The following is a 144179-nucleotide window of genomic DNA, read 5'->3' as shown; positions in this document are numbered from 1 at the left end:
AAATGAAGGAAAACAATAAACCAAATTAAAAACTCAATAGGAAGCATCACCAACAAATTAGATCACTTGGAAGACAGAACCTCAGACAGTGAAGACAAAATATAGAATCCCTTTTTTACAAAGTTTTTTTAAAAGATGGACACAATATGTTTACTTTATTTATTTTATTTATTTTTATGTGGCACTGAGGATCAAACCCAGTGCCTCAGATGTGTGAGGCAAACGCTCTACCACTGAGCTATAACCCCAGCCCCCAAATATATAATGTTGAAAATAAAGTTGATCACACAATGAAGATGGTGATAAACCATGAGCAGAACAGTTAAGAATTATGGGATAACATAAAAGACCAAAATTTAGAATTATTGGGATAGAGGAGAGCATAGAGTTACAAACCATAGGAATGAACAATCTATTCAATAAAATAATGTCAGAAAATTTCCCAAACATGAAGAATGAATTGGAAAATCAAATACAAGTGGATTTTAGGACACCAAATGTACAAATCCCAACAAATCTACACCAAAGCACATTATAATGAAAATGCCTAGCATACAGAATAAGGAGAGTATTTTAAAAGCCATAAGACAAAGGAATCAGATTACACATAGGGGGAAACTAATTAGGATCTCTGCAGATTTTTCAACCTAGACTCTGAAAGCTAGAAGATCCTGGAACAACATATACTAAGCTCTGAAAGAAAATGGATGCCAACCAAGAATCTTGCATAATTAAGCTTTAGATTTGATGATGAAATAAAAACCTTCCATGATAAACTAAAGTTAAAAGAATTTACAACTAGAAAACTTGCACTACAGAACTTCCTCAACAAAATATTCCATGAGGAGTAAATGAAAACAACAATAAAAATCAGCAAAGGGAGGTAGTACACTAAAGTAAAAACCAAACAAAAGAGAAACCAATTCAAATTAAATACCAAAAATAAATAAAAATTACCATGAATACAAATCATGTCTCAATAATGACTCTGAATGTAATGGCCTTAAGTCACCAATCAAAAGACATAGACTGGTAGATTGGATTTTTAAAAAGATCCAACAATATGCTTCCTTCAAGCGACTCATCTCATAGGAAAAGACATCCACATAATAAAGGTAAAAGGTTGGGAAAAACCATACCACTCACATGGACTGTGGAAGCAAGCAGGGGTTTCCATCCTCATATTAATAAAGTAGATTTGAAGCCAAAGTTAATCAAAAGGGGATAAAGAAGGCTATTACATACTGCTTAAGGGAACCATACAGCAGCAAGACATACCAATTACAAATATATTTTCCCCAAACAATGGAGCATCTACATTCATCAAACTCAACTTCAAGAGTCAAATAGACCACAAAATAATTATGGGTGACTTTAACATACCTCTTTAACCACAGGATAGATCTTTCAAAGAAAAACTAAACAAAGAAACTATAAAACTCAATAATACAATCAACAAATTAGACTTAACAGACATATATAGAATATTTTATCCATCGATGAGTGAATACACTTTCTTCTCAGCAGCACATGAATCCTTCTTTTTTTAAAAAAATATTTATTTTTTACTTGTAGTTGGACACAATATCTTTATTTTGTTTATTTATTTTATGTGGTGCCGAGGATCTAACCCAGGCCATGTGCTAGGCGAGCTCTACCACTGAGCCACAACCCCAGCCCCCTACATAGATCCTTCTTTAAAATAGATCATATATTATGCCACAAAGCAACTCTTAAAAAATACAAAAATGTAGAGATACAACCCTGCATGCTATCAGATCATAATGGAATGAAATTAGAAATCAATTATAAAATAAAAAATAAAAGGCACTCCAATACCTGGATACTAAATAATATGCTACTGAATGAACAATGGATTGCAGAAGACATCAAGGAGGAGATCAAACAATTTTTAGAGATAAATGAGAATACTGATACAATCTCTGGGACACTATGAAGGCAGTACTAAGAGGAAAGTTCATTGGATGGAGTGCATTCTTTAAAAGAAGAAAAAGTCAACAAATAAATGACCTAACATTATATCTCAAAGCCCTAGAAAAAGAACAAATCAACACCAAAAGTAGCAGAAAACAGGAAACAATAAAAATCAGAGCTGAAATCAATGAAATTGAAACAAAAGAAACAATTAAAAAATTTGAGAAAACAAAAAGTTGGTTGTTTGAAAAAATAAAATTGATAAACCCTTAGCCATGCTAACAAAGAGGAGAGAGAAAACTCAAATTACTAACATCCATGATGAAAAAGGAAATATCATGAAGAACAGAAGACAATTAGAAATTATTTTGAAAATTTGTACTCCAATAAAATAGAAAATATCAAAGGCATCGACAAATTTCTAGAGTCATATGAGTTCCCCAAACTGAATCAGGATGATATACACAAGTTAAACACATCAATTTCAAGCAATGAAATTGAAGAAGCCATCAGAAGCCTACCAACCAAGAAAAGCCCAAGACAGATTGACACACAGCTGAGTTCTACAAGACCTTCAAAGGAGAACTAATACCAATACTCCTCAAATTATTCTATGAAGTAGGAAAAAGGGGAACACTTCCAAACTCATTCTATGAGACCGATATCACTCTGATTCCCAAACCAGAAAAAGACACATTAAAAAGAGAAAACTTCAGACCAATATCTCTAATGAACATAGATGCAAAAATTCTCAATAAAATTCTGGCAAATCAAATAAAAGCATATTAAAAAATAGTGCTCCACAATCAAGTGGGGGGTTCATCCCAGGGACACAAAGTTGATACAACATATGGAAATCAATAAATGTAATTCATCACATAAATAGAGTTAAAGATCAGAACCATATGATCAACTCAATAGGTGTGGAAAAAGCACTCAACAAAATACAGCACCCCTTTATGTTCAAAACACTAGAAACACAAGGGATAACAGGAATATATCTCAACATCGTAAAGGCTATCTATGCTAAGCCTCAGGCCAACATCATTCTAAATCGAGAAAAATTGAAGGCATTCCCTCTAAAAACTGGAACAAGACAGAGATGCCCTCTTTCACCACTTCTATTTAACATAGTTTTTGAAACACTGACTAAGCAATTAGACAGACAAAAAACAATTAAAGGGATATGCATAGGAACAAAAGCACTATTTGCTGATGACATGATAACTAGAGGATCCAAAAAATTCCACCAGAAAATTTCTAGAACTAATAAATGAATTCAATAGTTATTGCATACTAGACAAAGGCACCAAAAACATGTATACAGAGGAGAAAAGATAGTCTCTTCAACAAATGAAGCTGGGAAAATTGGAAATTCATATGCTGCAAAATGAAATTAAACCCTTATCTCTCACCATGCACAAAACTCAACTCAAAGTGAATCAAGGACCTAGAAATTAGATCAGAGACCCTGCGTTTCATAGAAGTAAAAGGAGGCCTAAATCTTCATCATGTCGGATAAGCCCTGACTTCCTTAAAAAGACTCCTATAGCGCAAGAATTAAAATGAAGAATCAATAAATGGGATGGATTTAAATCAAGAATCTTCTCAGAAACAATCAGTGAGGTGAATAGAGAGCCTACAGTATGGGAGAAAATTTTTACCACATTCACATCAAATAGAGCACTAATCTCTAGGATATATAAAGAACTCAAAAATCCTAACAACAAACAAAACAAAACAACAACAACAAAAACAACAACAAATAACCCAATCAATAAATGGGCCATGGAACAGAACAGATATTTCTCAGAAGATGATACATAACCAATCAACAAATACATGAAAGAATGTTCAACATCTCTAGCAATTAGAGAAATGCAAATCAAAACTACTGTAATATACCATCTCACTCCAGTCAGAATGGCAGCTATTAAGAATACAAATAATAAGTGTTGGTGAGTGCCAAGGTCTCGGCTTGGCACCAGAATCACGAGCCACCACACAGCTTTGTAGGTTCAAACAGCAGTTCTTTATTCCAGCTCTCACACCGCCTCCACACAGGTCCAGGGGCAAAAGCATTCTGCCGTCTGCCTGCACAATTCGACTACTCCACGAGGCTCTCTCCAAATCCCATTTTAATCTCACGAGAACTATCTCACGAGAACTCAACGGGAACAAGCAGCAGGAACACCCTAATCCCAGCAATAATCTTCAACCTCTAACTTCCCTAAAACCCATTATCTTAAACTGGCAACGCCTTAAACTCAAGGAACCGGTTACTTCCTCAAACCTGATCAGCTCTAAACCCGGATCCACCTTGGTCCTTGAGCAAGGTCACCTTATTAAAGCATGCATGCAATGTTCCATCAAATGTCCTCTAAGCAGCATGGGGTACGCTTGGCAAGGAAATTTCGATGCGTCATACCTACTTGGTAATGGCCCTCAGCAGGTGAGGATGTAGGGAAAATGGTACACTCATACATTGCTGGTGGGACTATACATTGGTGCAATCAATTTGGAAAACAGTATGGAGATTCCTTGGAAACCTTGGAATGGAACCACCATTTGACCCAGCTATCCCACTCCTCAGTTTACACCCAAAGAACTGAAAAACAGCATACTATAGCAATATAGCCACATCAATGTTTATAGCAGCACAATTCAGAATAGCTAAATTGTGGAACCAAACTAGATGCCCTTCAGTATTTGAATGGATAAAGAAACTGTGGTATATATACACAATGGAATGTTACTCAGCATTAAAAGAGAATAAAATCATGACGTTTGCAGGTGAATGGATGGAGTTGGAGGATATCAAGCTAAGTGAAGTAAGCCAATCCCAAAAAATCAAAGGCCGAATGTTTTCTTTGATATATGGATGCTGGTCCATAATGGGAATTGCGGGGAGCATGGGAGGAATGGAAGAATTTTGGATAAGGCAAAGGGGATGGAGGGGAAGGGATGGGGCTTGGAGGTAGGAAAGATGGTGGAATGAGATGGATATCATTATTCTAAGTACATGTATGAAGACACAAATGGTGTGACTCTACTTTGTGAACAATCAGAGACATGAAAATTTGTGTTTTATATGTGTACTATGAATTGAAACACATTCTGCTGTCATTTGTAACAAATTAGAATAAATAGGTAAATTTTTTTTTAAAAAAAAGAAGGGAGATACTTCAAAAAGGGAAGTTAGAGTTCCTTTGGGAATGAGGCAGCCGCTTCCCTCTCCATGTCTTTCTTGAAATCTGTGTTCCAATTTTATTGAACTCTCAGGGGATTCCTAACCCTTCCCTTCTGTCTTCCTATTCAGATTATTCCCTCTTACATTCCCACCTCCTCCCCTAGCTCTAGCAACGATAGTCTGTTGGTGTCAGATGCTACAATATCACCTTTGATGCTAAAAATGCAGTAGGTCTCCAACCCAGTCACTTCCATACCATCTTGTGTTTATCCTTATCATAGGTGTCCCACAGCACATCTATCCTGCTTACAAAACAAAAAAGTGGACCAAGGTTCTTAGAGTAGTTGCCATTAGAGTGGTTCACTATTGGAATTTTTTGTTGTTGTTGTTGTTACTAGGGCTTGAACTCAGGGGTTCTTTACCATAGGGCCGTATCCCAGCACCGCCCCCCTGCATATATATATATATGTATATATATATATATATACATATATATATATATTGCTGCAGGCTGGACGGCGGGGCCCGCGTGAGCCTTGGCTCCGCTTCTGCCCGCTGCTGTTTTCACCTGCTGCCTTCCTGCTGGGCGCTTTCGCGGGTCGCTGTCAGTGCACGCCGGCTTGCGATGCTGCAATCCGGCTGAGCACAAAAACACAAGCCAGATGGAACTGAAACAAAGTTTTATTTTGTGAGAGGCCGTGTGCGTCCCCCTAACAAGCCGGTCCACACACCCACACACGTGTGTCCCTACCGGACCCGGGGGGCTCCACTTCCCCCGGAACACCCTCCTACCATCCTTCCCCAACCAATGGGAACTCTCCAGGAGTCTTGTAACTTGAGTCCCCAAATGGGCCTAAGTGAACAGTAGGAGCCCAATTTCCATATGAATGTAATACTTTGCAGTGGCTCCTAGCATCTGCCCCCTTCTGTTTAATTAAGCAATGGCAATGTGGCTAGGGACCGTGCCTGGTAGGTTGTCCAATTTAACATGTGGTTCTTACCCGTCATGGGAGAACTGACTTTTACACGTCAGTTTCCTGTCTTAGGTTGAATCCACTGTAATCAGATCAACCCGTCACTGACTACCGGTCTAGCATAGCCATGCTTGTGGATAGGCCTAAGCACCAGTGGGGGGGTGAGGTTCTTGCCTCACCTCTGTTGGCCCCCAAATTTAACTTTGGTGCCAGTGGGGGGGTGAGGTTCTTGCCTCACCTCTGTTGGCCCCCAAGTTTTAGACCATCACTAGTAGAAGGGAGGAAGATACAGAAATGCCACGACACCAAGCCAATTGACGGCTCCTTAGGAAGAACAGTAACACTGGTGACACAGCAGCTAAGATATTTCAGCACTACCATAATTCACTGTATCAACAAATAGAGCACAATGCATACAGGTGATACATAGTCCAGGCAAGTTGTGTAAGCAGTTCAAAGTGGAGGAGTCTATCAATATGTCCATTTCCTCCCAAAGTAAATTAAGTCCTTGATTGAGCAGTTCAAAGTGGAGGAGTCTGTCAATATGTCCATTTTCTCCCAAAGTAAATTAAGTCCTTGATTGAGGATACTTATTGAGTTATATTGATTGATGTATCAGTTTATATAGTTTACTGTGATAGCTATCATAGAAGTTGTAGTTTGGTTTTATCTTAGTCTTCACCGGCATTGGGATGGAGATGGGAATTCTGGCCATGGTGCTAAAGAGACATTATCTTGAACAGAATTGTTAAATATAATGAAAAGGAAAGGTGAAAGTAAACAAACAGATCTGTTAACCACCTTTAAAAGCAAAATTTATAACAGCTGTTTACCTAATTTAAATTAAACCATATAAGTCACGTGATTTTTTTTTTTTTTTTTTTTTTTTTTTTGGATCCATTTATATCTATTTATACATGAGCGCTCCTTATAAATGAAATATGGACATACACACATACAGACATACAACACAAAACAGTGCATACATAACATAGAACATATAGGACAATAGTAAATAAAGGCCTTGTAGCTATACCTAGGTGAAATCTCCATTGCAATGTTTAAAAACTTTACAGTTAAAAAAAAATAAAACACAGTCAAAAAATAAAACTGATCAGAAAAACATTAACCTAGGTTTGTATGAGCTCAAAAAGAAAGAGAAAATAAATAAATAAATAAAATAGAACCTTATGATGTGGGAAAAATGTAATAATAAAATAGATATTGAAAAAGGCACCGTGGTAAATCACTGTTGTAGATGTAAGAATAGCCAAGCTGGAGCTCTGGATATCAGCTGTTATGGATTTGAGTCAAATCATCTTCTTTTTCTGTAGAAATTGTTTTAGTTAATCTCTCTGGAATCCAAATTGGTTGCTGTTCCTCCTGTGGAAAAACACAGACGGAGCCCCGACTCCAGACTATTACTGGGTCCGGACCTTTCCATTGTCCTGTTAGAATATCTTTCCAAAGTACCTTAGGCTTATGTACATTTTTCGGATACATATGTCTTTCCGCAGCACTAAGTCCTGATGAATCCAAATTTAGAAAGTTTAGAGTAAAAAGGGTTATTTTAAGTTTATCTTTGGGGGATATATACCCTTTTCCAATTCCTTCCTTTTGTTTTAATAAGTACATTTTAATAGTTTGATGAGCTCTTTCAACTATGCCTTGACCCTGTGGATTGTATGGGATTCCTGTTATATGAGTAATGCCAAATGATGAGCAAAATTGTTTAAAAGAGTTAGACGTATAACCAGGAGCGTTATCAGTTTTTAACTGTTTAGGAACACCCACAGTGGCAAAATTTTGTAAGCAATGAGCTATAACATCTTTAGTTTTTTCTCCGGCATGAAGGGAGCCCATTAAAAATCCAGAAGAAGTATCAACTGTAACATGTAAATATTTTAATTTTCCAAATTCTGGCAAGTGTGTAACGTCCATCTGCCAAATATGGTTAGGTATCAGTCCTCTAGGATTGACTCCAAGATTAACTTGTGGTAAAAATGTCACACAATTTTGACATTGTTTTATTATATGTCTGGCTTGTTCCTTAGTTATTTTAAAACGTTTTTGTAAGGTATTAGCATTGACATGGAACCTTTTATGAAAATTTATAGCTTCTTCTATTGTGGAGAAAATATGTATGTCATGTGTAGATTTATCTGCTAGTTCATTACCCAAACTAAGGGCTCCAGGCAACCCTGTATGTGCCCTGATATGTCCAATAAAGAATGGATCTTTTCTGTCCCAGATTAGAGTTTGTATAGCAGAAAACAAAGAGAAAACAGTAGAGGAAGGAGAAATCCTACCAGCATCTTCAAGGGATGCTATAGCATTAACTACATACTGGCTATCAGAGAATAAATTAAATACAGAATCTTTGAACATCATAAAAGCTTGTAATACTGCATTGAGCTCTACCTTTTGAGCTGATTGTTTGGGTACTAAAAATGTAAAAGTTTGATCAGGGGTAACTACCGCTGCTGTACCATTGTTTGACCCATCAGTGAATATATTTGGAGCATTCATGATAGGGTTTTTTTTTGTCATTTTAGGAAAAACTACAGGATGCTTAGACCAAAAGGACAACAAGGGATTAGATGGCAAGTGATTATCAAATGAGACACTAGATTTACACATGATTATTGCCCAAGTATTTAACTCATTAGCTAACTCATCAATTTGATCCATAGTATATGGAGTAATAATTTTATTGGGAGAAATCCCAAACACTCCCTTCGCTGCTTTTATCCCTTTGAGTATTAATTGTCCTACAGCCTCAGGATATCTAGTAAGAATAGTATTAGGGGAATACGATAAATGTATCCACAATAATGGACCTTCTTGCCAAAATACTCCTGTAGGAATATTTTTTGTTGGTAGTACAATAAATAATAAAGGCAAACTTATATCAATTCTATCCAAATGCATATTTTCCATATATGTTTCAATGATTTTTAATGCCTTTCTTGCTTCAGGCGTTAACATGCGGGGTGAATTTGGATCTGATGGACCTTTTAGGATATCAAATAAGGGTCCTAATTCTCCTGTTGGTATGCCTAGGTAAGGCCTTATCCAGTTTATGTCTCCCAATAATTTTTGAAAGTCATTAAGTGATTTGAGTTGATCTACTCGTATTTGAATTTTTGGTGGACGGACCATGGTTGAGGATAATAAAACTCCTAAATAATTAATTGGAAAATTTAATTGTACTTTATCTATTGCTATGTCTAGATTATAATTTTTTAGTAAGTTTGTAAGTGTGGCATAACATTCTAGCAATGTGTTCTTATCTTTATGTGCTAATAACACATCATCCATATAGTGAAATATTTGTAGTTCAGGATTTTGATTTCTAAGTGGCTGGATTGCTTTATTAACATAAATTTGACACATAGTCGGGCTGTTCGCCATCCCCTGGGGTAAAACTTTCCACTCATATCTCTGATCAGGACCTTCATGATTTAGTGCAGGGATAGTAAATGCAAAATGTGGACTATCCTCGGGATGAATTGGAATTGAAAAGAAACAATCCTTAATATCTATAGTTAACACATGCCAGGTTTTTGGTAAAGCAGACAATTGGGGAATCCCTGATTGAGCAGGTCCCATAATAACCATCTCATTATTAATGGCTCTTAAATCTTGTAATAATCTCCATTTACCAGATTTCTTTTTAATGACAAAAATGGGAGTATTATGGGGAGATACGGAAGGTTGTAAATGTCCTTCCGCTAATTGTTGTTTGACCAGATCGTGGGCTACTTGTATCTTTTCTTTAGTCAGGGGCCACTGAGGAACCCACACTGGTCTTTCTGATTTCCATGTAATTTTGATTGTCTCAGTGGCCCTTTTTGAAAACCCAATCCATGTTTATTTATTTCTTGATCTATTTGAATTGGTGCTATCATATCTTGATCTTGTTTCCTTAATCCTTTTTCTTTTCTAAAGCCTTGTTTAGCCCTACTAGTGGGCGCGTTAGAATTGACGTTATTTGTTAATGTCAATCCTAATTGATCTAGGACATCCCGTCCCCATAAATTTATGGGAAGATGGTCCAATACATAAGGCTGTATAGTTCCTTCACATCCTTCAGGATCCCTCCAATCTAATACCATAGCACTTCTATGGGGGTTAGTTGCCACTCCTAGGCCTCGAAGCGTTTGAGTGGCTTGTTGCAATGGCCAGTGCTTTGGCCATTCCTGACGAGATATGATGCTGAGGTCAGCACCTGTGTCCAGCAGCCCATTAAAATCATGTCCTTGAATATTTAATTTTAGCATTGGGCGAGAATCTAAATTTAAAGAAAGCATAGCCCAATCTACACCTGTGGAGCCTAATCCCTTGGAACCTCTTTCTACATTACAACTGGAAAATTCATCATGTAGGCTGGGTATTATTAATAACTGTGCTATTCTATCTCCTGATGAAATTACGGATATACCTCTTGGAGAACTGGCTATAATTTTTATTTCACCCTCATAATCGGGATCAATTACCCCAGGACTTATCATAAGTCCTTTTAGTGTAGAAGAACTGCGTCCTAATAATAAGCCTACTGTTCCTTGGGGAAGAGGTCCTTTTATTCCTGTGGGAATGATTTGAACTCCCATCTCTGGAGTTAATACTGCTCTGGCAGAGGCACAGATGTCCAACCCTGCGCTCCCTCTAGTTTGTCTGATGAGGGATCTGATGGATAGTGCGTCCTGGGCACTACCTTGATGGTGCTGCTGGGTTCCTCCATTGCCCCGTATATTTGTGGCTTTGGGCCCCGGGGCATTGGGCCCTCCAATTCGTTTTTTGACAACGGGGCCTGATACCTTTCTCCACGATATTGTGGGTAGACACTTGGTCTTTGTCCATTTTTTGATAACGGAATACCCTCTATGGTGGTTTGAGAACGGCATTCATTAGCCCAATGTCTCCCTCTATGGCATCGTGGGCAAATACCCGGGATTCTACTCCTTTGATACCTAGCTTTGTTAAACCCTCCTCCTATGGGGCAATTTCTTTTAAAATGTCCTTTCTGATTGCAATTATAGCATGTTTTTGGTTTGGTATCTAAAGCCTGTTTTACTTCAGCTGCCATGACTTGTCCTTGTTCATCAATGTCGCTACATAATTTAATATATGTGTTTAAATCTCCATGTTTCCACGGTCTAATGACCTCTTTGCAGCAACGATTTGCTTGGTCATAAGCCAGTTGTTTTATAAATGGCATTGCCTGTTCTGTATTTTCAAATGTCTTAGAGGCTGTTTCAATAAGTCTAGCTACAAAGTCAGCGTAGGGCTCATTAACTCCTTGTGTTATCTTAGATAGTTGACCTTGTAAATCCCCTTGTCCCTTCAAAGTTTTCCATGCCTTAATTGCATTCATAGTGATCTGAGCGTATACGCCAGGATCATATCTAATCTGTTGCCTCTGACCCTCATAAGGTCCTTTCCCCAATAGCATTTGAGAATCTCTTTCAGGATAACCTGCTGCTGCATTTCGCCTAGCTGTCTCCCTGCAAAATTCCTCATTGGCAATTTTCCATAATAAATATTGTCCTCCATTTAGCACAGAGTGACACACGCTAGCCCAATCTTCTGGTGTTAAGTCCCAGCTGGTAATAGATTCGACCATTCTGACAGTAAAGGGAGCCGCAGGCCCGTAGGTTTGTACAGCTTCCTTTAATTGCTTTACTATTTTGAAATCTAAGGCACGGTAAACTCGTTCCCTTTCTTCTCCCCGCTCAACTACAGGGCATGCTAACTTTTGGGGTCCTGCCTCAGGATTCTGTTCATCACCTATGGAAACTGAGGGCTGCTCAGCTACAGGTGAAGCTGTTGGTTGAATTACGCCCTCTGGTGATGGAACGGAGTTAGTACTAGCCTCCCTATCTGAGGGTCGTTTTTTCCCTAAGCTTGCCTTCTTCAATTTTTCTTCTGTCTGACTAGCTTGAGGGACCTTTTGTTTTGCTTGACCTAATAAGTTTTCTGCCATAGCCTGGACCTCTAACAATTTACTTAACAGTCTTTCGGTTTGTTTTTTACTAGATTCTAATCTACTATAAAGGTAACGTAACCCAATAAGGTAGGATAGAAGAAAGCCAAAACAGAATGAAACAGAAACGGAGAGGAGAAAAATGATTATATCAATTTTTTCTTTCTCAGGGCCGAATAACTTAAAACCTTGAGCCAACCATTTTTCCCAATTCGCCTGAAAAAATTGTAAGGCTAGAGAGCCTGAAATAAAAGCAGAATAAATCAAAACAAAAATACCCATTCTGTCGCCTTTCCTTAGGGGCGAGCGATATCACTCACCTATAAATTTTGGGCGTTCCCCGTACAAGGGCCACCAAAATGCTGCAGGCTGGACGGCGGGGCCCGCGTGAGCCTTGGCTCCGCTTCTGCCCGCTGCTGTTTTCACCTGCTGCCTTCCTGCTGGGCGCTTTCGCGGGTCGCTGTCAGTGCACGCCGGCTTGCGATGCTGCAATCCGGCTGAGCACAAAAACACAAGCCAGATGGAACTGAAACAAAGTTTTATTTTGTGAGAGGCCGTGTGCGTCCCCCTAACAAGCCGGTCCACACACCCACACACGTGTGTCCCTACCGGACCCGGGGGGCTCCACTTCCCCCGGAACACCCTCCTACCATCCTTCCCCAACCAATGGGAACTCTCCAGGAGTCTTGTAACTTGAGTCCCCAAATGGGCCTAAGTGAACAGTAGGAGCCCAATTTCCATATGAATGTAATACTTTGCAGTGGCTCCTAGCAATATATATGTATAGTTGTTTTCTTTTTTTATCATATATATATATATATATATATTAATCTTTTACATTTGAGTTTATTCTTTTTTATTATTTCTTACATACATGACAGTAGTTTTTTTTAAGACAGGGTCTCACTAAGTTGTCTAGGGCCTCACTAAGATACTGAAGCTGGTTCTGAAATCACGATCCTCCTGCCTCTGCCTCCTGAGTCACTGGGATTACAACCCTGTGCTAGTGTGCCTGTCCACTATTGGATTCTTAGTGCCTCCAAGGTGCCAAACATCAAGTGGAATGCAATACAGTTTTTAAATGAAGATATTGAACAATAATATTGGACTGGGAACTATCTATGCTGGTATTAGAGAAGGGGATCAAAGATATCCAGACAAATGAAATTTAAAAACATTTTTCTCCAAATTCAGAAGTGCTTCATTTGCTCTGAGTTGATACCCCTATTTCTACTGCCTGTAGGAAGACACAGTAGTTACCCTAGAGAAAGCCACTGGAGGAAATGTGTCATAAAAATAAACTTTCCACCTTTCTATTTTCTCTGTGATTGACAGAAACTGAGTTATCTTTGGACCATAAGGCCATTTTCAATGTATTTCAGGACTATCTCAGTACTATTAAGCTGGGAAAAAAGCAAATTTTTTTCTATCCATATTTCCCTCCAATTCCCAAGGGCCTACTAGGACAGAATCACAGACTAAAAATAGCTTAGACTAATTTAGGCTCAGTTAGGCAAGCAATTTCTCCTGTTGTACACAGTTTTTTTTTTTCCTTTTAAAACATCTAGTTATTGCATTAATGCCATGAAAGCATCTATGTGGTACAAGCAAGACTATGAAATGCTGTGCATACTGAGTCATTTCTGTTAAAGTAATTCTCAGAATTCAGTTTTTGTCAAGCATCCATTTTTTCTCTCTAATCACACTATTACACATTAAATCACCATATATATAAATAACCATAAATATAAATAACCATAAATCCTGGATTGTCTGCTGATTACTGACAATACATTCAAACAATCAGATTTTTAATACCTAAATATTCTGTTTATAATTGAAAAAAATAGATAGTTTTAAATATTTTTCTTTCTTTAGTTTTAGGATTTTGCAGGTCACTTTATATTGAGTATTTCACAGGTTATTTTACATTGAATATTTGAGTTCCTGTGGTTTTATTTCATATGCATTATTTTTTATTCAAGTCAAGATAATTCTGCATTGTTATGCTTGCACACTGCAATCATCCTTCATTAACTCTTTATCCATATTTAGGTTTCTTACTCATTATATCTTTTAAGTTTCTTCCTTCAAAGTGCCTTCAAGTTCTCCAAAATAAATTTATCTTTTCTATTATTTTTGTGAATTTCAGTTTGTGAATCATCCAGAATAGGAGGCAGGAAAGAACAACAACAAGCGTATTTCTATCTCCTTAAGTACTATCTTAACAAACTATCAAGTAACTGTTTTTTTTTTTAAAGCAATTGCTTATTCCCATCTCACTTCATCAGCCCCATCCCAAAAATGTGTGTCAGTTTTTGGTGCATTACATTTCACTAAATTAATTAAGAGTGAAGTGGTGGAATCAGCAAGACTCAAGGCATAGTTTTAATATGATAGACAATTCCCAGTTACTGACTATGTTCTTATATAGGCACTAAGAATTCAGTAGTGAATTTTATAAAGAAAAGTCCCTACACTCATGGATCTCATAATCAAATCAGAAGAAACAGTCAATGAATGAATTATCTGTCAAGTGGTGACAGTACTATAAAGAAAACTGGGAAAACAGATAGAGTGATGTCCTGAACTTCTTTTTCAAGGATACACTTTTTTATCTTGGATGATCCAGAAAGTTTTTCTGGTGAGGTCATCATAGCAGAGGCATCAATGAAGGCAGAGTCAGCTGTGCTGTTGTCCCACTGGGAGGATCATTCCGGAAGGAGGGAGCAAAAAGGATAAAACCCCTAGGGTAGAGACACTTTTCCTGTGTTAGAAACAGAAGACAGGAAGTAGAAATGCAGAACCACATTTGTTTGCAAGTTTCTGCAGGGACCACATCTGCTAGCACCTCCCTGCCAAGCTAGATACACAGCCAAAAGGGTGAGGAAATCAGCTCCCCTCTTTAGTGGTTGGAACTGCAAAGTCACATGGCAAAGGACATAGAAAAATGGGTGAAAAATTAGATTCTTTTGGAAAGTCTTTACCCAAATTCCCAATTACTCAGAATAAAAAACAGAGTAGGAATTATGAGAAAATGGTATTTTTTTCCCTATACACAGTTAATGTAGGAAATAACTGGTCAGATTTTTAAAAATATTAGATCCCTCTCTATTCCTAGTATGAAGTCAGTGTGTTCATGAGATATATGATTTTTAGGTATTTATATACCTGGTTCAGTAAGGTGTGGATGGGCTTCTGCAGATTGAGAGCAGATGCACTTGAATGAACTTGACCTCCGATTTTCTTACCTTACATGGTCCAATTTGATTTGATATGAAAGCAATATTGGTCTCATGAAAGTAACTAGAAAGTCTAACCTCTTCCTATTCTATGGATTAATTGGTATCAGGTTGGATTAATTGCTTCTTGAAATATTTAGTGAAGTTTGCCAGTAAAGCCATTTGATACTATTTTCTTTATGAGGCAGTTTTATATGTGAATTCAATCTTTTAATTGGAACCTAGCATGAGTTCCTATTTATTCTTGTGTTAGTTTTGATGTGTTTTTCTAAGAATTTTTCAGCTTTAATTCGCATTTAGTTTGTTCATAATATCTTTGTAGTATTACTTAATGTCTAAAAGATGTGTAGATATGTGCAGAAATATTCCACACTGCAATTCTGTAATTGCTTTCTTTTGCATTTTTTGATAAGTTTGCAAAAGGTTTATCAATTTCTTCATTACACAAATAATATAAAATATTCATACCTATACTATGCTACTAATTTACATTATACTGATCATATTAACTAAGGCAAGTAGACAACATAAAAACAACTAGAGTCATGGAGATTAGGGGGAAGAAAACAGAAAACCTATCACTGGTTGCAAATTATATGATACTGCTCCAAGAAAACTCTGGTAAATTAATGATAAATTAATTAAAACAAAAGAATTCAGTAATTACCAGGAATTAAGATTAGCATAAAGAAATCAGTGGCTTAAATTTAAGCAAAACAACCTCTGCTAAGGAGAGGGGGGATAGGAAGGGTAGCAGAATACAATAGACACTAAACGTGGCTGTATAACCAATGTGATCCTGCAATCTGTACACGTGGAAAAATAAGATTATGTACCCCATTTGAATCAAATGTATGATATGTCAAAATCATTGTAATGTTTTGAGCAACTAATAAAAAGATAAAAACAAAAAAAAAAACAACTTCTGCTTTCATCAGCTTTTTTATCTCTGTGACCAAAGGACCTAACAAAAACAATATAGAGAAAAGGAAGTTTATTTGAGGCTTATAATTTCAGAGGTCTCAGTCCATAGATGTTGACTTCATAGCTGTTGCTTGAGGCCAAGGAGAACATCAAGACAGAAGGGAATGGTAGAAGAAAGCAGATCAGGACTTGGCAACAAGGAAGCAGAGAAAGAGGGTTCTACTTGCCAGGATCAAAATATAAACCCCTAAGGCATGCCCCAAGGGGCCTACTTCCTCCAACCACACCCTATCTGTCGAGTTACAGCCCAGCTAATTCATATCAGTGAAACCTGCCACTTTGGTTTATACTCTCATATCCCAATCATTTCTCCTCTGAAAATTCTTGCATTGTCTTGCACATGAGCTTTCGTAGGACATAACATATTCTAACCATAACAACTACTTAGACAACATAATAAAAGATAAAACTATATTTAAATAGTGTGATAAAATTGAAAATCTTAGAGATGTTCATAACAAGAAATGTGCAAAACCTGTATGATGAAAACAATTCTAAGAGATGCAAAGACAAATCTGAGCAAATACAAAAGGCATCCCTTGCATTTGGATATGATGAGTCAACATTATAAAGATGTCAGTTTTTCTTAAATTTATTTTATAATTTAATGTGATTTAAATAAAAACATCAACAAACATTTTTTTTTGCTGAAGTTAGAACAATTGAAACACAACTTCATGAGGAAAATCAAGCACCAAAGAATAAAAAGGATGACAGAAATGCTAAGATAAGTGACTAATCTCACAATATATTAAAAATATATTATAATTTCTTAATAATTAAATCCATGTGGAACTCACAAATGAATTAATGAACATGTCATCTGAGTAGACTATGTCTAGAAATAGACCCAGGTACACATAGAAATTTAATATATGATAAAGATGTTGTCTAAAAACACAGGGATGGAAGTGAAGGTTTTAATAAATGGTATTGGAATAAGTAAAGCTATTTGGAAGAAGATAAAATTGACTCCATAATTCACACCACACATAAGAAAAACTTTCCAAAGAAACTAGATATATACATATAAAAATGCAGCTATGCAAGTACTGAGAATTATAACTCTCCCCACACCCTAGCTGTAGTAGGAAGACAATCTGTGACTTAAAAACCTATGTTTGATGAGATTTAAAGGAGTTATACAACTGCCTTCTGACCTCCTAAAGTAAAATCATTGGTTAACTGAACAGTTGTTCCCCATACAAAATGTATCATTTTCCGTGTCTTTTATCAAGATCATCTCTTTTAGTTTTCAGCAATTAATTATGATGTGCTTACTTCTATATGGCAAGTTAGGGTTCTTTGTGTAAGACTCCAATCTGCCACATGCAACAAGTACTAACTCTGGAACACAAACACAAAGTGGGATAATAATAGTTGAGAGGAGCCAAAACTTGGAAGAAATCTATATGGTGTAAATTTACCCCTTTTACAACTTGGCAGAGAAGAGGTCAAAACAGCCACCAAGTGGAATGGGTAAATTTGCAGTAGAAAATGCATAATATTTATTGCCTTTTGACAAGTGGGCAGAATTCAGGGCAGCCTCAGATTCTGGGAAGTCAGGGAAGATTCCTGAAAGAATCTTTCAAACTAAAGTGTTTCTTGTGATTATCATGTCCCAGTTCCATTACTGTATATTGGGTAAGTATGCAGCAAATCACATTTGTTTTAACCCTGCAGACAAGACGACTGTTTTGCATCATCAGAAAATGGACTTGGAGTTTGATGCTGTAACTGATAGTGACATTTTTGTTGTTTCTCTCAATGGCTAAAGTCTTTGACACTTGGAAGAAGTTATCCTACTATTTGTGGGTGGATGCTGTTCAACAAACATTTGTGGTTCTTTGGCTACTGGACACATGATAGAATTGTACTTCCTGATTTTGTAGTTGCACTGAAGCCATATGACTAGTTCTATGAAATGTATTGTGAATGGAAGTGATCCACATCGTTTTCTATCTGAAATTTTAATTATTGATTGGAGACCTCCTGAAATATTTTCATAATATTTGGTCATAATGATGGCAATGTTGGAAACAGTGGCCTTTACATTAGCCTCTGTGCTAGAGTAAGCCAAGAAGCACATGTAGTATAAGAAATCAACACATATTATGCCAGTGAAATTTGGGGGCTTTTTATTACCACAGCATAATTCTCATTTTGAAATGAGTGGGGTTCCAAATGGTTAACCTATGTTTTGTCTGTTCTTAGGAATTTCTTTTCACCTCCATCCCTCCCTCCCTCCCTTCCTTCCTTCCTTCCTTCCTTCCTTCCTTCCTTCCTTCCTTCCTTCCTTCCTTCCTTCCTTCCTTCCTTCCATCATTTATTTTGTTCTTTCAGGTCTTGCTATGTTGTTCAGGCTGACCCGAAACTCCTGGGCTCTGGCAATCTTCCTGCTTAGCTTCTTGCATAGCTGAAACTAAAGGCTTGCACCACGGTGCCCAGTTGTGAGGATTTTTAAAAAATCATTGATTTTATGCTTTTTGTTATGATGGTTCTAGGTGTGGATTTATTTGCATTTTTCTTTCTTTTTTCCTTTGGTTCACTTTTAACTCAAGCATTGTTATCATCTATCTCTTTATTCCTATCACCTGTTTTTTTTCTCATAGTTTTTATTTATATTACCTTGTTTTTTAAATGGACTTTAATGTCTTTTGTTACTGAATATTTTATTTTAAAAGTAATTTGTAGGGGTAATGTGAGGCCTCAGACAATATTTTCTCCATCAGAGAGGATTTTTATTTCCTTCTCCTATATGACTGTGGATCTATAAAAAGTAGGATCTTTTATTCTACCTTTTTGGTTGTAGACATTAATGCCATTATTCGTATATTTACATATGGACATAGGCCAAAGAGTGAAGAGATTATCAATCCCACCCTTGAAGTATGTGGTACTCTGGCTCTTTACCCAAGTTAGAGTAAAGCTCTAACTTTTAGCTATCTTTTTTTTTTTTAATCCTCCCGCGATAAAATATCTTGTATGTGTAGCACTGGTTTATCTCTCTTAGCTGCATATATTGACATATATGTTTTAATTTTTGTTAATTCTTTAAATCTTTTTCTTTTTTTATTCTTTTAGTGGATTCTAGCTTTATCCATATGATTACATATTTTACTTATTTAAATTTTTAAGTTCATTAATTAAAATTATATCTATAAAGTGTATGATATGATATTCTGATATATGTATATATTGTGGATGGCTAAATCAAGGTAATTAACATGTGCATTACTTCATGTGTGACATTTTTTGTTGTGAGAACATTTGAAGTCAACCCTTTCAGCAATTTTAAAGTATGCTATTAATTATAGCCATCATGTTGTACAATAGATCGCTTGAACTTGTTCTACCTATAATTAAAATGTTGTACCCTTTGACCAACATCACACTAAGCTTCCCTGGGAGGTTCCCCCAAGTGGCACTGCTCTTCACTTGTCTTGACCAAAAAACATGGAGTTGTTCTGGACCTAGCCACTTTTGTTTCACTCTGCAGGCTTGAAATCAAGCTAAAGCCTTGAACATTCTCAAGTACTAGTAAAGGTATTTAGGTTGTTGCCCAAAATACTGAAAGAAACTAGCCCTGGACCTGAGCTAAATTCCTTACACTCTTCTATGAACACCATGTCCTGAACCTTTTGGCATGGACATACCTGAACAAATCATCCTTTTCTGTTGATGTCTTCCCAAGGATGTGCTACAGTACTCTGCAAGTTCTGACAAATGTTTTGGATTGATCACTCTCATGTTTAGTGTTTCTGTCTTTGGATTTGCAACTGGCCCCATCACAGGACAGTTAGAGGCACTTCCTTGTTGGAATTTCCTTGCTGCCACTTTTGGAAAAAAATGCAGTTATGGTATCAAAGGATAACTGCCTCCAACACACAGAGTCACTAGTAACTGCTATTATATACTGTTTGTATGAATTTGACTTTTTAGATTACACAACAAGTGAGATTATGCAGTATTTGTCTTTCTATGCCTGACTTTACCCCCTTAACATTATGTCCTCCAAGTTCATTAATTTTACATTAGTTTTCTTTCTTTTTAAGGCTGAATAATATTTCATTGTGCATTTATGCCACATTTTCTTTATACATTTACCCATTGACAGACGCTTAGGTTGATTCCATAGCTTGGCTGGTGTGAATAATGCCGTCATGAGCATGGGAATGCAGTTATCTCTTTAGCACGTTTATTTCATTTTCTTTTGATGTGTTGTGATTTTCCTTTAATTTGATCTAAAAAATCTTTCTCTGGAGAGTGGCAATAAATTTTATCTTGACCCAGTTGAGGTGGTCAGGAATATGACAATATGCCTTACCTCTTTATCCTGGTAGATGGCTTCATGACTAACTGCCAACCTTTCACAGAAAAAATGATTTATACTGTCAGACACTATGGCTCATTTCTTATCTGCATCAAGTTTATTCCTGCCAAGATTTCTGCCCTCTATGGAAGTCTTGACTTAGGAGAATTAGGTCTGAATGTGGTCAGGTGAGATACAAAGAAGGCAGCACCACAACACAGGAAATAATAGAAGCATTGTATTACTAACAGATCCAGGGAGAAGGCTGCCTGCATCCCAGGGATAACAGGAAGGAAGGGAAGAGCCATCCAAAACATGTAAATACAACCAGCAAGTGGGGAGTGAGAAAGAGGGAGGGAAGCTTCTACTGGGGACCAGGGCATTATCCAAATAAATTTCCTGTGGGAAGTTCTAATTGCATTGAAACAACAGGCACAAGCTCCATGGATGCATGTTATGACTGAGAGAGGATCACTGTGGCCTATCTACACAGCCTGTGAGGGACGTGGAAGTATGTGGGTAAATTAAGTAGATTGGTTGTATTGTGGTGTTCTATGGGAGGTGGTCACTGGGAGGTAGCTGTTAAAGTCAGATATCCAAATCAATCACTTTGAGAAACTGGGAGGAGGTAGAGAACTGGAAGCTCTGTCAGTGGTGACTAAGCCCTGCTTCTGGTATGAGAAAGTCCAATTTATGTTTAAAATTAATATCAAGACAACATAAAATCATAGTAATTCATTTTAGGAGTTCTAGCTTTAATTTTTTGAGGAATCTCATACTGTTTTCCAAAATGGAAAACACACACCCACCCTCTCCTACACTTGTTGGCTCTTGTAGTTTTGACAACAGGCATACTAAGAGGTGTGACATGATACCTTAGTGGTTTTTTTTTTTTCTTTTCTTTTCTTTCTTTCTTTTGTTTTTTAATCTGGGATTGAATCCAGGGGCACAACCACTGAGCTGTATCCCCAGCCCATTCTATTTTTTTTTATTTTGAGACAGGATCTCTGTAAGTTGCGTAGGGTCTTGGTAAGTTGCTGAGGCTGGCTTTGAATTTACAATACTCCTGCCTCAGCCTCCCAAGCAGCTGGAATTATAGGCATGTGCTACAGTGTCTGACCTCATTGTGGTTTTAATTTGCACAATTTGGTTTTAATTTCCTTAATGATTTATAGTGTTGAGTACTTTTTTCATGTTTCTTAAAAATATCTTTTCAACTTCTTTGACCATTTTAAAATCAACTGATTTGTTGTTTTTCTTTTTCTTTTTTCTTTCTTGGCCATTGAATTGAGTTCCTTGAATATTTTGGGTCTTAATCCCTAATCACATTTATGATTTACAAACATTTTTTCCCACTCTATAGGTTGTCTCATCACTCTGTCAAATATTTCCTTTGCTGTACAGAAACTTTTTATGTCTTTGTTGCAATCTCATTTGCCAATATTTGCTTCTGTTACCTGTGCTTCTGTGATCATACTCACAAAATCTTTGTCCAGACCAGTGTTGAAATTTTTCCCTTTTGTTTTCCTTTAATAGTTTTATTACTACTTTAGGTCTTATGTTTCAAGTGTTGTGTCTAAATCTTTACTCAACTTAGAGTTAATTTTTGCATATGTATATATTTACCATTTTGGATGTAATATCCTTTTTTTTCCAATACAACTTATCAAGAGATAATCTTTTCTACAGACATTTTTTGGTCCTTAATTCTGTCAATTAATTATGAAGGCCTATATTTATTTCTGGGCTCTCCAATGTATTTCATTCATCCATGTGCCTGTTTTTTGCCCATAACATGTTTTGATTGCGACAGCTTTATAAGTAGATTTTTGAAACCAGGAAATGTGATATTTCATGTTTTTTTTTTCTTTTTGCCTAGCATTTCTTTGACTCTTCAGGGTCCTTTGTGGTTCTATAAATTCTTTTAATATTTTCTCTAACTTTTTCTGTAAAAAAAATATCATTGCAATTTTGATGGTGATGGCATTGAATCTGTATATTGCTTTGGGTAGTAGGGATATTTTAACAATATTAATTCTTCAACTTCTACTATCACTTTTGTTTTCAGTGTACAGATATTCTGCTCACATGGTTAAGTACTTTATTCCTAAGTATCTTTTGCAGTTATTATAAACGAAATTGCTTACTTGATTTCTTTTTCAAATAGTTACTTGTTAGTATATACAAACATCATTGACTTTTGTATTCTGATTTTGTATTCTGCTACATCACTGACTTGTTTATTAGTTCTAATAGTTTTTTATTGTTGTTTTGGGGATTTTTAGGGATTTATATATATATAATATCATGACATCTGTAAACAGTTAGAATTTAACTTCTTTTCCAGTTTGAATATATTTTATTTCATTTTCTAGCCAAATTGCTGAGGCTGGTTCTTCAAGTCCAGCCTCATACCTGTCTTTTCCCTGATCTTGGAAGGAAAGTTTTAAACTTTTCATCATTGAGTATGATGTTAATTATGTACTTTTCATGTGTGTTCTTTGTTGTGTTGTGATACATTACTTCTATATTTAATTTTTTGAAAGTTTCTATAATGAAGGAATGTTGAATTTTGTCAAATACTTTTTTCACATCCATTGAAGTGATCGTATGGACTTTGTCCTTCATTCTGTCAATATAGTATATGTTGATTCATCTTTTCATTCCAGAGCTAAATTTCCCTTGATCCTGGGGAGTGATCTTTTAATGTGCCACTGAATTTGGTTTGCCAGTGTTTTCTTGAGGATCTTTTCATCTGTGATTATCAAGGATATTGGCCTGATATTTTCTTTTCTTATAGTGTTTTTTTTATCTGGATTTGGTTATTAGGATAATTACAGTTTTGTCAAATGAGTTTAGAAGTATTGATTTCCTCTTTGAATCTTTAAAAGAGTTTGACAAGGATCGCTATTTGTTCTTCCTCCTAGGCCCCTTGATCTCCTCCTTCCCTTTGCTCTTCTGTGCTAAAATTTAACAATGCTAGGCCATGCTCTACCACTGAGTTACACCCCTAGCCCTTCTTCTTCAAAAGTTCAGTAGTATTCACTGAATTCATCTGGTTCTGGACTTTATGGGATATTTTTGAGTACTGATTCAATCTCCTTACTCATTGTTGATGTATTCAGATTTTCTATGTCTTCGTATTTCAGTCTGCAGAGGAAATTTATCCGTTTCTTCTGTGTTATCCATTTGTTGGTTTACAGTTGTTCATAGTAATCTCATATGATCTTTTGTATTTCTGTGATTTCAGTTGTAATTTCTCTTTTCTCATTTCTGCTTTAAATCGTCTTTTAGTTTTTATTAGTCTAGCTAAGGTTTGCCAAATTTATTTATCTTTTTACAAATGAGAACTCATTGGGCTGGGGATGTGGCTCAAGCGGTAACGCGCTTGCCTGGCATGCGCTGGGTGCTGGGTTCGATCCTCAGCACCACATAAAATAAAGATGTTGTGTCCACCGAAAACTGAAAAATAAATATTAAAAAATTCTCTCTCTCTCTTCTCTCTCTCTCTCTCTCTCTCTAAAAAAAGGAGTTTAAAAAAAGAGAACTCATAGTTTTGTTAATTTTTCTATTGTCTTTTCTAGTCTCTACTTCATTTATTATTTTCTCTGATCTTTGTTATTTCCTTCTTTCCATAACTTTGAACTCAACATTGGTGGCATTTGTCTGTACATCATTGGTCTTTCCAACAGTCTTCTGACTAAGTGTGAATCACTCTTATTACCTAGTGCTTATTTTTCAAATTTGCTGACAAATATGCTCCACCATAACCCTGGCAAGTAGTTGCTAAAAGTATCCCAATAATTCTATTAGAGAAATTAATTTAGTCCAATGTGAGTAACTCCAAGTGAAACCATGTTAATTGCAACTGTTTACAAAATACCCATATGATAAAGTCAGAATTCTGGACATCTGTGTTAAGCTCTAATCAAAACAAACATTAAAATATATCGCTATTTATTTTTCTATATTTGTCAACAGAAACTTAACTTTAAGAGAGGTTCCAAATGTAATATTATAATCCTTTTACTTTGGAAAGTAAGAAATTGAGATTCAAAGATTCACCCACTTCCATTTCATTGACCAGGATTTACCAGGACTTTCATTCATAAAGGAATCCTCTAGGATGCCCCCACTACCCCTGTGGATTCCATATGAAGTAGGAGTCAGGGCTTTAGGTTCTAACTGCTTTTAAATACCCATGTACATTTAAGACTAAATTTTATCTGTAGCTCTGGCCAACGAACCTTAAACTGCATTTCCCAGAAAGGCTCCTTTGCTTTTGTCTCTCTTCAGCATTTCACAAACTGTAGCTGCTCTGAGTTCTGAGTGTAACTGCAGCTCAGCTTCTTGGGTCATTAAGCATCTGATAATGTTTTCTCAACCTCCTGCCCCTAGTGGCAATTTTTCCCCCCTTGAGCTCCTAGCCTGAGGCTTTTCAGACAACAATGATTTTTTATTTTTGTCTCTATTGACTTTTTGAAATACTGTGCTATAATAGTAATATCAAGTTTTAAAAAATTAATCATCAATTGAACAGCACAGATATGTACAATGAGGCAAAAGTTCATCCCTCCCCAAGAAAAGGAAGGAAATGTAGAGTGAAATTGACCAAATTATGCTTTGTACATACATGAATATGCCACAATGAATTCCACCTTTATGTATATAAAGCATCAATTAAAAAATAAATTAATAGAAGGAAGACCAGTAGAATAAAAGAAGAAAAAAAAAAGGGTGGGGTGAGGTGGAGAGGGAAAGAGGAAATACTGGGGACTGAGTGGAGCAAATTATGTTTCATGCATGTATGATTATGTATAACTAAAATGCAATAATAAAAACATTAAAAAGGACATCCCTCCATCCACCCACAGAGACATGTAGCCCACATTATCCTCAAGTTTCAGTTAACAACTGAACTATTCTTATTCCAAAGTTATAAACATTTTACATAAGCCATATATAACCCACAATTGCATCAAGCACCCAACTTCGTGAAAACTATAAGTTGTTCACTCATCTAATATTTTTTAATATTTATTTTTATTTGTTTATTTTTATGTGGTGCTGAGGATTGAACCTAGGGCCTCATCTGCGCAAGGCAAGCGATCTACCACCGACCTACAGCCCCAGCTCCCATTCATCTAATATTTTTAAACTTGCAATCTATTGTTCTTTCTCCCAACATTCATTATTCTAGATCTACTCAACACTTCTGTACTTGATTTAGAAATACTGATATAGTAATTTTTACTGGTTTTACTGTGTTTTAAATGTAATTAAAGAGTTAAAACTGCATAGATAACTATAGATTGTACAAAGTTAGACTGAGGTGTCTTCAGTAACCATAGATCTGCTTACAGATGAATCAACTGAGGCAGAGAGACATTAAATGTCCCCTCTGAAATTACACAGCTTCAGCAGTGAAAGATTGGAATGAAAACACAGGCTTCCAGAATTTCAGTCATCTGGTCTTTCCACTTCATCAAATCATAATTCTCTCAGAATCCTCTAATCCCTTTACACCACCATCTCCCTCTAGGGAGCTCCATAGATGCCCTGGTTTTATTGGTCTAGAACCCACTGTACTTCAAATAACAGAAAAAAAGATGTCTTATTTTGCCAAATAATAAATTGATGTCACCTTATAAGTTTACTGTAATAATTTTTTCAGTGTGAAGGTTGTTATGTGTAAATGAAAAACAGTGTTATGAGAAAAAGCACAAACAGCTCAAACAACTATAACAACAAAATAAATTCTGTCTCAATTTTTTAAAGACTAACAACTAACACCATACATGTTTTCTAACTTTGCTTTAACTTACAGAATTTGAGCCAAGTAGAAAATATTTGAACTTTATATTTCCCTACTAAATTGTTTCCTATATATGGTGTTGTCAGATTACCTCAGCACTATTTAAATAAAACATTTATTAACCAATTCATTCAAATCTCAGAGCTGTTGAGTACTTACAGATAAGTTTCCATAAGCCAATAAATTTCAAGTGGAGTATTTTATTGCTGGGTAAAGTGACCAGGAAATAGAATAAAATCATAGCTCCATGTGTTGAGAAATAAAAAAAGAAAGCTCTTAAATTAAGAATAAACAACTTCAGAAAGATCTAGGTTAGTTTTTCAAGGAAAATCTCCTTTTAGTGGCCAAGAAGTTTTCTTTTTCTTTTTTATACTTCATCCCTCTTTCATCCATCCACCCATTCCACACACCTGTATCAATCACAGGGCTAGACCCTCAGGGTTTTCCTCTCTGAGCTTTGATTCTTGATGTATTGTCAAAGTAAAACTTTCTAAATTTGCACTCCCCACCCCTTTGCTCACCCATCCATTTCATTGTATACCTGTTCACTGGAAGCAAAGATACCTTAGGTTTTCATACACTAACTTTCTTCAATCCAGTTATAATGTGCTTCTAACATTTTTGTGGCTGGCCACATGTATGTCTCAAGTAGTACCTTCTTGGGGAAGCCTCTTACAACCACATAATCTGAAGTAGTCAGCCACCAGTTAACAAAACATCAACCTGTCTTATTTTCATTGTGCCCTTGTTTCTGATATTTTCTTATGTGCTTCTTTAATATCTCTATCTCCCCCCCCCCCCCCGCCGCCCCAATGAAATCTCTATGAGCACAGACAGGTGTCTTCATTGTTTCTGAATCCTAGAACAGTGCTGGGCATACAGTTGGTTTTCATTAAATATTAGTGAATAAATGAATGGATTCTGAATTGATTGACCCTGTTTTTCACTACTATGGACACTGATTCATTCATAATGAGAACTTCTCACATATATGCAGATTATGGGAATTTTAAGTGATGACTTAAAACGGTTTTGAAATATGAGAAACAGCTGTCCTAGAAGAATTCCATCATTCACAGTGATGGAAGGATTCTTCTCCCAAGGATGTAAGAAAATGCTTTTCCTATTTTTGTTGGTTTGCTCAGAAACTGGGAACATCTGGCATTGAGAATATAGGGTTGTTCATTTTAGAGTAGAGTCTTAGTAACTTCGGGGATTGGGAGTAGGAGCGAAAATGCCCTAAGAAAATGAAGGCAATATGGAGGAAGGGGAGACTCCATGCCCCTTTTATAAAACTGGTCCTTTTTTTCTAAATCGAGTATTACTTAGGGGAAGCTTCCTAGAAAGTCCTTAGTCGGTGTTGTTACTAAATAAGCAGACTCTGGCAGCAGTACCCCCTCCCCCAGAGCGCTTGTCTGGCTCCGCCTAGTTTAGGTTTATTCAGACCCTGGAAGTTGTGGTTGCAGGACCGGCTTTGACTGCTTTCTAGAACGTCCTTCTGATCCCTTTAAAGGTGGGGATCATGACGGAGGATGCGGGGGAAGAAGGCGGGAGCCGAGGGCTGGAGACTCGCGGTTGACATAGTAACTTCAGCTTGGTTTCTCTTGCTCTCAGTTCTCAGGCTCCGTAGCCACCCTCGGCCCCTCCTGTGCACTCTGTCCTGGAGCCCTGCCCGCCTCCCAGTGAGGTCCGCTCAGCCAGAAGAGCTCAGTTCAAGGTCCTCTTTGCGCCCCCCTCACCAGTGACTTCTCCGCGCGGAGCCCAGACCGCTAGGCGTTTGCATCCTCTGTCTCATCCTTGTCCCTTAGGCATCGGTTTGTCCCGGACCAGTTCGGCAGTTAAAGGGGCCTCAAGGTACCAGGTTCCTGTTGGAACTGCGGACCCCTCCTCCAGGAACAGGGCCCAGGCCAGTGGAGCATTCTTGCCATGAACCAGAACCCTGCCTTCGTGCCCCGGCGGGGCGGCTCTCCTTCGGCGGCTGCCGGAGCCGGCGCGCGGCGCAACGAAAGCCAGGACTATCTGCTCATGGACTCGGAACTGGGAGAAGATGACTGCCTGCAGCTCCCGCTGCCTCCCTACGGCTACTACCCCTGCTTGTAAGTGCGGGTGGCCAGGCGGGGCGGGCTCAGGGTGCACCGCCGGAGGCTGTACGCTCAAAGGGGTGTAAGAGCCAGGTCCGCGCGCGCGCTTGAACTCGCGTGTGTGCCTCTAAGGATTGGTGACTGTAGCTCCGCGCGAGCCAGGTCTGGGACCTCAGAGAGTAGAGTGGTAAAGGCGGCCCTGGGTTTGGTCTTGGTGAGCACGTAGGGGTCTGTTTGCCCAGAAGATGATACCGCAGAGTGCCAACCGCATTACAGGTGATCAGGTAGCTGGTCAAATTTCTTCATCGTGGGTAACTTTGCGCCCCCAACAGATTCAGTATTGCTGCGCAACAGGCATGATTGAATAGGGGGCTGATTCAACTGTGCGGGGGCGGGGGGGGGGCTGTGACAGTCTATGTGGGAGAAGTGACTAGACTTTAAGGGTCCTTGGAGCCGCCTTGATGTGTGCAGGGGAACTCCAGAACCCCAGCGCGGGCGCTCTCCCAAGTTGTGCGTCTCAGCCCTTCTGCCAGTGCACACATCTTTGGGGCAATCAGCCAGCCAGAAAGTTCGGAAGTGTGAGTGTAAAGGGTAGACCTGCCTTTTAGCTCCCAGACATCCTCCTGTCCATTCTGGGCGTTGGGGTTAAGCCAGGGAAATAGAACCAATCGGGTTTTTGCATTGGCGGTGCGAAGCTTTTACCGAGGGCGTCAGAGGAGATGAGTCTGTTAAGAGTGCGGATCCAGAGACCCCCGAAATGTAGGAGGAAGGGCGTTCGGGTCCTTTATAGTGGCCTCTGAGTAACTACAAACCTTTAAGTATCTGAACTTTGGGGAGGGAGGGGTTGTGGGCGGGCAGAGGGTGGAATGGAGGACAAGAAAAGTCCTCACTTTCCCACAGGCTATTTGACTGACCACGAGTGCAGCTGGCAGACAGCATTTCTGCCTCTTTGCCCCTTTGATGTATTGGTTAGGTCAATTTCCTGACCTGTCACATCCATCCGCAAGCTGTTTCCCGAGAAAAGCGGTTCTCATATATTTGAATCAAATGGGGTATAATTTCTCCTTTTTCCAAGTGTACAGGTTGCAGAATCACATTGGTTATACAGACACGTATATACATACAGCAATACTAGTGTCTATTTTATTCTGCTGCCCTTCTTATCCCAAGATCATTGTATTGTCATGAGCAACTAATAAAAATAAATAAATAAATGAATAAATGAAAAAAAGAGAATACATATTCAAAGTATATAGAGAACTTTAAAGAATCATTATCTTTTTCACTTTATATTCAATCTCCCTTTTTCTCAGAATTTAAACTTAGTTAATATTTTAATATCTATTCCTCCAAATAAATAAACAGTATTCATACACACACACACACAAAAAAAAAAAAAAAGAAAAAGAAAAAAGAAAGAAAAGCGGTTCTCACCTCTGTAAACAGCTTTAGGTTGGAGGGACCTTTCAGCCAGATGGTCTGGCAGACCCTCGGGGTGGATGGGCATACCTTTCAGCGCTGGTCAGTGCTGCCAGAGTCAAAGCCAGCTGTGAGTCCCTTGTGCAGTACGAACTGAACCCCAGGAGACGGGACCTCTAATTTTTCTCCAAGATGAAAGAAAATAGTTGGAACTGGTTCCATTCCTCCATGTGCTGTACAGTTGTAAGCGTTTACAACAATTTATCCTTTTTTCCTTTTTAAAAAGATAAAAGTCACATAGCGAAGAATTCACCCATTTTAAATTGTACAGTTCGGTTTTGTTTAATTCATCCCATTAAGTTTGGGAATCATCACCAATATCTAATTCCAGGATATTTTCATCATCCCCAAAACAAAATTTATACTTGGTGTTAAATTAGAAAATATTTCTAAACCTCATCATATAGAATTTTTGAACCTTAATAGACATAAGAATTACCTGGAGATTTTGTTTAAATGCAGATGCTGAATCTCTGCATCAGAAATTGTGCCTTTCTAACAATTGTTCAGGTGACATCAGGCTGATATCCATGGACTACATTCTAAACGGCAAGAAGATACATACCAAGAAAAAAATAGAAAAACAAATCTTGTATATTAGGAATGCAGCTCTTCTTGCTTTGAAAATATATATCTAAAACATAGATGGACTTTTAAAATTGGGTTTAAATTGAGTTCTACTAAGCCTCAGTGTTGTATGCTTGATAACATTACTTGTTGAGTTAACTCAGTGACTTAACACTGTTGGTCGGTCCTTCCTTCCTTCCTTCCTTCCTTCCTTCCTTCCTTCCTTCCTTCCTTCCTTCCTTCCTTCCTTCCTTCCTGTCTTTTCTTCTTTCATAAAAAAGTAGATTATCTCATGAAAGAACCTTTTCTTTTTTATTTTATAATCTCTATTGTCACTTGTTTCTGTGTCTATGTAGTAGTTTAGAATTCAAGTTGTACTGAAAACTTTCCCCAGTGATTTCTTCAAATGTGGCTTACTGCTTAATTGAATTATATATATATAATTGTCTACAATTTCTCTCCTTTAGTTCAGGAATCCCACACTATCCTTAAAAGTATAGAACTGATAGAGGGATGAATGGAAATATTTTAAAGTGCTTCAATTCAACTCATGGTACTCTCTGTGTCATGTTTAATGTACTATAATACATTTAAGTGTGAACCATGTTCCAGAATTAGAACTTGGTGTTATCTGAATCGATTATTGCCCAAAGTTTCTATAGATACCTTTCATCAACTGTTTTCTTTGATCAGGATTTTATTTTATTTTTCAGGTGAATAATCAAGTAACTAAAAACTTTTAACCAATAGACTACAATGTATGATGTATGAGAAAAAGTTAAAGAAAATTCCTTTCTTCTGGTAAAAAAAAGTATAAATAAACTCTCCCATATGTATTTAGCTTGTGATTTAAGCAATTGTGCATATTATTTGTAATAGTGGCAATCACCAGTTACTTTAGATACAGTATGACTGTTTTCTCAAGTCATGGAGATTTTCCCTTAGAAGATTCAAATCGTTGTAAACTGTCATTTCTATGGCATAAATACTGTGACTCTTGTTAAAATATTGTTTCACAGTTCACTTCTATAGGAAGATTTTAACATTTTTGGAATTTTTGTACTGAAAATTGTAGTAAATTGTCTTGTTTGAGAGTAATTACATATTCTCAGGTCTGAATAGGATAAAATAACATTTTGAAATGATGCTTAGAAGAAGAATTTCTCATGTTCTTTTATTCCAACTTTCAGTTGCAAATATACTCTATTATAATCAATTTTTAAATGATGATTAGCAGGAAAAGTTCAAGTCCTGCTAAAGTCCCAGGAGGTATATCAAAGTTCCTTTATTTAAAATTTAAAAAATATAACTCTAGACTATTACTCTTGAACATGATAAAAAATCTCAGACATATCCACTGAGGACTTCTAAAAGAAGAAGAAATGAAACAGTCCGACTGAACTTTTACTTGGGAAGAACTAATTGATTAATTTTGAAAAATTAAGCAGTAAATTAAAGCTCTGGCAATATAGTAGACTAAGATAACTAAAAAAAAACTTGTGATTATAAACACCAAGAAATAGTGGTGTTTCTGGATAAAATATTTTAAATGATTTAAAAACTTTGCTTAATTTTCAAAAACTAAAGGGAGTACCATGTGCAAGAGCAAAATAGTTAAAATCCAGAGGGTAGATTGTGAAGGGATGCTGTGGCCAGTCTGGGAAGTAAGAGGCCTCAGTGACTAAGGCACTTGGAGTCTTATATCCATATGAGACAAAAAGAAGGTAAGGCCTTGTTTACAAATGGAGCAGAGAGCTGGAACTGAGACATTGCTTGCATAAAACTAGGACCATATTCTATTGAAGAGTTAGGCTAGAAAATTATGCCCACCAGCACAGAGGGAGATCAAGAAACTACTAGTAAGAAGAAAAAAAAAATCTTCCCTGGAGAATTTTGTTTTAGGGTTTATATGCACATGCCATGTGAGATTTTAATTTTTTTTTAACTAGACCTAGAAAATCTCAAACTAAAAACTACCCTTGGGACTCCTAGAAGAGTAAAACACAAAGCATGATGAAAGAAACATCCCAACCACGTAGACGGCTTAGAATTTTCATGAATAAAACAAGCCCTGCTAAAAATATATTCACTGTAATCAATGACAAAATGCAAGGAAACAATCCACAAAGTCAGTGGACAATACAATCCATGTGTGTGTCAACGTAAAGTATAACATCGATGTTGGATCCTTAGCGACTTGAGATAATGTAACAACATGAAAGGGAATATAAAATAAATATGTATAAAAGTGCTGACAATATAAAAAATATAAAACCCTAAGAAAAAGAGTTGCCTTAAAAAATAGACAAAGAGAACATTTATAAATGAAAAATATAATTTTTAAAGTAGGGAAAAAACTCAATGGAAGGATTAAAATGCAGATTAGACATAGCATAACTGATGATAATGTGAAAAATGCAGAGACATAGAGAAATAGAAGATATAAATATTGTTAAGAGTTATGAAATTGGAAGGTAGGGTTTCCAAAAGAAGAATGGGGGAAATGTATCATTTGAATAGATAATGGGTGATTTTCTAGAAATGATAAATTCTCATGTTCATAAAGTACAATAATATTAGTGTGTACATAAAAAGAAACCATTTAAACATATCTTTTAAATTTCAGAACATCCAACAAAGATGAAAGGAAATATTAAAAATTAACCAAAACACAGGGACTTGGAAATATTTAAAATGGAAATACATTCATATGTATTTTGATATACAGATTATATCATGCGTAGCTTTCAAGAACTATGGTTTTTCTTTTGCATAAAAAGCATTCTTTATTGATGTAGAATTGTATGCAAAATCAGTGTTCCAGGTTGATAGGGTTGCTTTAAATGTGGATGTGGACAAACGACTTTACAGGGTCATATCACTGAATCACAGTCCTAGGAGAAACCCAGAACCTTAATTCAATTCCCCATTTCACATAATGAAAACAAACAATTTTTTTTTAAAAAAAAAAGATGTCATGGATCTTTTAAAATTTTTATTGACTTCAAGGGGCTTTTGGATAACCTGAAATCCATTTATAGACCTTTAGACCCAGATTTCAACGTTCTGATTTAAGAGAGATACAGTAACCTAATATTAGAAACCACCGATGAATAAAATTCACAAAACACAGCCTTCTTTATTCCAAGCAAAATAAACTTAGTCTTGAACACATTTATGTATTAAATAAGGGAATGAAAAATTCAAACTGTAGGCTAAAAATTTTTTCTGACATTAATTGCTGAGAGAGCACACTGCTCTCTTAAGAAAGTTTAAGGTTGAAGTTTGAGTATAGCCTCAGATCTATGAATCATATTAAATTATTTTATACTTTTTATCTCTCTCTTACTTTTTTTGGTAATTATGTTTTTTAAAACATCTGATTCACATTTTTTTATGCTTGTTTGTTTGCGTATCTAGCCACATCTCAATAGAATGTAAATTTCCAGAGGTGGAGGCATCCTTCATCCATCCCCTGTACTTACCAAACATAGGAAAGAGAAGGTTTTAATTGATTTGCACCTCAGCAAAGATATGTTACTCCTTCTTAATATTTGTTCTAATAAGGAATAAAGTGGTGCTAGCTTCTTTAAAAGAGTAACATCTGGTTCCTCTCAGGTAAAAGGAAGATTGTCTATACAAAAAGATATACTCTTATATTCCAGCTGCCAGTCACTACAATTTGCTTTCTTCTGGGGAATCTTTCACTACTTACTATTGCCACCAACATGCCACCTTTTAGCACTGCAGTCCTGGGCTCATCCCTTGAAGTCTCCCATGCACTCCTGAGATGAGCCTGTGTCTTCACCAGGACCTGCTACCTATGCAGGGATACCCAAAGGGAGTAGATGGGAAAAACTCATGGCTGGCTATCTCTGCTCTTCTATCTCATTTTGGAGCTTTGAAGCCTCTTAAAAAGAACTGATGCTGGCCTATCCCCATTCCTGCCTCATCTCCTCAGACCATCCTCAGTGGATTTGTCCCTCCATAACACCATTGCAGATAAAAGAGAAATAACTTTTCCCCTTTTGTCTTCAATGTGAGATCTGACTTTCAAACTCTATTTCTTTCTTTAGGGTCTCCTTCTTTCCTTTGTGTTCATTCATTGAATCAAAGACCCCACTTAACCACAGACGTGTGGTTTTGCTTGCTGACTCTGAAGGTGTAGTTACATCAGAGCATGACAGCCCAGCAGCAGTATAGAGGATTTCCAAATAAAAGCAAAATTCTCATTTTCTTACAAGATATAGTCATCAAATGATAAATAAAACCAATCAAAAATCATAATACCATGATTTTAATACATATGTAGTAGTTTAGAATTCAATGAAAGTCTCAATATCCATTATGTCCTCTGAAATAATTTACATAACCCTAAAGTCAAGACCTGGGCTTTGGCCCAGATAAATGTGGCATCTATCACTGGAAAAATACAATTCTCAAAATTAAAAAACTCAATGGATGAATTAAAACAGATTATACATAGGAAAATTGATAATACCTAAAATTCAGACACTTAAAACTAGAAAATGTAAACATTATTTGAAGGTTAAAGGTTTGCATTTTGGAAGCTGCTTCCCAGGAGAAAAACAAATGTAAAAACTGCCTTTGGATAAAAATACTTTGATTTCCATTCTTTATTTAGGAATCAACATCTCCCCCAGCCACTTGGATTAATGGTGGTTCTCTTATAATTGACTCTCTTGGAGGTCGGTGTTCTACATGATAGAAAACACCCATTTTGTTTCTAGACCTTCCCTGACTTGAAGCAATCACGTCCACTGGAAACAAATGATGACATGACACATATTTTTAGGGTGCCGACATTGTAGGTTGTCGAGTGATTGCCAGATGTGTTTAAATGCTCACATTTATTCTGTAGCAGAATGTTTGTTTATCTCTAAGAAGACATTGCATAATTTTTTTTCTTTAGACAGCTATGTTCCCTGAGTTATAAGAAGTAACTTCATAAGGCAATTCATCTTTTAGAGAGCAAAAATCATAAAAGGAAAACATTTTCTTGAGTCCATTCTTCTTTTCCTCCCTGTTATAAAAAATGCTAAATGTAATTGGATCCAGTTGGATAAAATTACCACTTGTGATTGCTCTTTGTTTTAGAATCTTCTGCTAGCTTTCAGTGTATGAAGAAATGCTCATCTATATGCCAAATTTCAATTAAACTTTGGCATCTAAAATTTGGTATGCTGCTCAAGACTCTTTAAGACATTGGGATTGACTGAATCACATTCCTTACAGAATGCCCGGTGGAGCAGCATATTAAAATCAGTGTTACAGATACCCAAACAACTTGCATGGTTATAGCATAACTGTTCTCTACCAATTCAGCTAAGTCAGCTCCAACAAAGCAGAGAAATAATGTGAGCTAGAATTGTACACAGTTCAACGTAAGTTGCTGTTTCTGCAGAGAACGAATCTAAAATATTTACATGTATTCGGGGCAACTAACATTTTTTGAATATCCACTCTGTAGCAGTCCTTTTCTAGTTGTCATACAAACATAATTTGCTCTTGAGAGCAGCCACTTTCCTATTTTGTAATGTCCACTTTATAAATAACAGTGTTAAAATTTATAGATGTTAGGCAACACGCAGGTTACATAGCTGGTAAATTGTTGTCAAGTTGGAAAAACCATCTCAATGCAGACTGTCAGGCATACACAGAGGCCTCAAAGTTTGTACAGGATCCCCTACCCTCTCAGCATTCCATATGATCATGCTGTTACCAGGCACTGCTAGATACAGGTGGGTTGTGCTCTTAGAAAGTACACAATTATTCCTTCCTCCTCTCTCTTCCCGCAGATATTTGGGAAATCACCCATTGGCCCTGATACACTGCTATGAGGTCCCTATGCTGTGCTCATTATGTCTGCATTATACTCTGGGTGGGGGGAGGATACCAGAAAAAAAGTTATGAATAGCAGTACTGAGAGTGTTTAATCCTCATTTTGTCTTTTATTGAAAGCTTAAACATCTTTGAAGGTTATTCTGCTTCTTTCATTAGTTCATTAATCTGTTTATTCATATAGCTCTGTTGGCTTTATATGATTATGTTCAGTAATAACAAAAATAGATTTGTTGGGGGCTTCTATGTTTTAAGCCTTCTCTAAGTACTTTATAGATATTCATTCATTTAATCCTTATTTAAAAACCTATGAGATATGTACTTTTATACCCTAATTTTTCTGACAAGCAATAAAAAAGTCACAGAAATAGCAGGGTAACTTGTCTTTCAATGTTACACAGCTAGTAGTTGGCAAAAATGGAAAGGAACAAAAGATTCTGTTTCATCATTTATCTCAATAAACAGTGAAAGAAGGGTTTGAAAAATTACCAGGCTTTGTCACCAAAAAACAATTATGACAGGCTGGGCTTGTAGCTCAGTGGAAGAGTGCTTGCCTAGTATTTGTAAGGCACTGGGTTTGATTCTTAGCATCATATATAAATAAATAAAATAAAGGTCCATTGACAATTAAAAAATACTAAAAAAAAATCCCTCACCAAAACAATAATGACTATCCTAAACATTTTACCAAAGATCCACAAATTGATCATGGCTCTTTAAAGATTATCAAAACCAAAGCTTTCTTTTACTCTTCATTTCTGTCATGTGGATGAAAGTGCTTCTATGCTATAATGCAGGTCGTATTACAGAAACAGACTCAAAAGATAGTATGAAACTGAAGGTTTCATTGTAGTATTTGCATAGTTTTAAAAAGCACTTTTCTTGGTATCGCATTCTAAAACACTCAGGGTCACTCCAGGGTCACATATAAAACTAGGCCATGCAAAATAACCCCTCAAGAGACAGAGATACATTTTTCTTTGGGGGTGCTGTGACCGCTCCTCTGACCTTCAGGATCCACACAAAGAGAGAGAAGGAGCACATGCTGACCCCTTTTATTGAGGAGAAGCCATTCAAATGAGGCAAGGGGTCAGGTTTCAAGGGGCTGAGTCTAGCTTCATGATGTCTGCTGTCAGCAGGTTGACTGACATCTAGGAAGGTCACACCCAAAGTCAAAGCAAGAGAAGAGGACACACAAAGGGTGTTTCCATGGAACCTTCTATCCCAAACAGGGCAAGGGGGTATATCACATAGGAACAGGTGAGCATAGCTCGACCCATAGAGCTGCAGGAAGGCATGCCCATGCATGAAGACACATTTGGCTGCATTTTTACTACTCTCAAGATCGGGGCTACTGTCTGCAGTCACTTAAAAGTAGCCAGATCATCGGGGATGCCGACAGTGCCTCAAACCCATCAGGAGAGAAAAACGCTGGTCACATGACATGGCAGCCTCCCACAGTGTGGTATTTATCTGGAGGTGTATATTGCTAGATATACATGGGTAGTCATGTTGCCCTTGATGCCTGTTCATGGCAGGGTTCATGTTCCAGGGACAGCAGCTCTGGTTTCCAGCACAGGGAGAGTTGTCCTGACATGTGGATCAGCTCAGATCCCTCACACAAAACCAAAAAGAGTCTTTTTCATGGGAATAGCTAATAAAATTATCTTGAGAGAATTATAATAAGAATTGAAAATGACAAGATTTCTAAAGTTGGATTATTTAATCCTTATAAAAAACCTATGAGATATGTACTTTTATACCTTAATTTTACTGACAAGAAATAAAAAAAAAACCACAGAAATAGCAGGGTAAGTTGTCTCTCAATGTTACACGATGTTGAACTTACTGGTAAAACTCATTTTTGTTATTACTATGTTAACCTTCTTGGAACAGAATTTTGGACTGAGTAAATTGGATGGTGGCAGGGGTTGCTTAAGAAAAGCTGATATTTGGGTGGTGCTAGAGTTCCCATATTTACCTAGAGGAATGGTTTGTGCAGTATCCCTTTCCTTGGAGAGGTATTCAGGGCCAGACACTCACTATTCCCTTATTCCATCCTGAAGGATTCATTAATTTATTTTCAACAAACATTTGCTTAGGTTCCTTTAATGTACTAGGCACTATGTTTGAAAACTATGAACACATTATTTCATCAAATCTAAGTTTTGATTAGTTGTAAATAGCCATCATGATATTTTATGGACCTTCAAGAAACAAGCACATACACACACAAGAAGAAGGAGAAAACGTGGGGGTTATTATCCATTAAACTATATTCAAGGTTATTATTTTATGTCTACCAAAATGGCTCTTTATATTAAATTAGATATAGATCTGGGTCATATATGTGTGTATTTATACATATAATACTCCTATACATATAAAAAGAAAATATAAACAAAATAAATTTGTTACAGTATTACTCAACTCTTCTACATTCAAAGGTGTTCTCTTTTGAGTCATTTTGCATCTTGGAATCTTCACTGCCAAGGTTTTCCCACACACTGTGGGAAAAACGGACACTGGTGACGATGTATTCCTCTGTGACCAACGAAACACTGGTGATGACGAATTTCTTTCTTTTTTTTTTTTGGCTCCTCCTCCTCCTCCTCTTCTTCTTCTCCCTTTTGTACTAGGGATTGAACCCAGAGGACTTAACTCTGAGCCCTTTTTAGTATTTTATTTAAAGACAGGGTCTCACTGAGTTGTTTAGGGATTTGCTAAGTTACTGAGGTTGGCTTTGAACTTGTGGTCTTCCTGCCTCAGCATCTGGAGTCTCTGGGATTACAGGTGTGCACCACCACATCCAGCTGGTGATGATATATTTCTTTAAAGAATTCAAAGAACCCATAATATATTAAAACCCTTTTTTTGGTGTTAGGCAATTAAACTGACCTTACAAGTATATGGAGCTAGCTTATTCTGACTAACAGTTCCAGAATGCTTCTAAACAAATCCAGTTCACTATTGTTTCTTATGTACTCCCTGCCGTCCCCAGCATACACATACATACTCACACTCGTAGTTTTTTCTTATGCTTCAAAGCAATGCTTCACTACTATTTCCAGTTTTTATTTTTAAGCCACTGTCATCTATTCTGAAACTTTGGATGCCATTGTCTTTAATCTTTGTAAATGTACCCGTTATAAAATCTATGTCATGGTAATGATTTGACAGCTGACTGACAAGGATTAACAAGGAGGCTTAGATGATAAAACATATTGTCTTCCTAGGAAGTTAAAATAGAAAAATATGTGGCTTAGAATCAATGAAATGTGATGTTCAGTGTGCTAGAGCTAGGGTAAGTGACAGAGAAGAGCAGACATGAAAGATTGTAAGACAAATGCCATCCTTTATGGTCTAACCAGAATTTAAGAGGCTTGGGCTTTATTCTCTAGCTGACATGAAATCATAGATAATGCCATTTCAGTCCCTACCTTTATTTACTCTAACTTGTTTGATTTTTAAAAGATATTTTTAGTTGTAGATGGACAAAGTACCTTTATTTTATTTATCTATGTGGTGCCGAGGATAAAACCCAGTACCTCACATGGAAGAGGCAACTGCTTTTCCACTGAGCTACAACCCCAGCCCCAGCTTGTTTGATTCTTACAGGAAACCTGAGTGGTAGGTAAATTGCTTCCACTTGTAAATGTGGAAACAGAAATTCAGAAAGGTAAAATAACTTACTGAAGAATAATTGGTTCTCAAATTTTTTGAGTCAGTATTTTACTGTTTTGTCAATTGTTTTTGACTCTTAAGGTTTTATTCTTCTTTCCCTTTGTTCTTGTACCTCTTGCAAAGATTTTGTACACCCCCCCCCCAGGTATGGGTACTCTAGATAAAGAACTGTCAACCTAGACCAGAGTTTCTCAAAGTCTTTGTTCCAACATCACCTGGGAATTTGTTAGAAATCCAAATTATTGAGTCCCACCCGGACCTACTGAATCAGAAACTCCAAGGAGTTCATGTAGCATATAGTTCAGAGTAAACTTCACTCAGTACTTTAATAGCTGCCTGATTCAAGTATTCCATTCCTTGGGTCTTTATTGTTCTTATTGCTTAAATGGCGGAAGTATTCTCTGTCTCCTCCATATTTGGTAGGGAGCTCTTAATATGTGACTAGTGCAACACAGCAACTGAATCTAGAGTATTATTTAATTTTATAAACTAAAGTTCTTACATGTGGCTATAGGTTACCAAATGGGACTGTACCATTCTAGCCCCTTTACATGGATGAATTTTTCAGATCTCTGGCAGAGGGAACACTAATAAAGGACATATTGTATGCCAGGTACTATCCTAAGCATTTTACACATATGAGATTCATTTAGTATTTGTTATCTACATTTTACAGGTTAGAAACTGAAAGCTCAGATTTATCTAGTAATTTTTAAAAGTCACATAGTTGATTGGCAGAGCTGAGATTCAAGACCAACTAGTTTGGCTCCAATATATATATTTGTAATACTCTGTACTTTCTTAATTAAGGTCATTTTAATACTTCTAATGTCATGTTTCAAAGAGGTTAGGTCAGAAACAAGGACAAAAGCCTTTTGTATTTTAGGCTTTAACTGACAGCAGAAGGTAGCTACCTACAGGTAAGTAGGGATCAAGTTATTTATTATTCAAAGTAGGATTTCTGATATGAAGATTTATGAGGCAAAATTTATATCATGTGTTCTAGTGTGCTAGAATTTGGGGTTTCTCAGAGCTAGGCATTTTCATAGAATGTAATAAGTAAAAAGAAAAGAGAACAGAAGAAGGATTTTAAAACATGTAATTTGCAAAGGGATTTACCCTGGAAATATTCTGGGATGAAGGATGAAGTCATACGCTTTTTGAATTTAGGGACTGCCCCAAATTCATGTACTAAATATATAGCTACTCATTCAAATTATTGCAAGACCTCTTGAAATTGTGTGATTTCCCTTAGCATCCTCATTGCATTTTTTCTTTCTTCAGTTGCAATCTTTATTTTTAAATCCTTTGTAATTTTTTTTTAAATTTTAGTGCTGGGGTTTAATTCCAGGGTCTTGTGTATGCTAGGCAAGGACTCTGCTGACAAACTACATTCTTAGTGCTTTCTATTTTATTTTTGAGACAGTGTCTTGTTAAATAGCCCAAGTTGACCTCAAACTTGTGATTTTCCTGCCTCAGCCTCCTGAGTGGCTGGAATTATTATAAATGTGTGTCACCATGCCTGGATCATTATGTCTCTTTTGCTTTTCTTCTGTAACTTGTTTTATCTATTTCAAGGAAGATTAGAGGAAAAAGAGAAGTCAGAATTAAGAGCAACCATAAATCAAGGCAGGTCTGAATTTTTAGGATCATAGGGTATAATTTACTTTATTTCCCCAAGCCACCCACCCCATCTTTTTGTAATGGGCTTTTGTGAAGTGTGCTCCAGACAATTGATTAACAGGAATTAAAGATCCAAACTTTTTAAAATTTACTTTTAAAAAACATTTTATGTATATCCTTTAATATCTCTATATTCATACACAAACATGAATTAATATGTATGTATAAATATATATAAGTAAAGTAATATGTATGTATTTTCTGTATGCTCTTTTGTATATTTGTGCTTATACATCATATATACATACATATACTTTAAAATGGGAGCATATTTTGTCTACTTATGGTGCGATTGTTTTTCTTTCCTTTTTTAAACATTATAAAGTTTAGGAAATTTATGTTTATCCTTAGAACCCCCTTGAGTTAGTCATCTTTATGTCTCTGTGGCAAAATACCTGAAAAAAATCAACTTAGAGGACGAAAGATTTATTTCGCCACATGGTTTCAGAGGTTTTAGGCATGGCCACTCAGTTCCATTGATTATCGGCAGAGCATCATGGCAGGGAGCACATTGTGGAACAAAGCTGCTCACCTTATGGTGGCCTGGAAGGAGAAAGAAAGAAAGGAAGAAGCTGGGGACAAGAGATCCTCTTCTGGAGCATGCCTCCCTTACCTACTTCCTCCAACTGGGTCCACCTTCAAGTTTCCACCACTTCCCCTAATGCCACCATCCAGGGCAAGTCTTCTTGCTCTATAACACCTCTATAATACCTCTGATATTAACATGACTTCTCCTATGTTTCCACAGTAGAAGAGGGAGTATTGGGACTTGTTCATAACCCAGCTGATAGCATCTACATTCATGCCAAGGGAGATTTCCTCCCTTTAGATATTTGTGAGATCACATTCAGAGTATAAGGATAAAAAGCATGAGAACTCTGTTCTCAAATGCAATCAAGAGTTTGCATAAAATTTTTAAATAAAAAGAATTGATATGGAGCTCATGTATACAAAACAAGTGCTCATCCCAATCTAAATAAAGAACTATTTCTCATGAACTTTATTCTTTACTTTTAGCTTGTAGTATATTAGAAAAAAGCAAATCAGAAGAGGGAGACAGTACTTAAGACTTAATTTTCATTGCTGTCAATTTATCTAGTAGCTTTGTATAAAAAAGATGATTACTCAAATAGAACATTATTAGTATAGATGGCAAAGTCCCATAACCCTTAAACACACAGCATTGATATTTTATTGGCAGTTTGGTATAAGGATTGATAATAATAACAGTACCTTTGAGTCATCAAAAGAAAATTCATCATTGCAAAGATAATTTAAGACAGGAGAGATATGTGTAATTCATTTAGAAGGATTTTCCACCAATCTAATTGATAAAAAATATTCATGCTAAAATCATGATAGTAGACTAGAATGTTCCTTTCAGTGTACTAACTCACTGGCAACAATCAAATGTAATCTGAGCCCCTGTTGTGGGACAGCTCAGTGTACTGGTTCTGCAATCTGACTTCTGCCTTCCCTCTCCAATATCACTGTCCTCACCTTCTTTCTGATAATTGTGCTCTGCCAATGAATGGCGAATGCTTCTGATTGCTATGATGTTTTCCCACTATTCCTCTGCCTAGATTACCCTGGACTTGTTTTTTATCAAGTTCCTCCCTTAGGGAATCCTTCCCTGAACTTTCTTCTGCACTTCAGGTTTTTTCTCCCCTCAGTTCTCATAATGTACTGGACAGATCTACCTTGTAGTGTTTACCACATTGTAGTACAGCGATTCATTTTCCCATTTGCTCTATGGGGCTTTTGGGTATTTGAGGGCAGGAAGTAGGGCTTAGTACTATGCTTGTTAGTTGTAGAACAGTGTGCCACATATACTATCTAAAAATGTCTTGTGCATTGAAGGATGGATGAGTGAATCCATCTTGCCAGCTCAAATGCCTGGGCAAGTGCTAAAAACAAATAAAGCAAGTCTGGTGTAAAGGCAGGAGGGCTAGGGACATAGACACTTTGAGAAGATGCCCTTCACAAAATTGACAGCTTTGAAAAACAAGTTTTGCCACAGATGTGGAGAAATTATAACCCTCATACAATGCTGGTGGAAAGTAAGATGTTGCAGCCACTTTGGGAAATATACTGACACTAGCAGCTCCTGCAAAAGTTAAGCAGAGTTCTCATATGACCCAGCAATTCCATCCATAAACATACCACCTAGAGAAAGGAGAACATACATAAACATAAAAGGCTGTACATGCATGTTCATAGCAGCATTATTAGTAATGACTAGAAAAGGAAACAACTCAAAAGTCCATCAACTGATAAATGAATAAATAAAATATATGGTATATCCATACATTAGGATATTACTCAGCAATAAGAAGAAATTAAGCTCTGATATCTGCTACAACATGGATGAACCTTGAAAATGTTATGCTGAGTAAAAGAAAACAGTTACAAAAAAGCCAGACTACATATTGATATGAAATGTCTTGAATAGGGAAATTTATAGAAAAAAAGCAGATTGGTGGTTTCCTAGGGCTGAACAGTGAAGGTAATGTTGGATGATAATGAGGATGGGTTTTCTTCTTAGAGTGATAACAAAGTTCTAATACTGTGGTGACTGCATAACGATGTAAGTATACTAAAAGCCACTGAAATGTGTATTTTAAAAGTGACTGAATTTCATGCTATGTTAATTATATGTCAATAAAACTGTTACCATTTTTTTTAATTACAGTCTTTGCTTAGCTTTGGTCAATTGTTGTCATGAGGCACACTAGAGGCTTATGTTCCTAAATGCACTGGTTTTTCTTTCTTTTTTTAAAGAGAAAAAATAACATTTTTTAATGGGATGTAATAATAAAGGGCCCAAGATGATGAAAGACCAAATGCAACTCCCAGACTGATAACTTATACAGAGTTAGAATGAACAGAGTTAGAATGAACAAGTTCAGGTCAGCTTCCATGAAACTCCAATTAGAGGTTGAACACATTTTGCTTACTCAAATGCTAACATAATAAAGCCTACCACTCCATTGATCCAAACCAGAGCAAAAATATTATCATCTTGGTGTCATAGAGATTTTATTTTATTTTGTTAGGCTGACAGATGTTATGTTTTCACAAGATGGCTTGCTTTAAAAATTAACTGTAAAAAAGATTGACTTGATAGTAGATGCTTTCAAGCTTATGGAGAAATAAGTCTTAAACCATCACGGTGATAAAATCCTTTTCAATTTACCAAGTAAGTGTCCTAATTTCCTATAAAAGAGAGAGGACCATTGATGTTAGGTCATAATTATTAAGGATTAAACTATCTATTTTGTTGAAAATCTATAGTGATCTTCATGGAAACCTTTCCTTAGGGAACAGTTGGTATTATGCTTCTCAAAGTTTTGTAAATAAAAATTTATTTGCATAAAATACTCGACATTTTATAACCCTGACTGCGGGGTAAAAAATGACTGGTTCTCACAAAAATCTAGTATAGCCAACTGGAAATTTAAATATTCTTTGACAGTTTTTACATTAAAAGTGTACATCTTAATCCATAATATTTCCATGTTCTTCTGAAAATAAAATTATTTTTCTACCATTCCTTCTTTCAAAAATATATAATGTATTTATCCATAACTTTGTGTGTCTCTAGGTCATGCTAAATGGTCAGGGGTATTCATCCTAGGACAGGGATAAGCCAATGACTCGCTGATGGCCATCAGCAGAAAATATCAATCCAACTACTCACCAAGCTTAAGTCATGACGAAATAACACCCAGTACACAGGACCCTTCCTAGACAGGAAAAGGAAATGAGGGGAGCCAAAAGGAAGCCTTTAAAAAAGTGAAATAGAAGGGAGGTCCATTTCAGAGTAATGAAAGAGTAGGATGCCTCATGACAAAGCTGAAAAAAAAAAAAGTATTTGGAACGGAAGAAATAATATGGAGCCCCCATGTGTTCCATGACCAGTTGACCCCATGGCTATGCATCCTGCCTTTGAAGAATAGGTAAAAAGGGTGATTTCACCAAAAAAAGAGTTAGCTGTATAATCATCTACTGAATGTACATTTCAGAAAATTAGAGAATGAGTTCTACAATCTGCAGATCCTGTGTTTGTGGCAGTGTCTCTAGTGCCTAGCATGGAGTGTAGACTCAGAGATTGTCTTAGCACTGGAAATCATCTAAGTAACAAGAAACACATTAATACAACCCGAATCTATGAATGGAGTAGAATTGTTGTGGCTTGTTGTAAGACTCTGAGGTTTAGAGAATAAAATGAGCTTAGGGAAGACAGGAAGGGAGGGAGTCAAGAAGCTACATGGCCACACCTATCAGGACAGGCTAGGGTGGGGAAAGGGCTGTGGTTGATTGAGCAAGCATCCAGTTCTGAGAGATCAGCTGCTATCTGTCTCAGCTTGAAGTTTAGATAACTCTCACTAACTTTTAGCTTGAATTTTAGTTAAATAATTTTGTTTATTGATTGTTTTTTATTTTTATTCTTTGTTTTCCCTTAGTCCCTAGGTGAAGCATGGAAAGGGATACAGAGGAGTTATGTCTCTCATTGTCCTGTTCTGGGCACCTGCTACTGGTCAGGGCACTGAGCAGAACTGTAGAGGTTAGTGTTTCTCTTTACAGCCAGGAAAGCTCGCCATACTCCCAGTCCACATATGGTTTATACATAGATTCATGCAGGAATGGGAAACATTATAGATTCCAGCTTAATCAGATTACTGTTTATTCTCTTAATGGGTTAATTTTAAATTTTTTGCTCAACTTTGGAAAAGTTGTTGATTCCCAGTTAATATACCAAGTATAACATAAATGCAAACAAAAATTTTAAAAATGCATATATGCAAATCTAAAAATTTTCAACATTTTGGTCTAACTTCTCTGCCACTGTTCCCTTAACAAAAAGGGCAGAAATAAAAAGGAACAATTTCTTTTTTTTCTTGTTGAAATGACACACTATACAATGTTTTGTCTTACATATAATTTCCATTGCATATAGTGTTCTATCTGGAATTGATTTCTCCTTCCTCTTTATTTATAAAACTCCTTTGCTTCCAATCATGCGTAGTTTAAAAGTCACCTCTATGAATTCAGCTTAGAATCAGGCAGAGTTCAGTGTGTCTGCATATTCATGTACATTATACATACATATGCTTTGAACATTTTCCTCACCAATAGCATCTAGTATAGAGCATGAAAAATGATTCTTTCCAGCAATTCTCTCATATTACTTTGTAGGTACTCTATTGCTGGTTTGATATCTGGAGCATGATAAATCTTAAGTAACTTTTTGCAGAGAGAATGATGCATGAGTGCACTTACTCTTCTAAAACTAACTATAGAGCCAAAAGAAGTGTGAATAACAGAGGTGCTTTTTCAGACATATGTGGTAGAATATTGTATAATTCTTAGTGATATGGTGCAGTATATAATGAAATCTCAACAGATGAGCTGGTTGAGGGGGATGGAAGCTGGAAACTAGTAAAAAGAGGATCTAGGCAGATTCTAAAGTGTTCATTAGTAGTCTAACATTCAAAGGCACAGGATTAATTTTACTTGGTGTAGACTAACATCAGCACCAAGGAGGATCTGATCTGATGGAAGGGAAAGGTAACAGGAATTTATAGGCAGCAAGAAATTTGGATTCAGCCTATGATGTCATCTTTATTTATTTATTCATCCAGTTTGAAATAGCTAAAGGTTCAGAGAAAGGATCATGAAAACTAGTCAGGAAGAAACAAAAGCAAAATATATATATATATTTTTTCTCTTTTAAAGGTTGTTATTAGGGTAGGCAGATAAGGGATAGATTATAAGGAAGAGTATAGCCCAGAAAGGCATTAGGTTTCTACATTAGGCCTGTTCCAATGGTAACCTTCACTGGCCAGAGCTGCCCTAGTCAGAACTAGGTCAGTGCATGATTTTGAGTCAGGCAGAGAAAGAAGGAACTGACACTCTCTCTTTTTGTTTCACCCTGTAGCCCTTATCTCACTTCCCATTAGTATCCTACTTCCTGAATTTCTGCCAACCCAGACTTAAAAGAAACTTCTCTTTTCACATGAGCTGAGTATAACATATTTCTTTCCCATTATCTTGAGAAAAGAATGATTTCTTGGTTCATTTTATTTCTGGTAGTTCAGACAGAAAAACCACTTGGGATGAAGTCTGGCAGTGTTTGTCACTATCATTCGTTTTTATGCCATATCATTTACACAACTGTTGTTATAGACTCTACCCAAAACCCAGAATTAGATCCCGCCTCATCCATGAAGGTAAGGTGTATAGTCAATACCAATACAGAATATGCAGAGTTTGAAACATTTATTGTCTTAATTAGACATAGATTTATTTAAAATTAGGCAATCTGGTAGCTGGAAAATAAATTTCTTTTCAAATTTGTTGTTGGAGCATTAACCAATGTTCTCTTTTTGATCTGGGTAACAAATGAACAAACTGAAACGATAAGAAAAGAAATCTCAAAAGCTATGCGTGGTTTCTGACTCACCACCTTGGTTTCTTTTATTGTTTGGTACAAATTTTTCCTGGACCATTTTGTTTCTTGACATGTAGACTACTGAGACAGAAGGTGACTAAAATATTTGGAGCCAAGAAATTTTGGATAATTAGAAAAATCTGCCTCATGTGGCTCTGTTAATATTATTTAAAATATAGGTCATGTGTGTTGCAAATATGGGTTATGTTGATTTCTTTTCTTCATCCTCATTTCTTACAGCTAAAGATGACCTGATATACAATAGAAAATGTGCATTGAATGGCTTTGATGTCATTTAGAAAATCATAACCTTCTGGATCCTGAAAATAATAAATAAAAATAATTTATGAGTTCTAAGTAAAGTATACAATCTTATTGGTGTCAAGATCAATAAAGGTCGGATATTTTCACTTGTAAATGTACAAGATAGCCTGTCACTATTTCCTGAATGCTGTTAGAAGATCCCACTTCCTGGGTCGAAGACAGTATTTTATGATAGGAATATTATCATTTTTGAATTGGTTTCCCAAGCTCCAATTTCTACAAGAAGATACAAAAGGATGAGATGGCAGCTGCCCTCACAGTGATTTGTGTTATAGGAGAAAAATTCTGATCTTAATGAACCTAAATCTTTTGTAATGGGCCACAACCATGGCTGGTCCTATGCTCTGAAGGGGAACATTCTAGCTTCCAAGGCTGTTTGTTGTATAAGCACACTTGAAAATACAGTTGACTTAAGGGGCAAACTTTGTTTTGAATACAGATATGTAGAAACTCTAGACCCATCTGGGAATTTTAGGAGTGTTTTTGAGTCATTGATTGGTAGAGGTGATTTATTAGGGGTAAGATTTTAAAATGATTTAGAACTATAGGTAAAAATTGCAAACCTATGCCTAGATGAAGAAGTAATGAAAACAAATTTATCTTAGTTTTGAAATGGTAAGTCAGAGTTTTGTTTTTTCCCCCTAAATGCTAGTTTCTCAGAGAATATGTGAAATTACTTATCTTTTTTAAAAAGGAAATTATTAAAGAAAAGAAAAATAGTTTAAGTTGTCAAATCCAATATATTTTGGCTTTTTTCCAAACTATTTATAAAAATATTTTTTTCTTGAGATCATCACCCTAGATTGGACATAAATCCAGCTTTTTCTTTAATGCTTTACAGTAGGTTGCACTGCAGGGAAATGCAAATCAAAACTCCATTTAGATTCCTCTGACCCCAGTCAGAATGACTGTTTGAAATACTGGTAAGAATGTGGAGAAAAAGGAACCCTTATACATTGTTGATAGGAATGTAAATTAATATAGCTACTATGGGAAACAGTATGGAAGTGCCTGAAAAAGCTAAAAATAGCACAACCATATGATCCAGTTGTACGACTCCTGGGACTTTATCTGAAGGAAATGACATCAGTGTCCAAGAGATGCCTGCATACTCATGTTTATTGCAGCACTATTCACAGTAGCCAAGATATACAATCAAGCTAGATGCCTGTCAACTGATGAATGGATAAAAAATATCTGGTCTATATATACTGTGACTTTTATTTAGTTATAAAGAAGAATGAAATTATGTCATTTGCCCCAAAATGGCTAAAACTGAAGGTTATCATGTCAAGCAAAATTAGCCAGTCACAAAAAGAAATATATTTTCTTTCACATGTGGAAACAAGCAAACACCAAACAAAAAGACCTAAAAATAGAAGATGAATCATTAGGGGAGCTGACAGGTGTTTGGGGAGAGGAAAGAGAAGGGAGGACAAGAGAGGTCCCCATCTATCAAAGCAGGAAATGTGTTGTATGGAAACCTCACAGCAAGGCTCATTAATTTATACAACAATATGATTGAATAATTATAATTTAAAAGAAGTATTAAAGGAATAAATAACCAAAATTGAATATTTAGTTAAGGTTAAGAAAATTCAAACTTAGTTAAGATAAAAGCAACAGAATCTTGAAACTTATTTAATTCAGGGCCTTATAAGACCTCATTAAAATACTTACATATAAAAAAATAAAAAAATAAAACACGATTGACATACTTCTTAGTCATATCCTCACTCTTCTGAAAACTAAGTAAATGATACTTTATTAAAAGTAAATAAATATGTTGTACTTATTGAGTGCCAATTTATGATATTCATTTATTCCTTTAAATTCATTTAGTAGTTTTACTGGCTACATTTACTGATTAAATGTTAGATACTCATTTCCAGAAAATTTGCAATTGAACTATTTATTTATAGAAGTATATTGTTCTTAGAGTATTCCTTTATATGGAGAAACTATTTTCTGATTATTAATGTACAGAAACATTTTCTCCAAGCAAACTAGACTATAGATACTTAATACTTTGTCCTAAATGCTTATTTGTAGTTTTAAGTTCAAAATGATAATGATTACTTTAACTTTTTGTTAATGCAATACTAAAATTTTTTCATAATTAAATCACATGGCTCAAATTTTTAATATTATAATAAAATATAGGAATAATCTCTTATCTTACAAGAATATTAATGAACCCAATGAATGTATAATGAAGCACATATATTATTTTAACAAAAATTAAATACATCCATGTGGTGTGACTCTACTTTGTGTACAAACATAAAAACGAAAAATTGTACTCTATATGTGTACTATGAATTGAAAGGCATTCTGCTATCAAATATGACAACTTAGAATAAATATATAAATTTTAAAAAAGAAATATATTCATGTGGAATATTCAAAAGCATTGCATTTGATAGGAACACATTTTTTCCTAAATGTAGAGACCTATATACCTCCTGTTCTGTATGTTCCACATACTTTTTATTATTATTTTTTTAGTAGTAAATGGACATAATACCTTTATTTTGCTTACTTATTTTTATGTGGTGCTGAGGATGGAACCCAGTGCCTCACACGTTTGAGGCAAGTGCTCTACCCCTGAGCCACAACCCTAGCCCTGTTCCATGTACTTTTATATCTCTACTTGAATTTTATGATGTATAACCTAATAGGAAATGTTCATATATAAAGAAAAATATTGTTAGCTGATTTTTTTGTCCTTATTATTGCTTGTGACAAATATAGATTTTGCTTTTGAAATCAATTTTTATTTATCCTTTTTGTTGAATAAGAACACTACACTGTTTTAAAGTTATTGAAGTTATTAGTTGACAAATTTTATAGCAGCATTAAAATAAATCAAAATTAAGAAAAAAGTATCCGTAACATTTTAACTCTAAAAAATCAAATTATATTTTTCTCAATTACCTTCTTGTAATAGCCCATATATGTGCTTTGTTTACTTCTTAGCACAAATCTGTCTTTTAAAATTTGACATCATATCTCCTTTTTCATATGTACAAAATATATTCTTTATAATAATAATAATATTGTTAAGTCACATTATTCAATCAAGAAAGTTGAGGACTTGATTTTTAAATGATTAATGTTCTCTTATTGTTGCACATATATGACTCTAAATTTTTGTTCTTGTATATAGTCTTGCAAAAAAATCTTACATTAAAAAAGTTCTTCTTTACACTAAAATCTATCAACACCAACTTCTTTTCTTTTCTTTCTTTCTTTCTTTCTCTCTCTCTCTCTCTCTCTCTCTCTCTCTCTCTTTCTTTCTTTCCTTTCTTTCTTTTTGTGGTACTGTTGATTAACCTAGGATCTTCTAAATGGAAGTATATCTCCAGCCCTTTCTATTTTTTATTTTGAGACAAGATCTTGCTAAGTTGCTCATGCTGACCTTGAACTTGTGATCCTCCTGCCTCAGCCTTCCAAGTAGCTAGGATTACAGTGTGTGCCACCACATCCAGTGATCAAGAACCTGAAGCACAGAAACAATATATTCATAGGTCTTAGATTATGTTATGAATTTTATTTTGAAAAATGTTCCAATTTCTTTGTCATCAGCAAAAAAAAGGAGAATATAAATTTTACTTTAGTTTTATGGACTTTCAATGATATCATTCTTTATGGTGCTAATTTAGTTTGAAAAATAAAGCTCATTTAGGTTTTAATGTGTGTGTGTTTTTTTTAATGTTTTGGCAGTGCTGGAGATTGGACCCAGGGCATATGCACTCTACCACTAGGCTACACTCCTAATCCAGACTTGCATTTATTAATTAATTGTTTGAATATTAATTAATTGTTTGAATATTTTTTCCATGAGTTATTTTTATTATTTATATTTTATTTTGTATCAATTATACTTTCATAAAATTTGCCTATTTATTTTTTAGGGCTATAGCATTTTTTTCTTTGCTATTTTTACTGAATTATTTTATTATAAACATTTAAATTTTTTCTTTCACTATGGCCTTTTTTAGCTTGTCAAATCTTGTAAGTACCAATACAAGAATGAATAAATATTTAATTGTCTTTTTTTTATTTCCCTGGATTTGTTATTTATTTAGCTAAATTAAAAAATAAATGTTTTATTCACATATGAGTTTTTTTGTTATATGGTATAACATGCATTGAAGATGTAAATAGTTCTCCTTCCATATGTAGCTGATTAATTATCCTCACATAATTTCAATGAACAATTCATTTTGTAACATATACTTTAAAAAATAAAACTGTCCAGTAAGCAAAGTGTATTTCTAGGTTTTGCAGTCTTCATCTAATCTAAGTTTTTAATACTGTATCTTACTTGCTCTTTAATTATTCCAAGTGATTAAAGCAGGTAAGTTGAGTATTCAGTTCTCTCTGGTAGTAGGCTTTTGTTCTGATATGAACATCAAACCATCATTTTTTCTTTTAATCATAGAAAGATTTTATTTATATTAGAAATTTGTTTTTCAACTTTGGTTCACTAAGATGAACAACCATACCTGGTTATTGTTATAATAGGGACCATTTTAAATATTTATATTTATTTCCCTAGCAGATCAGGGCCTCATTTACCAAACCATCTGCCTTTTGTAGATAATACTATTTCCACACGCACATCCTGATATTACCTCAAATACATGATTAACACCAAGCGATTCTGAACATTTTACAAAAAAGGTAGTTCCTCTCTGTACTTCCTTTTTAGTTTTCTAATCAGTAACAGTGAAGGTTCCACATTCACAACCTTAAGTCATTTTGGACTTCTCCATTTTCTTATGTCCATCTCCCTCAAGTATATTCAGTCATCCACAAAACTTTTGTGATTAAGTCACAGTATCTCAATAACCTGTTTCCTTTTCTCCCTCATTTTTTAAAAGACTGTATTTTAATAGTAAAAAAGTAATAGTAGAACAAGAAATAAATCAGAAAATAAAAGGAACAAGTCTTAATCTCTCTGTATGAGTCCTACTTTCAGTACTGTTCTCTAGAGATACCCACTGATATTTCCTTGCAAATCTTTTAATAAAATGTCTATGCATATGCAACTAATATATATATATATATATATATATATATATATATATATAATTTGGTACTGGGGATTGAGCTCAGAGGCACTCCACCATTAAGCCACATCCACAGCTCTCTTTTGTATTTTATTTAGGGACAGGGTCTCACTGAGTTGTTTAGCGCCTTGCTTTTGCGAGGCTGGCTTTGAATTTGTGATTCTCCTGCCTCAGCCTCCCAAGCCACTGGGATTACAGGCATGCATCACCATGCCCAGCTATATATTACTTTTATAAAGCAAAATCAGATTATATCTTTATGTCCTCTACACCATCATTTTTTCAAAACTCAATAGTATATGTATTTTTTAGATTCTTGCATGTAGCAACTCTAGATATTCCATTCTTTTAATAGTTGCATTACATTTCATTATGTAGAAATGCTGTTTTTAAAAGTTTTTACTAGCCATTTCATCTCAGTATTCTTTTTGTAAATATGCACAGTTATCTATGGATGCAGTATTTCTTGTCTTGGAATGCATGTGAACTTTTCTATCACAGAGAATTGGATTCTTAGTTTGGTTAAAAGGATTATCTTATTAATCTTTGGACAAGCTACTCCTTTAAACCTATTTTCCTAGGCTGTTGGGAAGACTAAATGAGACAGTGAATTTCAACCATTTGGCCTATCGTACAAGTGAAAGAAGGAGACAACATTTCAGAAAGCCTAGTTTGTTGAAGTTCTCTTAAATTCTAGTTGGTTTAATAGAAATCCTTACATAGCTCCATTACTAAAATAAGCTTTGATGTATATTGCACGACATCCATGCTCTGAATATCCTTTTAGAATCTTATTGTCATAATTGGTGTCTTCTAAAGGCAGTCAGTGTGTGAGAAGTGTGGTTGCATTTGAATGTAGCATATTTATTGATACAACAGTTATATGTTGGTGTCAGAATTATCTAGTAGTCTTATTTTAGTGTTACTTAGTTTGCTAATATTGAAAATTAATTAGTAGAAGAGGCAGCAGGCTAGGAGCATATAGCACTTACTGAGACCAAAGGAGATGCATCTGTAAACATCTGTTCCACTATCCGTGTCCTTTTGTTTGACACTATCTGTGTCCTGGCATTTGGACAGTACCTTAGGACATGAGTCAGAAATACATAAAGTTCCTAAACTTCTAATCACTTCTTTCTAAATTACAGATTGAAAAAAAATTCATAAAACTGAGCTGTAACAGAAATTGATGGTGTCAGTGATATGTTTGAGGTATGCTTGACAGAATTGATAGAGTTTGTTTTAACTCAACCCACGGAGAGTACAAGGTTTGGGGATTTTAAAATCAGCTAATAGAATCCCACAAAATGTTCTTGACTGCACACTCTTTGTTTGATACTGTTCATCTTACATATGCTTTGGAGTACTTGAGTTTTTGTTATTTTCTATATCTAAAAAAAAAAAAGCTATTTACTATGTTAAGATTTGGGAATCTTAGGGCTCATCTTATTTCTGAAGGCCAGATGACACTGGAGGGATTTCAAGAATACTGGATGTAAAGGGCCTTTTGTGAGTTTCCTTCTTGGTGCCTTTGCATCTGGAACCATAGCCTTGGGAAGATGTCTTATCAATTTCTTTCATTCATTCATTATGTTTTCATTATATGATTGTATGTAAGTGTTTAGATACAAGTTCTTGCCCTGAGAACCTAGGTTTTAATGAAGGAAGCCTGACAAATAAATAAACAAAACAAATAAGATCATTTTAGAAGTGGTATTTGCTTCAGGAAAATGAAATTGTGCAGTGGGGTAATAGGCAGGGTGCAGAGCTGTTGTGAGGGGACTGTGCAGGAAAGACCCATCCCAGGAGTGGCGAAATGCAAGACGGGACTGAAACAAACATTACAGGAAGGATAGAAAGACCCTGAAACAGAGATGGGATTGGCGTATTCCAGGAACAATAACGACAGTGAACAAAGCCATGGCTTCCGAAGCATACCAGAAGATGAGAAGTGTGAGCCATGTAACCATGATGCCAAAATCTATTTGATTTTTTTCCTGATTAACCTCAGCAGAAAATTTCGTAATATTTTATTGCAGTGGAAAACTATTAGAGTTTGTCTTTTAAAAAAAGAAAGACACAGAAAAAACATTTAGACCTTGGTATAAGAGGCAAGAATGGAGGCCAAAGAGACCAGAAAGGAGATAAGAGAACTGGGATTTTATGAGCAGACATATTGATAAGTAGTTGTATTTTAGATATATTTAGAAAATAGGAACACTGAAAAACTTATTATATAGTTATTAGTTGTATGGAGAAGAGTGGATTCTGGCCTCAAGTAGATGTAGTGACCACTTGTTGAGTTAAAGATAACTGGAAAAAGTGGAATATGACAGCGCTGCTTTGGTTACATTAAATTTTAGGTGCTTGTTAGGCATCAGGAAGCAGAATATCTAAGTCTAGAGCTGAGGAATCAGGCCAGAGCTGGTGAAATGGATTAGATATTTAAAACCAGAAAATGGATGGGCTCTTCTAAGGAGTGAATGAAAGTAGACCAGACAAGGGAACCAGGCCAAGAGTAAGGAGGCATTCTAGCAGGAGAGGTCAGACAGAGGAGGAGAATATACTAAGAGGAGTAGAAAAGGGGCAGCTAGTCAGGGGAATTTGGTATCTCAAAAGCTGTGAGAAAATGTCTTTAAAGATGGAGGAAATGTTCATTGGTGTCATTAATGCTGGAACAACAGGCAAGACGGGAACAGATATATTGATCACTGGATTTTCAAGATAGAAGTCAATAATAACGTTGATAGAAAGTGTTCAGTGGAAGAAGTACAAAATTCTGACAGAATAAATTGAAGAGAGTAGGGCTGAGAAAATGGAGACAGAAGCCTATACAAAGATTTTGAAAACTTTTGCTATCTGGGGGACCCTTCTCTTGCTTCCTTTCTAATATGTTCACCTGGTTGAAAATATACTATGTACCCTCTTATCTTTTGGGACCAATAGCTAACAGTTTAATTGCAACTGTCAATTGAAGCAGAGAGTCATTAGAAATAATTTATTCAAAGCTTAATACAATAAGTTAGAACATAATAAGTTGAAACATACATTAAAATCCATTCACTGATTTTTTGATTCAGTGTTGTTTTTCCTGGAGCATTCTGAAGTCTCAGGGTTACCAGATTGGTGCTTCATGTCTTTTTCCCATCTACCACACTAAAATGCATCTTAGAGTGTCATTTTTTTTTTTTTTTTGGTACCAGGGATTGAACCCAGAGGTGCTTTACCACTGAGTCATATCCACAGCCCTTTTTTATTTTTGTAATTCCAGCAGCTCGGGAAGCTGAGGCAGGAGGATTCCAAGTTCAAAGCCAGACTCAGCAACTTAGCAAGGCTCTAAAGCAACTTAGGGAAACCCTGTCTCAAAATAAAAAATGAAAATAAAAATTTAAATAATAATATAAAATGAATTTCATTGAATTAGTATCAAGACTCAGAAAATTCTCCTGGAGCCGTGTTCCCAATATGACTCTTATCATCAAGGTCATTTCTTTGTTTTTCCTTTTCATTTTCCATTTAAGTATTTGTCCTTAAACAATATACTATGATTGAGCATCCTATAAATGGATCATGCTATTTGTATTCTTTTATTTCTTGCTTAATTTTCTCACATAGTTTTGAGAGTCACCAATTTTTATCTCTAGTTCACTAATTTTCATTACCATATATATAGTATTCTATTATTTAAATGTATTATGATTTATTTATCCATTCTGTTACTGATAGATACTTAACATTATTTCCAGATTTGGACTACTATAGTTAATGTTGCTATAAACATGCCTCGATGTATATCTTCAGTGCATTTTTTGAACTATTGTAGAACTGCATGGTCAACTATGAAGTCTAATAGGTAGTGATTATTTAAATTTAAATTAGTTGAAGCTAAATAAAATTAGAAATTGAGTTCCTTAGTTGTGGTAGTAATATTTCAGATATTCAATAGTTACATACTACTAGGAGTTATAGTATTGGACAGTACCAATTATTAAAACTTCACTCCAGAAAGTTTTATTGGAAAGCCCTACTCCAGGGTATATATCCTGGATAATTTTCAGGACCTGGAATATACATATCTTCAACTTTACCAGATAATGCTCAAGTGGTTTTCAGTGAACTTACAGTTTATATTCCACTTGACAGTATCTGAGGATCTCTACTCTTAATTCTTCTACCACTTCAACCCTTGGTTCAGCCTTTATTAGTTTCCTGGGGTCTGCTTTCTGTAACGAGGTTCCCCAGCTGGTGGCTTAAGCAACACAAATTTCTTGTCTCATAATTATGGAAGCTGGAAGCCTAATATGAGGTGTTAGTAGCTTGACTCCTTCTCAGGGTTGAAAGGGAAAGGTTTCCTCCAGGCTTCTCATGGCTTGCATATGACCATCTCCTTGTCTTTACATTGTCTCCTATGTGTATGTGTCTGTGGTTTCAAATTTCTTTCTTTCCCCTTTAAGAAGACCCATTTTACTGGATTAAAGCCCACCCGCATGATCTCTTTAATTTAATTTTATCACTACTGTAAAGACTCTATTTCCAAATGAGGTCATTCTTCATGGTGTTGGGGGTTTGGACTTTACTGAGTGAATTTAGGGAGTGGGGAGAAAAACTCAACCCATAAGGATATTTTAGACGTCTTAATATTTGCAAATCTGGGGGAAGTACAATGAGATATTTCATATAATTTCAATTGTAACCCCCCTGATTACTAAAGAGATTGAGTATATTTTTCATATACTTATTGTTCACTTGGTAACCTTTTTTATTTTTTAAGTGCCTGGTCAAGGTTTTGAACCTTTTTTTGTGGTTTCATATTGCTTTATAGAAGTTCTTTTCTACATTCTGAGTATTGGCCTTTAAAATTATCTGTGCCACATTATATTCTCCTACTCTGTGGTGTGCCCACTGCTTGTTTTTTAAAATAAAAATACATTTTTAAATTTAACATAACACATTTAGTAAACATCTCATTTGTAATTAGTGTTTTTGTGCCTTGTTAAGAGCTCTGTCCATATCCTGAGGTTCTGAACTTTATTTTTCTATGTAGCCTTCCAAAAGCCTTGTAGCTTTGTTTTTCTTATTTAGGTCAATTTGGTACCTGGAATTGTTCTTGTTTATTTTAGGTAGGTGCAAAATTTTATATTTTTCAATAAAGAAAACCAATTTTCTCAGCTACGTTTATTGAGAATTCTGATCTTTCTCTGAAAGCATGTAATATTATCTCTTTTGTACATAAAATGTCCATGAGTTGGTTTATTATATGTTGCTTGCTTCTGTTGGTATGGTTTTCCACCTTACATCAGTGTTAATATCAAGGCCCCATAATAAGTCTTATCTGACAGGGTGAGTCAGCCTAACTTCTTTTTTGTTTTGTTTTGTTTTGTTTTCGAGTTCCATAGCTACTATTGACCCTTTGCATGTCCTAGTTTCGTTCTTTCTTTTTATTTTATTTATTTATTTATTTTTTAAGCTTACTTTGTAGACTAAATTACCTTCTATTCCTAGTTGGAAAAAAAAAACCTTTATTTTTAAAAAATGTTGGATAGAAGTTGCATTTTTTCAGGAATTTTCCTGTAGCTGCCTTTTACTTGTTTGAAAATCTACTGCTTCCCTAAGGATGTGATAGATGCTTTACATACATCCTACTAATCTTCAGATCTGTTTTACATGATTACTCCCATCTTGCAAATGAAGAAGTCAAGGCTCAAAAAGACTAAGTCGTTTGCCCAAATTTCTGGCTACTAAATGGAACAGCTGGAATTGAAACTCAGGTTTCTCTAGCCACTTCATTCACTCATTCATTAATTCATGCAGTATTTATTCCATAAATTGTTAACTGAGGAACTTCCATGTTCCCATGAAATTTTTGCATTTGCTTCCATTACCTTCTTATCACTTAAGTCAAAGTATAAAGAATTCCAGAATGTGATGTTAGATCAATCACTTTCTACTTCCTGAACTCAAATAATTTATCTTCACTTTCTCCTCTTTGTTATTGCCCTAGTCTCAGAATGAAACAAATTTATCATCATAGGCAAACAAATAAATGGAGGGCACATCTGTGAAAACTTGGTGGCACCAGGAATGCTACAAGGACAAGTGGGTTAGATAAAATTGATGCCTTTCAGTATCTGATAGGAAGAGTGAAGTTCATCTCAGTAAATGAGGCAAGTGGAGAGAGGCCACATCTAAAGCAAGAAAAAGTAATAAAGGCTTCTATCATCTGTTTAAAAATTATTTTAAGTAGAAAAAGATATCTAATGTATTATCTAAACTACAAGAAACTCATTAAGGCTGAAGCTAAATGACTACTTCATCCAACTATTTGGTTTTCATTGGACACTCTGTGATCTAGTTAGCAGAGTATTAGAATGAAAGTCAAAAGACCCAGGCAATTAATAACTTAAAGAAAACTATTTTTTATGGATTATAAAACAGAGGTGAATGTGTCTTGTAATCATATCAGTTCCATTTATTTCAAATACAGTGGTAATATTTTGGGTACATATATATGATATGCATGTATGTAAAAACTAATACAAAACTATTTCTCATCCAGGACCAGAACTCTTATAGGAATATCCTACTTAGAGGGCCAGGTGACTTCATGAATCAAATTCCCAAGATGCCATTTCACAGGGCAGGGTTTCTGTGATACCAGGCTACTACTGGTGCTCTCACTGCATTCCTGGAAATATTTTAAAAGTATCATCAAATTTGAAAACCAGTAAGCAAATGTGCTTTTATTTATTTTTGAATTGGATTTTTGGGTCATAGAGTCCATTTAATTTTATAAGAAACTGTCAACGTGCTTTTTAAAGTGGCTATTTACCATTTTGCATTCCTATCAGCGATGTGTGAGTTCCAGGTGTTCCAGACATTGTCAGACTAGATATAGTGAGTATTCTGATTTAGCCACTTGATAAGTAATTATCTTGAACAACTTTTCACTTGCCTATGGGAAATTTTATTTTTATTTTAAAATCTTTTGTCCATATTTAAGGTTATTTGTATTATTGAGTTGTAAGAGTGCTTTATACAATCTGGAAAAAAAGTTCTTTATTACATAGGGGTTTTGTAAGCATTTTCTCCCTGTTTGTTTTTGCATTTTTTCCTCAAATGTGCTTCAAAGAGCAGAAGTTTATAATCTTAATGAAGTACATTTTATCAATGTTTTTTAATGGTTCCTACTTTTTGTATCCGATCAAAGAAATCTTTGTGTTACTCTAAGGTCACAAAATTTTTCTCAAGTTTTCTTCTTAAGTTTTATCTCTTAGGTTAAAGTTGCAAGTCTTCATAGAATTTTAACCTATTTAAGTTCATCTTTAATTTTTATCATTTGTAATTATGCACAGATCACATCTACTAAGTATAAAAATATGTAAATCTAGCTATAAAGACATTCAAAATTTCTTTTTAGTGGCCTTCATCATGGCAAAAAATGTGTTTGTTTTTTAGTAGGCATTATTCTTTCTTCAGTTTTCTTTTATGTGTTTTTGGAATACTGTCACTTTTTAGAATTCATAATAAAGGGTTTAAGTTTTAGATAATCACTCATTCTTGGAAGAAGCATGATACAATCCTCACTTGGTTTCTAATATGAACTGGGTTTTACTGCTGGCTTTATTAATGACATCATCTAGCTAATAGAAATCAGTAATTTCACAAGACAAACCTGCAAAACTACCCAAGAGAGCTAGATCTGTATAAGCAAGATATGTTTTTAGATTTTAATTTAAGGGAACTATCTTTATCAGTAGGCTTGAATAGAGTGACCAATTTATAATTTTTAAGTCAAGAGGAGGTAGCACCCTGCTTGTGATTTATTCTAGTGTTAATTTATTATCTATCTAAATAGATACTCCAAGCAAATGCCCCAGAGACCTTGTACTTTATTTGACTTTTTGTTTTAGCTGGCTGTAGCCTCGAAGTTACAACAGTCAAGACACAATCAGTAAACTAAATGCAATTGTGGACCAAGGCACTATCAGTAAACTAAATACAATTTTGGTTCTAATTTCAAATCTTTTAAGAGTTTATCTGGGGATCCTTCTTTTCTTCCAATATAGAATGAACCATACAGACTAATAACATTTCAGACCTGACGATTGCTGATATCAATCTGAATTGTCCAAGAGTTGCCTGCTGTTGCTAGATATCTCCCTCTTCCAGACATGTTATATTTATCAAGATAATAGAAACTACATGGGAGGTTTCTGGTTGGAGGAGCTCTGCTTGAGAGTGGTCCAGGAAGTCACATCACATGATAACACAGTGCTAAACCTGGATGTACATAAGCACCTTTAAGCTACAGCTCTTGAATTATTAAGACTAATAACAGGGAAGTACTTTTGCATTCCTGCACTGCATAATAATCAGAAAAGGCATCTTCCAGCACAACGTCCTCCAAGATGTTCTTCGTTCCTTAGTAGAAGTAGATATAAAAGGAAATAGAAATTGCCTGTGAAAAATTCCTTCAGCACATCTCATCCACTCAGCCTGCCCTTGGCTTAAGCCTTCTGTTTCATATAGACTATGAAAAAATGTTACTTTTAAGAAGAAATTTATTTATATAAAGCCTCTGTCCCATTCTGCCAAGACCTCACATAATTAGATGATAGATCACCAGGAAGCCAAATAGTTTTGATAATTTCTGATATGTTTCCTCCTAGAAAAAAACTGTCTGGCTTTTATCTATTTAAAGTACATTTCTGAGATTAGTACAACTAAAAACCACTTTGGTCTCACAAAGAATTCCAACCAAATTTCTTTACTCATAAACAATAATATATTTTTCCTATTATTCAGCAAAGACATGTTTATTTTTGCTTTGCTATCCTAGATCTCTTAGACTATGGTGATTAGTGAAGATGCATTCTTAGCTTGATTTATTACATCTGTCTACTAGCAATTTTAAAAGATTGTTTGAAGGGTGAAATTTTTTGGTATGTAAAGAGTTTTATGGGTTTTTTTCTGTAAGTTTTTGTGAACATCATCTGATCTGATCCTCACAATTCCTTGTGTACCTTTATCTCTGCTTTGCAGGAGTGAAAATACTCAGAAAATTCAATCAACAAAAATTACAAATTTGACAAAATTAAGAATATAATCAAATAGTTTCATTTTTAGCTTAATTTTATTTAGACTGAATATTCAAAGTAATTGTATGTTTCTGAGCAGAATATTATTCTATCTGAAGTATTTATACTCCTAATCAGAGTTGTTTTTGGTGTACATCCATTTCCTCTACCATTTCACATTAATAAAATGGCTGTGACATCTGAATTATATATTCAGTTGCTTCAGATATCTGCTTTACATTAAATATAATGACACAGCTAAACAAGAATGAATTTTATTATACTCCAAGCATGTCTGGTGTGGTCATTTGACACTATACAAAACCAGAAAGTGTTTATCATAAAAACTTTAAAAAATATACAGTGAAGTGTACTCCATTTTTCTTTTCCAATGTACTCCATTTTTATTATTCTTTAAGAATAATAAAAATAAAAAGATAGTTTAGTGTAATTTAATATACTGCTCTGAGTACCTAAGTCTAACTTAATTTCCAATATGATCCTTAGCTTGCATTACTTTTGGTTTCCTCACCTGATCTTGCTCCACTTGTGTTCTGCCCATTATAGGTAGGGAGCAGAGGCCTTGGGCAGTCTTCCATGTGTCTCCACATGGGTGTGGTCTCAGTTTCACTACTGATAATTGTTTTGGCATCTCTTAGAAAATAAGAAGTTTTATACATTTGTATTTCTAAGGGCTTAAATAAGCTAAAAAAGTTCGGGATAACTTTTTCACCTTATATAACTTGCTCAATTTTTTGTCATATTTTGATATAACAGGAAACTTAAAAAAGATTTAATATTTCAAATATAAAAGTAATTACAGAACAAAAATAGATGATCCCTTTGAAACTTCTGTGATCAACCCTTCTATCATTACCTGCCAATTCTTCAGTATTGATGTACCTAGAGAGGTGGGCTTCACTTCCAAACACCCCAAATCCCAAAACAGATGGTCTAGGCATTATTGAATATATTTTAAAGTAACTCTTTATTTACACAAATCTAAACTAAATTTCTTCACAATGGGAGCTGCCATTGGGAGATTGAAATATGGTCTATTTTAAGAATATTTATAAGCTTACTTTTCAAAAGTATGTCTAAAGTAGGCCCAAGATTCTGGGAAGATGGTGATAGAAGGAAAAGCATAGTTTTAAAAATGTCTTCAAATTCTCACACGTGAACAACCAAGGCAGTCGTTCAGCAAAACTAAAAACTATGGACACTTATGACAAAATTGGTGACAAGGTATCTTCACAGACTCTGAAAGACCGACAAGCAAGCAACAGTCTCAAGAATTACTTGGTACTAGGATCAGTGCTGCAGAAAGCAGAGGGAAGCTCCATGTGCCATCTGAGAAACTGAGAACAGGTTAGCTGCACACAGCCAGGAGGTATCTACAGAAAGGCCCAGGCAATTGGAGAACAGCAGCAGAAACTGGGAGGGTTTTGCTCACTCTAATAGCAGAACACAAGGATTTCTGGTAAATTCTAAACTTGGGAACCATCTAGTCCCTAGGCTGGAAAAATATGGAACTCCAAAACTGAGGTGTTAGGGCTCCTTTGTAGAACAAACCCCCACTATGAGGAGTCGAGTCAAACTTGAGTCTGGTAATGATGATGAAGAGAGAAAAAAAAAGAAGGTTCAAATAAAAGTGGGTGTATTTGTTTTCAAATTTGGTGACTTAAAACAACATAAATATATTTTCTCACAATTCTGCAGGTCAGAAATCTGGGTGGGTTTGGCTGATTTTTCTGTTCTGAGTCTCATAAAACCATCTGGGCTCTTATTGGGAGACTCTAGGAGTCCATTTCAGCCATTCAGGCTGACGGCAGAACTCTGCATTTCCCTGCTGTCTTAAATCTCTCTGACCTTCCATTTTGGCTTATCTCTCCTGCCTCAAGTTGAAGAAAATTCACTGCTTTTAAGGGATAATATAATTAGATTGGGTTTACTTGGATAATCTAGGTTAATTTCCCTTAATTTTATTTTATGGTCCATAACCACCTTTGGACCACAACTTCGGAGTCCTTTTTGCTATGTAATGTAACATATGCACAAGTTCCAGGGATGAGGACACGGAATCTTTGAGATCTATTTGACTTTCCACACTAGAAGAGGAGTACAAACCAGGAAGTCTCAGGAAGCAAAGCTGCTGCACAAAAATGAAAGAAGAGGGAGCTCTGTGACATTAGAAAGTTACTCTGAACTGAACTGCATGCCTCCAAAAAATTGAAAAAAAAATTACATAAAAAAGGCAACAGGAAAATATACATATGGCCTTTTATTTTAAAAAAAAGTTGAAAGACTTAAAAAGGTGATACATAGGAAATTTGTGTGTGTGTGTGTGTGTGTGTGTGTATATATATATATATATATATATATATATATATATATATATCACAGTGAATCTCACACAATCATGTATATCCAGAAGATACCAATTAAAAAAAAACTATAAGTAAATAGCAGAAAGATGAGCAAAGCAGAGGGTAGGGAACAGGAGCAGGGGAAAGTAGTGGAGGGGAGTAATGAGGACTGAATTAGAACACATTATATTCCATGCTTTTCTGTCAAAATAAATCCTAATGTCATATATAACTAAAAAAAACAAATGAAATTGAAAAAAGGAGGACATTGTGTTGCATGCAGGCTATCTACTATTTAGCTGCTTGAATGTAATCTGTGAAAGTGTTTTACTTAAATATCTCCCTTTCCCCATCTCCCAATGATTTTCTGGTACCTATCAACCAATAGACTGTTTTTCTGTGTTACTACCAGGTGACATTTCAGCTTTGAATCAATTGTAACTTTGAACTAAAGCTGATAAATTTAATTATAAGATATATTTATGTTTAATATGTAGATATATTAAATTATATAATTTTAATATATAAGATTATTTAATTTAAAGTCAAAAGAAAAATGTCAATACAAGATGATACAAAAAAATACTCATCAGACTGAAAAAAAATTAAGAAAGGAGATCATAGATCTGAGGTGTTAGAAATAAAAGAAAAAAAATCAACACAAGAGAGAAGGAACATGACCAAGAACTCTTTAAAAGAAAGAAAAGATGAAGAGGGATAACATATTAATTTTTAAAAAACGAAGAAAGAGGTTTAAAAATTAGAAAAGTTAAAAATATTGAGAATAGGCAAAGGAGTTCAGCATAAAAGCAATTGAGGTCTCTGAGAAAAAAAAATAAAAACAAGGGAAAAGGAACAGAAAAAATACTTTTTTTTTTTTTTAACTTTCCACACTAGTGGAAGTGCTACTGAAAAATACAATGCTACAAAAAAATTTAATGCTAAGTGAAGGTAGCTAATCCCCCCAAACCAAATGCTGAATGTTTTCTCTGATATAAGAATGCTAATTCATAATGGGGTTGTGGGGGGAGCGTGGGAGGATTAGATGAACTCCAGATAGAGCAAAGGGGAGAGAGGGGAAGGGAGAGGGCATGGAGGTAGGAAAGATGGTGGAATGAGATGGACATCATTACCCTAAGTACATGTATGAAGACACGAATAGTGTGACTCTGTGTACAACCAGAGATATGAAAATTTGTGCTCTATATGTATAATATGAATTTTTTTCCTCTGGGAAAAAAATAAAAGCAAGGGAAAGGAATAGAATATACTAACAACTATAATGGAAGAAAACTGCTATTTGAAACTAGATGTTGAGTGTACACTGAGTACCTAAGAATGTCAACCCAGAAAGACCAACATTAAAACATTCTAATAAAAAGATTACTGAAGTTTTAAAAAATGTGGTTACTACAGAACTTAGACTATATGATGTTGAAAGGGAGTATATGATGTCTTTAGGTTTCAACAAAATATAGTAATATAGTATAACTATATAAAACAACTAAATGAAGAAAAAATTAACCCATTGTCAGTAGTTATGTAGGTGATCATAGTAGCAGCCATGCTGTTCTGAGATTGTTAAGTGCCTAATGTAAGAGAGTCAACAAAAATGTGAGATATTATTCTACCATCCCTTGTGTCCTTGGGAATCAGGATTCTTGACATAAATGAACAGAGATACAAACATAATATAAAAGCAGTGAAGTTAAAAATTGCAGTCCTGAATTTGTATTGAGTTGCAGCATCAGTGATTTTTATCTTGTAAAAGATTTTCTAGAGAAAGTGACAATCCTAACACTTTAGTATAGATGACACATTCTTTATTTCTTTTTGTTTGAACATTATAGTTGTTCATAGTAGTTGGGTTTATTTTGAGAAAATCATTCATGTGTGGACTTTGATTTACTCCATTTCGGTGCCTATTCCCTCCCCTTTTCCTTACCCTTCATCCCTCATTCTCCTTCTTCTACTTTAATTATCTTAATTTTGCTCACTTATTTATTTATTTTTCATTGGTGCTTTCTATATATACATAAAGACAAAATTTCCTGTGGTATATTTTTATGTGTACATAGCATAAATTTGTTAAATTCATTCTGCATTTCCTCCCTTTTCTTGTTCCTCCTCCCTCTCAATCATCTTCTTCTACTTCACTGATCTTCCCTATCTTATGGTATCTTATCCCTTCTTTTCCTTTATTGTACTCTAGCTTTTGCATGTGAGAGAAAACAATTTGACCTTTAATTTTCTGAGTCTAGCTTATTTCACTTAGCATGATATTCTTCATTCCCACTCATTTACTGGAAAATGCCATAATGTTATTATTTTTTTTTAATGGCCGAGTAAGACTCCATTGTGTGTCTATACCACATTTTCTTAATTCGTTCATCTACTTATGGGCATCTGAGCTGGCTCCATTATTTGGCTATTGTGATTGTGCTATAAATAATGATGTGGCTATATCACTATAGTATGATGATTTTAGTTCTTTTGGATAAATACCAAGGAGTGGGATAGCTGGGTCATACGGTGATTTCACTTCTAGTGTTTTAAGGAATCTCCACACTGCTTTCCAAAACATTTGTACTAATTTGCAGCCTTACCAACAATGTGTGAGTGTACCCTTTTCCCTACGTTCTCACCAGCATTTATTTTTATTGCAATTACATTTTCAATGTCAAATTTTCACATAAACATGGGGGTTCCATAAAGAGAGAAACCCATTGGCTTATTTCCTACACTTTCCTCATTTCCTTGTACATAGTGAATGTTGATGAAATAAATATTTATTGAACTAATTAATGAATGATGATCTAAATAAACAGGATTAGAGCATCAAATAGTTTATGACCTTGCTCTAATTTTTGAATTAATTAAACCAAGTGTGATGTCATCTGTTTTACTTAAACGTATATTAATTACATGATATTTTTACATTCCATAGCTATTTATTCAGCTACCAAATTTTTGTTATTAAATTTTCTCTGACAGGTAATTTTGATTATCAGTATGGCATTGTATTCTTTCCATAATAACTTCCAAATGCAATAAAAACTGATTAACAATAGCCCCAATCAATAATAATAATAATAATAATAATTTTTTCTGTAAGGACAGATTTATTTCCTGCTAAGACATATATTTCCTGTCTCATAAACATAATATTTTTATTCTAATTTGTTATTTATGACAGCAGAAGGCATTACAATTCATATTATACATATAGAGCACAATTTTTCATATCTCTGGTTGTACACAAAGCAGAGTCATACCATTCGTGTCTTCACACATATACTTAGGGTAATGATGTCCGTCTCAAATACACCATCTTTCCTACTCCCATACCCTCTCTCCCTTCTCCTCTCTCCCCTTTGCTCTATCTGGAGTTCATCTAATCCTCCCATGTTCCCCTCCCAACCCCACTATGAATCAGCCTCCTTATATTGGAGAAAATATTTGGCATTTGGTTTTTTGGGATTGGCTAACTTCACTTAGCATTATATTCTCCAACTCTATCCATTTACCTGAAAATGCCATGATTTTATTCTTTTTTAATGATGAATAGTATTCCATTGTGTACATATACCACATTTTCTTTATCCATTCATCAACTGATGGGCATCAAGGTTGGTTCTATAGTTTAGCTATTGTGAATTGTGCTATTATAAACATTGATGTGGCTGGGTCCTTGTAGTATTTAATTCCTTTGGGTATAAACTGAGGAGTGGGATAGCCGGGTCAAACGGTGGTTCCATTCCCAGTTTTCCAAGGAATCTCCATACTGCATTCCATATTGGCTGCACCAATTTTCAGTCCTACAGCAGTATATGAGTGTGCTTTTTCCCCCACATCCTCACCAACACTTATTGTTGTTTGTGTTCTTAATAGTTGCAATTCTGACTGGAGTGAGATGAAATCTCAGAGTAGTTTTGATTTGTGTTTCTCTAATTGCTAGAGATGTTGAAATTTTTTTATATATTTGTTATTGATTGTATATCATCTTCTGAGAAGTGTCTGTTCAGTTCCTTGGCCCATTTATTGATTGGGTTTTTTTTTTTGGTGTTAAGATTTTTGAGTTCTTTATATATCCTAGAGATTAGTGCTATCTTTGACATGCATGTGGTAAAAATTTGCTCCCCAGATGTAGGCTCTCTAGTCACCCCCCCTGATTGTTTCTTTTGCTGAGAAGAAGCTTTTTAGTTTGAATCAATCCATTTATTGATTCTTGATTTTAACTCTTGTGCTATAGGAGTCTTATTAAGGAAGTTGGGGTCTAATCTGATATGATGGATATTTGGGCCTACTTTTTCTTCTAATAGATGCGGTGTCTCTGGTTTAATTCCTAGGTCCTTGATCCACTTTGAGTTGACTTTTGTTCATGGTGAGAGATAGGGGATTAATTTCATTTTGTTGCATATGGATTTCCAGTTTTCCCAGCATCAGTTGTTGAGGAGGCTATCTTTTCTCCAATGTATGTTTTTGGTGCCTTTGTTTAATATAAGAACATGTAGTTATGTGGATTTGTCTCTGTGTCCTCTATTCTGTACCATTGGTCTACAGGTCTATTTTGACACCAATATTATCATGCTGTTTTTGTTATTATTTCTCTATAGTATAGTTTAAGGGCAACACCCATAAATCAAAGACATTTCTGTATATCAGTGACAAATCCTCTGAAAAGGAAATAAGGAAAACTACCTCATTTATAATAGCCACAAATAAAATAAAATAAAATAAAATACTTGGGAATCAACTTAATGAAAGAGGTGAAACACCTCTATAGGGGAAACTACAGAATGCTAAAGAAAGAAATTAAAGACTTTAGAAAATGGAAAGATCTACCTTGTTTGTGGATAGGCAGAATTAATATTGTCAAATGATCATACTACCAAAAGCACTATACAGATTTAATGCAATTACAATTAAAATCTCAATGACATTCCTCATAGAAATAGAAAAATAAGTCATGAAATTCATCTGGAAAAATAAGAGACCCAGAATAGCTAAAGCAAGAAGAATGAAGTAGGTGGCACCAATCAATAATTATTTTATACTTTGATTTTATTAGACTAGGCAAACCACAGAGGGAAATACTCTATATCAGAAATTTTACAGACATGTAAGCAAAAAAAAAACCTAACATTTCCTAGAGTCAGTCCAATTTTCTGTATTTGAGGTAAACACAAATGTTCACCCATTGTGCAAATCATAAAAGAAATGGATATTTTATCTTGGCTCAAACATTGAAAAGTGTTTGTTATAAAGATTTTTAGTAACAAAGGTTAAAGCAAAAAATATGGTTGAAGAATTAATTGGTTGGTTTAAATTGTTAATACTAGCCAAATAGTAACTAGAACATCTTTTGTACATTCTGGAAAGGCTTGATTATTCTTCTGTGTTACTATACATTTGTTAATTGCTTTGGTTCCCCGCATATTTAGGTGTTTGTTCATTTTCTCCTAAGTCTTATAGCTATATGTAAACTGCATGTTTCTGGGGCAAAAGAAAGAATTTCTTAATAAATAATTTTTAAAAAATTTCTTAAAGCTCATACTGGATTAAAACCTCAGCTGTGAAGTGTTGAAAAATGTGAGCCATTTTTTGCATAAGATGAATGAACAATAAATTCCAAATATACACAAGTTGTTATTTAATCTCCCTTTCAAATAGGTTAGGGATGAATAGAGTTACCAATCTTTTGTCTATAGCGTTATTTAGCTACCTACTTTAAAGACACTTTCTTGACATCAAAATGTAATTCTAGGTAAATTCACTAGTTTTAGGAAAATGTGGTTTAAACAACTTTACATCAAATCCTTATCGTTGTTCCTTGGAATGATACTCAAGTATGCTGTTAACCATTATATAAGCCATGCAAGTAAGGTGAGGCCCATTTCAGAATCTAAACATTAGGGAAAGAAAAGAACCCTGGGGACTTCCTGACTCTAGAGCATGATTCTGGAAGAGAGACCTCCTCGGAATGGAATGGATGTTTCCAGATAATCATGTACAGCATAAGCACTTGCATAGAGTGATGATCATCAGCCATAAACCAATACATTGTAGCCCCTCAGCTTCCTAGGAGGTGCTGTGACAACACCAAAGTAGTTGCCTTGTGTGCTGGGCTGAAGTTTAAGGTAGGATTAAGACCTAGAATGAAATAGAATCCTAAGCAGAAAGAAACAGGAATAAAGACAGAAGTTCATGATTATGGAGTGAGATACTGTTAGAAAGTAGGGCCCAAAACTTAAATTTAGGGGTAACATCAATATCCCAACATGGTGAGACTCTTTGCTGGGACTCCATGGACTTGGCACTTTAGTTTCATTGAGACTGGAGACTTCCTACTCTTACAGCTATCCTTCTCATCCCTGATCACCTCCCAGAGATGGAGTCCCATCCATTGTTAATGTCTGCATTCTTAGGCCCATTTTTCTAAAGTATTCCCATACCCTATACTTTACTGCTCACCCTCTTTTTGCCATCCTTAGGTAACAGGGAGTGGAAAAGCTTCTCCCTTTCTCCCATGTACCTGTACCATCTGCTGACTACTCTCAGATAATTCTTTTTCCTCCCTAAAGCATCCTTATTGTCAGCCTAAGTTCACTATCTCAACCTTGTTGGCTGGGGGGTAGAGTCACACTTTTGATGTGATCGATCTTTCAAGTTCTTCTGACCAGCCCATCTGCACTACGACTGAAATAGGCAGGAGTATAAGGAGAAGACGAGTCGGGCACTTCTGCAGTAATCCAGTGATAAGAGTTTGAACTGCAGTGGAGCAGAAAGAATGGGGAGAAAAAAGAATAAAACTAACTTGTGATAGGAGATTAAAAAGGAAAAATGTGACATGCAGTGTCACTTCTGAATGGGAATAGGGAAAAACGGATGTGGAAAAGTTGCTGATATAGGGGTTGCATATTTAGATTGATTGAAAACATGGCAGAGAGTAAAACTGTACATTACATACACAATTCCTCAAATTATGTTTATTCCATTTCTTATATTTATGGAATTTGGGAGGAGTAATTGGTTAATAATCTTCCTTCTGTGTAACAAAATAGATATTCTTAGAATCAAGATTGTGAGTCAATTTTTTTTTTTTTTAGAATATGTTATTGTTTGGATCAGAGGTAACCACCAGAAGCTGATCTGTGAGACAATGCAGGAGTATTCAGACATGAAGTGATTAGATTATGAGCTATAAATTAATGGGTAGATTAACCCCACTGATATAGATTAACTGGGAGATTACCATAGATAGGTAGGGTGTGACTGGAGGAATCTGGTCACTGGGGGCATGACTTTGAGGTTTACATTTGCCCCTGGTGAGCAGAGTTCTTTCTGCTTCTTGACTAGCTACCATGTCCTGAGCTGCTTTCCTCTGTCATGTCCTTCTGCCTCACTTCAGGCCCAGAGCTATGGAGTTGGCTGATGGCTGACCATAGACTGAACCTCTGAAACCATTAGCCAAGATAAACTTTTCCTCTTTCTAGGTTGTTCTTGTCAGGTCTTTTGGTCACTGTGATAAAAAGCTGACTAAAGCAGAGTAGGTGACATGCATGTTGTTCACACACAGGACACAACCTTTCATACCTAGAAAAAGTAACACTGGGTATCTACCAAGATAAAAGCAAGTTATTAAAAAGGTTAAAGGTATAGACTCTGGGGCCAACTTCCTGTGGCCAAATCCATGTTTTGCCATTTAGGATCTGTGCTATCAAAGCAAGTTATTTATATGCTCCTTCCTCCGTTTTCCCATCTGTAAAATAGAAATACTAATAGTATGTACTTCATAAGTTTTTTATGAGGATTGAGTTATCTACCTCCCAGCACTATTGAGGTGTAATTGAAGAAGTAAGCACCTTTTCTAGTTTTTACAGACTGATTTGGCAGATAAGGATGCTCTTCTCTTGGGTTCCCAGGCTGATGGGTTTGCCTCTGGTATTGTAGTTGAGCATGGCTTAAGGTGGTTAGGTGATTGCTGCTGGGTCTGCAGTGGGCTATATAGTTGACAGACCTTTTACCATATGCTCGAGTGGGCATATATCCTGTCTAGGACCTGGGAAGATTGCAGTGCTGTCAGGACCTTGATCAGCAGGGCCTGGGATAAGGGTCTGCTTTAGCATTTTAAGATGACATGCCTGTTACCAGGTGTACACACAGTTGTGGTCCCTTCTTGGTCCCTAGAAAGGATACTGCTATGTTGGTAGGTAGGTCTAGCTGGGGTTAGTGGGGAAAGGCTGAAACCAGGGCACAGGGCTACTTCAGGGTCAATAGCCAAGATTGAGATCTACCGATCTGTCTCTGGGAACACAGATGGGTATCTCCTGCTGGTTTCCTGGGATGGGCAGGATTGCTTCTAAATTCTAGCTAAGTGGTACTAGAGACAAATTCCAGGGCCATTTCTGAGTCTGCTGTGAGACCCATATTGGCAAACCAGCCTCCCAAGGTGTGACTCCAAGTAGGTCCCTGGGAGGGCAGAAGTCCTCTTAGACCACAGTTGATTAGGGCTGGAGTCAAGTCACAGGGCTGCTGTGGGCCTGAGGTCAAGTAAGCCTGCTTCACATGGTGGGAAGAACTGTTGTCAGACCTTAGCTGAGAGGGGTTGAAGTTGACTTATAGGACCACTGAGGGGGTTCACTTCTAGGACTGAGATTGGTAGATTTCACACAAGGCATAGGTGATCATGATGGCTTCAGGGTCCCATGGTGGATGGTTCAGAGGAAAGAACAGGCTCAAATAAGGTTGCAGCCAAGTCCACAGCAGACTGAGGCCATTTCTGGTCTGTACTCTGCACCAAAGTCAGCAAACCTGACAGCTAGGTGTGGATCTGCCCTTTCAATACAGCACTTTTTTTTGCCTGGGCTCCACCAGAGTTTTGCAACCTTCTCTTTGGATTCCAAAGTTCCCATAGTAGCACTTCTACCTGTGGACGGTTGCCAAATCCTTGTTCTTGGGGGAAGATATGTGCAGGGACTTCTTATTTGGCTATTTTGTTGAGTAGCACCTAATTGTTTAGAAAACAATGTTTAGAATTGCACCTGGCATATATGTGGTAAGCAATATCTAAATATTTTATAAGTAAATACATGTTTTCTAACATTCCTCCTGAATCTTAGAATATATAATTCTATAAAGCAATCTATTCTGCCCAAGATTTAGCATTAGTTTACTTTGACATCAGATGATTGTACATTAAGACAAACAATTTAAAACACCATATATGTCAGAGAGTCTCATTAGAGGACAAAAGACTACTCAGGGCAAACTAATGCTTTTTTTTTTTTTTTGATGTCTTTGATACTTTCTATTTTATTCGAGTACAAATTTTCTTTTTTTTATTTTTTATTTTTTTATTGGTTGTTCTAATGCTTTTATCAAGGTATTTACTTTCTTTAATGAAATAGCAGCATCTACAATTTCCTTGGGGAAGTATTCTGAATGCAGGGCTTTCCTCACCAGGATTCTGCCTGGATATGTATCCTGGATGTCCATTTCCTCTGTCCCTCCATCCTTCCTAGTTTATTAATAAACTGTATTTGCATTATCCTACTCCCACCCTCATTCACATGTATCAGGTGGTGAACTCCCTTAATCCTTTCTGATCTTTCTAAGCTTTTAGTGAAGTTTGAAGCTGTTCTAACCTTTTGATCAAGTCTGGTATTTAAAGTACATGAGAGTTCCTTAGAAAACGTACTTCTTATTCCTTACTTTCAGTTGAAATTCAGCCCATTAGCTATTAAAAGGAGGAAAATTGTGCCTCTCTATTGTAGTACTCCTGCTTGCTAATGTGACTATGCACTCATTAGTGGGAATTTTCCAGAATATATTGCTTGGGGAGAATCCTTAAGTGTTTTCATGAATGCAGATGACAAGTGACCTGTAATATTTTTTAAAATAAATTATTCCTTTGTATGTACTGTTAAGTCAATTTAGCCTTCCAGAAACATTTAAGATCTTTCAGTCTCTCAAATTCTATTTGGTTCAAAGAATTTTTATTTACACATTACTTATCACTTTACATTTCTAAGTGTTTTTATATCTTTCTGCTATGCACAAGCCAAGAAAGCACCACATGACAAAGGCAATGATCCTCCATTCACATAACTTTCTATGATAAGACAAAGAAAACTACACATAAGTTAGCAATAATAACAACAATAAAATTACAATAATAGAATTTATTGAGTGTTTAATGTAAGATTAAACACTCAATGTGAGATTATAGAGGCCAACAATGATCTATAAAAATATCCACATTTTAAAGGTAACTGTAAGCCAAAATATTTCATAAGTTCATATTGCATTTATTACTTGTGACCTACTTTTTTGCAATTAAATAAATTTATTAATAAACATTTCATAAATTTAAAATACATCTTAAATTATAACTTTTACTAAAATACCACAATTCTCTTATTACACATGAATGTAAACTTATTCATTCATAATGTATTTAGTTTGCTTGTACCAAGATTTAGTACGCAAATTTTGGGTTTTTTTCTTTTTTTAAATTTATTTACTTCTTCTAATTTGTTTTACATGGTAGCAGAATTCATTTAAATTCATAGTACATGTATAGAGCACAATTTTTCATGTCTCTGGTTGTATACAAAGTAGAGTCACACCATTCATGTCTTTATATGTATACTTAGGGTAATGATGGAACCACCATTTGACCCAGCTATCCCGCTTCTTGGTTTATACCAAAGCACTTAAAAACAGCATACTACAGGGACACAGCCACATCAATGTTTATAGCAGCACAATTCACAATAGCTATATTGTTACAGCAAACTAGATGCCCTTCATTAGATGAATGGATAAAGAAGCTGTGGTACACATACATATTGAAATATTACTCAGCATTAAAAGAGAATAAAATCATGGCATTTTCCGGTAAATGGATGGAGTTGGAGAATATCATGCTAAGCAATGTAAGCCAATCCTCAAAAAAATAAAAAGCCAAATGTTTTCTCTGATATGTGGATGCTGATCCATATTGCGGGTGGGGGATGGAGCATGGGAAGAATGGAAGAACTTTAGATAGGGCAAAGGGAAGGGAGGGGACAGGAGGGAACATAGTGGTAGGAAAGATGGTAGAATGAGGTGGACATCATTACCCTACTTTGTTTTTGGAGATCACATATAGTAGTCATCTTTCCATGTGAGTATCTAAAGACCTCTACTAATCTTTTGTCTGTTCATGTGGATAGATATAAATCTGGCTAGAGATATGGATATCTATGTATGTGTGTGTATAAAATCTATAGTTTATATAAAGACAGGCAGGTAAAAATATTTTGTACTCTGTCACATTCTGGAAAAGATACAGGTGACTGGACCAATGGTATACAATAGAGGACACAGAGACTAATCCACAAAGTTACAACTATCTTATATTTGATAAAGGGGCTCAAAGCATGCAATGGAGGAAGGATAGCATCTTCAACAAATGGTGCTGGGAAAACTGGAAATCCATATGCAAAAAAATGAAACTGAATCCCTTCCTCTCGCCATGCACAAAAGTTAACTCTAAATGGATCAAGGAGCTTGATATCAAATCAGAGACTCTGCGTCTGATAGAAGAAAAAGTTGGCTCCGATCTACATATTGTGGGGTCGGGCTCCAAATTCCTTAATAGGACACCCATAGCACAAGAGTTAATAACAAGAATCAACAAATGGGACTTACTTAAACTAAAAAGTTTTTTCTCAGCAAGAGAAACAATAAGAGAGGTAGATAGGGAGCCTACATCCTGGGAACAAATTTTTACTCCTCACACTTCAGATAGAGCCCTAATATCCAGAGTATACAAAGAACTCAAAAAATTAGACAATAAGATAACAAATAACCCAATCAATAAATGGGCCAAGGATCTGAACAGACACTTCTCAGAGGAGGACATACAATCAATCAACACGTACATGAAAAAATGCTCACCATCTCTAGCAGTGAGAGAAATGCAAATCAAAACCACCCTAAGATACCATCTCACTCCAGTAAGATTGGCAGCCACTATGAAGTCAAACAACAACAAGTGCTGGCGAGGATGTGGAGAAAAGGGTACTCTTGTACATTGCTGGTGGGACTGCAAATTGGTGCGGCCAATTTGGAAAGCAGTTTGGAGATTCCTGGGAAAGCTGGGAATGGAACCACCATTTGACCCTGCTATTGCCCTTCTCGGACTATTCCCTGAAGACCTTAAAAGAGCATGCTACAGGGATGCTGCCATATCGATGTTCATAGCAGCACAATTCACAATAGCTAGACTGTGGAACCAACCCAGATGCCCTTCAATAGATGAATGGATAAAAAAAAATGTGGCATCTATACCCAATGGAGTACTATGCAGCAATAAAAATGACAAAATCATAGAATTTGCAGGGAAATGGATGGCACTAGAGCAGATTATGCTTAGTGAAGCTAGTCAATCCCTAAAAAACAAATACCAAATGTCTTCTTTGATATAATGAGAGCAACTATGAACAGAGCAAGGAGGAAGAGCAAGAAGAAAAGACTAACATTAAACAGAGTCATGAGATGGGAGGGAAAGGAAGAGTAAAGGGAAATTGCATGGAAATGAAGGGAGACCCTCATTGCTATACAAAATTACATATAAGAGGTTGTGAGGGGAATGGGAAAATAAACAAGGAGAGAAATGAATTACAGTAGATGGGGTAGAGAGAGAAGATGGGAGGGGAGGGGAGGGGGGATAGTAGGGGATAGGAAAGGTAGCAGAATACAACAATTACTAATTGGGCATTATGTAAAATTGTGGATGTGTAACCGACGTGATTCTGCAATCTGCATTTGGGGTCAAATTGGGAGTTCATAACCCACTTCAATCTAATGTATGAAATATGATATGTCAAGAGCTTTGTAATGTTGTGAACAACCAATAAAAAAAATTAAAAATTAAAAAAAAAAGAATTTGAACAATACTAAAAAGCAAAATAAGACAAAAGTTTAAAAGGAGCAACTATTTAGTTATTTCATCATAAAATGCCTTTTTGCAAATAAGTAATTTCATAAAGTTGATAATTTGGAAATTTCAAATTGTGCACCATTGTCTTATAAAGGTTACAAAATATGAGAAGAGCACTGTCATGTAAATACCACTTCACAAGTCTGTCTACTCTTCTAGTAGCCTAATCCAGGCATTTGTGTTTAGGATGGATTGCACATATGGGATACCGCATGGTTCTAGGAGATTAGAATGGAGCCCCTACTGATGTGGTAGCTGTGGTAACATCACAGCCCAATGAGTCACCCACATATTTGTGGTGATGCTGGGTGAACAAGCCTAGTGTACCACCAGTCTTGTAGATGTACAACACACAGGATTCTATAGAGTTTTTAATACTTGATTAGAATAAATGACTATTACTGATTTGATTACCTTACTATGCCTTTTATTGTTCTTTTACAGTGTACTTCTTCTACTTATATAAAAATGTTTACAATGCTGTAATTAGGAAGAATAAGTACATTCTGTGGCAGAGTAGGATAAATATAGAAAATAATAGTGAATTGTATATCTTAAAACAGAAGAGAGGAATTTTAATGTATGTACTGAAAAGAAGTGATAAAAATTTAGTGATGCATATATACTAATTGCCCTGAATTGATTATTAACCAATGTATACATGAATCAGAGGGGAACAGTGGTGAACACCAGTAACCCCAATGACTCAGGAGACTGAGGCAAAAGTCTCACAAGTTCAAAGCCAGCCTCAGCAACTTAGCGAGGCCCTAAGCAAGATCCTGTGTCAAAATTTTAAAAATTACAAAAGGCCTGGGAATGTGACTCAATGATTAAGCCCAACTGAGTTCAATCCCCAGTACCAAATACCAAATATATGTATATATCACATTATAGCTCAAAAAATGTGCAGATATTATGTGTCAATCAAAAATTAAATAAAATAAGTTTACTGTGAAACAGGATGCCATGTTATACAGGCAGCCACCTCATACATCTCATGTTTACTGTGTCTCCTAATTGTATCATAAAGCCAAGTTGAGTGATTGATTATATCATCTAGGCTTGTTTAAGAATACTGTATGATGTTCACATAATGACAAATTCACTTAATAACAATTTTCTTAGACTGCATCCTTATTGTTAAGTGATATATAACTAACTGTATGTAGCATTGGGACTATCATCAAAAATGTAAAATTTGAAATCCTTGTTTCCCTTCAGTATTACATAAGAAAACTTGCTTGCCCAGTCAAATCATTATGACATGAAATGATCAAGCAAAAAACTTTGATTCATACATTTTTAAAATTTTCCTACAGGCTTCTATTATAATTCAATGTAGCATCTTCAAGTGTTGTCTTTTAGAGTTGAGAGTAATTATGAAAACATTTAAACAAGACTTAGAGGCAGTAATTCAACAAAGCTTTGCACATCTGAGAAAACCCATTTAGCATTTTCAGAGGAAGTATAAATTCCAGGGGGTAAACAAATATGTTGTAATAAAACAAAAAACACAAAGAAGAAATTATTTTTACTCCTGAAAGATTGTAATTAAAATTATTCTTATATTGCCAACAATGTAGTATGTCAGTATTAATTATGCTTTATAAAATACTTGTTACCTACACAAGTATCTATAAAATGCTTGTTACCTACACAATTTTTTAATTGATAGACTTTTTCATCCATTCAATATTTATGTATATAGTAAATAGAAAAATTATTTAAAAATATGACTTAATCAGTTATATTTTTTAAAATGCACTCCCCATAATTTGGAAGCTTAGTTTACTTAATTAAATCATTTTATTCAGAAAATGCTGGAAGTTATATATACATATACATATATAAAGAAATAATTTGGGAATAACACACCTGAAAAGTCCACTCAGTAAAAAACTATACCACTGATTTTGATTTAAAATGAAGGAGGAAAACTAAAATACACAAAAACTGTTTTATGGCATTAGCCACTAAATGCATGGAATTGGAGACGATCATGCTAAGTGAAATAAGCCAGTTCCCAAAAGTCAGAGTTGTAATGTTTTCTCAGAGATGCAGAAGCTATTTCAAAATAAGGTGAAGGGGGAGGGAGAATGGAAGAAAGATCCATGGAGTAGACAAAGGGGTATGAAGGGAGGAGAAGAGGGATGGAATAGGAAAAGTCAGTGCAATGAATCTGACCTAACTTTCCTATGTACACATATGAATGAATATACCACAGTGAATCTCCTCATCATGTACATCTACAAGACACTAACAAAAAGAAAAAGAAACTATAAGTAACTATCAAAAAGATCAGTAGTAGACCAGAGGGAGAGGAACAGGGGGAGGGAGGATCAGAGGGGAAGAGGAAGTATTTGGGACTGAATTAGAACAAATTCTATTCCGTGCTTTTATAATTATGTCAATATGAATTCTGTTGTCCAATTTAATGAAAAATGAACCAATAAAAATTGCAAAAACAAAAAGTTCAAAAAATATCATACGTGAGTATCTAAGGGCAAAAGATGTGCCATTTTTAAGTTAATGTTCAGTGTTTGATACAATTTCACATGGAAATTAACACTGCAAGTTTTTTTCTTTTTCTTTTTAGGATAATGGCAGTCTTTTCTACATTGGAGGATATAATTTCATTAGTTAGAGTGTCTACATTATCCCTATGAATGGCCATTGTTAGAAGGAGAGGCACAGAGGGGGACTGAGAGACTCACATTTGCACTTCATCAATGCACATTTACTGAGCACTCTCCACCTGTCAGAAATGGTGGGAGGAACTGGAAACCAGACCCAGGTTTTGTCAGTTCTCGTCCTACTGGGATTCATTCCCCTGTGTAGTGAAGGGTGTTGGGACAAGCACAATGCCGCTAGGGCAGAAAGAACAAAGGTCTGTGGGGCCCCCAAAAGAAGCAGCTGCCCCCACCCTGAGGGTGAGGAAGGCTGTCCTGGTGTGTTCTCTTAGCCCCGACTGCTGCTTTAGTTCCCTATGTACTTTAGGTCACAGTGTGTCACAGTGGCTTTTAGCCATACTCTCCTTACTGGTTGTCCTACTTTCTACGACTTGCTCCTTTCAAATCCAGATCTGACTTAGAAGCTTCCAGTTTCTACAGGTCACCTCCAGAATAAAGTCCAAATATTGTATTATAACCCAAAAGTCCCTTCATGGTGGGCCCATTTTCCTCCCATCTTCCTCTCTAGCTACGCTGTTGCACTGAACTCTCAAGGCATCCTAAATTACCTTAAGTTCTAAGAGTATGTTATGTTCTCACTTTCTTTCTGCTTTTTTTCATGGATTACCTCTCTCTGGAATATTTCCTCCTTCTTGAGCCTTTACTTGGAGAATTCATGTTTATTCTTCAGGTCTCAGCACAGTCAGAAATGGGTCAAGCTACTTTTTTCCCTTTACCTTTTACTTTCCATTCATTCCATCATCAAATCTTGAAAAATTCAAGACCAAACATCTTTTTTTTTTTTGTGGGCTAAATTACTTGCTCAAGATCATACACTTAATATGTTACAACGTTAAGATTCAAGCAAATTTTATCTAACTCATAAGCCAAAATGCATGATGGCACTGCCTTTCCAAGACAAGAAACATGCTAATGACTGCTACATGCTTGTCCCAAACTATATTACTTTGAGATATTTAACTTCATTTTGCTTAATTGTTTCTCCCATGGTTATGCTAAAATCAGTGGCTAACATAATTGGCAATAGACTTTTAAACATTTTCATCTCTTTAACAACTCCTCTAAGATTTCTGCTTAAAGCAGTGGCTATTTTAAGTGAGCCAACGAAACTTAATAGTTGCATATGTATTTCTAAGTTATGGAAATTGAAAAATAATTAGAAAGGGAATGAAACAGTGTATCATTTTCTGTCAAGGAAAATATATTATTTAAAAAGTATTATGGGCATGCTGTAGGGATTTCATGAAATAATGACTAAACATAAGTGAAAAATACAACCACCTATAGTTATACTACTCATAGGTAACTATTGCATCAAATTTTGCTGTCTACATTTTATAGATGAAGTTTGTATGTATAACTCTGCGTACATACATATTATAACACCTGCTGCTCACTGTTTCAAGAGATGGGGAATATTAAAATGAAAGCTCCAATCTTGGAATCAAAAAGGTTTTTCAGAATGGTAGAAATACATTTAATGGTAGGTTTATTGTAATAACATACAATTCTACTTAGATACACTTAAATTTAAGAAATAAAAAGGCCTGAAGAAGGTTGAGGCCCTGTCTCTCCATATGTCAGTAAATCCACCTGAGTGGTCATGATGGACTACAATCTTAAATTTGTAAAAGGAAGACTATGGTGGAGATAGAAAGTAGTGTGAATAAGAGGCTACTTTTAGATTGGAGCAATAATTACTAACCACTCGGACACAGGTAGGTGCCTGTCTGAACTAGGCTATATTGACTTTAGAAAGGACAAAGCCTATACCTCTCAGAGAGATGCTTCTCAGGTTAATAGCCATAATAATTTTAAGCTGTAGAAGGATACTGGGGAGAGAAGAGTAACAGGAAAATATATTTTACTCAAACATTATCAGGGAGAGAGAGAATTTCACATGAAATCATATCCATTCTTAATCATTTTATGCAGTAATAGGAAAACTTTTAAAAACTTTATTTTCCACATGTACATGCCTTTAATGACCGCTGTGACTAGAGCAGACTATTTGAGTAGAGATTGGATACATTTTCTCCAATATAAAGTCACTGAAATGGTTTATTGTTTTTCAATTTGTTCTATTCAATTTTAGCTAATAAAAACTACCTGTAACAGTGAACTCCTATCTAACCTGCTGGAAAATATAAAATTTTTGTTTTCTTACTCTCTACTGAAGATTGAAATTGTTTTCATCACAGTTAGTGTCCAGAGTTTAGTGGAATCCATGTTATATTTTTGCTACTATTGATTTCAAATTTTTTACAAGAAAGACAAAAGAATAGGTAGCTAAAAAAATTCTAGGTAGCTGAAAACAAGGACAACTTGATAAGCTCCATCTTCCAGTATCTCTTAGAAAAAACATGGAACAAACAAGACAAGCACACTTGCATAGGAGCCATTCCCTGGGCATCACTTGAGATAAAGAATGGTCAAGGGGCTGGGGATGCGGCTTAAGTGGTAGCACTCTCTCCTGGCATGAGCAGGGCACTGGGTTCGATCCTTAGCACCGCATAAAAAATAAAAATAAAGATGTTGTGTCCACCAAAAACTAAAAGAATAAATATTAAAAAATTCCCTCTCTCTCTCAAAAGAAAAAATATTGTCAAGCTTTAAAATAACCATAATGTGAAAACAAACAAAAAACTCCTGCAGGATCATCCATTCTCCTGCCTCCCCTCCTCCACCCTGGTGTGCTGGGGGGCAAGCAAAGACAGACCAAGAAAAATTATAGGGAAGAGAGAAGAAAACTAATGAATAGTTGCAGATTCATCTTAAAACCACTTCTAGAAAGACTATTTGTTTACCCTCAGTCTGAACAATATTTTTAAAAGGTACCTTGATAGATTAGCACATTAGCTATAGGGAAGTGAATGGAACACATGCATGGTTTTAAAAGAGCACTCTTCAAAATGTGTGACTTCTGTGGCAGAAAGCAAAATGAAATGAAAGTGCCTTTTGGATCTTGAGTAGTGGAAGAGAAAATTCCACAGGAGAAAATCTGGGTCTTGGGCAACAGTAGAGGTGGTGGTCAATTTTATGTGCCAGATTCATTGGACCCTAAGAGTCCCCAGTACCTGGATCACTGTATTATTTCTGGGTGTCTGTGAGGGTGTTTCTGGAGTTGAGCATTTGAAATGGTGGACTGAGTGGAGCAGATTATCTTTATTATAAGTGGGCCTCACTCCACCCCCTGAAGGTAGAACAAGTTACACACTGATCTTCGCTCTGTGCCCAGCTGCGTGAGCTGAGCCATCATCTACTTACTCTTGCACTGGAACTTGCACCAGCAGATCTCCTGGTTCTCGGGCTTTCACACTCATTTTTCTGAGTCTTTTGCTTGAAGGTGGCAGAATTGGGAACTTCTTAGTCTCCAAAACTGCGTAAGCCACTTTATTATAGTAAATCTATTCCTTTGGAGAACTCTGGCTAATACAACAGAGAATCAAAATATTGGAGGACACAAAACTTGACGGGTCAAGGAAACAGCTAACAATCCACTAAAATTCCTGAACTTTACAATACTGACAGAAGAGGGTGCCATTGAACTAGGAATCTTGTTGGAGGCAGAAAGAAGACTGGCAAAAAGTGCCAATTGTCCTAGTCCTCACCAAAACATGGTATGATCATTCTTTTTAGTTTCAGATATGTAGTTAGTATCTCAGAGGTTATGGTTTGCATTTCTTTAATGGCCAGTGATGTTGAGCACCATTTCCCAGGGCTTTTTTTATCCCTATATTTTATGATGAAATTTCTGCTAAATTTCTGTTCACTTTTAATTGAATTCTTTGTTTTATTGTGTTCTATTTTACCCTTTTTATAATGCTTCTTATTTTTTGTGTTCTGAGAGTTCTTTATACATTCTAATTATAAGTTTTTTTTTTAACCAGGCATGTTATTTGAATACATTTTTTCCAATGTGTAGCTTATCTTTTAATTCTCTTAAGAATGTCTTTCAAAGAGTGAGAGTTCTTCATTTTGATGATGTTCAGTTTAGTGATTTTTTTTGTTTGTTTATGGTCATGGAGCATGCTTTTGGTTTCATGTCTAAGGTAAACTCTTAAGTACAAGTTAGTCTGTAATATTTTGTTACTCTTTCAACATCTGTAGACTCTGTAATGAAATTACCACCTTCATTTTTGGTATTGGTAATTTGTATTTCCTATCTTTTTGTTTTTAATCAGTTTGATAGAGATGTATAAATTATATATATTTGTAGAGAGCTCTATAAAATGCTGATACTGAATTTATACCTAGCATGTCCTTTTAGGCAGTACACCCAGATTATATCTGTACATGTTTTCCTTTATTCAGCAGAGGTTTACTGAGAACCTACTAGGTATAGGCTCTGTCCTGTGCACTGAGAATGCATTACTGGGGTAGGGTATGTACTCAAATGTCAGGGAAGATCTTTCAGGCAGAGGAAATGCAAAGTCTCACATATGCTTGGAATAAAAAGGACAAGTAAGAAGGTCAGCATGGCTGTAGCCAAGGGCCTGAGTAGTAGGGTGGGGGTTAAGAGAACCAGTGTGCAGAGTCAGACTGTGCTAGGCCTGATAGGTCAAGTGCCCAGATGATATGAGCTAAATAAGGGTGGTAGCAGGAGTCGTTCAGGTTGTGGATAATTTGTGAGTACAGTTCAGGATTTCAAGTACAAGTAGGGGCTGGGGATGCAGCTTAGTGGCAGAGCATTGATTGACACATACAAGGCTCTGGGTTCAATCCTTAGCACCATGAACAACACTGCAAGTGAAGCACAGATAGGAGTTTCTGATTAAATATGGAGTATGAAAAAAGGAAACGAGTCAGGAACACCATCAGGATTTTTTTTCCAAGTAACTAGTAAATTGGAATGCTATTAACTCATGCAAGGAGCAAGGTTGGAGAAGCAGATTTTGGAGAGAACATAATTTGTAATATGTTTTCCCTAATTTCTTAATACTCAGTTTAGTCTCTGTCTTCCAAACTGTTGAAAATGCAGGGAAATATTCCACTTATTTAAAAATAAGAGACAGAATCAAATATTATATTGACTAGAGGGACCTCAGAGACTACTTAAAAGCAAGGAAACAGAAGACCAAAGAGTATAAATGGTGTTTTCTGGTGGTAAATGTCTGTCTGATCCAATTGGCTAGGTGCCACCACAGCTCCCCGTGAGCAGAAACACTCATGATTTATGTAATTACTCTGGGCTTCAGCTAGGGCTGAGGAATATTGACCCAAACAACCTTTTGGCCTAGGCCAATTATGCTTTTATCTGGCTATAATCTAAATGAGAATAAATTTAACAACAGCTTTGAGACTATTTGGGGAACATATGTTGTTTCTTAAATTTGATCTTCATCATAAGAAAATCCCTCTTCATAAGATCAGAAACTAATATCCTTTAAATAACATTTATTTTGGGGTAATCACATTTTGTAATGAAAATGAGTCAGTAGTTTAGAATTATAAGCAACTATTTGACATTGGGCAAGTTACTTTGGGCCCTGGTTTCCTCATGTAGAAAGTAACTATATAATTAAAATAATTTTACACATTTTCTTTCTAGGAAAACTTAAGGCAGACACTTGAAAAGCATTGAGGTTGAAAGAGATCATTTCTAAATGTCTTTCTGCACTTCCAGATTGTGGTTCTACCATTATTACTTTGGTAGGTATAGTAGAAGTGCTGTAGAAATGTATCTCATATCTGTAAAAATTTAAGTATGATTCCCTCATTGATTAATGGCCTTAATAAAGAATCTCAGTGTAGAAGCATAGAGGAAATATGAACCTTGGGCATATTTAAAATTTTCCAATGTAGCAACATATTGCAGTTAATAAAAAGGGGTTTGAGTTATATTTGCAGGGGCTGGAGGAAGATAAGAATAACTTCTCTACGGAAAATTGGAACAAAGGTTTTTGTGCATTTGTTACCAAAGTAGTCAGGTGTTAGTCACCTAGGTTTGCTGTGTTTGTACCAAAAGAGTGGTTTCACTGATTTGACTAAGTTTGTGTTTTCCTTACTTTAGGGAAATTATATGACTTCTACAGCTTGAGTCACCTTGAAAATCCCATTTTAAATACAAGCACATTGGCCGCATCCCTGAAATTTGAATATAGTTGTAAATGGAAAAATTTATATTCCATACTTGGCTCAACAGAATTTGTTGCTTTCCTACCACTGGCTGATCACTGTGTAGTCTTCAAAGTACTTCAGAGTTTTGTTTTGGTAAAATTGGTATAAAACACCAATTAAAGAGGAGATCAAACAACAACAACAACAAATATGATTAACACCCTTACTACTAAAGGCAATGTAGAATTGTCCAAAAAAGGTTTACCCACTCTGAGGGGATGTGCTTTGTCTTCCCCTTTTGGGGCAGAGTAGAAAGCAGCAGATGTAGGGCCAGATGCCTAACCAGATGCTGCATTTTTGCTGAACCTTACATTCCCCAAAACTCACTAGTCATCAGTGCTCCTAACTGATGCACCGGGTCTTTTAAAGCTCTCAGGAGCAATGAACCACTGACTCTGTTCTGCTTACCCTGTTTCAGGAGCTTTCCTCCAAGAGGGTATGGCAATATTGCCTCCTCATTCTGCTGTCTTTGTGCCAAGTACTTCTTTTTTCCAACTTAATCTATATTAATTAGGATGTACAAAGGTGGAAAAGATATATCTTTATATATCTATATTGAAAAAGAGAATGTTTAACATAAAGGCCAGTCAGTGGTTTCTTATTGGGGTTCAAGGAAGAGAGTGGCTCTCAAATAGACACACAGTGGTTCTTAAAGTTATTGGTGATATAATTAGGTGGGGAAAGATAGGGAAATAGAGATGATCTTCTTATTAGTTTTAAAGTTGTAGTTCTCTACAGCATGTATGTTTCACACTAATAAACATAAGATTAAAAAAAAGATGTCTGAAAATCCAAATTTACAATCTTGTTTTACCATTTATTATTCCTATGAATTTGTTGTATCTATCAACTTAGGATGGTCATAGAGTTATAAGTGGAAATTTCCAAATTGAGGAAAAAACATGCACAACATTGAAACCCTTCCACCAATTCTGTGATAAGGAACATTATAATTCTCATTTTGCAGGAAGCCAGACAGTTAACAAATGGCCAAGCCAGAACTAGTCCATGTCTGGTTACTCTAGCGTCTGTGCTTTTAATCACTGTAAATCTGGGACATTTGATGAAAATCTGAGCATAAAATGAGAACTTAAAAGTGCCACATAAAAATGTGTGACATTATGATGCTAGGAATAGTATGAGGATAAAATTGTAGAAAATACATTGCTTTTAAAAGTCCTTGGGCAATACTTACTAGGATGCTTTCTAAAACTTTGCCCTATGTCTCAAAGTCATCAACTCATTTTAACAGAGGATTATGGATTCTTAGCTGTACAAAGTGAGTAAATAAAAATTGATATATTTAATCTTGTGACCATTTTTATATAATATATGCAATTATTCTATTCCACAGATCTGTGATATATTATTAATTAGATTACATCCTTTTGGTAAAAGAAATCCTAAATGAATTGTCATTTTGTGAGAAATGAGGCAAACATGATAACATCTATAGAGGAGTCCACTTCCCTTCCCCTTAGCCTCATGAATGATGCAGAACCATTAGGAAGAGTCACACTTCCTTGATTGATGCACTTCATTTTAAAATTTAACTCTCTGGTGTTAGAGGTTATTTGTATGGTATAGTTGTTATGCATTTGTTTATTCATATAATAAATGGAATTCTAACTCTATTATGAATTTTTAAAAGTTTCTTGATACAGAATAAAAGAGTTTGAGAAACTTCTAAAAATGTAACAAAGCAGAGTGGTACCAATTCAGTTTTTAAATTCTTTCTTCTTTCTACTGCTTATTTATTTATTTGTAGATTTATAAAACATTTTGTTCTTGATCTTATGCTTCGCCCTGAACTCCAAAAATGAGTTCGTGTTTTAAGGGCACATGTATATAAGAAGAGAAAGGGAAATATATAATCAAGAATGAAGACAAAGATTAGAAGACATTTTAAGAACATATCAGTTACGCCCAAACACAGAGCATGCTGAAGATTAAAAAATAAATACTGGGCAATGAAAATGCCCTTTTGGCCATGTTGACATCACATACTTTTTTTTCTTACGGTACTTATTGTATTTTTAATTGATACAAAATAATTTTATGTATTTGTAGAGTAGATTGTGATTTTGCAATACAAATATACAATGTATAGTGATCAGATCAGGGCAATTAGCATATCTACCACATTTATCAAACATTTATCATTTTTTTTTGTGAGGAGAATCCTCTCTTGTAGCTATTTTAAAATATACAATGAGTTATTGTTAACTATGGTCATCTTACTATACTGTAGAGCAATGAAACATATCCCCCCTTTCTAACTTTAACATTGTACCATTAACTAAACTCTCCCTCTACTCCCTTCTTGCTACCTTCCCAGACTCCAGTAACAACTGTTCTCCTCTCCACTTAAGGGATCAACTTTTTAGTTTCCACATGAGTGAAAATATGAGGTATTTGTCTTTCATGCCTGGCTTATTTCACTTAACACCATATCTTCTAGCATCATCCATGTTGCTACAAATTACAAGGGTCCATTCCTTTAAGGCTCAGTAGTATTCTATTGCCTATGTGCACTAATATTTTTATACATTTATAACTTATTGGATACTTAGGTTAATTCCATTTTTTGGCTATTATGAATAATGCTGCAATCAATATGGACATACAGAAGTCTCTTTCACATACTGACCTTATTTTCTTTGGACATAAACCCAGGAGTGAGATTTCTGGACCATATAGTAGTTGTATTTTTAACTTTTGGAGATTTTCCATGCTGTTCTCTATAATAGCTGTACTAACTTACATTCCCACCACAGTGTAAGGGTTCTCCTTTATCTGCATCCTCACCAGCACTTTTATCATTTATCATTTTAAAAAATATTTTTTAGTTGTGGTTGGACATAATACCTTTATTTTATTTATTTTTACCTGGTGCTGAGGATCAAACCCAGGGCCTCGCAAGTGCTAGGCAAGCGCTCTACCACTGAGCCATAACCCCAGCCCTCATTTATCTTTTTGATAATTACCATTCTAACTGGGGTGAGGTGATATCTCATTGTGATTTTGATTTGAATTTCTCTGATGTTAGTGATGTTGAATTTTTTTTTTCTAAATCTTCTGGCCATTTGGTATGTTTTCTTTGAGGAAGTCTGTTCATATCATTTGCTTGCTATCAGGGTCTTGAAGGTCTTGATTAAGGAGGATTTGAAATTGATAATAGATGAGGCATAGAATTATCTTAAGCTGAATTCCACAAATCACCAATTATAGTTAATATAAAAAGTTGGTTTAAGACCCTCCTCCCAGTTTTACCACTAAGAAATCTGAGACGCAGAGAGAAAACACAGATAGTAAACTCCAAGATCAGGATTCCTAATATGGTCTGTCTTCCTTCAAAGCTGTGTTCTTCCAAATATTTTGAGAGGTTTCCCCCAAATTGCCTCAAGTCCAGATCTCTAAGGACTCAGTTCTCAGTTCCCTTAAAATTCTCCTTAAGTATTCTGAACTCAGGATTTTGAATTCTAGAAGCCCCAAATGCCTCAGGAAAATCAAAACAAAACAAAACAAAACCCTTAGGCTGGTAACCCAGTAACTGAGTTCTGAAACACAGATCTCCTAAGTTGGAATCCTGATCTCTTAGGAAATTATTCCAATCTTCATTTTTCTACCCTAAAGTAAAAGTTCTGAATGTTCAACTATGAACATCAATCTGAGTCTCAGGCCTTCAGTTAAACTGAGCCAGGAACCAGAAATTCTCCTGGGGAAGGGGCAACTCTTGCACATTCTGGTATAAGGGACTACTGACTTATGCAAGCATGGTTTTCTGTGCCTGGAGGTCTACTTTTCATCTTGTCTCTTTGCAAACCCTCCCGCATCCTTAGACAAAGTGACATTTTCTCTGAATGCTTTCCCTGTCTCCAGACTGGGTTGAAATCTGCTTGCTATTCATTTATATAGCATTAATTTCCCTTTGATAACATTCACTATTTACTACCATTCCCTGTCATTCCTTGCTTTCCCTGTGTGCCTAGCACAGTACCTGAAACATGTTGATAAGGATAATAGTGAACATTTGAATTGTTGAATGCATGGATTGAGAAATGGATGAGTTTGGTAAGTATGATAAAATCATACCCCATTGCAATGAAAGGCATTCTGCAATTTTTTAACAATAAATAAAAACCATGCATTGCTTGGTCCAACCTTCTCTTTCTCTGCCTGTGCTCTGTTACAAGTGGCAGGCTCATATGGACTGTTTGGATCTAGCCCTCTTGGAGATTGATAGCATATTCCAGCCCTATTAGTGATGTCTATTCTTACGCAGCACTGTTATCTGTGGGAATCAACAACTTTAGATTAGTCTCTTCACAACCTTTTCAAATGTATATGTTTTATACAAACAAGATGTCAATTGAAGATCAAAACAAACAACCAAAATTAGATTAGCCTTCTTCTCACCTGAAAAATCTGAGTTGTTCTTCATAAACTTCACATGAGCATCAACTAGAAATTCCAATGGATGAATCTTACTTACAGGCTCATTTTTAAGATAATGGACTGCCTGAACTTGAATGTGGGTGTCTTTTCTGACAGATAGCTTATAAAAGGGGAAAAAAATAAGCTCAGAAAGGTGAGAACTGATGAGACATCAGTGACTCATAATACAAATGCACTTACCATTTTCTTTGTGCAAGTGTTTCCATCAGTGATTTCTGAAGGAGTTTTTATGGCAAAGTCAAATTCACTTGCACAGCTGTGCTGTGTTGTGTGAGCTTGGCCTTCCTGCTCCTCTCTCCACACTTTTTGCACACTGTCCTCTGTCTAATGGGGACAGCGTCACTGTACACTTCTGTGGGTGGCATCAATGTGCTCATTTGTCCCCAGACTTTGAGCTGGATTTAGCCCTTAGGAGGCACCTATGAGATATCAAGAGGTAGGAGAGTGAGATCAGTAGCCCTAGCTTTCTCCTTGAGGGTGGTCTGTTATCCTCTGTCAAAGGCCAGAGCCTCTGTCAAGTAGCCCTTGCTTACAGTGACCTTGCTTAACTTTTGATAACTGCTCCTTCCTTATGTCCCTTCAGGCCTAAACCTATATTGTCCTACACATTGGCACCATGTTGAATTTTCCCAGTTCCTGCCTACACACACTCTTTTCCTTCATTAAAAAGCACATAATCTAATTTATGTGTGATCTCTTTTTTCCTGCCCAGAGTCTGTCTCATACAGAGGTTATTTGTGGAATAGGAAAATATTCTTGCAAAATACACAGGACTTTGACAGTTGTTGATAATAGAAGCAAAAGTTTAAACTTCTTCCTTTGATGAGATAATTGTAATACATTTTGCTTGTATTACACATAAACTTTTTAATATTCCCAAGAGTACTCTATCAAAATAGATCAAAATAAATGCCTGTGCCCATAACTCTACTGAGGAGCATTTTAAAGAAGAAAGACATGACACATGAAATAAATTAAAACGCAAATTGGAGGGTAAAAAGGAAGTATGACATTTCAGACATAGTTGTTTTATAAAAAGCCAAGTTTCTATAACTGTGCCATTATTTACTCAGGTTCTCATTCTCTCACAGTTTGGCTTTTGTTTTATACAAACAAGATGTCAATTGATGATCAAAACAAGCAACCAAAATTTGTAACATGCACAAGATATTTTTCAGTCACACTTTTGCTAGCTCCCACGGAAAGTAGCAAATAGCTCAGGCTCCTATCATTTAGCCCATGGAGTAGTGAAGCAGCCTGTGATGTAGCGTGACTGATCAAACAGAAAGTTGGGATGTGATGACATGAGAGGAATTCATGGGGAAAATTGAAGCTAATCAAGTCAGAATGAAGACTTTGCTATCTAGAAAACTATCTGGAAGTTAAAGGGATTTGGTAGTATATTGTGAAGATGGGTGGTCATGCTCTATGTGCAATGTCAAGGACAAGCAAAAATCAGGGCAGCGGGGAGAATATTAGTTCTGCTTTTAAGGATAAGAAAATCTCCATGAATGACATTAAAAAAAATAATGCTTTTCAACTTTCTGTGTTCCCTACTGAGCTTTCTGTTTATGTTTCTGAATACAAAATATTACATATAATCTACCAGGACACACTATGATTCAACCTTTATGTTTTGTTTCTTTTTTGTGTAGGGTTGTACATTGTAATGATTTGAGGTCAGGTTAATAGGGAATGAAAAGACTGTGAACTTTATTCCTTCCGCAGAAGCCATTCATGCTTATGACAGTTAGGTACTAAGTGCTTGCCATGGGTCACTCTGAGTGGTAAATTCTCTGTGAATACAGCAAAATACTTTTTGTCTTCATGGGACTAAGGAAAACCACTTTAATTGTCTACTGCTTCCTCAATCCCAGAGAAAGGCTTGGGATTTGTGGTAAGAGAGTAAGTTGACAGGTTAAAAACAGGTTTACTGTTATAAGATTAAAGGTACTTTTCTCATTCACCCTGCTAAAGTAGTCTGCAAACTTGCTAGTTGTATAATTGTTGAACTCTAAATGTTCAAGTCAAATTCTTCCCATGGATAATTGTGCATGTAATAAAATAAAGATTTGGGGATTTCCTTAATTTCTGATTTCCAAGGATGAATCCACAAAATCTATTCTTGTGTCTTCTATGTTTCCTAGAATGGTTATTTTAGTTATATGCCATTTATATTTTTAATACTTCTGCCTCAGTAGAAACATGCTTTAATTAGAATATTTGCAAGGATTTTTAAACAAAAATTAAAAGTTAAGCTGAGTCTTTTTTTTTTCCATTTTTTTCTCCAATTTTGTTTCTATTTTCACCTTAAAGATTTTCACCTTCCTATCTCCCTCCCGCCTAAGCTGGGTCTTAATAGTGGAGGTTAGTTTGAACAACAGCAATTCCATTTGATAAAAGTGCATCATATTTGAACAGGAAGTAGAGAAAATTACTCCACATGCTCTGGACTCAAGCTCACAGTCCAATCTACTCAGAAGCTAATTTGTGTGGCTGGCATTTTCGATAGAGATAGATTATTCCATCCCTCACTATCTGGGGCAACAGCCGCTATTTTTTCCTGCAAAAACAATCAGGGAAATGAGGTAGGTAAAGGCTTGATTTTCATCACCTAATCAATATTTGAGTGTCACAGGGCAGTGCCTAATTACACATTTTCCTAGAACTGGTATTTACATATTGTGATAAACAAATTGAAAACTTCAAACAGGAAAATGTAGGCTTTTAAACATTTAACCATGCTAAAAATAGCTAAATACATAAAGGAAATTTCTTAATTTTTTTTTTAAAGAGAAGAACTGACTTGGAAAAATTGTTCTTTAGCTGAAATGAAATATCTGTTTTGTTGCTATAGTACTGTGAACTGAGTTGTTCAATTTTTATAATAGATTGTTTCTCTATTAATGCATAATTCTAAAATATAGCTATATAAAATCAATTTTCAGAGAGGTGATATAATCTACTAATATTTATTATCTTTCTTGAAAGGTTTCAAATGTTTGTTATTTAGGAAGTTGTTTTACATATTTTGCTTTTGCATTTAAAAGCCGGAGATGGTACTGATGTTTTTCTCACACCACTTGTAACAACAAAACAAAACAAAAAAGTCTTTAGTTGCTTCACTACACTGCAGTTAAGAAATAGCAGGAGAGCAGCAGAAAAGGCATATTATTCTCTTAATATACAAGCGGCTGCATGTTATCTCTCTACTCCATGCAATAGGTACTGACTTCATTGTGCATGCATTTTAAAAAAATCTTTCCAAAGCAATAGAAATGTTTATGTAAACATTCTGTATCTGGATTTTCTATTAAGAGAATGTTAAAGAAACAATGATAATCCAGCCCTTTTAATAAAAAATATATCTGAAATTTATGTTATTCCATTTTATTAATATTTGTGCACAATGACCAAAACAGGAGATATTTTAAGACTGACGATAATTTTCCCTCTCTATGGAAATGTTTTTGCTGTTCCTTTAAGAGGATGGTAGTTATGGCATGAACACAATAAGAATGGAAACCATAATCATGTAGAAGGAAAGAGGACATGTTCTCAGGAATAGTAGCTTGTAAAGATAGAATTTGCCCCCTGCCCTCAAATAAATGATAATTAGAATAAAAAAGCATTATTTCAAATTTTTAGAATTAGAGATGTCGCAACTCCAGCTTATTCTAGTTCAGTGTAAATTTAGGTGTATCACATGAACAAATAAACCTTTGGAAACCAGAATTTAAAAAATGAATTGAGATACAAGTAAAGTTACTGATAATATTTTTTTATTTCTTTAAAGAGACAAAGGTCACTTACACCAGTTTCCATCACAGTTCTTGACTTTTTCATGGGTCTTCTGATAAAAAACAGATAAGTAATGATAAGTACAGGCATCTCTCTCAAAAATACATTTTTCTGTGGGCATAAAAGTCAATACAATCTGAGTTTAAGGACTTTCCACATTCATAACTCCAGTTGACTCTGAAAATAATTATTTGAGATAGGTTAGAATATTTTATCTCCAATTTTAACAGACAAAATGAACAAAAGAGAGGCTTGATCCTTGATCTCTTGGTAGTTGGAACTATTTTCTGTCACATCTTTGGTTCTGTCTTCTAGCTACTTGAGAACTTTCCTTGAAAGTTTGCACTCCCAGTACATCACTCTATTCTTATGAATCCCCTGATCCTGATACATTTCTTCCTTAGTTTTATACATTTTTTTCTTTTTTAAAGCACTGTCCATGTTCACCTGACACTTTTTCTTCCCCTAATCTTTGAACTTTCTCTTTTCTGCCGCAGAAACTATATAAAATAATAAATGCAGAAGAGAGAAAGTGGAAGGCTAAAGATGCCATCAGAAGCCAGAAAGGTGACAGAGAAGGAAAGAGGGCTAAGAATTTCAGCAGGATGGTGACAGGTGGCTGCTCATGTAACTAACCTTGTGTCTTTTCTGCCTCATCTGTCCTGTTAACTCAGAAATAATGCTGCTCTTCTACAAACTCCCCTCCAACTCAGGATCACCTCTTGCCAAAATCAACATTAGGTTCAGCCTAGCTCTCCTAAGGGAAAACGGCACTCTTAGAAATTGTATTGGAAGAAGTATTTCTTTAAAAAGTGGAAATGAGTGTCTATTAAGGATCAGCAGCAATTTGTGGGAAAACTCTGATGTAAAATACAGAGACCAAAGTAAACAAATACAAAAAAGCAACTTGGGAGTAAGTTCTCTGAAATGTGTCCTGCTTAGACAGTTTTGACCATGACCCCAGAGATAAGAAAATGGATTGTACTTTTGGTAACAGAGAAGCGTTACAAAAAGAAAAATTTAAAGAAAAAGAAGATGTATTTGAAAATTAAAAATAAAACAGCAGAAAAAATTTCTTTAGGTATATTAGAGGATAAAGTTGCAGAAATCTCCCACAATAGAATGCAAAAAAGATAAATCATTAGAATAGGAGAGAAAAGATGAGAAAATTAAAGGACAACTTTGGAATGCTAACCATTAAAATCAAAAGAGTTTCAGAAACAGAACTATGAAAGAAGAAAATAAAATCATCTGAGAGATAGAAAATCATTATTTTTCATATTTGATTTGAAAAGTTTACATTATTACCTTTACTTTTAAAAGGTTGTTTCTCACTCTCTCATATTGGTGACTGATTATGGGTAAAAGAGTTATTTCCTAAGTCTTTATACCACCTGTGATTGAGAAACGCATATTAATCTCTATATGAATGATATGGAAAAATTATGGCAGTTTCCAGTCTCCACCCCAGATTGAAATGTTAAAATCTATAAAGAGCTTGGTGTTTTTAAAAAAGTTCTTGGAATCCATTAACAAACAAATGCATCTTCATTTTATAATATAGTAAGTCTAGAGATGATGAGATAACATCTAATATATTGAGGATTGCATTAGATGACTGGCACGTCATTTGGCACACTAAAATGCTCTTAATATGATTTGTTCACAATCTTTCTCGTTTATTGCAGCCGGGGCACTGACAATAGACTGACTCACCGGCGGCAGACGGTTCTTCGTGAAAAGGGGAGAAGGTTAGCTAATCGAGGACCAGCATACATGTTTAATGACCGCTCAACAAGCCTATCTATCGAGGAGGAACGCTTTTTAGATGCAGCCGAATATGGCAACATTCCAGTGGTGCGGAAGATGTTAGAAGAATGTGTCTCCCTCAATGTTAACTGTGTAGATTACATGGGCCAGAATGCCCTGCAATTGGCAGTGGCCAATGAGCACCTGGAAATTACAGAGCTGCTTCTCAAGAAAGAAAACCTCTCTCGGGTTGGGGATGCTTTGCTTCTAGCTATTAGTAAAGGTTATGTTCGGATTGTGGAGGCAATTCTCAGTCATCCGGCTTTTGCTGAAGGCAAGAGGTTAGCCACAAGCCCTAGCCAGTCTGAACTGCAACAAGATGATTTTTATGCCTATGATGAAGATGGGACACGGTTCTCCCATGACGTGACTCCAATCATTCTTGCTGCTCACTGCCAGGAATATGAAATTGTGCACACTCTTCTGCGGAAGGGTGCTCGGATTGAACGGCCTCATGATTATTTCTGCAAGTGCAGCGAATGCAACCAGAAACAAAAGCATGACTCCTTTAGCCACTCCAGATCTAGGATTAATGCCTATAAAGGCCTGGCAAGTCCAGCTTACCTGTCATTGTCTAGTGAAGATCCAGTGATGACGGCTTTAGAACTTAGCAATGAGCTGGCAGTGCTGGCCAACATTGAGAAAGAGTTCAAGGTAGGTCTTTAGCAGCAGGGACTTCCTCCTCTTTAAGTTGAAGTCAAGATATATTTGTAAGCTTCCATGATGTGTGCTAGTTACTGTAAATACTAGGTAATTTTATATTTTTATTCAACAAAACTCCTTATAATTATTATAGTAAAAGTTAGGATTGCTATCCTTTAATAATGACTAAATCTACTAGACATCTTACATTTTTCATGTCTCAACATTATCACAGCCTGGAGAAGATATTATTGGTTCCTGTCCAGATGGAGAAATAGAAGCATAGAAAAGTAAGGCCTAGGCTTAACAAGTTGTAAATGACAGAGCTGGGATCAGAATGCAGGTGTGCTACACTATAAGACTCAGATTCTTTCTCCTTTGAAGCACTGTTTTTATGTTCAGAGCATAATGAAAATAAATGAATCTGCTTAAAGAAGTCACACTTGGACTTGAAAGATAATGTGTACATGCATAAGTGTAAAGAAAAATGCAGCTGCTAGGTAGAGCTGTAAGCAACGTGCATAGAGGTTCTGAGAAATACTTAGTTCCTACCAGGTTGCAGCAAATTTACATACAAGATGAAATTTCACCTGTATATGGCAGAATGAATAGATTTTGGAAGGCAGAGAATGAGGGAAAAGATATTTTAGGTTAGGGTAATGGCAAAAACAGAAGAAAAAATACTTGTAGATATTAATAAAGCAGGCAATTAGAGAGAATTTTAAGCAGTCTCTTAATAGAAGGCATCTGGAGAGAGAAATGGTATCAGATACTGCCATTGTTCCTGTGCTCTGTGCTGTATTTGGAGAGGATTAAAGCTCAGATTCTTACCTCCAAAGAATCCCCTGGCACACTTCTAAACTCCCTCTGTGGGTTATCTGACCGATCTTACAGTGTTCCTATTCTATCATGCATTGCCATTGTTTAAGATGTGTATTCTGCCTTACTAAGCTATATGCAGCTTGGAATCAGCTCTGATGTATCAGTTTCAGTGTTTTACACAGTAAATAATGATCTTTTTTTTCTTTCTATGCTATATGTTGTGAAGAAAACTTGTTTCTATACTCTATACCTTGGGAGACTGAAGCCCAGGCTCTCTTAAGAAGCTTCTTGATGCCACTGAAAAATGGTTTTACATTGCTCTATGGGATGACATTTGTCCATCTATCTAGGTCCTATCTCTCCAGGAAGGAGGGGAAAATGTGAATGGCGATAGAAACACTTAGAATGTGCTTGACTTCCAGGATGAAGGCAGGTGTTTTCCCTCTAGCTATCTGGCACCTAAGAGTACAGGACAAGCGAATGATCTTTTCCCTCCTTTGGAAAAGTACAATTTTTTTTTTTTGTACTTTTCATTAAACTCCTAGGACTCAATGATTCAAAGAACTGCAGATTCAAATTAATGTAATTTCTTTGAAATCTGATGAATGTAAATTACTTTTAAAATTTATATTTAGTTTTTATGTGATTCTACTGCTTAGGTTCCAACATCTCTATTTCTTTTATTGTATCTTTGTTTATATACTTCTCAGACACTGAAGACTGTCATATCCTTTACTGGTTCATTCATTCACTTGCCTACATCTTTTCAACCTCTGTTTTACATGAGGATGGAGATGTAAAACACATGTAGACAATTCAGTCAGCAATCCTGCCCTCTATTAGTTTACAATCTAACGGGAGAGAAAAGATCTGTGTGGTATACGTAACCCTGTGGAGTGAAGAGCAGGCTAGGCTCAAAAGTGGGAAGAATCACAACTGGAATGTGAACTCCCTGTGGTGCCTAAATGCCTTGCAGAAAGTGGAGGTCTCCACAGGATTATGAGTATTAGGAGATCTGCTCACTCTGTCACTGACTCATCACACTTTTTTCCTGCTCTTTTAAGTGTGATGTATGTATGCTGAGGCACTTTTTCTCCATTCCACCTTGCTCTGTTAGTTCCACTGTCTTTTAGCAGTTGTTTAGAGGTCTTACACTCTACGTCAGTGTTAAGGCAGAAGAAGAGATAATTCTGAAAACATAAATCTTTTTAGTTGTTATTCCTAATGACTTTAAAAGTCATTTTCAAAAATTAAGTTAGTTTACTGTTTAAAGAGGGCAGTAGTTTTTAGAGTATTTTAAAAAGTATTCCTAGTACTTGGCAAGCACCAGTTTTTTCAACTTAGGAACCCAACTTAAGGGTCCTTATAATACACAAAGAAGGAAAGCAAGTTCGTCCGTCTGTCCCTTCCTCCCTCCCTCCCTCCCTCCCTTCCTTCCTTCCTTCCTTCCTTCCTTCCTTCCTTCCTTCCTTCCTTCCTTCCTTCCTTCCTCTCTTTAAATAAAGCAGCCTTTTACAAATGCAAATCAAAAACCAGAATGTTTCTTTCTTGCCAGCCATCAAGCATTAAAACAAATATTCTATTCTTTAACACATTTGGGCAGCGAGGTAAAAACAGTCTCACATGGGTGTGAGCTTTGTGTTAACTCCTAGAGAAGCCCACATTCTCTTACTACCCATGGCTCCTGTCACAGGGCTGACAAGACAACAGAAGTTAATGTCTCTGAGGTGAGCTTTCCAGTGAGTTCTGCAGCTTTTATTCTTCAAAAACAATGTTTTTCTTATTTTGAAACAATATATAGTCATGTTAGAAAACAATATTATAAAAATAAAGAAAGTTTGAAAAATCATTCCTAATTCTGTTACCAAGAAACAAACATGGATACATTGCCAATATGTTGCTCATATCTTCTAGTCAGGTCCTGTTTTCAAGTCCCCCCCTCCCCCAGCCCCCGCCGCCCCCGCCCAGCGTAAACAGTCAAGCTTCTTGGAGTTTCAGGAAATAAGGCAGCTCAGTTTGCAGAAGTTGGACCAACTCACGCCTGGTCTACCTCACAGGGACCTGAGAGATTGTTTATCAGGAAATCCTTCCACCTGTGTCTTCAAATTCTTTGGCTCCCTTTCTACCTGAAAGGCATTTGAAACATTCTGTGCTTATTTGCACATTTAAAAAACTGATATCTCTTTTTTTTTGTAAATTTACATATTTTTAAAAAATGATTTCTGCCTAGTATACACATTACCATTCAAATACAGAACTCAACTTGCTCTCTTAGATGTATGCAGCAGACTCTAAATGCTATGATTTGGCGCTGATCATTGGCTGTTTTAAAAATACGTGACATTTTTAATCTTCAGAATAGTCACATCTTCCTTTTTCTCCTTGAATTTTCATTTCTAATCCAATTTCCTCTCCAAAATGATTTCTAATGTAATATTTTCTTACTGTAAAATCTCTTTAACAATCACATACACACACATACACACACTTATGTATGTATATGTATATGTAAAGCATATACATAGAAGTATGTAACATATGTGAATACGATATTTTAGAATTTGTTTATTTTTCCTGTGATGATAAGCCTCTAGGTATTAAAAATTTTTGAAGAGAATTAGCATCACATATTTTATTAATACATGTGATCAAAACTACATAAATTGAACCCAGTTGTTCAAAATAGCAAATATATGTAAATTTTGAAAAATTTTACCTCTATAGTATACAATTCTTCTTGGGAATACATTTTTAGTGGTATTAACACTTTTGCTATGTGTTTAGTGAAAGAAAAATGTGTATACAATATAGCTTTAAACTACTACATATTATAGCCAGCATGTTAGTCTTTGTTAATAGGATATAGAAATTATTAAAGATTTTATCAGGTAAAATTAGGAGGGAATTGATTATAGTTGGAATGAATATTTTATATGACTTGAGAACTACTTACTGCTTTATGCACACTAGATCTGAAAGAAATCACATAAATGTCTTACACATGGATGTTAATAAGTATCCTTTGAAATTTTTGAGTCCTAACAACTATTTTAAGTCAGATTTAACTCACTAACCTTCTCTGCCTTGCCCATGTTGAGATAATTTTCTTTGTAGCTGATGATATGTTCAAAAGATGAGTATTAAGATGAGTATTAACCTTAAAAGAATCACTTCCTTTTTAATACATGAAAAGGATTTTTTTTAGTACAATAATCTCCCTGTATCTGCAGGGAGAAGACCTTCAGTGGCATGGTTTCATGCCTGAAACCATGGATGGTACCAAACCCTACATATATTATGGTCTTTTTTTTTCCTATACAGACCTATACCAATAAAATGCCTTTTTGTCTCAATAAACATTCATTGTACTTTCCACTGTTTGAGGTGTGAAAACAAAACTAGCACAAATTCGCTTTTCCCTCTTCACATTTTACAGATAGAATATTCATTCATACCATGGGTCTTAGCAAACTCAGCATGTAATCTTTTTTTTTTCCCTCAAGTCAAGAATTTCTACTTTTTACTTAAAAGAAGCACTTAAGGGCTTCTCTTTTGGCAAATATGCATGGCTACACTCTTAAGCTTTAGGATCATTATTAAGTAAAATAAGAGCTTCTCAAACACAAGCACTGTGATACCACAATAGAAAATTAGATAATAAGATGGATGCTAAGTGACTAATGGGAGGTAGTATATACAACATAGATGCATTTGTCCAAGGGATAGTTGATGTCCCAGGAGGGACAAAGTGGAAGAGTGAAAGATTTCATTATGCTACTTAGAAAGGCATACAATTTAAAACTTATGAAATGCTTCTCTCTGGAATTTTCCACTAACATGAACAGGGGTAACTGAAACTATAGAAAGTGAAACTGGAAAAGGGGAGTATTATATCCAATAGTCCTTATTGATGCTCTGCTCTTATTGGACTTTCACTCAAGAGGGATGCATTCTTTTTTTTTAATTTTTATTGTTGGTTGTTCAAAACATTACATAGCTCTTCAAAACATTACATAGCTCTTGACATATCATATTTCACACTTTGATTCAAGTGGTTATGAACTCCCATTTTTACCTTGTATACAGATTGCAGAATCACATTGGTTACACATCCATTGTTTTACATATTGCCATTCTAGTGTCTGTTGTATTCTGCTGCCTTTCCTATCCTCTACTATCCCCCTTCCCTCCCCTCCCCTCTCATCTTCTCTCTCTACCCCATCTACTGAGGGATGCATTCTTTGACAATTTTATAGAATGAGGAGGTGAACTACATTAAAAATGATCTCTGTTTCTGTCACCATATGTCACTATATGTATGAACTGAAAGCATTATAACATGAGCCAACGTGTTGTATTTCCATCACTGTTTCATCTTCAACAAAAATATGTATTAATGCAGGACTTCCTGTACTTTTATAGCTCCTTGGAAAGTCCATGTGTTTCTGCTTGAAGACAACTAATCTATTTTATGATGGTCAGAGAATAAGAACTTTCACAACTACTTTCTAAGCTCCAATGTATAGCTTCTCTAAGTTCCCTCCATGTTTTTCTACTGCCATAATAATCCATAGTCCATTAACAACAGAGACTAGGGGAGTCGCTTCAAAATATCTCAGGCAATTTTAGACTTGTGCCTAGAATATTCTAAGCCAAACAAGTTTCTTTATTACTTGTAACACCGAGCCTGTAGCTGGCTCCAAGCAGAGGTGGTTTTTTAGTCAGCTTTTTTGCTTCTGGGACTAAAAGATCTGACCAGAACAATTTTAGGGGAGGAAAAGTTTATGTGGAGGCTCCACAGTCCATAGAAGGCCAGCTCTATTCCTCAGGGCTTAAGGTGAGGCTGAACATCATGGGAGAGAGAGGGAAGCAGCTCACATGATGATCAGAAAGCAGAGAGAGAAGTCTCCACTTGCTAGATACAAATATATACCCCACAGCTACGTTCCCCAATTCCCACCTCCTCCAGCCACATCCTACCATTTCAGTTCCCACTCAATTAATCCCTACCAGCAGATTAATTCACTGATTGGGTGAAGACTCTCACAACCCAATCATTTCTCCTCTGAAGCTTCTTGCATTATCTCACATGTGAGTTTTTAGGGGACACCTCACATCCAAACTATAACAAGAGGGGACACCAGACCACAGAAAGAAATCTAACAGATGGAGCAAGAAGAAGAAAACCAGTAGGCCTTAGAGAGTTGTAAGCCTTTAAAAGGAGAATGAATATTCAAAAGACTTTTTACCTTGTATTATTGTATATTTCAAATGAGCTAGAAGCTTTTGAATGTTCTTACCAAATAGAAATGATAAATGTTTGAGGTGATGGATATGCTAATTATCCTGATTTGATCATTGAACAATATATAAATGTATTAAAACATCGTATTTGCTTCATACAGACATATGATTATTATCTATCAATTACAAATAAACTAAAAATTTTAGAAAGAATTAAAAAGTTTTTTACTCATTTAAATTCAATATTTTATTGAATCTTAATCAATAGCTTTAGGCTTTAGTAGCATGAAAACTTGGGCAAATTAAGCTTAAAATTGAGTTAAACCTAACTTCAGCTGTACACACAGACTTTATAAAACATAGAATCCTCAGATTGGCTGTTTTTGATATTAAAGGAGAGGCAATATTCCTGATTTATATTCTTGATTCAAGTCTAAGATCTTAGCGGGAATGAAAAGCTTAAAGGGATACAGATCAATACCAGGGTCAGTCTTGTCAACAAATCCATTTCCCTAGATTTCTGATTTCCTTTTAGTATCTCACTCTGTACCTATGACTTAGGTCTCTAAGCCCTTTTCAGAACGTGCTTACATTGTAGTTTGTAGCAATACACAATGTTTCCTTTTATCTTTCCTAAACTAATTTATTTTAGATAGCAAGATGGTCCTTATCACTGTCATTCTGGATAGATAGCTTTTCTGGAGCTTTTCCAGCTCCTTTATGTCTTCCTAAAAGTCAGTGTGCTGACATGCACATGGCCCTCCAGATGCCTCTGCTGCAGACTTTAAGAAAGAGGGATGGTGGAGAGACTCACTCGTGCTGTATCTGTTTCTAAGTCATTGCTATGTTCTGGTGTATAATGTTAAAAAATAACTAGTGTTGTTTGGGAGAAATATCCTGCAATAGAAAAGTAGTTTTTGTTAGCAGGAAGGCAATATGATTGTTATCAGAACTTTCTGACATGTGAAGTAGTCTGCACGGCAGAATCACATGCAGGACTGAGACTGACCAAAGAGAAGGAGGAGATATACCATTATTGAGCCTGATGAATTATTCTAAGTGATTTACACTATGAATTTTTGATATAGTAACACTTAAGTCCTCCATATTTGGGGGAAAGGCCAGAAGTGAAGTAACTTTTTCAACGTCCAGATAGGTTTTTTACCCAGCCATATTCTTCTCTTTGTATCAGTCAAAAAAATTTATTGATCACCTATTCTATGCCTCCCAGTGTGCTAGGCTGTGCAGTTTCAATGACAAGTAAGATAGAATCCTTGTCTTTAAAAATATTTGAGTCGGGAAGCAGATATGTAAGCAAGTAAACATAGTTAAATGATGGTGTGTGTGAGAGAGCACGTGTGTGTTCTAGAAGTTTGCTCATTGAGTTTCTTTCACAGCTTAAAATAGATGGGGTAGAGAAACTCTCATTCTGGCAGAAATTTAGGTTATGACAAGTCGGCTTTCAGGGAGGGAAGTTAGTATGGCAATATGCTATAGGAGGCTCCACAGTTCCCTCAACTTTATAGCTTTAACAGGACCTGAAAATTTCTATGCTTAGGTAAGAATAAAAACTGATTATCCAACCATATGTTGAGTTAAACAAGCAGCCACTACTATGCTAATAATCAACAGAAAAGTCAATAGAATCCGAAATAGCTAGCGAAATGTCTTCCTTTACTTGTTTTATAATTATACCCCATTTCTTTTACCTTTCCTGTGGAATAGTATCTGATTAACTTTTATGTCTCTTAAAACCCCACATAGGTCCTCCATAATGCTTGCTAATCATCACCACATCCACTGAGATGGAGCTCAGTGATCATTGTACCATTTAGTGACAATTATCCCAAGAAGTAGGAGAGTTCCAGAGTGACATTTGGTTCCCCACGCATGACTGGCGAATGAAGCAGGGTCACTCATCACCATCTCAATAATAATATTCTCTACTTACCTCACATTTCACGTACAGATTTTTATTTTACAAAACTTCCATCTTTGCAAGACTGTACTATCACAGTACCAATGCTCAGAGCATGCGTGGATCATTGTTTAATTTCAGTGCAGATCACATCCAGGAATCCCAACATGCCTTTACTTTTATTAGTAAAGGTTTATAATAACTGATTGAGGACAGCTGGATATTGTTTATGTAATAATGAAAATAATAATAATTACTGCTGATTAGCACTAGTCCTGTGCCAGGAACCTGGTATTTGTTACATTGTATAATTTTCACAGCACCCTTAGAAGTGGTTAATATTATTGTTCTTGTTTCGCCATGAGTGTTATGAGGCTTTAAGTCAATTACTAATAACTAGGCTCAGTGTACTTTCAAAACCAGGTCTACTCTTCTTACAGTTGATTACCAAGAACCAAGCCTTGTATTTTTCCTGACCCTATTGGTTTCCTGGGAAGTCAACTTTATTCTTTCTATAGAAAAAACACTCAGAGATTACAATTATAGATCACAATATTTCTTCTACTGTATAAAATCCAAGGGTTTTAGGATGACATTTTGAAAGAACTATTTTAACAATATTTTGTTTTTCTGAATAGTCTCTAAATTCTTTTAACTATTGTCAGTTATCTCTTCAACTGGAAGGACAATGGGCAAGCACTCATTTCTAATTTATTAATGTAAGGTATATGTGTCTGACCCAAAGACAACCCAGTGTTAAATCAACCTATTAAGTCAACCCTTTACCTTTGATTTTCCTCTCAAAGAACCACAATCTCAGTGGTACACACTGGGTAAAAACTACTGCCAAAATTTCATTTTAAATGAATTGACATGTCAAGTTGAGAGAACTTAGGATATGAAAGCATTTGTAAACGGATCCCTATGTTAAAAAAAAAAAATTTGTTTTTCTGAAAGCAGAGTCTATTCCTTTATTTTTCTTCTTTTTAAGAAATAGGTATTTTTGCTTGAGAATGTTAATTAGAAAAAAGTCTAGGTTAGTTATTAAATATCACACAGATGAATAGGAGTTTGCCATTCTACATAGTTTCTGCTAAAAAAATTTCCCCCACACTTGAAGGATCACATATGCTCTCAAAATACCTAGTTTTTCTTGAGCCTTCTTAGAATCCTAGACAGTATGGATTTTGGCAACTACTTTGTTATCTTTTAAAGGAAAAGGAATACTTTTAAAATTGAACAGTATATACAGTAAAGCTAGGAACATCAGGTTTTGTTATAGCTCCATGAATGTTATGAATACACAGAGATGGCCTGTTTCTAGATTCTGCCTTGGATGACATGAAATAAAATAGTTATACTTCATTGAATGATTGATAAATTCTCAGTAGCATATGAAGTGCTTTGCATGTATGATCACTTTAACACTTCTTTAATTCACTTTCAGTTTTCTGACCTGTAAAATGAGTGTAAAAAATAGCACTCTCAGAGTGATTTGAACTTATTTAAGGTCACATGGCTAATAACTCGAAGAGCTTGGATTTCATTACAGGTCTTTGTAGCTCTAAAAGCCCAGGGATCCTAACCACTATAAATAGTAGACGGGCAACATCTGTACTTCCACATCTCAACATTTATACCCTGGCCCTAATCAATTATGTTGTGAAAGGGGCAAAGCTATTTCCTCATAACCCTGTTTTCATAAATATCCAACCAGACACCCTTTTAGAAGTAGTGTGGGCCATTCTTGGTCAAGAGATAGTTTGCTTTCTCAGTTTGTTTTTATAGAATCTGTTTGGACTTAGCAAAGTGTAGTCTATTAAGAAGTTACTGTTTTGAAGTTCACATGGTATATTTCATAGAGAGGAACCTACATAGGTGTTTGACACAGACCTACTGTGAAACTGTGCCCGGGATAGACTCCCCCAAATACTGACTTATTGATAGACATCCACTTACACACACATTTCTCCAGAAAGTTCCTCTTGATCCTTCCAAAGAATTTTTTTCAACCTACAACACATAATAGTTTTAGGATGTGGAGAAAACTAACTTTGAATCTGCAAAGCTGAGTTTAAGAGCAAACTTTCCTGCTGAAACTGTGACTTCAGGGAACCTTAAATTTTTCATCTGTGAGAATGGGAATAGCATTTGCCCCACTTGCTTCACACCCCATATTTATTTCAAAAAATCAATGTAAGAAAGCATTCTATGAAGAAAAGATGAAATGGCATTATTTTTAAAGGCAGGGACTTGGTGCCAAACAGATTTAGCTTTTAAACCAAATTTTAACACTTACTGGCTGCATGATGTTGACACATTATTAACCCTTAGCAAGATTATTGTGAAGATTAAATGAGATACTAATGATTCCCCTGCAACATAACAAGCTCTAGATAATAGGTTTTCTTGATTAAAATTTACATATGTGTGACCTTTATTAAGAAAATAAAGAGAAAGGAAATATTAGAAAGATCTGAATGAAGATGTGAATAAATGTTGTATAGAAAGATGACTTGAGTTTATGGTAATTTGGGTTTGACTTTCACTCTCTAAATGACTGCAGAATATTAGGCCACATGGTACAAGCTACAGAACAATAACAAAACAGTGAAAGCATTTTCAATAAGTTTTTTTTTCTCTAAGGAGAATCACTCAATTTTTAGGGTTTATATCTATACCTCATCTTTTGATCCCGTGTTTGGCATATAAAGTTGCTTGATAACAACAATTGGTTAAAAAGATAACTGATATGTGCTTGCTTCTCCTGGAACCTTTCTAAATGTTCAGTCTCTCAAGTTTACCAGCAGTTCACAAAATCTATCAAAGATCCATCAAATGTGCATTATGAACCTAGATGAAATTATGACCATGAAGCATGCAATGTATGCAAAGCACGAAAATGATGCTGTGGAAAGTATGTTAAAAAAAAAAAACTAAAGATGAATTTTTCTCTTGAAATGTACCATCCCTTAAGACGCTAGTAACTTCTGCTGTGTAACAGAGTAAAATCTGCTACTTCTATATTATTGTTTTTTTATTTTGCTTTGTTTTTCTTAGAATGACTACAAAAAACTGTCAATGCAATGCAAAGATTTTGTGGTTGGACTCCTTGATCTATGCAGAAACACTGAAGAAGTTGAAGCCATTCTGAATGGGGATGTTGAAACACGGCACCCGGGTGATCACAGCCGTCCCAATCTGAGCCGTTTAAAACTTGCCATTAAATATGAAGTAAAAAAAGTAAGGTCAGGCATGAAGCCCGTTTTCATTATTTCAGTTCCTACCACTGCTAAATGAGGATGAAGGCTTGGCATTGTTAGACTGAGCTGGGTTTTTCTAATTTACAGTTTCACTAGGCAGATTCTCTAATGAATCATACACATGAGAGGCACTCAATCAGCACCACATGTCAGTTTTTTTAATTTAGACTTATTTATGCAGAACATAACAGTGATTGCCATTTTCTTGATTTAAGTGATGATATAAAAATAGCCTTGTGTGTACAAATTATAAGGTGATTGTTGCATGATAGGGATCTCATTAGAGTATTTCAAACTCAACTACATTTTTCCATTTGTTGATCTTTTTCAATACAGAGCCAATACCTTTAATTCCTTCTTTAGAGCATTTGAATCCCCTCCAGCTATATCGTTATCTGAAGGATTTTTTTTTTCAGTTTTTGTCTTCATGCAGTGGTGCCTACCCCTTTCCTAGGACATGTAAGATCTTTTTGTTCCCTACCCCCATACCACCCCCTCTATAGGAAATTGAACCCTGGGGTGTTTAACCTCTGAGCAACATTCCCAGACGTTTTTATATATTTTGTATTTAGAGACAGGGCCTTGCTAAGTTGCTGAGGCTGGCTTTGAACTCATTTGTAATAAAAGTAATCCCTGTTTCTTGCAAGTATTCAAATAGTACAGACATAGCTTACCTTATTTTGTCCAACGTTTAATGGAGAGTGACTAACCATTGTCACATTTTTTTTTCTCCACAAATTTATATCTTGGATATCTTCATGTATCAGTCAATAAATATCCACTTCTTCTCTTCAAAGCCTCCATTGTTGTATCAGTTTAATCAGTTTACTGTTTAAGGAGGTTTACTCCATCCTTTAGATAGTAATTTATTACAATCTTGACTTTTTTGTACAGTGCATACATTTATGGAGCTTGTTTACTTGCATGAGTTATATCTGTAGACAAAATTCCTGATGTGGAATTGATATGTCAAATTTTCATTTTTAAAATTTAAAACATTTGTTAAGTTTTCCTTCCAAGCAGGTACACTAGTTTACACCCACCCACAGTGTATAAGAGGGTTTACCTCTTCCACCCACAATGGATGTTACCAAACTTTACCATTAGGAGTACATAAACATTTTATCTAGTTTTAATTTATTTTCAAAGTTAATCATCCTTAAGACTCATTTGTAGTTCTTTTATATAATATTTTAATATTCTTTACTAAGTTCTATTTTGGGTTATTGTTTTTATATACTGAATAAGTTTACTCTCTGTTTTATATAAAAACTCAAATAATTGAGAAAAATATTTGTAAAAAATAAACATTTGAGAATAAAAAATTCTGTAAAAAGTGATATTTAAAGTTTTCTTAGTTGAATTTCTGTCATAAGAATAAAAAGATCTATCAGTGGAATGGAACAGGCAGCCCAGAAACAGACTGACATACAAAGGGGAAGAGCAGAAAATAGGTTCGCATTTTAGGTTAGTGCAGGAAATGTGGTCTAAGTTTTAAAAAGTCTACACATTTTGGCTAGTGTAATCTTAACCTCACTTTTAATAGAAAGACACACACACACACACACACACACACACACACACACACACACACACCATGCACAAACACAAATCACAAAAGCCCTTGTGGAAAATATTGATAAATCTTCTCATAATATTACGTTTCAAAACAAATTTTATATGCTTTGAAAGAAAGCCCGTTAGTCATAAAATAAAAGCTTGATAAATTGGAATCTCCAAATTTATACCATATGTAATAGAGCCTCTTACCATCTTGCTTGATGTCTGTTAATTAGATGTTTCATGTTTGTTCTTTAATTCCAACAATATTTTTCATGGGAAAGAACAAAGCTAAATATTAGAACATGTGAGTATAATTTATGCTGAACCGTTCTTTAATCAAGCTGTTAAATGTTTTCTCACTGCCCTGCTAGTTTGTAGCTCATCCAAATTGCCAACAGCAGCTTCTCTCCATATGGTATGAAAACCTTTCCGGTCTAAGGCAGCAGACGATGGCAGTCAAGTTCCTCGTGGTCCTCGCTGTTGCCATTGGACTGCCCTTCCTGGCTCTCATTTACTGGTGTGCTCCTTGCAGCAAGGTAGGTCTGTGAAGCCCGCAGCTCTGTTATCTACCAGAAGTATGTGATAGGAGGGCAACATTCTATTTCCAAAATGAAAATTTCATGGAGGTATAAGTAGTGTTTAAATAATCTGTTGTTCTTCATATCACAAAATAGTACACTTTTGCTAGGGAAATATAGAAGTAAAAGTGGAAGAAGAAAAAATTCACCTCTAATATTACTACTATTAATGTGTGAAAGAAAACCTTAGTTACTACATTAATTTTTCGCCTTTCAGTCCTTTCCCTAGGCACATCTATGCATATACTTTTATATATTTTAATGGAATCATCATAAAAATTATTGATTTCTACTCTTTGTTTTTCCTCTGGCAATGTTTGAGATGGGAGTTCTGTTTTGTGTTTATTTTAGCTGATAGGACCAGACAATCGTAAATGACAATCATGTAAATCCTCATGTGAACTTATTTCAGTTAAGAATATTTATATCAGGGACAAAGTACACCAGAAACCAACAACAAAAATGGACTATTTTCTTAGCAAAATCTATTTGAACTTTGTGAGGAATATCAACCCACTTGTCTCTTAACCGCCTAGAAATTTGTGTCCTGGCTTGCTAACAATCCTATTCCTCATGTGTTTGAAGACTTCTTTTTAGATCTGATTAAGTTTATATGTGAGGCAAATTGAAATAATTCTAAAGCTGCCTGTGTTCTGGAGCATGTACATATGTGCTATGTGGAAGCATCAGCTGATCTCCATCTTGCCATTCTTAAACATGTACCCAGCTCATCTTCAGACACATGTAACACATGGGTACAAACATATACACCATGATGCCCAACATATCGCCTTCTTATTACTTAGTTACATGGCTGATGTTTTAGCCATTTAGAGAGCTCTCAAAATGATTCATTCTAGAAAGCTGATACAAAGTCATTCACACAACGGGAGATTCATACTTATTTCTAGTGACTGTGGTAGGAACTTCTGGGAACTAGACATTTTCTTATGACAGTAAAATCCAACATCATAGTTTTTCCACCTTAATATATATATAATCAAAAATCAATCTCTAGAAATAACATAAATGAGGAATATAAAATGAAAATAGTGATATTTATTAGAATAGCATTTATTGTGACAGATTTTCTCCTAGAAAATTAGATTGTTCCCTCTTTTCACAGGAAGACAAATTTCACTTTGCAAAATAATAAAAAAAATCTAAATGGTCCTCAATTGAACATAAGTTGCATCTATGTATATATTTTGTTCTACTTCATATTTTCTGTCTTTGGAGATTTAAGCTGAATTATCTGTTATCACTGTGATCTGTTAAAATATTTTTTTTGAAGTTAATAATTATCCTTTCCTATAACTATAAAATTCAAAAGCACAATGCCTTTTAAAGCATCTGGTGCTTTGAGACAGGCTATTTAAAACAGTTCTTTGATTTACACATTTCTTGAATTTTGATTGAATCCTAATTAACCTGATTTCCTTCACTATTTCTTCTTCTCTGGCCATGTTTTTTTCTGGCATTTGTTTTCCATCCTCATTTATGAGCAATAAGGCAAATAATCACATTAAGTGGACATTTCAAAGGATTTTTTTTCTGTTTTACTTTTTTTTGGTCTTTTGAAACATCATGATAAAATCTATTTTGTAATTTTTCCCGTTAGCAATGAGCATAAACATTATTTGCTGGTTACAGGATTTACTTTTTACTGGAGAGGGGAAATAGCTTCCTTTGAATGGATGCTTTTAAGGTATATTTAAAATATTTTTAGAATTTCCAATATGTCCATGAGAATTGATCCAGATCTGGTTGTTGTAAGCATCTGTCTCTTCATAGAAGCCCTGTTTCTGTTTATAGTTGGTTTTCTGTCTTCAGAGGGCTTTTCTCTTTCCTTTTCAGAAATTATTTGTCCTTACTTATTCACATTCTTCTATAGCCCAAATATTAGTTGCCACTTGCTCATTATAATAATAATAGGTTATACTGTGACTTCAAATAATCTTGGTTTAAGCTAGCCTTAACCCTTTTGATTCCTATGTGTTGGATATTCAGGCATTTGGTCATAAACAGATACCTAAAAAGAGTATTATATATAACTTTTAAAGTCAAGCATTTCTTTGTATTTACCCTTAAATATTTGCCAGGTACACCTGTTGTTCAACTTATTCCACAAACTCTCTCCTTATTTTTAATTTTTTTAAGGAAACCTGTTTATATTCCAGAAGACATAGATGGCAATTTTATTAAAATGGATAATTTACTTATGTTCCTAAAGCCCACTGACCAGTGACAACATTTTCCTTACTTTAAAATGAAATGCAACTCTCAACTGTTTGTAACAAAAAATGAGGGATATGAGAAAACTCACCACTTGGGTTTCCTGACAAGCCACTTTTTGTTTGTCTGTTTGCTTGTTTTTTTTATTTTTTAAGAAGAAACAACAATGCCTGGTTTGATTGTTCACTCTCCCTTCAGAGTAAAATGAAGGGATTATATTATATAAGGGTGAATACCCAGTGGAGAGGAAGACAAGCCAGGCAGGGTGCAGAGAGGTCAGGTGCTGCACTTGCTTAACCGTACATTGACTTCAGAGATGTCCAGGCAAGCCAAGCTAAGCTTCCAGAGTTATCAGAATTATGGCCCATTCTAATGTGGGTAGTTTTATTTTCAGCCCTGTCTTATGTCTCCAACCTCATTTTGTCATCTTTCATTTCTTTCCTATTTTAATTTATGTTATCTTATATTTTTGGTGTCCTTGAAGCTTGTGTCTTATTCTTGCCAAAACAAGGCAAGTAGTACATCATCTATCCATGAATTTCACTACTAGCAGATATTGCCCCCAGTTCCATTTTGTCCAAAACAACCTAATACATTTTCAATTTGAAAAAAATTTGTTTAAAATGTATAAGTGCTTTTTCCATGAGGAGATGCTGAATCTGGCAATAGATTTTTGTTTGCTTGACTACGTGATTAAAATAAATCACATATACAACATAGAATTAAAATTGTATATATATGGCGTACCATGGAGAAAGAAAGACATATTGATGTTTATTATTATGGGTTCTTCCTTAAGGAAAACAAGAAAACAAATAGATTACACACACATACTGAATTGTGTTCCCCATTTGACAGATGCCCAGATCCCCTGAAACACAATCTAGATCCTCTGTTTCCATAGGCTAAGATCTATGCATTTCAGAAAAATAAATGCTATACTATAGGGACACTATAGTTTTTACCATCTCCATATTTCTTACGAAGAATCTGATTTTCATATAATTTAGGAAATGTGCTCATTGTCACTCAGTTGATGAGAGAATGAAGCTGGAATCTCACCTGAAATGTTGGACTTTAAATCCAGTATCCTTCCAGAACATTGTTCCAATATATTATGGGAACTGTTCTCCCACCCTGTCCTCAGTTGGGAGTTTCTCTTCTTGGCACTCATGACTTTTAATCCACTTATACTTTCACCAGGATAGCAACTTCAGCTGCCTCAATGGCATGAACATCAATGAAGTAGACGTAAAGGCAACAACAGGGATTTATACACTGCAACGAAGAGTCAGTTCAATGCTTTCATTGTTTCCTCAATACTTAAAGCCTACTATACTAATTTACTTTCTATGAATAGCCCTGATATATGTTCTGTGTTTTTTCACCAATATCATATAGTATCTTAAGAGCTTAAATATCCTTGATGTAAAATTTGGTTTATTCAACTATTAAGTAAGTACATCAGCACATATAAGTGAAGAATGTGATCAAAATGTTATAATGGCATGGAAATATGATTATAACACCAATTATATAAATATGAATAATTATTTTAGGAGGACTTATAATTGTGCAGAAGTTTTTTTCTTATATGTATGTGTACGTATTTTGCAAAATGCACAAAACAAAGTTAAGATTTTCTTTTGGTGTGTGTTATGACAGATAGGAAAGATAATGCGTGGACCATTCATGAAGTTTGTAGCACATGCAGCCTCCTTCACCATATTTCTGGGACTTTTAGTCATGAATGCAGCTGACAGATTTGAAGGCACCAAACTTCTTCCTAATGAAACCAGCACAGATAATGCAAAACAGCTGTTCAGGATGAAAACATCCTGCTTCTCATGGATGGAGATGCTCATTATATCCTGGGTAATAGGTAAAGGCTGATTTTCTGTCATCATTTCTTTTTGCAGGCTTAGCAGTTGGACTGAATGACACTGATTCTTTCACACATCAATTATACAAATATATGCAGCATGACACAATGCATCACACATCATGATTTCCTTTGTGTTCTTAAAGCACAGTTGCCTTGGGTTCATTAGTGATGTCCTAGTCTCCTCATATACCATGTGCTTTTTGCATTTTTAAAACAAAACAAAACAAGAACAAAAAAAATCAAAGCAAAAAAACAGGAAGAGAACATCATGGTATTAAACAAACCCTACTGGTGATGAAGAACTATCATTCATATTTTTGGAGAGCGGGGATTTCAAACTTGAATACAACCACATGATTTTATGTTGAGATTTAGTAGAAACTGAAGCTAATAGCCCCTTGCTTTTATTAAATATTTATCGTATGTGCCAGGAATTTTTCAAAGCACTTTACGTAAAATACATCAAATCACATAATCTCTCTGTGCCTCAGTCTTCTGGCATGTAATAATTAATAACATCTATCTTTTGGATTTATGTGAGGATTAAATAGCTTGCTTTAGATCTCTCAAATGACAAATAAAGAGAAAGAATTCAGTCTTATTCACTATATGGTTTTTCCTTAGAATTCAATATATCCATGTCTTGACATTAAATATAATACAAGTGAGACAAACATTTCAAATGTGTATCTATTAATAAAGAAATTCAATAGCTATTAAGTGTCTTTGTGAGGTAATAAGGACACTAAGGTGAATGAGAAGCAGTTTTTGCACTTGAGAAAGGTAAGTCTAGGAGACAAGTCAATAAATCAATCAGTAATTAAGCTCAACGTGACAAATGCTATACTTTGGGAACTGTTAAGATCTTATGAATATATACAAATTGTGCATCTAAATCTGAGTGAGGTGAAATGTGGAAGGGGCATGGAAGTTTTACCTGGATAGTAGCTTCAATTGGAGACTTCAAGGAAAAGGAAATGTTAGCTGGACAGAGTGTTTGAGAGAGAGGGATACTGCAAGGCTTGGGAACATTAGATGCAGAGTTGTGAGACTCCAGGGTCTGGTGTTTGTGGATGTGGGTAAGAGGAGATAAGGGTGATGAAATGGACAGAGGAGATTTTCAGTGGTTGATGATGTAATCAGATCACATTTCAGAAAGGTCTAAGTGGTTCTGGGGTAAAAAGGTGGCTTCCATGAGTGGTAGGTCCAGAGGCTGAGACCCAGTTATGTGATCTCTGTGAGGAGGATGAGGGCCAGAACTCAGGGGATGGTGGAAAGGACCTGAGAGCTGCTTAAAAGATAAACTGCAAGGAACTTGGTGATTCTTACACATTGAAAGGGAGATCTGTGGATTCATAGATCAGTAGGTGGATGGTGACTGAAATTCTGTAAGAGGAAAAATATAGAAGGAAGTCCATGCTTGGGACTAGGAGAATGAAAAGTTGATAAATACGTTTGAGTTTGGCTTTGAAATGCCCATGGAATTTCCAGGTGGAAATGTCCGCTTGGTAATAGAAAGTATGATTCTGGTAAAAGCTGATGGTTAAATTCCAGCCATCCTCAATTTCCAAGTGGCACATAAGGCTCTGAGTATGCATAAAGTTACCTAGGGTGGTATTATATAGGTGTCAAAAGAAGAGAGCACAGGGGATCTGCCTACTGGACTTTTAATAGTCCATAGCTTTCTTCCCACCCAGACCCCCCTTTCCCATCTCACCTCCCTTCTGTTACTTGGAGAGAAATCTTAATCACTTTTCTTTTACTTCTGGGCCAGAACATTTTTTTTTTTTGGCTCCTTCACATTAGAGCCAAGTGGGATGATCAATTGAAATATGAGGAAGAACTGTGAAAATTATTGAATAATCATTTCAAATGCATGTGAGTTAATTCAACATACATTAGAGAGTTATTTATTCGAAACTTTGAATCTCTTCATTTTCTGGATACATTTGAAAGAAAAAGATTAAGTAGTTAGTAGCTTAACATGTAAATTTTATCACTAAAGTAATTATAAAGTTAAAATAAAGAAGGGTTCTTTAATTTTCACTATTTCTTTTTTTCATTTTTTTATTATGGTTTCTTTGTTGACTCATAAGTTTTTTTTAATATTTATTTTATGTAGTACTGAAGATCGAACCTAGTGCCTCACACATGCGAGGTGAATGCTCTACTGCTGAGCCACAGCCCCAGCCCCTTCACTATTTCTTTTCTAATTTAATTGATGAAACTAAACAAATTGCATTTCACCTCTAATATCTGACTTAAGAAAAAATAGCCTTTGGATATTAGACTAATAACCTAGGTGCTACAGTTTATTTTAAATGTATTAGAATATGTACAATACATAATACAGTGCTTGGTGCATAGAAAATAATCAATAAATTTCAGATAATTAGATTTTTCACTAAGAGTCTATGTTACTTCTGTGTAGAGCTAGCATTTCATACCGAATACCTATTAGGCAAGATTCTTTTAGTTCAAGATGAAACTTTGAAAAAACTAAGTTTTATACAAGAACATTAGAGAAGATGAATGTTCATTTCTTTCTTTATCATGATCTACCCTCCTCATAGTAACTTTTTTATTATAAACTTCAGAAGTTTTTTTCTTTTTCATTTAGAAATGTAAACCAAAACTATTAAATTAACCTTTACTTTTGTGAATAAAAGCATTTTTCTTGGAATTCTTGTCCTATTCACCTTTGTATTTCACTTCAGAGACTATCTCACTGTGTTTATTTAAAGGGAAAATAATGAACAACACAAAACAGATAGCTATGTATTTATAGCATGTTAGACTCCTGGTCCAATTATTGACTCTGGTAATTATTTCCCTTTAAATTGTTGTAGAACCTTCTGGAAATATTAATAAGAAGTGGCCTATCTAGTTTAGAGCCTGGATGTATTACATTCGCTTGAGGGAACAGATTAACATTAGTGATCACAGAATTCAAACTTATCTAATTTTTAGTGGAGGAAAAAAAGCTGAAGGATAGAGCTAATGTTTCAGGATGTCTTGACAAGGCAGAATGGCAAGCTTAAACCAATGAGACTAGGGGTGGTGGTAAGGGGTTGAGTGAGATCCAGGACACCTGAGGCGTATTTATTTGGAGGGCCCTATTTAGAGAAAAAGAAGACAAAACAGCCCTGGACAAAGCATAGGCAAGTAGGGTTATCTCAAAGCTGAAGCTTCATTAGCTTTACCTTAAACCTGTCCTGCTGGAGAAGAACAAATTTAATGAGCACACAAGTGGGTTGTTTGTTAAAAAATTTTAGAGGCAGAGGGAGCTGATTCATTCTCTACTGCTCTAGAGGGCAGAAATAGAACCAACAGATCCATTTTGAAGGGCTATTCCTGAAAATTTGACAGTGGGACGAGCGGCCTTTAGAAGGAGCAAGCACCTGTCTCCAGATGCATTTGAGAAGAGAGGAGAAATAAGACACTCTCGCTTCAGGCAAAATAGTTCAGGGTTTTTGTTTTAGTGTGTAAGCTTCAGGAAGGCATCATTTGTACCAAGAATTCTATTAAGAGAGAGAGAGAGAGAGAGAGAGAGAGAGAGAGAGAGAGAGAGAGAGAGAGAGAAGATAGAGAAAGGGAAGATTTGAAAACTGCTGGACTGTATGTATTCAGATGTCGCTTCAGTCTGTAGTCCCTATGCTTGTTGCTCTGAATGATCCTCATCTCCTGTTGAGGCTGGCAGGATTTTTCATTTCTGTTTTGAGACAGAGAGGAGAGACGGGGGCGGGACGGGGAGAAATGCACTCATGAAGTATTTCCTATTACAAATTTGACCCACTAGAGTACATGTGAATTCAATTCTTACCCCTTTTTAACTTGAAAGAGCTGAAAAGCATTAGTGAAGTTGTCTCAAGTTCACATTTTGTATGCTACACTGAATGCCGCTTTTGAGAAAACCATATGACATGCTCTTGGAGGGCAGAGACCATGACATTTTCTTCATCTCAACAGGGCTCCATGGCCATTTATTTGGCAGGTTCTGTGACAGACATTTAGGACAAATGTGAGAATTTGGGGCAGGTGGTTGCTGAGGGTAAGCAGAGAAGACTAATTTTAACCATAGACTTTGAAAGTCCTCTTGGTGGAAGGAGGTTTTGATTAGTTGTTGGTATTTGGATTATATTTCCTCAGATGGCTAGAGGGTCAGACAGATGTAAGAGAGCAGGGTATCTTAAAGTAACTTACTTTTAATCAAGTAACAATCTCCAAATTAAGAAACAGAATATGTACTAATTGCTGTAACTTCTTCTCATCTTTCACTATTCTTGTTTTAAATGTGAACTCACAGTGTACATAATATTTTAAACTTTTAAAATTTAACTTTATGGCATAACGATTTTTCAGATGTGTGTTAGGTCCTCCAAGAAACAGGCACAATGATTAAATGTACAATAGTTGGATTGGGAAAAAAATGGACATTTTATTAAGGAACACTTTTTGTGAGAGAAAAATGAAGATCTTGCTGGGAAGGTTGCAAGGATTTTCAAATTTGGATGCAAGTCTAACTCTAAGGGTTTTAGAGAGGGAAGGAAATCATCTTAGGTTGGGGGCATCCTAGTTCTCAATGTAGACTAAAGCAAGTTTGGCAAGAAATCCTGAGCCAAGGTGAACCATTAGAAAAGACCCATGGATCCTAAGAAGGGGCACCCTCAGTCATTGGCCAGGAGCAGCCATGGGAGGCAAAGCCTTGGTTAAAAGATATAATGATTTTCAGAAGGTAGTACCTGAGGTCCATGGACAATAAAATTCCTGTAGTTGGAAGTCAATAAAGCACATTCTCATGGTCCCATCTCCCCATGAAAATTAATAAGGTATCATATCAAATCCCTGTTTGATTGCCTATCTGTGGAAGTCCCTTTGGTTTTTCTATTTTAAGTGTGTAAGAGTGTTTGTGTGTTTTGGGTATTATAATGAACATCTTCTGAACATTTTTCTATGTGTACAAATAATAGATCGATAGAATGCTTTTTGTTTTAGGCATCTTGATGAAGTTTGTCAGATTGCATTCAGGTGATATACTGATATTGCTGGACTGTGAGATTGGTGGGGATGTGAGAATTATGGCTGTAAAGGAAAGTTGGGGCCAAATTTGGAAGGATTTTGAAAAGGAAATCTCTCTTAATCATGAGAATCATCTTCTTGTATCATTTGGATCAAATGGCTAACAACCAATATCTATTGATGATGGTTCCCTCATCTCAGATTATTTTTCTCTTGTCAGTAAACATAGTTTGCATTTGAATTATCTATATACAATGGAATACTATCAGGCTGAGAACTTTCAATTTTATTTTGTTTCATGGAAGAGCTAAGGCTGGAATGAAATTGACTTGATATTTTAACCTCTTTTTGATGCAGGCATGATATGGGCTGAATGTAAAGAAATTTGGACTCAAGGCCCCAAAGAATACTTATTTGAGTTGTGGAATATGCTTGATTTTGGTATGTTAGCAATCTTTGCAGCATCATTCATTGCAAGATTCATGGCATTTTGGCATGCTTCCAAAGCACAGAGCATCATTGATGCAAATGATACTTTGAAGGACTTGACAAAAGTTACATTGGGAGACAATGTGAAATACTACAATTTGGGTGAGTTTTCATTATGCAGTCTACATAAATTCATAAAAATTCAGAATTTTCTTATACAAGAGATGTCACTAGTAGTCGGTAACTGCCCAATTCTCCTAAAATTATTATTTAGTTTTAAACATCTGTATTTGAAGTATGAGCATCTGTAAATGAAAAGTCTTACTTTGTGCTTTTTCCTTTGATTTATCTACTGGGTAGAAATCTCTCTTAATCACGAGAATCATCTTCTTGTATCACTTGGATCAAACGGCTATCAATCAATTTCCATTATTACCTATCTCATCTCTTAGATTATTTTTCTTTTGTCAATAAATAGTTTGCATTTGAATTATTTATATACAATGGAATACTTTCTAGCTTTATAAAAGAAGGAAAGCTTGTCATTTATGACAACATGGATGAACCTGGAAGACATTATGCTGAGTGAAATAAGACAGGCACAGAAAGACTCCAAGAGCTCACTTATGTGTGGAATCTAAAAAAAGTCTAACTCATAGTAGAGTCATGATGGTTTCCAGAAATGGGGAGAAGATGACCAACTGTATAAAGTTGCAGTTAGGAGGAATAAGTTCTGATGTTCTGTTGTACATCATGATGACTATAGTTAATAATAATGTACCATATACTGGAAAATTGCTAAGAGAGTAGATTTTAAGTGTTCTCGATATACATGAAAAAAAGTATGTGAAGCAATGGGTATGTTAATTAGCTTGATTTAATCATTATGAAACACATATGTGTCAAAACAGTATATCATACCCCATATATATATATATATATATATAATTTTTAAAAATCCACAATTGAGTGCTACTTCCATTTAAAGACATGTAACTTATTTGAAAGCAAAAAGGAATATTTGAGTTCTTTCAGTACTCACAGTAAAATAAGTAATACCACCATTTCCCAACCAGGCTTTGAACTAAAAAACAATGTGGAGGCCTATAGTAAGCTCAAATACTAATGAAATTTAGGGTAGATGACATAGATCTATTAGTCAATGGGATTGATAATATTGAATCCTAGAATTAGGAAGACTTATTCTCCCAGTTTCCAAACAGCAATGGTCTAGAGAAGTCCTTCCCACCAGGAGTGGGTGGCAGCAAGCACCTAATCATGGGAGATACCTCTGTGGAGGACACAGAAGAATTCCTAAGAGGGTAGTGCTGAGCCATGTATACCCAATTAGTCAGTCATCCCAGTTTAGCAATCAGATAAGTCCCCTATCTTCCCAGGAGACAAATGACTAAGGGGTGGAAATAGTTTCAGTTATTTGCTTAAGAAAAACTCCTCCTTGTTAGAAATTGGAGTTGGGAAAAATATAATCCCTTTTAATACTTATTTCAAACCCTCTGATAACAGGCTAACACTTAATTGGCACCTTTGTGGGTTTCATGGCTATATCATATAAGGTCTCCTCTTTGCATTATAAATTTTTAGTTTTTATTATAATATTTAAATACTTTAAAAATATGAATAATTTTTAGAAGATTTCTATTTATATATAATGTTACTATTCAAAGCACTATAAAAAGGAAACTACATTTATTAGTTTTTTATTATCTTTTCCTAATTCTACTATTCAGAAAATAAGTGAATACAAATTTATATTTTCTCTGGCAGTGTTTTGCTTTTTCCTCCATAATGGTTTTCTTGATTGGGTTTTTGATGACTTGATATAATAATGCCAAAATAATTCACAAATGAATTTTTGCAACATTTTTGTGGTAAAATAGACTTGTTTGAAGAACTGATAGAAATTATTTCTAGTAAGTTTAAATAACTGCAAGTATTCCACAGGAACCAAATTACATTACAGTGTAATTAGTTTAAGACTAAAAAATAGGAGCTACAATTTATTAAGTGCCCAGATACTTTCTAAACACTGAATATATGTAAACTTACTGAATTTTCACAACAGATAAGAGAAATGGGAGTGACATTATCTCATTTTTAGGGGGGGGGAAATAAACAAAGAGAAAAGTAATTTGAATAAGTTGTGATTATCAATATTATATTGATAGTTGATTAATCAATGTACAGGAATTCTCAGTTACTGAGTCTATAGGTTCAGCACTTAAATATTATGCTATACCCTTATGGGAAATTGCTAGCAAACTAGAAGTCATCATCTTCTCAATGAATGTCAGAAGCTCGAATATAGCTGACACTAAAGAAACCCTTTAAGATCAGAGACTTCATTTGTGAGCTATATTTTTAATGTAATTATTTATGATTTTTTTTCTCAGAAAAGAAGTTATCTACATAAGAAACTTACCATCACTCTTGTCTTTGATTTTTCCTAGCCAGGATAAAGTGGGACCCTTCTGATCCTCAAATTATTTCTGAAGGTCTTTATGCAATTGCTGTAGTTTTAAGTTTCTCCAGAATAGCATATATTTTACCTGCAAATGAAAGCTTTGGACCTCTGCAGATATCACTTGGTAGAACAGTAAAGGATATCTTCAAGTTCATGGTCATATTCATCATGGTGTTCGTGGCCTTTATGATTGGAATGTTCAACCTCTACTCCTACTACATTGGGGCAAAACAAAATGAAGCCTTCACAACGTACGTTGTCTCAGCTGTCTCGATGATGGAAATTGCCGATTGAATAAGCATTCATTTAGCATTGTTCATATAATTCCATGCTTGGGTAAAGACTTCCTCTCTTGTTCTTTAGCAAAATGTGAGATCTTAAAATGAGATCTAAAACATAGGAAACTAAAATAACAACAGCTAACTTTTTTAGAGCCAGTTATTGTAGGAAATACCTTTAAGAATAACTTAATTATCCACATTCCACAGAAGAAGGAAATTGAAATTCACAAAAGTTAAATAATTTACCAAATGTTCCATAGCTTCTAGTATGTGGGAAAGCCAGTATGTAGCCTCTTTTCAATGACTAGCATCTATTGCCCTAAAATGCTCTCCTATTTACTAGGGATCTGGGGCACTGAATACGATTAACAGCTGCATTCCTAATTCAATTTCTCAGAATTTATTTTTGGAAAAGTTCAAGTTATCAGTGATAACAAGAGTTTTGACTAAAGTTCACCATGGGCACATGTGTTTTTTATAAAATCTGTTTGGAATAGATTACTCAAATGTTAGATCTTCAGTGTTACAATGAGAAAAATCAACTGAAGCAGAACCTACTGTTTTCCATATTCTTCTAAAGTTCATTTTTTTTTCAGGGAAATGAAACCACCTGGGTTAAGCAGATGGGTTTAGCTCTGATGAGTCATTATGCCTAAAGCACTGGAATTTCTACCTAAGGCATGTCAGTGATTTGGGTAACACTGACTTGTGTACACTGTTATTTTTTTCCTTAAGATGCATTCTATTGTTTTTTATTTATTAGGTATGAATAGAAGCACAGATGAGCCAGAGACCTAAGAAGACTCTAACAAGTTATATTTTTTTTATTAAGCAATACACTTAACATTTTCATTGTCAAAATTATCAGTTATTTAAATGTTAGTATCTTTGGTTATGAAGTTATGTTATTGCATTTATTGATTGCCTATTCTGTGCCATAGATATCAAGTTACATGCTTCTTAAGAACACTATCACCAGTGCTTGCAACGATCTTAGATATTATTCTAGGGGATATAGCTCAATTGGTAGAGTGCTTGCCTTGCATGCATTAAGCCCTGGGTTCAAACCCCAGCACCACCATAAATAAATAAATGTTATTCTATACATTTGACAGAAAAGAGAAGTTCAATGTTACTGAATCAACTCAATTTTACTATTGATTTTACTACTATTACTATATATATTTATATACTTTCTTACTTTGTTTCTTTGTTTTCTTTGTCCCCAGAGTTGAGGAGAGTTTTAAGACACTGTTCTGGGCTATATTTGGACTTTCTGAAGTGAAATCAGTGGTCATCAACTATAATCACAAATTCATTGAAAACATCGGTTATGTTCTTTATGGTGTCTACAATGTTACAATGGTCATTGTTTTGCTAAATATGCTAATTGCAATGATTAACAGTTCATTCCAGGAAATTGAGGTACAATTTCTACACATCTGTATAGTCTGTGGTTTCATATTTTATTATTATCCCCAGCTAAGCAGTGGGATGAAGTATGAATTACTAGTCTTTCTTTATTGTTTCCCTGTTTATTTATTTAACCCAGTAATCCAGAAAATTTTAATTCTGTACACAATATAGAAGGGGGGTGGTGGAACTGTAAGGCATAAGGAGCATAAATGTCTTTATTTTAAAATATTCAAAAACTATTGCTTATGAATAACACTATTACCCATCTTTTTTGAGTGATATTTAAAACCTATCTTTTCTCAAGTTGGGAGTGATAGTGATAGTGATAATGATAGTTTTTATTCAAGAAATCTTGGTCTGTGTACTGAATAATGAGTGATCGATTACAGAATAAGAGAGATCTTTATTCAGTGTTTTTCAGAGTGTAGGAAAATATATTTTTATCTTTCAGTGTATTTATTTATAAACACACGTGAGTTTTGAGAACTGTAATTGGTAAAACTAACAAAATTTTAAATATATTTAGAAAAGAGTGTGTGAGTAAAGCATTAAAATTTTGAAAAAATCCTGGAGCATTTTTCAGAGTGTTAGAACAATTTTTGTGTGTATGTGCATTTCCCTGCTGAACAGTCATGTGTATCTGTGTAGGATGATGCTGATGTGGAGTGGAAATTTGCAAGGGCGAAACTTTGGTTTTCTTACTTTGAAGAGGGAAGAACACTTCCTGTTCCCTTCAACCTGGTACCAAGTCCAAAGTCCCTGTTTTATCTCTTACTGAAGTTTAAAAAATGGATTACTGAGCTGTTTCAAGGTCATAAAAAAGGTTTCCAAGAGGATACGGAGATGAATAAGGTAATTTAGTTGATCTTTATCATTATGCTCTTAAACACTATGACCATTGTGATCACTGAGCCATACTCTAAAAAGTGTCAGTCTATGATGAAATGTCCATCCATCCCCCAATACAAGTTCTTTAATGTATTAAATGCAACACTGTTCTTTGCATTATGTGTTTTGACACAAGCACTTTGGAAAAGTTACACAATGCTGTTCAAATAATATATTACATTATCTGAAGTGGGTACCAAAAGGGAGAGTTATTTTGGGCCCCATGTTTGGCATGGTGGCTACAAGTTCCTTATTTCACCATCCATTTACAGAGCCAGGTAAAGCATCAGCCATTGTTTATGACTGGTGGGAACCTGGCACACGCTTAAATAGCTTTTACATTGGTTCAGAAATCAATTGCTCACGTGCTACATGGTAGACCAGTGTTGGCACTGAATAGCTTTAGAAAGAAAGGTCCAAGTATACTGATTTGAAACAATAATCCCATGAATTGATGCAATTGCAAGAAGACATAAAAGAGAGGGTAGGATGCTTGCAAAATGTTCAAATGTGTTTACAGCACATGAAGAGTGTTGTGTATCATTGGGGGTCCCGGGCAGAGGTTTTCCCTGTGCAATGATCTCTGCTGGTAGCAGGACACTGCACCAAGAAGAGATGTGGAGACACTAGGTAAACCCAGAGGAGGAGGACTAGGATGGGGACAGGTATGTTGTCATATTGGGGAGAATTGGAGGACTGGGAAGTTTTTTCTGAAAAAGGAAAATTGAAGGGGAACAAGAATATTTTTAGACTACCCACTTTTTATTAGGAAAAACACTTATTTTTGTCTCTTCAAAACTAGGAAAAGAGGTAATGAGCAAAAGTTACAAACACTTCAATTTTAATTTTATGTGAGAACAAACTTGGAACAATAAGATTTGTCCAACAGCGCAGCGGGCTGTCTTAGAAAGTAGACAACTCTCTAAAACTGCAGATAATAAATTCTGGATGACAGATATTAGGAATTTCTACAAGATTCTTCTTCCTAAGTTGGTGGGCAATTGGACCAAATGATTATGGAGGTCCCTCACCATGATCCAGTTCTATCATTGAATAGAAGGGGAACATAACTCGAATTGCTGTTCCCTTTGGCACTTGTTGCCTGGGGTTCTCAAGTAACAAGCTCTTTAAGTTCTTTCTAGTTGCCACAACTGTAATATAGGAATAACAATTACATCTACATCATGAAAATCAAGTCAAATAAACATGTAAAAGTGCTTTGAGATTTCTAAAGGCCTCTTGAAATTTAGTAATTAGATTGTAGGAATTTTGTAAAAATGTTCCACCGATGTTCTTCTTCCAGATGTATGATTTACTGGACTCAGTGAGTTGTATGGAAAATTTGCGTATTTTATTTAATGCAAAAGAGTGTGCAGTTTGTGTGTCTGATTGGAATTGCAACCTGAGAGAATTTGGCATCCACAGGAAAGGTCCAAGAACTTATCCAAAGTGTTTTTGGCAAGTGCTTGGACCTATGAGAATGTGTTTTTCTTGTTAAAACTTCAAGAGTTAGACCAGTTAGCTTTTAAAATATGGACTAAAGAATTAAATCAGCTGTGGATTGTACTTAATATACCATCTATCTTTAAAAGAGAAATGAAGAAAAGAAATTTGGAATTTTGGGAAGTCATGAAGACCTTTCAAAATTATCACTTGACAAAAAACAGGTAAGATAATATTTGAAAATATGAAGCTATGCATATCATTAGTGTATCTTTTCAGAGAAAAAAGAGGCCAACATTCGGAAGCAATTTCAAGAAATAAAGAAATAGGTAACAGACACATTAAGGAATTTGACCCCATAGTAAATTTCACCTTTATTTATATCTATAAAGCATTAAATAAAAAAAAACTAAAAATAAATAGAAAAAGACCAGTAGAGGAAGGGGAACAGGGGCAAGGAAAAATGAAGAGAAAGTGGAAGTATTGGGGACTAAATTGGAGCAAATTATAGCCCATGCTTGTATAATTATGTCAAAATGAACTTCAATATTGTGTACAACTAGAATTCACTAATAAAAATTGTAAAAATAAAAAAGAATTTGACAATGTTCACAAGAATCTATTATTGAGAGGTAGAAATAAGCCTATGTCTAATTAGCAAAAAGAATAATGTATATACTTAATATATATGTTCAGCATATATTTATATATATATATGTTCAGCATATATTTATTTACTTATGGGTGATGGAATAAAGGGTAGGGAAGAAAAGGCAAAATTAAGAGAGGAATCTGTCAGGAGCCCGAGGCCTAGTATGATTAACTTAACTCTGCAGCTCAGGAGGAACACACACAGCCAGCAGTTCCTCCTTATTTGTCAGAAATCAAGAAGCTGTCACTGTGGGAATTTTGTAGCTATTGTGGTCAGCACCATTTGTAATGAGCAATGTGTCCTAAAGATGCATCAACTATAGAAGAAGCACAATCCTTGGTGGTGATCAGGATATTTGCTTCCTTGATTGTTGTGCACACCTAGCAGAGGATGATAAATACTAAAGTGATATTAGAAACAAGTGAATTAGGAGAAGGCAGTATATTAAGTAGAAATTCTGTTCAGTTGCATATAATAACCGAAATCATGATGTTTTAAATAAGACAGTTGATCTCCACCCTCTTATTTAACTCTCCAGAATTAGGCAGTGTAGGGCTGTTGTTGGGGCAAGTGTCTGTGATTTTCCTGGATTTTTTTGGTCAGAGTCAGATACAAGATGGCAGCTTTTCCTCCTGCCATTATGTCCACTGTTGAGGCACAAAGGAGTTAGGGCAAAGGAAAAGTGAGGCATGCTAGCAAATCTGCTGCCGCCTCCAGAAGCTCTTCCCAAGAGTGTCCATTAGGAGGTTTCACTGGCCAGAATTGTGTTGCATGGAACACAAATGCCAAGAAGGAAGGTCATTTTGTTTATTTTTTTTAAGTGGGTATTTTACCTACACCAACAAAATAGGAAACTTAGGGCCTATCTCCAACCTCCTGACTTCCTTTATTAACCATCCCAGCCACAAGTATATTATCCATTCTCCATTTCCTATCAGAACCCAAAGGGGAATTTTAGGGAAAAGGAAACCCTGGGTCCTAAGCCCTGGTAAAAATAAGGAGTATACTGTGAAGGATTTCTAAAGAATAGAATCCCAGGCAGGCTGTGGTGGGATGTGTGAATGTGGAGTATGAGACTCATGCAGGAATTTCACCAGGCCTGCTGCATCTGAGGCTCTGCCACACCATAAGGCAGCTTGGGCTGAGGGTAAAACAGCTAGAAGGCAAGATGAAAATAATCTCTGGTCTTCCAAGGCAGGTGGCATTCAGGGTTTTAGAAAATTGGCAGAATCTTGCTATTCAGAGAAGTTTTGTTTGTGTTGCCTTTAGGTTACCAGGTGAATCTGGATTCCATTTTTAAATGGTAGAGGTAAGGAAAACTTATGAAGTAAAAAGTAATGCATACAATAGAGCTTCACAGTCAATTTCACTCCAGAGAGAACAGTATAGTGGTTAGGAGGGTAGCTAGGGAGTCTGCAAACCTTGGCTTCAGGCCTCATTTGGTTTTCTGCCTGTTTTGTTTGGTGACATAAAATAAAGGCTGTGTGTGTGTGTGTGTGTGTGTGTGTGTGTGTGTGTGTGTTGGTTTTTATATTTCAGAATTTTGTGGAGCAAAATTCTGAAATATAGGGGAAGAAAGAAGGATATATGACAGACTGAATGTGAATCACAGAGTGCAAAATATTTATTATCTGGCTTTTTATATTAAAAGCTTCCTACCCCTGGTCTTATGCTGATAGGTATCATGAATAGAAAACTTAAAAAACACAGACAATTAGGTTCAAATATTTTATAAGCAATTTCTATCATTGTAATACATGCCTGTGTCTGATGTACACAGAAAGTTGCTTCACTAAGACTCTTGACTCATTTGTAGAATGTAGGCGGTAATTGTGGTAACATCCAAGGGTGGTTCAGAATATTAAATTAGTACATACATGTAAAGTTCTTACAACAATATCTGGCACATAGTAGGTACATAATATTTCTTATTACTAGAGAGCAGAAGGAACACATACAACCACAGTTTGATAGTTATGTAATTACAGAGGAATAAGACTAGTTCTAAAAGTCTTAGAGAAAGAACATAAACAGAAAATGAAAAAAAATAAAGACTCTTTGTGAACTTTGTCCTACTGTGTGTACCTATGATCTCTCCAATTATTGTTTTCTGAACATTTTGCTCTACCAAACTTGTACAGAATGAAGTATTGACAATTCCACTTTTTTACACCTCTTACCACATTGTCTGTGTTCTTTATTCTTTTTCTTTTTCATTTCCTAATAATGAGTTTGATATCAGCATTTCTCATCTTATAGGTTCATTGTAGGACCAGTGAGGAACACTAAATAAACTTTTTGTTATTCATTAGGAGGAACGAGTAAGCTTCCATCTTTGGAATTCTTTACATTGCTAGAGGTAGACACGGTTATGGAAATGTCCAGTTAAAAAAGTAAATGGATGTATCTGTAAAAAATGATCTGAAATAATTGAATTAGTGAATGGAGGAAACTGTAATGATAATGGTGACTCATAATGTCAGAATAAATTTGGAAGCCAGCATATATTAAATGAAAAATGGCAACAAAATTAGCATTTGTTGTGTATGCTTGGCAGTAACATGCAGGTGCGTGCGCACCCCCCCCACACACACACATCCAAATGTTTAGTTAGCTGCACAAATGCTGCCTTCACATTGGCTCCAGGTACACCACAGAAATCGGTAAGAAGAGCCATATAAAAATATTTTTGGAAACACGGTAGGCAGGCCTTTCATTATCTCCCATGACATCCTCAAATCTAATGGCCACTGGCTTTGGTGGTTGCTAGCATTAGCTTTTCAGATACACAGTCTGAAGGAGAGTGTAAATAAAAGTTGATGTCTGCCACATACTGTATCACATGTAAACCTGAAAGCACTGAATAACTTCGTGAATAATTGCTGTTTCAGCTTCAGAACAAATTTCTCTCAAATTGTTGGTTATAGAGCAAGCAGGTTTTTATGCCCTCTTGAGTTGTTCTGTTCTGCGTTGTATTGAGTGAGAATTTTTCTATTGGTCGTTTGTCCAGGAACTGTGGTTTTTAGTTACTGCTTAAGGCAGAGATATTTTTTTTTAAATCATCTGATGAAACAATTACAGAAAAGCGTGGTTCCAACTGTGTTCACTTGGCCAGGGCCACTTCTTCATGTGATTTTCTATTTTCATATTCCAAGTACCTTTTCCCAGATCTATTGAGTTGAAATCTGGCAGGATGTCATAGAAATGTGTATTTTAATAAGAATTTAGGTGACCATAATGCTAATCTAGCAGTTATTGACAATGGTAGAATTCCTGCTATAGTATCTTACACATTCTATACACCTTATCACTTTATCCTCATGTTAGCTAGGAGGTAGGTGAGAGTATTTTCGCTATTCTATACCCGAGGAAACTATGAGGAGGAATGATCTGTCCAAAGTCCCACATCAGCCAACTGGCAGTCAGAATTCAAATCCACATCTACTTGATAGCAAAGCAAGACGCAAGCTCAGTGCAGCCCTGCTGCATTCCACACTGCACTCCCTGCTGCCCGAGTATTGGGCCTACCCCTTTTCTGTTCACTGTTTTGTTTCAGGCTTCAGGCCATTTAATACTTTTAGAAAGAGAGAGAGAATTTTTTAATATTTATTTTTTAGTATTTGGCAGACACAGCATCTTTGTTTGTATGTGGTGCTGAGGATCGAACCCTGGCCGCACGCATGCCAGGCGAGTGCGCTACCACTTGAGCCACATCCCCAGCCCCACAAAGAGTCTTTATTGCTTCCAATTAAAAGGACTCTTTACTCCCCACCCTGTGGCATGATAAATACTGGCACAATCTACAAATAACTAAATATCTACGTTTAAATGCTACTGATATTGCAAGTTAAATTTCCTTGTATGTACAGAAGTACCAAAGTGTTACAGACCTTACTTTTCAGATTTTAAACTATTTTGGTAGCTGGACATGGGAACAATTATATATTGGGATTTTCTGCCACCAAGTGGTTACAATGCCTCTTTGCATATTAAATTTTATATACTGTTTCTCTGTACTATTCCATTTTTTTAGTAAAGATTTATTGAATTTCTGTGATATATTAGAAGCTGACTAGGAATTTTTGCTGAAAAGACATATGTTGTATTTCCATGCACAACTTGATATTTCAGATTTAAAGCAGAATTAGTCACACACAAAAAAATGATCAAAATGGAGTTGTAGCTGTTTAGTCATAAACCATTAACTATATTAGTGGTTCTCTGTTGGGTGATTTTGATTTGATGTCGTCACATTTTGGGTTACCAAAGAATGGGAAGGGAGCTGCTATTGGCATCTGGTGGTTAGAAGCAGGGATGCTGCTAAGCATTCTACAGTGCATTGAATATCCCTCCCACCAAAGAATTTCCCAGCCCAGCATGGCAATAGCATCAGGATTGAGAAACTAAGCCTATCCCCTCTGAAGGTGTGCAGGAGAGAGCAGAGTGTGCTGCTGAAACTGTGTGAACACACTGGAGGATGAGACATTGATACTTTCATATCCACACTCTAGAAAATCGTATATGTTCTCAAATGAGCAAACTACCATTTTCTGCCTTTCTTGGCATTGCCACCTCTTCTGTGCTACCCAATCTGTTCAAGTTTATAAGCATCTGCCTCATGCCTTAAAACCAATTCCCTGTTTCAAATGTGTCTTTACTATGTAGTTGAGTAGGAATCAACTGGTTCATGAACCCAGACTATACAAGTTTGGTAGAGCAAAATGTCCAGAAAACAAGTGAAGCCCATTAGTGGCAAAAAAGCACTTTTCCTTCATTCATCTAATTAATGAACAATTTTTGTGCACTTGCCACATGCCAGTATAGGCACTAGGGACCCCAGAATGAACAAAATGAAGTACCTCCTTCCACAGAGCCTGGGAGAATGTAGACAATAACCATGCTGTCAAACCAGTGAGGAGAAGGACTGTCAGTATTGACATGTGTTATGAAGTAAACAAAAGGCCTAGCTTGCTTTTAAGATCTATTTTTAATGGAATGGGCCGGGAAAGCTTCTCTGAGGAGCTTCTGCTTTAATCTAAAATACAAACAATAAGTCAGAGCAAGTCAGCAAGGCCAGGAAAAGTGTTTCAAGAATTGGGGCTGGGGTTGTTGCTCAGTGGTAGGGTGCTCGCCTGGCACTGGGGTTTGATTCTCTGCACAGCATATAAATAAATAAAATAAAGGACCATAGACAACTAAAAAGTTTTAAAAAATTGACCTTCAGTGAGAAGTGAAGACATATGTTAGTCATAAAATGCTAGGTTTGAAATAAGAGCATCTCCACAGGTCTGGTGTGTCATGGAACTGCTTAAGTGAGAAGGATTGAGAGGCATGGATATTAAGAACCACAGATTTTCCTTCTGAAATTTCCCAGAGAAGCACATTTTAAATTTTTCTATTTCCACTAACACTTTATCAATGTGTAATTGCCCTCTCAAGAAAGGAGACACCAAATAAATTAATAGTGGTTATGAGGTTGTGAGTTTATCAATGGATAGAAAATCAAAGCATAGCCCACCCGTATTCTCTTTCTGGGTGTTGTTGCCCTGATTATGAACCTGTCTTCACCCTTCATACTGTATCCTAAGAGGGGTGGGGGGGTGAATGTGAGCTTGAACCTGGGCCTTATATTTAATGAAGTTCTTAAGGAATAAATCATAGTTTGCAAGCCAGATTTCTTATTATAAAATGTTAGTTAAAATTTCCAAGCTTTTCATGAATTTGTAAATTTGTAGGGGACCACTCCCGTCATTATCAGAAGGGATTACAGTAAGTTAAGCGTATAGCCTGATGCTCTAAAACTAGCTTCTGGCAGAACGAGATTGTAACTGAAGACATTTATGGTCCCATCAAGTGCTCTTTTTGAAATTGCCCCGCATTGCATCTTTTTGGTTAATTTGATAAATTGTTTAATATTATCCTATTGATTTTAAAAATCAATATACATAAAAATATATGGAAAGTTTGCTGACATTTTTTGAGGAGGTTAATGAAAAAGTTACTTGAAAATGGATGCTCTGTAAATAATTGTTTTCAAATTTATGTGTTGTTTCTATGATTTTTAATCAGTCTTTGCATATATTGCCTATGATTTTTTAATTCAGCTGGACTATATTATTTATATTCTGCTTTGAATATTCAGAGCCCAGCACTACACTGTTGTATAAAGGATTCTCGATACATACTTGTTCAGTGGGTGAATGTGTGTGCATAGTTATTTTAATTTGGCATGCGGCTACCTAAAGCAACAAAGCATTGAAGTTAAAGTGAGAATTTTACTTCAGTCTTATGGAAACTTACTTGTAGCTACTGAGATATTGGGAAGTACAAATCGTGTATTTTTGAACATACTCTTAGAGTCTCTCTTTCCCAGAAGACAGATTCTACCCCAAACATGGAGATTTGGTGCTGCTGTTTTGCTGAGGTTTTCTTCTTCAGTTGTAAAACCCATTTCCCTACAGAAAATACATTAGTTTTTTAATCATCTTTTTAACACGATAATATGGTATGTTATCACGTTTATTACATATTGCTTTAGTATTTTGTAAATCAAAGATCAAATGTTCTCTCTGATATGTGGATAGGGAGGAAGGATAAAAGTTCAGTGGATTAGACAAAAAAAATGAAGGGAAAGGAGTGGAGATATGAATAGGAAAGACAGTGGAATGAATCTAACCTGACTTTCCTATGTTCATATAAGAATACACCACAGTGAATCTCTAATGTACATCTATTAGACTGGGATCCTAATTAGAATAAGACATACTTCATGTTTGTATAAATATATCAAAATGAACTGTACTGTCATGTATAACTAGAAAGAACAAATAAAATAAATATTAAAAATTTATGAAGGTCACAAGAGAGGAGTATTTTGTTTGTTTTTGTCTTTTTGGTACTAGGGATTGAACTCAGGAGCACTTGACCACTGAGCCACATCCCCAGCCCTAGTTTGTATTTTTTTTTTTTTTAATGTAGAGACAGGGTCTCACTGAGTTGCTTAGTGCCTTGTTTTTGCTGAGGCTGACTTTGAACTCTTTATCCTCCTGCCTCAGCCTCCCCAGTAGCTGGGGTTACACGAATGGACCACAGCACCTGGCCAAAGAAGAGAGGAATTTGAAGCAACCAAAGACAAAAAATCATATATATTAATTATCCTAAAAAGAAAAAAGTAAAGTCATACTAGAATGTTATGTGAAAATTGTGTACCATACAAATTCCCAAATTGAAATGAATTAGTTAGTGCTTTCTTGGCCTCTGAATTCTGTCCCACAACATAGTCTTACTTTGCTGTTTCTTCAGGATCTTCATCAGACCCTACACCAGATGTGGTTGTTGAAGTTAGTCCCTTGACTTGTTGGGCTCTTGTCAGTGGACACTTGAGATCAGCACCATTATTTCTCTAATGTGTTTGCCTCTTCCTCTATCATAATTGTACATATGGAAAACTCATAGCATGAATCTTGTAAAACATGATGCACAGCCACCAAGTCTAACAGGCTCCTCAGGCAACCTCTAATAGCTATTGAGGGACTAGTCATACTCAAAGTGCCACTATTTGTATTAGAAGACTGAATATTAAGCAAGATAATATATGGATGAGGTTATTTTTTTATTTTAAATTTATTTATTTATTTTAATTCATTATACATGATAGCAGAATGCATTTCAATTTGTAGTACACACAGAACACAATTTTTCATGACTCTGGTTGTTCACAATGCAGAGACAAACCATTCATGCCTTCACAAATTACTTAGGGTAATGTCCATCTCATTCCACCATCTATCTGACCCCCATGCCCACTCTCTTCTATTCCCTCCCCTTTACCCTGGCTAAAGTTTCTCCATTCTTCCCATGCTCCCCACCCCCAAACCCATTATGGATCAGCATCTACTTATCAGAGAGAACATTCAGCCCTTGGTTTTTTGGGATTGGTTTACTTCACTTAGTATTATATTCTCCAACTCCATCCATTCACCTGCAAATGCCATTATTTTATTCTCTTTTATTGCTGAGTAATATTCCATTGTGTGTGTGTGTGTATATATATATATATATATATCACAGTTTCTTTATTCATTCATCTATTGAAGGGCATCTAGGTTGGTTCCACAGCTTAGCTATTGTGAATTGTGCTGCTATAAACATTGATGTGGCTGCATCCTTGTAGTATGCTGTTTTTAAGTCCTTTGGGTATAAACCGAGGAGTGAGATAGCTGGGTTAAATAGCAGTTCCATTCCAATTCCAAGGAATCTCCATACTGCTTTCCATATTGGTTGCGCCAATTTGCAGTTCTACCAGCAATGTATGAGTGTACCTTTTCCCCCACATCCTCGCTAACACTTATGTTTGTATTCTTAATAGCAGCCATTCTAACTGAAGTGAGATGAAATCTTATTGCATTTCTCTAATTGCTATAGATATTGAACATTTTTCCATATATTTGTTGATTGATTGTATATCATCTTCTAAGTGTCTGTTCAGTTCCTTGGCCCATTTACTGATTGAGTAATTTGTTTTTCTCTTTCTTTCTCTCTCTTTCTTTCTTTTTTCTTTCTTTTTGTTGTTGCTATAAAGAAGCTTTTCAGTTTGAATCCATCCCATTTATTGATTCTTGATTTTAATTCTTGCACTATAGGAGACTTATTAAGAAAGTTGAGCTTAATCTGACATGATGAAGATTTAGGTCTACTTTTTCTTCTGTTAGGCACAGGTCTCTAGTTTAATTCCTATGGTTGAGTTTATTCACATACATGAGACTATGTATTAGTTTATGTGTATAACAAACAATCCCATATTATTTAATATAAAATTAAATTAAAAATCACATTTTTATTCTAATTACAGCTTGGGCACAACAAACAATCAAGTATAAGGAGCTCTGAGGATTTCCATTTAAATAGTTTCAATAATCCTCCAAGACAATATCAGGTAAGCATGAATTTTTTTAAAAAATAAGGCTAGTTATTTCTAATATTTAGATTCTCAAATTATTTAATTTGTTAGATAAAATGATATTTTATCATGAGGATTTTTTCTCAATATTAAAATGATAAATTAATTCAACAAATATTTATTGAATATATACCATATTCCAGGTACTTTCTAAGTGCTAAATACAAAAGTAAACAAAATAGAAAAAAAAATTAGAGTCATATAACTTAGAACATATGTGTTCATTGCAAAAGGCTAATCTTAAAAAAAAAAGAAAAGAAAATTTACCTCAAATCTCACCTCTAAGAAATTAAGACTGTGTATTTGTGGCAAATACTCCACGTGATGTTATATGTGTGTGTGCACATGTACAATTTTTATATAGTTAATATTCAATATTATGTGAAATATTTTATAAACAAGTTAACAGCACTTACAAAATGAGTAACAGTTTTATAGCCTGTTTTGCACTCTATAAAACATATTCCTATTAATATATATATGTGTATATATATATACATATATACTTGCTATAAATAGATTTTGATTTATTAAAATAATTCTCTATTTTTTGGCATGTAAAAACCTTTTCCTATTATTAATAAAGGTACTGATATAAACATACTCATCGACATAGTCCATTACATTCTTAGAATAAGTTTTTTTTGTTTGTTTGTTTTTGATTTTTTTTGGTTTTTTTTTTTGTTTTGGTATTGGAGATTGAACCAAGAGGTCTTTTACTACTGAGATACATCCCCAGCCTTTTTGGTCTTGATTTTGAGACAGGGTCTTAATAAGTGACTTAGGTGCTGAGGACTTCACTAAGTTGCTGTTCTCAAACTGACGATTTTTCCTGCCTCAGCCTCTCAAGTTGCTAGGATTATAGGCTATGCCACCGTGCCCAGCTTAGAATAGTTCTTGAACATAGAGTTTATTTTCCATTATTTAATTTTGGGCTTAGGTGATAAGATTTGGTTTAGCCATATATCCCTACAGAACTTTCTACAAACATTCTGAGACTCCTGATTTTCATACAAAGTAAACAATAAAAGCAATATCTGTATGATACAAACCAAAACTGGAAAAACTTTATCACATTGAAATTTGTTATTCCTCATTAAAAAACAAATATAAAGTCAACCCTAGCTACAGGTCTTTGTGGAGTGGGGTGGAGACATAAACAACTGGACATTTGCTTAATTCCCCCTTTGCACATGCAATACTGTGGTCTTTAACCTGCCCAACAGAAAGGCTAAGTTTGGCTCCAGTACTTTTCAAATAAAATATAACAATGTAAATAAAGAACTAGATGCTTATTTCAAACTCATTTTTCTCAAGAATTAACTTTTCAGTCATTATTTCAGGTGCTGTGAGAATTATTTCCAAAAGAAAAACAAAATTTGGAGATATTATGTGTTCCCTGACACATCAATCATTGATATTTGCTTCCAAAATGCTTACTGAAGGGACTAAGCTTTGGAAATATATTCCAAATGAAAGATTGGTCATGAACTTAATAATGAGATAGATTTCTCCTTTCTCTGTCTAGAAAATAATGAAGAGGCTCATTAAAAGATATGTACTGCAAGCCCAGATCGATAAAGAGAGCGATGAAGTCAATGAAGGTGAGTTGAACACAGGGACAGACAGCTCCTGATGCAGAGCTGATGGAAAACTGGGAAAGGAGGGTGTGGGAAGACTGCCTCCCAGGGGGAAAAGTAGAACAGATCTTACCATCATCAGCTTCATGATGTCATGGGAAGCAGACTGTTTTTCCACAGATGTCACTTGCTAGACAAAAAGCTATTGTTGTGGAGGCTTGGAGGAAATGGTTGGGACAGGTGAAGGGGACTGCTTCTCCTACCTTGCAACATTCACCATTTCCTTTGAACTTGCCCTGGGAGGACTTATCTGAGATAGTAGAAACCTGGTGCTCCATTAGGAAATACTTCTTTTGAAAAGATTCAAAATGAAGATGTATGTAAAATTGTGACTGGCTTTATCCTGTCCCAGCATTGAATCACCGGTTTCCCTGTGTTACATATTTATAGTTAACTTCTTACCACTCACATTTCAGGGGAACTGAAGGAAATTAAGCAGGACATCTCAAGTCTCCGTTATGAACTCCTTGAAGAAAAATCTCAGAATATGGAAGACCTAGCAGAACTTATTAGAAAACTTGGGGAAAAATTATCCTTGGAGCCAAATCAAGAGGAAAGCAATAGATAATGCCAAGACTTCCTCAAAATTTTGTATTTATTTGTCCACTTGAAGCCATATTATTTTCTGATTTATTTTTTTAAGTGCAAATGATAAAAAAAAAATCCTTAAGAAAAATGCTATCTTGGACTATCCTATCATCTGAAACCTACCAAATAGTTCAATATTCCAAAAAACCCTCAAAATATCTAATATTTTTTGTTATTAAATTGTATCACTGAGGCCACGATTGTAGAGATGATGGAAATGTTGCCCTGTTGCTTGGAGTTTGCTTTACAAACGGTTTTCTTGGGTGTAACTATTGAGATGATGTAATTACCATGTAGTGCTTGGCTGGGAATGGCAGGGGACAGATCCACATAATTTTCTGTGTAGTTTTTCCTCCAAAGGTAAGTTCAGGCATTTTCCTTCCTGTTTGGTGGATCCGCTGCTGGTGACTCCCAGCCCTGAAATATTGGGGGAAATAATCTATGGCCATTTAAAGAATGCTGTTCTGTCATCATTGACCTCACATTACCCCCAACAAATATGACCAATACTATGTGCAAAATGGGCTTACATCTATGTCATATTTTCTGATTAATCTATTTGAAAACATTACCCTTAATAATGAAAAGGTATTTCCTTTTCTGAACCCTGGAAACGTGTGTGTGTGTGTGTGTGTGTGTGTGTGTGTGTTGACTGTATGTGTGCACATGAAAGTTATGTATACACATACATAAAATGCTTGCCCTATTTCTTTTGTAGTTGATATAAACACTCAAGAGCTCTTTATATTATGATTTTTTTTATTGTGACTGAAAAATTATTGTCCAAATATGGACCTTTTGCTGGAGAAATATAAAAGTCACAAATGATGCATTCATTTGATTCAATTATAGCACAATTTTGTGCCGTTTCTGAGGGCATTAACAGATGAAATTACATTTAGCCATTGAATGTAAAGGGGAAAAAAGTGATGTGGGAATTTGCAATACTTTTTTGTTATTCCCAATATGTTCTACTGTTTTCCTCAAATATATAAAACAGCAATTTGCTTTTGTGTGCTTTCACCAAGAGGTGGTTGTTATTATTTACTGATGATGTGACGTGATATCATAGACAAAAAAGAGAAATCAAGGTTCATTTGTTTATACAATGAGGATCAACATTCAGATGATTCTGGTCATTAACCAGAAATGTACTTTAAATTCAGTAAGGATAAGCTTCTAAAGTAAATCTTCAGCTTCATAAAAAAAAAAAAAATATCACAGAAAAGCTGTTTTATCTCCAACTTCAGCTTAATTTAATCAAAAGTCCTTTAGGTAACCAGACTAGAAAATCTAGCTGAAATTTTATATTGAGTGATTTTGTATTTGTGGATGTTTCGTACTAAGAAATTGCTTAGTGATACAACAAAGGCCCAACTTCACATGTTATATGACAATATCTGAATGAGCAGTTATAAAAAATTGACCTCACACAGAGTACAATATCAACAAAATAAAATAATCTAATTTCCATAAAGTTTGTTGAGCCTTGTGAGAAACTGACCTCCATACCAAGGACTGTAGTCCGAGAGTGCATGGGCTTGGCTCCAGAAGATTCTAGGAAAGATTTTCAGATTCCTCAATATCTTTTAAGATGGATTGACTTGACAGGATAAAAGTTTTGGGGAATTCAATAGGCATGAATATGGATTTCTTGGAAAAAAATGCACTCTTTAAATGGCTCCTGTTATTATTCAGAATTAATGTCCTGAAGTCAGAGAATTTTCCTCAAAGGACAGCTGAATTAGAAACTCTTCTAAATTCCCTTTAATTGGAAGATTAAAAGAGATGTCAGAGTATATTGAGAAAGATTTAAAAAATTCCAATAAGAGATCAATTAAAGGCATATTGGATGGTCAAATCATGATAAAAGCCTCAAATCACCAACTCTAAATTCATGACAATAAGGTGACAGATAAGTTGAAATGTACATATCCCAATTTCCTCTCTCCTCTGAGTTGCTCTGGAGGTTTGGGCTGCAGAAGAGGACACAGCAGGATACTTGCCATCCTGAGCACACAGCTGATCCCCTGACAGGGAGCCTGGCCCACTCCTCACCTCCTCACAGCAGAACCCACCACTAACGCACAGAAGTCCTGTTTTTTGTACATCAATGTTTGCTGTCTGCTGCTTTTAGTACTATGAAATAGCACAAATTCAGTATGATTTTATTAGGTATATAAAATAAATTTCTAGACTCCACCATCTTCTTAAACCTACCAAGGATTGAAAGGAACAAAGTATCTGCACTCCAATGGAGAAATGGAACTTGATACAACTGAGAAATGTTTACTGAGCATACATCATGTGTCAGTTACTGTGACAAATGTTTCCCATACTTACTTTATACACAATCATACTCACTTTAGCTTCATATGTTTATTATAACAGTGGAAGTAAATGTTATTTTCCTAATTTTGGAAATGAGAAGACTGTGGTCTTGACTGGTGATGCTGGAGGTAGCTGTCTCATTGTGCATTTATTTAACCCCTAGGTAAGGAAAATGGGCTTTACCTGACCCCCTAACTCTCTTAGACATCCAGTCGAGAGGGAGACAACAGTACAATGTGAGGAAGGCCATGGATAAAGAGAAGATTTGACTTCAAATGCATTGTAAACATAGGGGAGGAAAAAATATACAAACATTTTTATCGCAGGTTCCTGATTGAGGCTTCTAAAACAAAATACAGGTTAACATGAGAAAAGAACACAAGTTTATTTAATATTAGTTTTTTGTTACATAGGAGTCTTCAGAAATGAAGGCTCAAAGAAATTATCACACATGTTTTTAAGCTAAGTTTGTGGAAGAGTGGACAGTCATAGAAAAAATTTACTGGACAAGAGGGTAGAATATAATTGAGGCAACCTTGTAAGAACTTGTCTGTGGGGATTCCTCTTGGTCTTCATGTCTTCAGGGATAAGGAGGTTCCTTTGACTGGATATGGGTCAAGTAATTCTCTTGAATGAGGGCCTCCTTTCCAGCTTTGAGGGAAGGTCAGAACATCCTTCCTAGGTTACTGTCCTATTTCAGAAAAGAAGAGTGAGAGGAAGGTAAGAGTGGACTTCCAGCTTCCGCCATTCCTCAGATTTCTTCAGCATAAAATAGTCAACATACCAAGGTGCCATATTTGGGGGTAGTGATACCGCTGGTTACCAGTGACCAGTTCTGCCCCCCCCCCACATGTTGAAGGATAACATTAGAGAAACACACCGAGGTAAGTCTATAAAGCAGGGATTATTTAAAAAAGGGAAACATAGACTTCTCCCGGAAGCGAAAAGGGGGCCATGGCTGGTATCCTGGTATCCCAAGAAGCGCCAGGGTGTTTTGCCTTTTTATATGTCCTAGGCTTCCTTTGTTCTCCTGCTCTCTTCCCCTTATCTCTCTCCTTCCTGTGACTAGGTCCAGGGATGGACAAAAGGTGAGAAGCAGATGGGCTGTGGGGGGCCAAGGTGGTGTGATCTCAGCAGGAAGGGGGAGTAATTAACAACTCCATGTAGGGAGTGACAATCCCTGGGACAGGTTACCTTACCAACAGGTTGGGGCAGGGGTCGGTTCTCCTTAGGGGAAGGGCTCTAAAAGAATTAACATTTCAATTCCTCCATTATCTGGATCTGATCCTTGCCTATCTGCCTGTCTAGTTCTGGCTTCAGTAGCATGTCCTGAACATCATCATTGTTATAAAGAAAAGATGGATAAAGGGTGCAGATATTTTTACAGCTGGGGATGGTATAAGCAGGGCCAAGAATTGGATATAACAGCAAATATAATGGCTTTGAGTCAATGAGAAGAATGAATCCATTCAAGGGCAAATGTTTTGACTTTATTTGGGCCATCTGTCCCACCCTTCCTTAACTATTTTCATATGAGGAATCTTATCACCATGCGATTAGTGAAAACAACGAAATTTTTAGTTAAAATCGGAAGACTATATGTTAGTGCAGTCAAAAAGGCCCACCGACTGACTAGTTCCAAGAGAATCACTGCCAAGCCCAATGAGCAGCTGCAGAGCCCAGATGCATATGAGTTTCTCCCAGTGACACATTCTAATTATGACTTGTGTCAGTGATGATTCTTTTTTTTTTTTTTTTTTTTTGGTACTAGGGATTGAACTCAGGGACACTCAACCACTGAGCCACATCCCCAGCCCAGCCCTATTTTGTATTATATTTAGAGACAGGGTCTCACTCACTGACTTGCTCAGCACCTTGCTTTGCTGAGGATGGCTTTGAACTGAGATCCTCCTGTCTCAGCTTCTCAACCCTCTGGGATTACAGGCATGTGCACTGGGCTGTTAGTGCTGATTCTAATATGCAAATGAAGTCTTCCTCTTTCCTCTGAAACCTTCCTTCACCACCCCATGCCAAGTGACGTTTACAAGGGTCATGACATCATCCTTGGCAGCTCTGTTGTACGGTGCAAGTCAAAGTTCCTACCTGTTAGAGTCTCTGCCCTTTGATGGAAAGAACACAGCTTTCCAAGTGCACAAGTTGAAAGTTTGTGCAGGAGTACAGCCCAGCATCCTAAAATGAAAGGAAATTTAAAATTCAGTTAACATCTCTTATGGAATGAGACTTTGACTCATAATCTGAGTCTTATTTTTATTCATGTCAAGCTGAGGTGAGAGATATACCATGAACTAACTCCCTGAAAGACATGGATAATAAGGGCAAACACGTTTTTCTATTTGTAAATCTTTAGACTGATTGTTTGAATATTCTCCATTTATGTTCATAGCTATAGGTCTAAATGGTTTTGGAGACGCTTTTAGAATACTTTCTCAGGCCAGGTGCCACAGCACATACCTCTAAGAAGTATGTAGCTCAAGAGGCTAAGGCAGGAGGATCACAAGTTTGAACCAGCCATAACAATTTAGTGAGAACTTTTCTCAAAAAGAAAAAAAAGGTTCAGTGGTAAAACACCCCTGGGTTCGATCCCCAGTACTTGAAAACCAAACAAAGTAAAACCACAAAGTATTTCCCCAGAATGAATTTGGTGATAATACCTATCAAAAATCTTTCATTTTGAAATTAATTTTTGCAGAGATTTATGACTGAATGATTATTTATACTGGTGTCATTTTTTGGATAAGCTATTTATCAATTTTAAATGGATCATAGGGACAGTGACTTATGCTTTTTAAATCCTTATGAAAATGACATATTGAAGTCAATCTTGATTAACTGTAAAAGTGAAGTTACCTACTAAAGCAAGCATATATTTATAATGACTATAATATTTTCTAATTATAATGTTATCTGAGATAGACAGA

At 35.5% G+C, this 144179-nt stretch overlaps 1 protein-coding gene across 2 annotated transcripts; it reads left to right on the top strand.

The window, feature by feature from the left end:
* Nucleotides 1-27869: 27869 nt before the first annotated feature.
* Nucleotides 27870-140556, top strand: Trpc6 (transient receptor potential cation channel subfamily C member 6). 2 transcript variants are annotated; one of them, XM_078046912.1, is made up of 13 exons: nt 27870-28534; nt 96842-97616; nt 108649-108831; nt 110786-110950; nt 114893-115109; nt 120489-120722; nt 123029-123293; nt 124553-124748; nt 125388-125591; nt 127220-127294; nt 136574-136657; nt 138210-138285; nt 138738-140556. In XM_078046912.1, the coding sequence occupies exons 1-13, from the start codon at nt 28365-28367 to the stop codon at nt 138887-138889; spliced, it is 2796 nt and encodes a 931-aa protein (XP_077903038.1). In that variant the 5' UTR covers nt 27870-28364; the 3' UTR covers nt 138890-140556. The 2 variants fall into 2 exon arrangements, with proteins under 2 accessions (XP_077903038.1, XP_077903039.1); XM_078046913.1 differs by lacking the exon at nt 127220-127294.
* The last annotated feature ends 3623 nt before the right edge of the window (nt 140557-144179 follow it).

The sequence above is a fragment of the Ictidomys tridecemlineatus genome, chromosome 4 (assembly GCF_052094955.1).
Source record: "Ictidomys tridecemlineatus isolate mIctTri1 chromosome 4, mIctTri1.hap1, whole genome shotgun sequence".
NCBI lineage: Eukaryota > Metazoa > Chordata > Mammalia > Rodentia > Sciuridae > Ictidomys > Ictidomys tridecemlineatus.
The sequence above is the reverse complement of the archived record's forward strand: the minus strand, read 5'-3'. Positions and strand labels throughout refer to the sequence as shown.

What these genes read in the sequence shown, in the direction of transcription:
- Trpc6 (XM_078046912.1), top strand. Translation starts at nt 28,365, where the DNA reads ATGAACCAGAACCCTGCCTTCGTGCCCCGGCGGGGCGGCTCTCCTTCG. An exon ending in TACGGCTACTACCCCTGCTT is followed by an intron (nt 28,535 to 96,841) that starts GTAAGTGCGGGT and finishes CGTTTATTGCAG; the next exon opens with CCGGGGCACTGACAATAGAC. An exon ending in TATCACTTGACAAAAAACAG is followed by an intron (nt 127,295 to 136,573) that starts GTAAGATAATAT and finishes TTCTAATTACAG; the next exon opens with CTTGGGCACAACAAACAATC.